At 41.9% G+C, this 144,179-nt stretch overlaps 1 long non-coding RNA gene across 1 annotated transcript; it reads left to right on the top strand.

Moving 5' to 3' along the window:
* Positions 1-92,851: 92,851 nt before the first annotated feature.
* Positions 92,852-129,303, top strand: LOC115596848 (uncharacterized). Its single transcript, XR_003986965.1, has 3 exons — positions 92,852-92,928; positions 124,766-124,879; positions 129,119-129,303. It is a non-coding gene; the product is annotated as an uncharacterized LOC115596848 (long non-coding RNA).
* Positions 129,304-144,179: the final 14,876 nt, after the last annotated feature.

The raw sequence follows: 144,179 nt of genomic DNA, 5'->3' as shown, positions 1-144,179 counted from the left end.
TTAAACATTATGTTTCAAACATACATTTATGTTGGTTTTGTAAGTAGTGATACTACAATTAAAGTAAAAGCACCTTACAATTAAATGGAAGTACAGTCCTTGGGTAAAGTAGTTGTTTTCCGACAATTAATTTATTTTTGTCCGGCAATGGAGAGCCAGATGTAAGATACAAACAATGAAATTGTTTGTAATTACGACACTTGTGATAGCTACAAAATACTAATGATTGCAATAATAAAAAAAAAAGAAAAGGAGAATCAGACACAAACGCATCAGCAGACAGAGGAATAGAATATTTCCAACAATGTAATGAACACTGTGGCTTCTGGTGCACTGTGGCAGAAAAAAAGTTCTATTTTCATTTTCAACCCCCACCAAATTCCCATCATAATTATGTCAATATCCCTCCAAATGCAAACACTTCCAATCCTGACAGAAAGTAATATGGTGAAAGGCCATTAAAAATGAGCCCCCCCACCACCCCACCATCCACAGACACACATTACATACACGCTCGCACACATATGCACACCAATCACCTTCCAACTTGCCCCCGCCCTCCACCCAATAAAACTTTTGGCAGGCCTGAGCTGTTGTAATTGGCAGCCGGCTTGCCGTGCCGATAGACTCTCCTCAGTCCTACGGGTCAAGAGTAATTTACTGAGCTGCTAAACGGCACTAGTTTCTCTCTCTTTCTCTCTTTCTACCCGGTCCAATCCCCCCTCGCCCTCCACCTCCTCCTCTCGCTCTGTTTTTTCCCCCAGCATCCATATTGGAATTCCCATCCAGGCTGTATTACAAGCCGAGATGATGACTTAATCCCTTGTTAATTAGGGACAACATCTCCAGCAGCTGAGGCTAAAGCAGAGAGCGGCGGAGGCTCCAGAGACACAAGGGCTCTGGCCGAGCTCGCAGCCCCAGCCAGGAGAGCCTTGCTAGGGCTCAGAGAGCTGGCGAGGGATGGGATGGGGGTGAGGAGGAGGAGGAGGAGGAGGAGGAGGAGGAGTTGGGGGGCGCGCTGGATGAGGATTGAAAGGGGCTGCTGCCTAATCCCCCACTGATGGCTCTTCTAGGCTAATGGAGCCTGGACAACTGGGCAACCGGATGCTCCTGTTGGCTCACTCCACTCTACTTCAGCTGGGTCAGGAGGAGTGTGGTTCCACTGGTTCTTCAATGGAGACTTTTGTAGAGGCCTACGTCATTAATTTGGCTGGTTTTGGGGGGGGGAGCTGTTTGACTATAATCTGGTCGCTGGGTTTTTTCAAAGGCGATCTATATGCGTGTGTTTGTGTGTGTGTGTGTGTGTGTGTGCACATTTACAGACATATTTGTTTATCACCTCATCTGCTTTTTCTCGACAGCCATGGATCATATTTCCCATGGTACCCACGAAGCAAAGCCTCAGTCGCACTCAGACGAACAAACAAACTAAATCTCAGTCATCACCATCTCTACACTGTGTTTTCTTGTGTAAAATTGTCTCGTGCAGAAACTGTCCAGAGAAAAATTTCCAGGTAAATGAGGGGAGAAGCAGCGGGGAAAAGGGGACGGTACGTTTGGGACTCAGCCGCTTGAAAAATGTGGGGTAGAGAGGTGGATGAAAAGTGCATCTTCTTACATTTCCTTCTCAGGTGGCAACAAAAGCCCATTTATTTGGGCCCGCACTTTTCACTGGCTAAGTGTTGCAGGGTGGTGTTAGCAGAGTGCATTATAAATACAGCCAGGCTTGTCGCTGTCCCCCTCTAAAACCCCTCTCAGTCACCAAGAACACCACCACCACCACCCCCACATCCTGGAAGGCCCAGACTCCTGGGGAGCTCCAAACACTAGGTAATTATCCACCATCATACCGCCTGCTGCTTCACTACCTGTGAATCCAGCACCACTGGAGAGAAGGATGGATGGGAGGGGTGGGGGCAGAGGGAGGAAGAGGAGGAGATGGATGGAAATGTAGAGGGATCAAGGTAGAAGGACAGCAAATGTGTTTGATTGTATGTGTGCGTCTAGCCGGGTAAAGCCGAGGAGAGAGGGAAAACGTGGATGAAAAACACATTTTCAGATGTCTCGTTTAAAGGAACAGTTTATCCACTTTCTGACAAGACTCATCTATATGAGTTAACATATGTACAGTGCATGTGAACGCAGTCATTCACTTATAAAGACACAAATATTCACAAGAGGTCATATTGGTCAGAATGAAAAGGGTGATGCAAGTTCCTGCAAACATTTTGACACTATTCCACCAATCAAAAGGGGGCGATAACATGCCAAGATGTGTAACAATGCACTAACAATGACAGGATAGAAGAAGAAGACTGTTAGCACATAAACAAGGATTAAATAAAAAGTTTACGTACGTAAAGCAAATGTTTCTACGTAAATACACTGAGGCTCACAGAAGTTAGTGATTATCGAATGGCCTTTCTATAGATTATATTCTAGTCTTACTTCTTAAATTGTACTTGCAACTATGGAATGTCAATCAATCATCAGTCAATCAGTCTTTATTTGTATAGCGCTGATTCATGACTAAAGTCATCTTTTGACAATTTTCAAGTTTAGCAGGTCTAGTCAATACATTTCCCCCATGAGAAAGCACTTGGTGACAGTGGCGAAACTTCACAACATTGTGTAAAATGTTGCCCTTTTACCTGACTGCATTTATGTGGCAGTTATAATTAGCAGCTACAGTTCACAGCCCTGATGCACCAAGCCGATGGTGGGACGTTGTCACTGTGTTAGGAGCTGTGTTGCCTCCAACGAAGGGCTCAAAGGTGTTAAGTTGATAATGATAGTTTTGCACTGACGCTGCCGGTAATAATTTACCATTTTTGTGTGCCAGAAAGTGACTTAGTGTTTCTGGCAGATTTTATTCTTGTCAAGGTGAAAAATCATCTGAACCAGCATTCAGAATATTGTGGCTTGACACTGCCTGTGAGCTTATACAAAGATATTTAATACTCTTGTTGGCCCCTATTTCTCCCAGGCCATTTCTCTAAAGAAACCGACTTAGCATCTCTTACCTAAATGAGGGAGCGAGTTAGATTAATTCCAATTAAAAAACCTTTTGAAACGTAAAAAAAGGCAATGAACATGATAAAGCCATAAGTCATTCACATGTTTGCTTGCTTTGCATATGATTCGTCTTTGACTGAATGAAACAGTGCCTTTTTTTAAGAGCATATGCTGAGCTGCTATTAAAGTAAGAACACATCATGAAAATGAATAGAAAGTGAGTGAGGGAGAAAAAGCTCTCTGCCCTTGTGGCTCACCCTGTTAAAGTGTCTTTATTAGGAGTCAGGGACTGATCACACTGCTAAGTGACCTGCCAAGGTCAAAGAAGAGGGCAGCCGTGGTAATTAGTATGCTCTTTGTTGCAGCAGGGCCGCATTCCGCTTCAGCAACATTAGTATGCTTCACTGTTGGACTAAGGGGTTACACTAAGCTTCACTAGCCATTAGTATGCTCACTTCTCACTGGAAGATGCTGTGCCGTGTTCATTATTAGGCTGCCCCATCCAGGGATGTAGTAGACAGTGACCACAACTCAAGCCCACTTTGCAATGTATATATTGTCTGGGTTAAATGTATACATTACAGACATGAATCTGGTTAAGCTTATTCAAATGACATGTGGCACTGAGTTATCATAGTTAAATGTATCTCTTTTCAGTCCCTGCAGGAATGAGGCTTCTGGTAACTCTGAAGTTGTCTTATTTATATATTGGTCATTTGGTGTGAGAACGTCTGTATTGCAGTGTTCAGTCACCAGCAGTGTTGGGAATAACTGCGTTAGAATAAATGGCGTTACTAACGGCGTTACTTTTTTTCAGTAACGTGTAATCTAACTAATTACTATTTCCATCGTTACAACGCCGTTACCGTTACCGACTATTAAATGCGGCGCGTTACAAACTGAAGCTGCTCATTGAAGTTGTTGTCATCCAACTTGGCTCTCAGCCTCCAGAGCTGCAGAGCTGTTTTTTTTCCTCCAGTGAGGGAGGAGGGAAGGGCGAGACAACCGCATAAGTGATGGTGATTGGCTCTCTAACGTTGAGTGAGAGTTCTTAAGTCAATCAGTGGCAATGTTCGGTTTACACACAAACCACACACACACACAGCAGCCTTACGCACACAAACTAGCAGAGGTGAACTGCAGCAATGGCGAGTCCGGAGGGAAAGTTAACATTTGCAAAGTGGAAGTACAGACACTACTTTAGTCTCCTTTGTCCACGTCCATTGTAAGCAATGCTTCTAATGAAGCATCTCTCAGTGGCACGTGCTTCTACAAAACTAACACTGGCCAAAAAATCCGTTGCTGACACTGTTGATGATGATAGCAGGTCAGGTGTGGCTAACGTGAGCTCCGCTAACAGCTTCACAAAAACTTGTGACACAGACTGAAGTGAATGCAATGATAGACAGGTATGTTGTTGAGAACTTGCTCCTATTATCAACAGTTGACTCAGAATCCTTCAGAGCACTTACTGGCAAAATATCGGGGAGAACAGGTGCCGGTCCGCCATGCAGGAATACATTTTCTAAATACATATGTAGATGCCGAGTAGCTAAAATGACTGCCGAGCTCAAAAGGGGGAAGAAATAAAAGTAACGCAATAGTTACTTTTCCTGGTAACTAATTACTTTTATAGTGGAGTAATTCCATTACTAACTCAGTTACTTTTTGGGAGAAGTAACTAGTAACTATAACGAATTACTTTTTAAAAGTAACGTGCCCAGCACTGGTCACCAGGCAAATATAGCTGTCGATGTATCACAGTAATGTAGATTTTTTTAAAAGCTGTACCCGTCAACATTTCTACACAGAAAGTGGGTCACACATCTTGAGTAACGTGTATCCTGTAAGGGGGCACTCACAGTGAAGTCGCATTGAGGAGAAAGACCACTCAATTCTTCAGGTCACCTGAGCTCTGTGGATCATCAAGCGCTCAGCAAGCTATGATATCGCATTGATTCTGTGAGCAGCGATTTGTTGATATCAAAATGTCTGCCGCCAATAAGATTTCAATTTGACTGAATTCAAGGGCCTGTGATCGATAAGAGATCATATCATCTGCCCATTTATCACATGAGTACAAAAAAAAGCTGCCGCCCCTTTGTTTTGTCTGTTGGTTATAAGAAAATACCCAACACAGCTCATCAGAAAAACAACCCCACAAGTCGACTGTGAAAGCAGCTTATTATGCTCCATATTTACGTTTGTTGTTGGCAGCAACCTCTAGTAATTAGGGACTTTAAGCAGTGATGGTGGAGGGACAGCTACAGCGCCAGCCAAACATTCCAATGGGTTGCTGTAATAGTGGAAAACAAATATCACTAAGCAACATTTATCTCACTAATTTACAACTGACAACTACAACTTCTATTTCTACCTTCTAACACTTTCTGACTTACTCCTGAGTACGGCAAACCGGGGTTTCCCCCGTAGTAGACTGTTGTGCTACAACCTCAGGAAGCGTTGCGATGGGATCGTGCATGTGCAGTGCGGAGCTCTTTTATTCCTGAACCCCATAGCCATCCCATCAACCGTTGCTGCTCAAAGTCCCTAATATTATGGCAGCAGAGAAGTAAGTCAGGCAAAGTAGTACAACGAGTTATATGGTCCAAAAAGGGAGGAGGTCAGAGACAAATGGTTGGGTCAGAGGAGCGCAGGGCTTTTACCCAGGAGACCGCGGTTCATGTCTAGTGTGAAACCAGAGGTAAATTGTGAATTATTTTAACTTACTGACAGTGTGACATAACAGCAGTTACAAATGTAGCCCAGGTACACTGAAGGTCTGGTATGCTTGACACTGTTGGGTTTTTGCTAATCACCATTATTAACTTAAGCCTATGGCATTTGACACTGCTTTACCTATTTTCATAGGTTGGTTAATTACAGTATAATTCACTGATTTTCGTACTCAACATTAGTGCAAAGGGTCTCTTTGGAACTTCTGTGTTGTGCTGAAAGCCGGTGGTTTTAGTTTATGTTATCGGACTATTGGAAAATAAAAAAGTATTTAATAAGTGTAATTTGTTACATATAGCCTCTTTATACTGCACTGAGCCAAACAGTAACAGACGGCATCTTAAAGACGAAGGTATTAATCAATGTTTCCACTTTGCGTCGATGACACTGGATTGTTTTATGTGAAAACATTCTTATAAACCCACTGTCTCACATCTGCCTATCACTGCCTAGTTTTAAGATACAGTTAAGTACTGCGTAATAAGTAAATTCATCTCATGACTTTTTGAGTAAGTATCTGACTAGGTGCCCTTCCTCCGCAGAGCGAAGCTGGCCTAGCGAGCTCCAGCCATTAATATGCACCTTGTCAGCAGGCCAGTCACAGACTCGGCTACACTATCCATTGTTCCGCCACAATCAAATTAGCCCTGCTGATGAGGCCTGAGCTCTGTGACCTCCTCGGGCCCAGAAGCTTCACAGCCCCAGAAATGACAAAAGAAGATCTGAGAGTCTGGGTCTTCAGGGACGGTGGAGGCTCACATACTGATTTCTGATTATGTCTGCTCTCCTTTTATTTATATATTTACCCTCTGGAAGTAAATGAGACGAGGTGTTGACTGCAGTATGTGAAACAGATGCCTCCAGCAAGCGCCATGTGAACTTGGCGTTGATGTCTAGCAAAGACAAAGGACTTGTATGATGTGCGTGCGTGTATTTTACAATTGTGTGGTACTTTTATTTAGTTCCTTGCAACTGGCGCACATGTCACGCCCCGACATTGGCAGTCAGCTCATCCCTCCCGGATCCCTCCAGACCATCCCTCCCCTCCCCTCCCCTCTCTCTCCCCTCACCTCTTGTCCACATTTGTCTGATTTAGTGTGATCAGATCTGAGAGCCAACGCCTGCTGCTGTTGTTAATGCACCGTGGGTTTCACATAATAGCGGCTCACTCTGCCTTTACTCCTACTCTGCTGTGGGGGGTGGGGACCATGAATCAGGTGGCAACTGGAGAAAGAAAAAGGAGTGGAATTAGACATGCGGCATACCAATGTTTACAGTCCCAATATACGCTGGTGGAAGTAGCCCCTTGATGAATTTTTTGCATCATCCAGTCCATTCGCCCCCGTCCGGACCCGTCCCGTGTGCACCGAATCAACTGAAATATATATCGAGCAGATTTGTGAAACAAGACTTTATCGCCTGGGAGTTCTCCAAAAGCCTGGCTGACCTGCAGATTTGATAAGGGTCAGTGACGGTTCACTGGGAGAGCGGAGCATGGAGGAACATGGTAAAGAAATCACAATCAGATTGCACAATTACACTCCGGATGGCTGCAGATCGGGGCGACGGCTTTACTGTCCCGGTGAAGGGGGGAAAAATGAGAGGAAGAGAAGGAAGCAGGAAGTTCATGTTCTGTAATTTTCACACATGTGAAAAGTGATACCTTGACAGTTTGAATATTTTTTTTTTCCCTTCGCCAGGCAGATATCAAACTGTGGAGGAAAAATTGTCAGCAGTCATACTTATTCGTAGTTTACTGAAAAACAGCTTTTTTGAGTTAATGTTCTGGATATACATGAGATTTTTGTATTCTGAACCACTAAAAAACTTAACTGTACATGGTTTATAATGACTGTAACAAGAAGCCAACAATCTGCCTGATGTTTAGCCATTATCACGGTGGCACAGATTTAAAGTGGCATCAGAGCCAAAGTAGCAATTTTTTTAGAATATTGATTCAAAAAAAAAAAGCAGTATATCAATGCAATATCACATCCAATAGTCGATCCATATTATACACTATAAGACAGCGGGGATTCTGGATAAAGGGCATCTGTTTTGCAATTCCAGTTTGCCAGCACAGTCACACAAATATGGCTAAAAAGTAATTAAATGATTTTTTTGAAAATAATCCAAGCTAATCCAAACACACTTTGAGGGCACTGGAAAATGATTCCTCATCCCTTCCGCGAGACACAATGTTAGCAATTAGCAGGATGAGACTTCTCAGACACACTGCAGGCTTCCTGATTGCTGAGTTACTTCCCGTTGGATGTTTTTTAAGACGCTTCTTATAATGCTGGTGCCACTGTTACAGTGGAAAATGCCGCTACTCACGACTCACAAACTGGTAAGAACCGATTTGGTGTTTTGCAGACCGAAACGTCTGCATTCAATTTTACCAATGTCAACATAGATATCTGGGTGTTTTTAGACCTGCAGGTGTACAATTGTGTGGGGATTGAATTATGATAAATCCAACTTGATGCATAATAAATTAGATGCCTGTTGCATTGAAGTTCAGTAAAACCTGTTGCACCCAAATTGGTGAATTGGTGAACTCTGACACAAGATTATTTAGTATGGTCTGCAGACAGCTGTGAGACAGAGTCCATTGCTTCAGTACTGTGCTTTACAAAATACATTTTTATTTTCCTCTTGTCCTTCTGAGATCATAATGTAGGCATTCTACTCATGACGTCTGAGAAGCTGATTAGGTGATGTGCTCATTTCAAACGGCCAACATAGGTCGACTTTGTGTTTTTCCTGCAACTGCAAAGCAAGCAGATACAACTAAACAAAGCTAAAACTGTCACCACAAACAGAGCATTATTCTTTTCTAAATTTTACTTGCTCTGCCAGTGATCTATTTGGAGAGACAGTACATGGTTTGTTGTCCCAAAGTGGTGTTGCAACACGTTTTGCTGTGGCCTGGTCAAGTTCCTCTGCCCTCTGTCGTTTTCGTCTCAGTCTTTTCTCTATTCTACTCCTCACTGTCTTAGCTCACTTTATCTCTCTTTTCTTCACAGCAGCTGGCCTGAATACTGATGGAGCTCTCTCTGGATCTGATTAAAGCCCCGCTCGGCAGAATCAGACAGTAGACATAAATATCTGGGGGCATTTGAGAGAGAGACGAGTCGGTTAAAGAGTACCGAGCGTGGATCGGGTTTCTACCCCTGATGAAAATCGATGCGACTTGACCAGTCGCAGACTGACTCAACATGTCAGCTCTAAAGAGACCAGCCATTATATCATTAGAACTAATTTCATCTTCCCCTTCTTGCGTCTCCATTGTTACTCAGTCATTTAGCGAAGATGTGCATCCATTGTCATTTTTTAACGGCCTTCAAACACCAACGCTGATTTGAATTACCAAAGTGGGTTTCTCTTTGTGGTGTGTCTATGTGGAGATAATGGTTCTAAATTGTAAATAAAGTTAGGATTCAAAAGCTGTCAGTAGGTCAATATTCATGAAGGCTATCCATTTTTATTGAGTGTCCAAAAATGAGTAGAGAAAAGAACCTGGTTTACTTAACTGCTTTTGTTCTACAAGTTATTCAGGAGTCAGTTAATCCGAAGTACAATCAGTCGTATCTAGCCATGCAGATAGTTTAAGTTTAATTTGCCTATTAGCTGTAATCACATAAGATCTTATGTCAGCATTAGGAGTCCTCCTTAATGGTGCTAAAAGTTCCTGGTTTCCTAATGTGTCTTCACAAACCTGCTGAAAATATTTACTAGCGACGGGAAAGAACTCTTGAGTTAAAAGAATTGCACACTAAGTCTTTACACTGTATGATTATTTAATGTACACTGCATGAACTACCAAACAAAGTGGGGTCTGAAGAGGGCATTTTATCCCTCACCATTGACACATGGGATATAAAGATGGACACTTCCTCCCACTGTACAAAAATTTGTCAATCCTGGATACAAGTGCTGCCAATCTCGCCCGTTGACGTCATTTGGAGCCATGTTCTACACAGTAGTGATCAGGCAGCATCAAGTTCATGCCCACACACCTGCTGGACCCAATTACAGGCTGGGCTCAGCTGTCAATCATGATGGCAACGGAACTCATGAGGAAAACGAACAGTTGAACATACAGCAACGCAATAATAATGACCTAAAATAACATAACCATCTTTGGGAAAAATGTATTGATGCGTACTTTAAGTTTTTTGTGTGGTTGGTTCACGCATTTTCCCAAGAAAATGCACTGGGACGTATTTAGATAGGAATTCGGGAATACTGAATATATGCATATTATATAGAGTCAATGTATCTGACAGATGGCTTAAAATTTGAGCCAATTTAAGTTGGATTTTTAAACTTGAACAAAAATTTTGAAGAAAAAAAAAGTATGTTATTTATAATGTGAGAAGAAGAGATGTTTATTTGTTTTATTTATTGGTTCTGAGATATCAGTCCATCCACACATTCAAGCTGAATGTCCTTTGTGAGGCCCACAACATTGAAAGATGTAATGATTTTAAGAAATTAACAAAAAAATCTCTCTCCAGAATCAGTGTCCCTAGGACTAGATGATCCACATCATTGTGAACAGTCTGTAAAGGGACTAGTTTCATGGCCGAATGTAGTTCCAACAACACTATTCAGTTTTACCTCAGTGTCTCTTCTCATGTTATAGTCATGCCACTTTGCCCAACTTGCCCATTGAGTGTGTTCATCTTATATATCCCACAATACTTTTTCCTTATTCAGCCATTTCTGATAACGCCACTATTTCATGTTGTCATGGTGTCACTTCTCCCTCCCTGGCACAGTGACATACAAAGCTCCCGCTCTTCAAGCAATGCTCAGATATCTCCACTAGAGGCTCCCTGTTGAGTGTAACGCACACACTCACTCCTCCTGTGGCCACACACACACACTCTCTTTATTCACTCCCTCATGCTGTTCTCCTCAAACACACTCCTAAAGAACAGGGACCGGGGTGGATTGCTATTTGGCGTTGCAGGGCATTAGCCGCTGATGTCTTAACACTTGTAAATGAACCCTCCGCCCCTCCTAATCTGTCACTTTAATGCACTATAGATTTTATTTCAGCCTCTGTAGTATCACATTCTCAATAATAATCATCAAGCAGACGCTGTTGTCCCCTCCTGCAGAAATTAAATCTCGCCGCTGAGTGCACAACTAATAAAAGATGTTGCCCGAGGAAATAAAAAAATAAATATGATGAATCATAAGCAGCAGGGATTTGTATTCAGATGCGAAAGACAATTACACAAAGAGTTTGAATTTATCAGCCGCTTCGCCTCTCAAAGGCTCAATAACGGGCCACCACCGCCGGGCGCTGGGAGCTGCATGCTCTCACACTCACACACACACACACACACACACACGTATCACTCTCATGGACATCTGCGCAGACAGTGTACAAACAAACACACTCATGCATATTATGCATAAAGCATCCGGGCATACACACATTTGCTCTCGCACTCTTTGACGCACGGACACACACAATCACACATGCTACCAAAGGGCTTCTTTATTTAAGTGCGTGCTTGATGATGAATAATATCACTTTAAGATATTCCATAATTTTCTATAGGGCCACTGTTGAGTGATCTTACCAGGGAACTACATTTTAAAGCCATGATTTCATATGTAAAACCTTTCTTATGGTGCAGTGTGTGTGTCTGTCAGCTTTTTATGGTGTGATCAAGGCTTAATAACACACATTTATGTACTGAATAATCAGAATATAGTCAGAATAATAAATAACATTCGTTTTACAACTGTGAGGAACTTGAAATCAGATGGCCCTTTTTTGACTCGATAGCTACTTGAACTGTGATCCCACAGGAACTAAAATCAGGAAATATCTCTCTTTTGACCACACCCCTTCACATTTCCAGCACATGGATGTAAAGGAGACATGACAATAAGAATAAATGAAAATGATATGAAAATAAATATATATACATATATATTATAACATTATTTCACTAGCTGGGGTAGCTCCCTTCACTTTAAGTTTACAACCTGTCACTATTTTGGAGGAAATCATGCCTGCCAAAGTTCGTGCTGACTGCAACTTTACTCTGAAAGAAGCTAAATCTAGCATGAACTATTACAGAGGAGCTAACTTTTGTCCTGAGCTCCTTCAGTTGGAGCGCCGTTACGTAATTTTCCTGAATCCTTAAATGCTTTCCCACGTCCAGGGGAAAGTCTTTTGCTCATCCTTTAACATCAATGAGGTGACTGTTTTCTTATACATAATATGTGTAACATTTTTTTTACAACCAAATGCTGCTTTCTTATATACTCGCGTTTTCTTTTACCATTCAGAAAAATGCTTCTCACCACGATATCAGTTCAGCTACACTCATATTATCCACTGGAATGTAAACCCCTTTAATATAACATTTTAGTGAGAAAATTATTAAGTTGGCTGAATTAAGATTAACATCTCATGCACCATCTAGTAATGTACATCTTTTCGTTTTATTTGCCCAGATTTCTGCATTTCTAAATTTTTATTTTTTTTTAAAGTACTCCGGATGCCTAATCCACAGAACATGCTGTTAACATTTCCATTTGGACTATTTTTTTCTATACAAAGTGTATCTCAAAGATGTCTTCCCAAGGTCAGGTCTAATAATACGAAAAACCATTTGCATAAAATTGTGTTGTAATTTGTGTGAAGCAATCCTTTAATCTCTAATATAGTAAAAAGGGGAGATCAATTATGTATTTGAATATGGGTATTTATCGCACACAACTTGAAAACAAGCACAAGAAGATGAAACAAAACACAGCACCGAAAAAACTCAATTAGTTGTCCTAATTGTGGATAAATTATGTGTTACTTCAATTGATCCTCCATAAAATCTAAACCTTGAAAGTTCAATCGTCACTGACTTAGTGTGTAAACATTCAAAGCCTTTCATTTTATAGTGATCCACATTGTGTGTTTTGGAACTAGTAGTACAGATAGAACACATGAGAACCTATAGCGACTTGCTGTCGCAACAGTCACTGAAGAATATTGGGTGCAGCGCTGCGTTAAGACTCAAATGAGAAACATTTGGGCATAGTGAAGTAAAGCACGAGTGTACATAGCAACATTGGTCTGTCCCAGTGATGGGCCACACAGCCCACTTGGTTCAAGTAAAGCAATGAATTATGGCCCACATCTGCTGGCCAGAAAAACAGGTGCCAATGACATTGCAATATATTGACTAACTCTGTAACAATCGCTGGTTTTACTATGGCCTGGAGTGAAGGCCTATGTCACACACTCCTCTCTCCTTGCTAACAGACCTGGACCACCTATGGACCAAAGTCCATTGTTGTATTTGGGCCAAAAAGTGTTGTGTGGCCGATCACTGGGCCAGACCATTTTTGTTGTACTGCCAAACTTGTGAGGACCACATGTCCCTAAAAATGACAGAAAGATAGAGGAAGATACTTTTGGATTATCTTTATGTTTATTAGTAAACGGACATTAATATGAAAGATTTTCATGAATGTTTAATTCAAACAGAAAAAAGATCTACATGTCCAGAAACGTAATAAACTCTTTAAGCAATGAGAACGTTAAAAGCAGAAATAAAGTCCGTTATGTGTTAAGCTTTACCTTGTGTGACTTTTTCTTTTCTTTCCTACATGCTGTAATTACATATTACAAGTCAGCCAAGCACAGTCAGCGCTGATCACTGTGATGTGAGAACAACCAGCTTCTACTCGGCAGCGGTGCTTTACACCACAAAGCTGCCGGACAAACGTCTCCCAGGATAGCTCACACCTAACCCCTTGTCATCCTTCTCCTCTCCTCGCCGGCTCTTCCTCCTCTCCCCCCTGTCCTCTGTCCCTGGCTCTCCTCTCCTCTGCCTGGCTAGTTGACAGTTAGAGTCAGCCGGGGTCATCTCCCCCACTTCCCAGGGGTTTGAAGGGTGCAGCACTGGAGCTGGAAGCCCCACGCCCCAGCGGCTCCCTGACTTGCCCCCAGCGAGAAGCGAGTGAAGTGCGGGGAAGTGCGGGTCACTCTGCTGGGAGAGCAGGCTGCAGGCCCGGAGGTTTGGCCCAGACCCGGCGCTCCTCCTGTAGTGAGACCAGGCCAGACACAGCCTGCCAGGCGCAGACTTGACCTCCTCAAACTGATGTGGCACAAGCTGGCAGAGCGGTCACTGCTGCCACTGAGTTTGGGTGGAAAAAACAATCTCTGCCCTTTTCTCACTTGCTCGCTGACTACCTCCTCCTCCTTTGTTCTTATGACATGCCTTTTCTTTTTCATTCATTTTCTTACTAAGTCTCTAACCTACACGGATAAGAACTCCCAAGATCTCTACCTCGTGAGGTTATTCTGAAGAACTGATTTAATAATGTTCTAATTATATCTGTTTCTAGTATCTAAGTCAACATAAATTGTAATCATAAAGGTTACTGTTGCTTTTTGCATCATAAAATCAGATGATGGTGCATTCAAGCAAGTGGTCCGGCAGTGTCATTTTGAGACTGTGCTCCCAATTAGAACAACGCCATGAAATGTATCATCTGTTTATGTTCACGTGACAAAGCCTAGAAGGCTGTATGAAATATGATGGGAGCAAAGGAGGAAGTCAGATGGCGTTGTTATAGAGCGACAAAGTCTGTGTCCCTGTCCTTAACAACGTACTTGTTTAAACAGTCAGTGCAGAAACATGTTAACTAAGGAACCAACTGAGTATCCCTCACCCAACCCTCGCCCACAATGGCCAGTAAACCACAAAAAATATGTTAAAAAATATGTTCCATGTTATATTCCATGAAATGTATAAAACAACCTTTAATGTAACCTTCTTTCCCATGAAAAAGACTCCTTTTTGAAAATTAACTGCTTCTAAGTCTCTTTTTAAGTCCGTCACACACAACATCCTACTCAGTTTTCCGGTACCTCCAGCCCAACAAAACACTCTTAATATCAAACATAATTTACAATAATTAAATGTTAAAAATAAAAGCAATCAGACAAGCAGGTACTCAGTGCAAAATGGATCCTAAACAACAAATTAACATCAGCCACTATCTGTGAACGGCAGGCTGATATCAGTACCAATACCGCTGTTAGGCCAATAAATCAGTGCATCCCTCTTTAAAATTATTGTGATAATATATCATTATGGTATATATACTGAATTGATGACCCTACAGAATTGCTTATCAATGCATATTTGTCATCATGATTACACTTTTATTCAGTCTTAAGTCTCTGAGTCTCTCTCAGAATGCCCCATTTTCAATCTTTAATATTTCACACACTTCACCACTATGTACTTCTCTAAGAACTGTCTCGCTAGCATAAGCATCCCCCAAAGTACCTCAGAGGTTGGAACAGAGTGCGACCCTGTCCGGGCTCATTGCTTGTAACCACAAAGAGACTGCAGTTTCCTGCTGATAGCCAATGATGGTTCCTCATAATTTTCCTTTTTTTTTTCTTTTCGGTGGTCTGTCAGATACAGCATCAAAGGTCCGGGTTCTGGTTGGAATGACTGCATCCTGGGAACACATTAGCGAGTGCTACTGTTCCTGATCTTTCTCTCTCTCGTCACTTTGAAGTTCTCTCCTTTCACTCCACCGACCCCTCCACATCCCATTCCTTCCATTCGCTGACCCATTTGAGGATGGTAGAAGGGAGGTGCGTAACTAAAAATTAACATGTCTCACTACTTTGTTTTCAGCCAGTTGCCCAACCCAGTTTTTTCTTCCTCGTATTGAAAGTGTTTCGAGTCATAAGAGGGATTATTTCACCTAATTTGCACTTATAGACACAAATCATGAGAGAAAACACTTTCACAGTCAATTTATGAGGGGTGCCAAATAGCCACTAACAGAATGCTAAGTAATTGTGGAGCAAAACAAGATGAAATTCCCCAACAATTATACCCAGCCGCAGCTCACGTTCGAGATCCAAGTTTGTGTCTTGGCTTTGACGGGTTACAATTTGGATTTGAAAAGACCTCAAATTATTCTATGCAGGCTACAAGAATTTAATTTCCTTTGATTACAGTTGATGCATCTCAAGAACACATTTCGGGAGATTTCTCAAAAAGCGCTTATTAATTCAGCAGTCATTCAAATGATATCCTACACAGGTAACGTGGGTTAATTGAAGATTCGCTACCTTGAAACTGTCTCTCAAATCTTGCCTCACTCTTTTTTTTCTCCCGCAACCTCTTGACATAAATCATCCACAGCTTTGTTAGACTTGAATCAAACTGACACATTTTCAGACTTATTAAAAGTCCACAAAGTAAAGGAATAAAGAAGGATAAGGGGAGCAAAAAAAAAAAAAAAAGGGAAGAAAAAAAACAACGGAGCCAAAATATGGTGTATAATTATGTCTACTCTCTCCCTCGCTCGTGCTTTCTGCCACCTTTTCTCCGTCCATCTCTAGTTGTCTGTGACGGCTGGCTTCCTGAGTGGTGTTGGAAGGCTAAATTGGCCTGTTTCAGGTAGGGGAGCTGTTGTGTTTGGTGTCAGATAATGTGCACTGAGGAGTCGGAGGAGAGTGTGATTAAAGCCAAGCCACCGATAATTATGTCAGACTCCACAGTTGTCCTAAACCCTCCGCAGCTAGTTGAAAGAGATTTTTTTTTCCCTATGATGAGCGAAACAGGAGGAGGAAAAGCGAGAGTGAGGGAAAAAAGTGAAGAGGTCAAGGGGCCTTTTTTGAAGTGGGTCTTCCCATTACTGTTGTGCCCTCTGCTGTCCCTGCCAATTTAGGGAGAGTTGCTGCAGACTTCCTGGTGCACTGGGGATGCTGGGCTGTAAATGCAGTGCCAAGTGGCTGTTAGGTGACATTTGGTCCCATAAAGGTTCGCGATAACAGTAACTGTTGGTCCATCGTGCAGCCAGTGTTATTAAACCTGACCCTCATGTCTCGATCACAATAGCATTCTTTGCCATGTTAACCCTTTCAAATCATTTTAGAAACGGTAAGTGATGATGATTTGTAACATAATAAAATCACCATTAACCAAGTGTCAGTATTTGATGACCTGGAAATGAGACTCAATAATCAACATCTTTCTCTAGATCTATCTATTTCAGCTTTAAATGGTTCCAACATGAGCAATTGGGTGATTTCAGTAAACGATCAGTCTATCCTAATGGGAGAGGGATTCTAGTGTAAACTGAGGTTTAATCACTTTGACACTGAAATTCCAAAGAACAAACTTAAAAAAAAAAAAAAACATGCTGTAAAACATCTGCACATTCGCCATCTGTGATTGTGGAGCCCAAACCAGGTTGGCATCATATCGAGGTGCTAATCTGCCTGATATGTTTCTAACAATCCTGGCTGTGCAATCTCCGTTTAAAGACTAACTAAGTGCCTCTACCCTGAATATGCAAAAGAATGCCCCCCGCAGTTGTCCCATCCAGCCCCTCACCACCACCACACTCGTATACATATAATACACACACACACACACACACACACACCAACATACTATTAGCTATCATATCAATAAGAGTTTGTCACCACAAAACACACTGGAGATGCTGCAGAGAAGCTGCACCCTACCAGCACTCCCCCTGGTGGCAGGTGATGGAACAGGTCCCCTGTGTGAAAGTCGCTATGCATATTTATAACACAATATGTGGAATTCAATACAAGATATGGACCTCAATAAATCAGCAACACTACCAGACACCCATTTTGGAGTTTGGGAGTTAGTACTGTGTCATGTGCTTTGTTTCCATCAACTTGATTTTTCTTTCTTTCTTTCTTTCTTTCTTTCTTTCTTTCTTTCTTTCTCTCTCAAATGTTCCCAACTCCAGTGGAAACACCAGAAATGAAAATATACTATTGCCAGGCTCAGGTTGAAAGATGACATAAGATCAAAAACAGAAGAAGCCATGATAAAAAAAGCTGACTGAAACATTGTGTTTTTCATAACAGACCTTGACATTGCGGTACTCTTGTTTTAGCATAGACAAAGCATTCGTGTCATGCTGTCACACAGTTACATGCCTCAACAAAAAAACATGCCTCAAAAAAAAAAAAAAGTACTAAGTATAAAAAAAAGCTGAGGTGTCAGGGCTGCACAGGACTGCAAAGTTCACCGATTGATTCCCTCGTTGCCTGTCAGACCCCTCTCCATCACCATAGCAGCTGATAAAAAACACTGCGCGGTACACGTCAATCAGGAGACAAATACGTTCTTTAAAAATAAGAGAGGGCAACAAAATGTCATCAAAGGTGGGGAAAGAGCGATGGAATGGCAAAGAATAGTTACTGGTGCTTGATTAACAATGTCCTCTTGTCACTTCCTCTTAATTAGACAGTATTTTCACAAACGTAATTGAGGGAAACGTGTGCAAAAAAAGAACAAATCTGCAGGAACTTGTGCCACAAATTAATGAAAAAAAAAAAAAAGATAGAAAATGGACAATAACAAATTAACAAAATAAATAAACCAATAACGCAACCCAGTTAACTCCTTATGCAGATCATAAGCTACTCTTTTTTTTTTCTCCTGTATGTCACATCGTCTCTGGACTAAAGTATTCCAATCATTATGATCAGTGTGAAGTGCATGATTGCAGGACTTGGCAGGGGATGAAATCTCATGCAGAGGTTAAGCCTGTGTGCAATGCTAAATGACAGAGCATATATTAATATGAAATCCATCCAATTACCGCTAATGGAGCTCTCCGGTGTGATACTGTACCCAGTCATTTCAGGTCTGTGAGCAGACCCTCAGTGGCTCCGTCTCTGAGACCGTTTCTTTCTCTTTGTGCCGTCTCTCCTTTTGTATTCGCGCGTTAATCATATATTCAACATTGTATAATGTCTGTCAAATAATCTACCCCTATACATGATAATTAGAGATGTGAATTAACGAAGCCTTAAAATAATTTTATGAAATTAATTTCAGTCCCGACTTTCGTTTTTCTTGCCGCCCTCCCCCTGACTCCTGTGTTTTATTGTCTCCGTGGCGTGTCAAGATCTGTTGTGAGAGTGCCACTTAATGAAGCCGTACCTGAATTTATTTTCCGGTGCTTCTGCGTAGACCAAGAGAGGAGGTACCAATTAATAGAACGTAAGAGGACCCGGTGATTTATAATTAACAAGCATGCGGGTTATAGTAAACATAACACTCAATGTAATAGCCCAGGAGAGAGACAGAAAGTGGAGAAAGAACTGAGGAGGAGGAGGAGGAGGAGGAGGAGGAGGAGGAGAAAAAAAAAATGAGTGTTGATTTGTCCCTTGGTGGATGAGCGGAGTCCTTGTGGCTGACGGGAGCTGTCTAAAGCGGCTAAATGAATAATCATCTGTGAGTTAGACTGGAGACAAACGCTTAACGAGGATGATGTGAACCTCGCTGACATGAGGGGGCTGAGAGAGAGCGACTGACAGAGAGAAAGATGGCAGCAAGCAAACACACTCGGCTCCGAAAAATGAATGGCACGCACATTATAATAGCGATGAAGTTGCTTTACTCAACAGGCCGTAGCAAGCCTCCCCTGTAAGGTTGAGTAGTTGTTTGTCAGAATTTCTAAAAGGGCAATGAATCCCCCACTCATTTCCAGTGATTTGCCGCCGGTGCATGACGGGAACAAAAGCGAATTTGCCGAAAGCAAATGTAACGCTGACAACGGTGACAGTTGAAGAGGAGGATCTTCTTGCAAGCATTTACAAAACATATTTACCCCCCCAAACTTTGGCTGATCGGGTGGGGCATTCGCCGAGCTGACAAATCAAGACTGCAACGCCACAGACTCAAACCTGTCTCGCAGCCACTACCACGCATTCCCCCCGCCCCCGCCCCCGCCCCCCCGCCGTTTCACGTAAAGAGTTTCTGCGTCGAGGCTGAGTCGGCACTGCAGTGGATGGAGGACGAGAAGCCCGTCGTGTCGCTGTAAAAGCTGAGCATCAAGTGGCTTGTTGCTTTTGTAGAGCGCTGAGAGAAGGAGGCAAAGGTTCAACAACTCCTGCTTTTACTAATAGTAACAATTAAATCATCATATAACTTGTACCTTCCGCCAAATGACTAATTCTTCAATAGCAGCCAAACAAAGCACCTTTTATACTCGTAGCTATGTTAAATGCAACAAGGAAATGGAAGTGTGAGTGAATATATAGTTGTGCATGGTTCTGAGAGGAAAAGCATGCTTCTGTGTCCTTGTTAGATCCACACCTTTCTGTCTTTAGAAACACGTTATTGTAACTAGCAAAGAGCAGGAGTTGTGGGTTACTCTGGCGATATCGGCTGCCCCCCAATGTTTGTAGGGCGACCATCGAATTCTGCCCTTCCGTGTCCTCTGTGGTCGTGTCTTGATTGAACTGTTGGCTACACTGCCCCCTGCGACTACCGGAGGTACTCCGTTGGTTCTGTGTCTGTAAGCATTCAGGAAAGTTGCAGAAATATGGATGTATCTGTATGGGTATCTTAACATAGAGAATAAATGAGCCTTTACTAAACTGTGCTAAAAAGTTAAACTTGGGGATGAAATGGGAATGAAAATCCTTACAAAGCACCTTTTTTTTGTTGTTTAATTCATCTCCGTGAAAGCCTTGTGGTCCGTCTAAATTGCTTCTCTCCTCATGTGTTTCTTGGCTGGAGAGAATTCAGATTTTTCAATTTAACACGTGTCAGATGTTTCCTAAATGTGATTTTCATTTAATTGCAGGAAATCAAGCTCGCTGACTGACAATTCTAAGCTAGCGAATTCACGAGCTAGGCCTCTTCTCATCCATCCAGTGGTGTAACGTCAATGAAGCTTTCACCCGAAAGCCTGTGGCTGTTTATTTTAGACTACTGTTTTTTGGGTTAACAGCATTCACTTTAAAATAAAGTGAATGCTACCTTCATATATCGTAAGGTGTGACATGTGCTAGATAGTTAGTGAGTTACTCAAACCGGTTTCTCAACTCAAGATCCACTACGTCGCACGACTTTGTCTGTTCTGAGGTTGTGAGGTTAAAGTTATATTTGTGCAACCCTCTGAGGTCGATTGACGCGCCGGCACGTCAAAATCACGTGACCTATTTAAGATGACGTAGCAGCAAGACGGAGCCTCAGTGAGTCTTGGTCCGACGTATGTGTTGGAGCAACCTTCAAGCTGTGTTAAATTGTGTTGATAGGCCAAGTAAAACCGGACTTATGATAAATAATGTATGGCACACTTTTTCATTAACATTACCGTCATGTTTGCTGCGCGTTTGCTGCGCATTTGGTGCAGGAGGAGACGGTCAAAACGGACTTCTCTCACGAAAGTGTCGGCAAGCAGGAAACATTTGCGAGCGAAAAAACATGTTCCTATTGGTGGAAAAAGGCACCACACCAGCCAGTCACAAAATTACATGGCAAGACACGTGATTTGGTTGCTGGGGGACAGGAGGAAGTTGTGGAGGGACTGACAGTGACGGTGAGAGAGTTACAATAACTGTACAGTCACACATGTGAAGTTGTTCTGAAAATAATGACACCAAACAAGGCAAGGAAAATAGTGTTTAAGGTGAAATATATTGGTAAAATCAAAAATAGTCAAAATGGCCAATTATACCCTGGACTGCATAAAATCCCAGCAACACACCCAATCAAAACTCTATAATCCAAATTGAAACATATTTCTTGATCCACATTTAAATTCATTAAGCTATTTATTACCAACACCCCTATGAGGTAGGCCTATTCTGCTCTCTGGTAGGCCTATTCTGGTCGTGTGTGTGTGTGTTTGTGTGTGATACACCTGATGACACAAAAAGGAAGAAATGTATCTATATACATTGTAAAACTAGGAGAATATAGCTGTTGTTTATTTTTGCAAATAAAAGTTTGTAATTAACCACTTTATTCTTTTAGTGTATGCGGGTTGGGGGGGCCTGGCTTGTCTTGGACACAGGCAAGGGGGGCTTCAAGGAAAAGAGGTTGGGAACCACTGCACTAGGTTACTAATACTTCATACAGGTAGTGCTTTAAAATGCATTCTTGACCTTCGAAGTAAACATTTAACAAACTAATCTGAACTCAACCTGCCACTACTGTCTTTTTTCCAGAGCTTTCAACCACATCACAAAGTCTTTATCAAACCTTGGTGTTAGCTAAAGGCATGAAAACTGTGCTTGAGTTTTGTGAAATGACTAGCTACTGACTGAAGTGTGAAATTTCATGCTAGTATTTCTTCTTGGATGTGTGTAAGACAAAGAAAGCATGGCACGGACGGCTAGCATTATTCAAATTGCGTTTTGCTCACAAAGACGTCTCTGTTTTTGAAGTGTTTTTGGCTTAAACGGCTCAGCCAGTAAGAAGGAGTTTAAATAAAGCAGAATCATGACAGCACTGTCCTGCAGGGTTCCCACAGTAACATCCAACCTCTCTGAATGCTGATTGGCCATCTGGTATTGTTTTATGTCACTTTCTATTAAGCTCATTGATCCCTCCCTCCCTGTCTGCGGCATTTGGTTGATCATCGTGGATCATAGTGTGTGCCTGTAATATGAATATGGTACAATGGTATGATTACAGTACATGATGGTCTCTGTCTGCGTGTCCACTGATGCGGGCCCTCCAGCTACGCTTACGCAGACTGCGGCTGTGATTGGGCTGTTTATGTAAAGGTTGCACTCAAGGAAGTGCAGAGTAATCTTATTAAGGGCATATGTAATTGGGTCACCGCAAAGGACAGTGCTGCCAAACATACAGGCATGTATGCATGTAAACATCGCGATCATGTACAATACTGTATGTGGTGTTCAAGGAAAGATAATGGATGATACAAACTCAAGCCAAATGACCAGAGCCCTAACGAAAACTTTGCTTCGTCAGTATCTATTATGGATAAAAAGACTGGTGGATGAGCTACGTTTATAGAACGTGGTTTAACTTTTGCTGGCAGTATGTGTTTCTTAGTGTTACATCAATGTGAGAAACTTGAGATAAAAACTAAAATCTTGCTTCACTTTTGGTGTCCATGAAAGTTATAATATGATTAAGATAAGATAAGATTTCTGCATTAAAATGTCTGAAAATGACTAAACCGGTGTTGTATTGTGTTGAGTCGTGTACTTACATTATCACATATCTTTCCAACAATGTATTTTGTTTGGTTGCCTGTAGCTGTAACGTCCAGGAGAGAGTCAGTGTGAGTGAGGAAGGAATTTGGCAGATGCGGCTAAACATAACATGAATATAACTTTCAAACCTCACCTCGTCCATTAACATTTCGACCTGAGTCACATCAGATAGTGGTTTTTTTTTAATAGAGAACAACTACTTACATGTTTTGTTTCCGTTCCGAGACCCTTAGTGGCAGAAATCGCATACTGTACTGTGTGTTTAAAGCACAACATTATCTACAAATGACAAATGTACTTGTTTTTAAGGAGACACGTTCTTGTCCTAACCCTGACCGAGTGTCATTTGTGCCTAAACGTAACTAACTGTAAACACAGCGTTGTCACACGGAAACAGAATATTAAGAAACATAAAGTCGTGACAAAAATAAATGTAAAGTTTCAACATATCCATGGTTTTAAAACATCGCCAACCTTCATTCTGCTGATTGGGTAAGGTCACTATGGCATGGGCTCACTGCAAAAGAGTACCGAGATTTGGCTCTCATTGAAGTGGCTGTAGCATTTTGAACCACACACACCACAACCGATTTGGAAATTCACATAATTAATGTTTTCCAGCCCCGAATGTAAATACTGAACTTTATCAGAAAAGAGGTTTTTTTCATCAAAAAATGTCTTCCCTTTAGAGGATTTTCCTAATGTGTCTTTCCCCACCGAGATACACAAGGGACACTCACCCACGCTGAAAGGTGCTAAAGCCGGTCAGGCCAGCTGTGTGTGTGTGTACATACAACTACCTCCTGCCCCTCGCGTCCTCCTCAGTTTCGTTCTGAGGCTCATTTATTTACATTAGCAGCAGGCAGCAAGGCATCAGAGGAAGTCTTAAAGTAGAGCCACAATGGCCGATTTAAGCCGCCACCCAAAAGCCTTTTTTTTTTTTCTTTTTTTTTTTTTTTCTTTTGGCTAAGAGGATTTGTGTCTGGTCCATGTATCAGACCTCTCTCACTCTATCTCTCAGGGACAAAGTCACCCCTCACACTGGTGCTGAGTAAAAGCAGCGTCTTGCCACTAGCTGCCTTGCTAATGACATTTATCCTTATGGAAATGGAGGAGGAGGAGAAGGCTTTAGATGCAGATTTGGACACACATATACACCTGAGACGGGCAGACATAAACCGGCTGGCTACTTTTATGGCATGCATGCTCAATGATTCACACAGAGACACACACACACACACACACACACACACACACAAACGCACTTCCCTTGCAGCATCTTATCCCCTAACTGGCCACCAGTCAAAATAAGCCTTATTCTCGGGGGTTTATATTTTCTCCTGGCCGGGCTTGGCTAGGCACACTCCACTAAGATGGCAGCCAAACAATCTCTCCTCTCCTCTCCTCTCATCTCCACCGTTTCGTGCTTTCTAATGCTAATGCCTGGATGGATATATCCCCGTTTTCACTGCCATGCAAGGGGGCCAAATTTGTGATTAACTCCTGAGACAAAGTTTCATAGCATCTAGGTCAAGATTCTTCAGCGGGAACGGAGGAATGTCAAGCTTTGTTTTTCCGACGGATAATATAACACACGGAAAAAAATTTGGTCACTGCACAGGACAGGTCTGACCTTCTAGAAAATATGAAGAGTCAGACCGAGAAAGGTTTGGAGGCCGATCCAAAGGGGGACAATGCAAGAGAGATAGATTGTCTCAAAAATGCGGAGAACATTGACAGCGAGGGAATGCGGTCGTAGCTGTGTTGCTAAAAGGATAACAAGGTAGACACACACATCCCAATACCCAGTGAGATGGATGCTGGATTACAAAATACCTGGCAGGGATCCATACACCAAAAAGCCTTTGTTTGAAGGTCTTTCACTTTGCTGTGTGATGTTGGGAGCACAAAGGCTCTTCCTCAGACTGCAAAAGTTGCATTGCTGAAGCCACATTGTCCATTATTTCAGAACATTTCACGAAGAACAACACCAAATACACAGTTTGGTTATTATTTGCAATGCATAGAGGATCATATTCTCTAACGTTGGCCTGGTGTTACTGCCATCCAACATTCAAAGTGACTTTGGCGTCTTCTATGGATCCCAAGTTTCTTCTTCTATGTTGGAATGATATTCCAACATTTTGTCCACCATTATACTGCACGCATGGGCAACAAATCACACAAGTGTCATGGTAAGAGTCTGCAGTACAACCACGCTTGTGGCTCTACAACCTGTACTTGAGCACTGCTTAAAGCCACTTAAATACTTAATGCATTTTACATGGCTGCAAGGGTCCGTGTGATATAAATTTCACCATCTCTCCGTGCTGCAGAGGCCATGTCTGGACGCATGCACAAATAACATCTTACACCTATTTTCCTTATCAAACAGAAAAATATAATTGTACACCATACGGATTAATGTTTTTTTTTATCTTTTAGCAAACTAAGATGAGCTTACTTGTTCAACGCATTTCAGAAACAAAATAAAACTTGCTGTAACCATCTTTGCTTTTCTTTCGAGAATCACCTTGGGTTATGTTCAAATGAATAAAAATAAGATGTGAAAATATTCTGGCTTTACATGCGGTTTAAAAGTCTACAGGTATACAAGTCTGGTCTCCAACTGTGTTCAGTCGGAGGGTGCCGAGCCTTTGACCTGAGACCCATATCTTTTGTTGACCCCTGTCCACCGAGGTCACGGTCTTGACAGTCACCTAATAGGGCCTGAGGGAACTTGCTAATGACGGCCCACTCTGCAGCCAAAGATAGCTGCAGCGAAGAGAACAGCGGATCAACGAAGTCTGTAGGCTTCATCCTTCGGGGAACATAAATGTGTTGGACTGACCAACTACGCGACATTCCCATCTAGTATCATTCCTCTGGAGTGGCCGAAACCAACCTCAAGCATTTCTTCCAGGGCCACCATCATCTTCTGAATATGTGTTCTTGTCGTGGATCAGGGTGAACACCATTCCAAGCGGTGGACACCACTGCTTTAGTTTTCTCTCCAAAATCTCTCTTGCGTCTTCAGTTGTGTCCAGATGTGGTGACAGTGACGGCCATAGCATATGATTCACATCATTTCCATACCACCCAAACCACTCGGTGACCCCACGCAGCTGACATGAAAGCATCCACTTTTGTTATGTTTCTCCACTCATTTATTCAGCTCGCTGCATTTTGCACCACATTTTGACCACACTGTTGTGAATGAAATGCTGACAGCTGTAACGGACGTCATTTATAACATATGGCAGGAACAGTTTTTGGACTGTATGGGAACTGATGGCTTCACTTCTTGGGAGTTTTCAGGGAAAGTTTAGCCACATTTAGACTCAAAACATCTCAACGCTTGAATTTGAATCGGGCTTGCAAGCACTTTGAAGCCCACTGTCATCGTTCCTGCCATTCTCTCAAACATACTAGTCTTTGAAAAAAATGAAAAATAACAGTCGCGCTCTTAAAATACCATCAAAATGTTCAAAAGGCCCTCTCGACGTTCAAATTTACCTTTGGTAGTTGCACATAGACACTCTCGTACACTCATTGCTGAGTGGCGATTGAAAGTCTTTGTCGGCATGCTAGCTGCTCTCTCGGCGCTGTCAAGTTTACCTTTGCGGGCTGCACACACACGCACACACGTGCAGTTGTGACTGGCGCGAAGTTTCGCTGGTGTTTGGGAGATTTAATGGGAGGACGCTGGCATTTCAGTAAAACACAGGGATGGTTTATGGTTCACCCTGAGCCCAGCCCGGTCACTAAGGAGCCTCATCCTCTCTGGTTATTAATTCTCTTTCCCCTGAATATGTGTGTTTGTGTGTGTGTGTGTGTGTGTGTGTGTGTGTGTGTGTTTGGGTGTGCGTGTGTGACTTCTTCCCTCCACAGCCATTTTGGTTTCCCTACTCCTTTCTCCTCTTCCTCCCTCCTCTGTCTGTCTGAGATGAAGACATACGAGGACACTCCCTGGAGGGTGCAGTGTGGTTTTGGCAGCGTAATAAAGAATCTCGAGGTCAAACGTACACTGAAATCCTTCACCCCTCTCCCTAGCACGCTGCAGAGCACACACACGAAAACACACGCACAAATACAGACAGGTCAAACATACAACTCCAGAGTTGGTTACATAAACCAGATGGCCGTGGCTGGCATGAAGCAGCTACGACATCTAAGGGTTGTGTGTCTCTTTGAGCGAGTGTGTATGTGTGTGTGTGTGTTTGTGTGTGTGTTGAACCCTCTCTCCTTGCAAAAAAACCACCAGGGACCTTGTTTGTTGTCTGCACCCCACAAGGGAAACACTGTCAGCTTTACAACCACACTGGATCACACCACACACACACACACACACACACACACACACAGGATTCTCTCCTAAACAAGGTCTGCGCTTCAGTGTGTGATGGTGTGTGGATTGAACTTTTCCACCTTTTGTGTGTCTGTGTTCAGTGTGTGTGTGTGTGTGTGTCGGAGAGTAGTATGATGGGACCTGGAGCGCTTTCAAAGCCTCGCAGATACAACCCCCCGAACCTGACGATGACTGGCACTGTATCACTGATAACACACACACACACACACCTCAAACAAACACACACACACACACACACACACACACACACACCAAAATGAATTTTGTCCTTTTTTCCCTGGGTTATTTCCATCATTCAGCACCATTCTAAGATCACAGCACTATGTGTATTAAATGCTATTAAGACAATGTGACCTTTGACCTTTCAAGTACTGGCTGTTAGGAAAAATCAAGGGTCATTTAGATGACTTTTTTTGTTGATTAAAACAAAACGATCAGGGTTGTTACCGAAGTCACTTAGCTGAAATGAAATGTACTTTTCTAAAGATGGTGTATAACTTTCTATTATCTTCAAAAAAACATCATATTAAAATGTCCGTTCTGATATTTGTTATCCTTTATTTAATTCCAACTTCTAACTGTTCAGCCTCGCTTTAACTCTGACTTTAAAAATGCTTTTTTTCTTTGAAAGCTGTAGGACGCTCTTGAGTGTTAAATCTTACCAAAATTCAGTAATGTGGGGCGTCCACTTAGGTCACCTGATGGAAGTGCGCCCCATGTGTAGCGGCTGGGTCCTCGGCCCAAGATTTGCTGCCCCACCAAGCTGGTCTATCTAAAATAAAGGCTACAAGCTCAAAAAGTAGTCTTTGAAAAAAATAACTCGTAGGATGACATGCAGTAATTTAACATGTACCTTGTTTTCCTGCGTATATAACTATAAAACATTTTTTCCCTCTCTCAGTTTATAGAGGCGTGCAGAGAATGAGCTGAGTCCCGGTGGAGCCGCTTCTTACAACAGGGGGGACTCCCAAACCTAATATCCACGACATGGAGCCTCCTGCTGTAAAGGTGAGCCTCCGTATGAAAACATGGACTCTTCAATCATTGCTTTTATGAATATGATACAGAGAGGCTTGAAGATGATGTGGGTGTATATCATTTGGAGAGGTCACAGCAGTTTATTGTTGCAGTGTAAATCTAGTGCAGCTTTATTTGGGCACTATATTTGGACGGAGGTCTGGTGACGTGTCATATGCCGGAATAAGAAACCGGTGTATACATGTCACTTTGTTCGGGTGGTACGTTTAAACCTACAGCCTTTCACTGTATCTGATCACCGCGCGCTAAATCATTATCCCTCTGCCTCCTGGCATAGAGGTGACCAGAGTGTGTGTGTGTGTGTGTGTGTGTGTCTGTGCGCATGTCTGTGAGTTTGTGTGTGTACTAAAGACCTTGATGGGTGATGGCATCGTTCAGCATCGCGACATAGCCGCCGGGTATGTGTGTGTGCAACCATGAATGTCAAAGATCTTTTACCCGACCCCCTGCCCCCCTCTCTTCACCTCCACCCCACCATCAGTACACACACACACAAACACACGCACACGAACATATGCTCATAAACACCAGCAAAGAAGAATGTCAGTGTGTCACGTTGAGTGACGGCAACGAGCGCGTCAATCCGTTTTGACAGGTCCGGCTTCTACCACTGCAAATACACTTACACACACACACACACACACACTCAAACACAAATACACACGCACACACACACACACACACACACACACACACAGAGGCTTGTAAGACTATAAAACATGCGTTACATTTTGTACAGTTAATGACTGATGTTGACAAAAATGGTACAGAAATGTTGGCATTAATAGTACAGTACAAGTACTAAGTAGCGCTCCCGATACTGGAGGTTTTACCACGATTGTTCGTTTAGATCAATCTTGTTGTCGTATTAGAGTTTGATTACATGTCTGTGATTAAATTACTTGTATATTACACATTGATTGAATGCTCATAATACAATTACACGACATTAGATTCATGTTATATTAGGAGACCGCCAGTAGAGAAGAAACTGGATTACGTTCCTGTAATTGCGGCTTTTTATTACACGACCCGTCCGTTTACGTGTAGGTTACGTATAGATTTTGCGTTTGCCACTAGGAAAAGATCCAAAAATACACTATTCTTTAATAGTGATTATGTGTCTGGTGGCAAGAAACTTGTTTTTGTGTGAAGGTGACGCCTCGGAGAAACACAGTTGAGGAGAAAGCATCAAAACAAAAAGTGATCGCGACCGATTCAGACTTAACCTGCTTAATTGAAAATACCAACACCACTGGCTACCAATGGTTTTTTAATCATTATCTTATTTGTTTACGGGAATCGTTCCAAGCAATCGCTATTACTTAAAAAAAAAAAAAAAACTAAGAGCTCATCTTCGCGCTCGAGCTCATAACCCCAAATCGCAGCTGTTCACATTCCTTAAATTGCAGTGTTTTCTTGGAATAGCTTTCATTAACTACTATGTCTGCATCTTATTTCTTTCCAATCCAGTTTCACTTTCTGTTGTGGCGCCAATTACACACAAACATCTGCACGAAAAACTGAAACCGCTGCCCTCTCATTCCACATCCCTACAGGACCGGGATGAAGAGCTCTTCATAATTGGAAGGATGGCTCTTAACAAGCGCTGCGTTAATTTCTCCTTTTCCCACTACCGGGTTCCTCCACACGTTCACCTCGCCATCTCCTCATCCCCATCATTTAGGGAATGCTAATGTGTTAAATGCGAGCAACAAAGACAGGATGTCTTGCCATTTTCTGCTTACCCACTGTTTCCCCGCGTCGCTGCAGCGGCTAAATTAGACCAAGCCAAATGCAGAAATTAGAGTGCTGGGGCCAGATGTGAGATTTGTTTTTCACACTGCGGCGTCAGGTAGATGTTAAAAAGAAAAAAAAAAGAATAAGAGGAAAATCAAAACAGCTCCCTCATTGGATTTGGGACTCATTTTGATTCGCCGATGGTGGCCAGCTAATCATTTGATCCTGTTAGAAGAAGTGAAGTGTTTGTGTGTTTGAGCGTGATTCTGCCAGGGAAGTTAACAGCCGCTGTAAATAGGCCGGGGCTCGGTGTCTTGATTTGTGCACAGTCGCTGCTGTGTGTGTGTGTGTGTGTGTGTGTGTGTGCGCGCACGTGCGCGTGTGTGTCTCCTCACTGGCTTTTTTTTTTTTTCCCCCTATAAAAGCAATTTGCCCCATGCTCGGGCTAGGCAATGAGCAGATGCTACCATTGTAAATGATGATGCGAGGGGCCATAATAAAGAGTTGATAAACACAGAATTACTGCTGGGCCGTGGGCACGCAGAGAGAGGGAGGGGAGGGGAGGAGAGGGGAGGGGAGGGGGAGCCGAGGAGGGAGGGAGAGAAAGTGAGAGGAAAGGAGGGGTGAGGAGAGAAGAGAGGGGAGAGACTGAGACACACAAACAATGAGACAGAAAGAGTAAACAGAGAGATGCAGGCCCAGATACTGGCTATGTATGCAACTTGGTGATGGATGTTACCGTTTAACAATTGTAAAACTGGACTAGGAGTATGATGAGCCCACTTAAAATGTCTGTTTCTTTTTTTACTATGCATACTATTCTCGTACATGTTACTTGTTGGTTCAGTTGGTTTTAGTCACCTAAGAATAAAACACGGTGTCAAGCAGTTAGCTGTCGGTAGATGTAGAAACCAAACTGAGCCCTTCAGACGTGAAAGGAATGCACTCATAGCCTGTCACCAAGGTTTTTTTTCATCGGGGATGTGCGACCTGCACCAATGTGTGCGTTTTATAATAAATAAGCAGATGTGGCTGAAATGAATCTGTCACAATAGGGCACCATGGGGTAGAAAGGACTGTTGGGTCCTTGATCTGCCATTGTGCAGATTTTACACAGTGAAGATCAGTCAACTCATCGTGAGATGATCTCTCAACCTGTGAAAAAAGTCTCCGGCAGTTGTTGAGGAAGTTTGGCAAATCAACAGAATTACCCTGATCGTGTCATCATGCATGCGCTTTGGACTAAACACTTTTAACAGAGTTCCTGCCTTTCAAAATAAGGGCGTAGATTAAGGGGGCTTTATGAGGGCTGGATGAAAGATGCTCATAGTTGCATCATAGTAAATATCGTAACCTTATCTTGCCTTTTTGGTACGTGCATTATGAGGACTTTAAGTACATTTTGGATTTGGTCACTTTTACCGAGGGAAGTGTTCATCGTACATGATTAGTTCAAGGACTGTTGGTAACGTGAAAATCCAGCGAGAGTTCGAGGTTTTTAAAGTTTCTGGCTTTTGATAAAGTTTTATTGTTAATAAAGCTATGTTTCCTTCACCAAATCGCATGTGTGTAAAAACGCGTTGCCTCACAGTGTGCGTTTTCCTCCGGAATCACTTTAAACCCTGCGCTGTCTACATCCATATTTATTTGCTCATCATTTTGCTGGGATTTTTACTACATTTTCTTAGTGAGTTAACAACTGTCAATCATTAAAACTGCATGAAACCAGGCAGGTATCTGCCTGTGTGCGATAATGTGCGCCCCTCATGAGCGTGCGAGAGACACAGGTGATGGTACTTTGATCACACACAACTTTATTCAGGAATATGCACCACGTGAGTACAACGGAGCCTAAAATAGTAGTTATTTAAAGTAGTTTCTGCTAAATAACACCTAGTTGAGTTGATATTTAGTGATGCAAGTTTCCTAAAAAAATGTACAAACTTAAATTACCACGAGCAGCTGACATCCTGTGTACCTAGGACTAGGACTTTTAGGGCCCTTGATTGATTTGCCAAAGCTCATACTTAATTAGAATGACCAGTAGTCCACCACCGATAGCTATGTGTACGTGGTGGACTTTGTCTGATTACATATTTATTGCAAATTCATATATCTATTCCAGTAAGTGGTTCCCACTGTTTCAGAGGATTCTACTCAACAATGCATGGACATTTTTTCTTGGTCTTCCTCTAATGGTTTACAAATGCTCTAAGCGCAATTATATGTGCTTTTTCACCATGACGAAACAGGAAAAAAATGTATATTTCTGTTTTAAAAAGGTCAAAAACTGCATATCACTGAATGTAAGTACAACATATTATAATGTATCCATAGTTTTAAGTTAATATGCTTTGGTGCTAATATTGGCCATAAAAATCCCACTCTTATTTCTTATCACATGCCTGTCTCAGCCTTCCCTGTACTTTTTTTCCCCCTGGCTGTGGGACTGTTTTGATGCCACCAAGTGCCGTGTAAATGCTATGACCCCTGACTCATAGGAGACCTATGAGTGTGTGTGTGTGTGTATGTGTCTGTTTGCTTGTGAGAGAATAAAGCTATGTCCCCAGGATGTTAGTCAAAGGGCTGCGATGTGGACCCTTTGAAGAGCCTGTTCATCATGTAGCGTATTTTTTTTCTTCCTAGCCCTCCCATGCAAGCATCTCTCTTTCCACCCTGCGTTTGACGTTTGCTGGACATTTTGTCAGGCAAAGGAAAAACAAGCGAGCACACGCAGGGCACTTCTGACAAACACACACAAATAGGACAAGCACTTTTTCGCGGACACACACATGCATTCTTGAAAACCTCCTTAGAGGGGAGCGAGAAAAAGAGATAGAGGGAAGGCGAGGGGAGGAAGAGAGAATGAAAGATGAGGACAGGGCGCAAATGCATGGAAGATTAAGAGGCCGAGAGGGAAAGACAGAGAACTGGAGAGAGAGAGGGAGACTCTCCTCCCTTTGGCAACAGCGCTGGTGTCTCTTTCATGTCGTCCATGCTTGGATCTGAGGCTCTGTCTCCCAGCTGGGCCTGGTGTGCATGTGTGCAGCTAAGTGCTGGCTAATTTCCCCTCGGATCTCCGAGCCGTAGCCTCTGATTTCCCCCAATCACCCCACCAACGCCATCTACACCACTGCCCTGTCTGTGTGAAGCAGGGATTGGTGGAGGGGGAGAGTCCGATGGCCAGTCAGGAAGAGATTCTATACAGTGGTTACCTGCTGTAACATGAAGCCAGACTTATTCCATGTTGGAAAAAAATAGAGCACACTGAACCACCAGCCTCCCTCTGGACTTTCTACAATAAGAAATAAGAGCAACTGCTATCATTTGATATTTCTGGCCAGTAGCCAATGCTAATGCTAGGTGTTTTGTTGCTCACGTGTCCTGTGACATTATGACAGGGAACTGACACGTGCATGCTAAATACATCAGATTAAAAAAAAAAAAAAATCCCAAAAGCAGCTAAATTTGATATTTCCCTCGCTGAATGTACAACGTGGACGTGCCATTGTTTCCTTCGAACAGCAGATGGCACCAAATTGCATTTGCGTCCTCAGGATTTGTCGTACCACATTGGAGTTTTTTTTGAGTTAAAAGACGCACTGCGGCTGGGGCTTTGTTGTGGTGCTCAGTTCAAAGATTTATCAATCCAGTCAGCTTCCTCTGCGAGTGCACATAAGAAGAGAGGCCCCAGTAATTGCTTTTTGGTTTGTGACCCGAAAATATCTGCATATGCATTTTAAGTAAACAATCTTCCGAATGTAGGAACTGTCATCCAGAAAAACTTCTAGACACTGCAAAAGTAGACTGGCCCGGCATACATTTTATACATCTGACAAATGGTTAAAGGGCTTGTCTGGTCAATTTTATTGAGGTTTGACAAAAGTGTTGATTTTTCGCAAAAGCAGTTTGTTGTATTATTATGCTACTTGGAATGGGCTGGCCGGCACCCGACATGGCAGCTATACCAACACCATGGAGTATGTGTGTAAACTGAAGTAAGGCAACACTGTAAAGTTCTGGGTCCGTTAAGGTAGAAAAGCGCTTTATAAATGCAGTCCATTTACCTTTTAAATATTTCAGGATGCTAAACCCTGAAGACATGCATGCAGCGTAGCTGTAAAATACTGGCATAACATGGGGCCCCTTGGGAATCTGGGGTCCTATCTGGGACTCTTAGTGTTTAATGTGGAGTGGGCCTGATATGGCGTGAGCCTGATTCGAAAAAAAAAGGTTTGGAATCATTTTCTAACCCCTTTTGGCATATACTCAATAGAGAACTGTACAAAAAATGATGTATCTAATGTTTTACCTCATAAACATCATGATTTTTCTGTAAATATATGCGTATCCTGAATTTAATTTTTTTTATAGTACTGAACAACAGTAAGACATTTTAGCTTCTCAACCTGAGTGTGATGTCAGAGGGAAATGGCTACCAAGTCAACATGTTTTTTATAAGCTTGGCTTTCAGCTTTTAGAGATTTAGAAGTATGATGACCCCAGAAATTAGGAGGATCTTTACATTTATTTAGGAATATTCCAATAGTGTTTACTTGTAATTCAAAGTCTTCTCCCAGGTTGTGCTGTGAGCTCACATCCAGAACGGGAGTGTGTGCAGACACTGGGGAGGCAGAAGGACTGAATACCCAGTCAGCATTTTTTTTTTCTCTTTTTTTCTTGTATGTGTGTTGTTTATGCGCAGATGTGTGGTTCATAATGCACAATATATATTTACGTATGCACGGCTTGTGTTTGTCAGGAGTGTAATTCATATAGGTGCCCGTATTTTATTGTTCATTGGCATATGCACATTAGTAGACCCTCATGTAGATGTTACAGATTGCTTTATGCATTCTCCGCACATCAAACAGAAATGACACACTCCCTTTAAGGGAAGATGACAAGGGAGACGGAGGACTCACAAAGGGTGGGAGGGTGAGAGAAAGAAAAAAAAGAGAGAGAGAGAGCGATAACAAATATGAGCGCTGCTTCCAGCCATGGCCGAGTTTAGAAGGCGCCTGGAAAGAAGAACACATTCCAATGTAAATAACAAAATGGCCGCCTTTCATCAACGCTTATTTCATTCTAGAAAAAAAAAAAAAAAGAGAAGAAAGTGATGAGACATATGTCTAAATCTGCGCTCGAAGCGAGCCTTTTGATGTAGCAGAAAAACGTCCCGGGGTTGGATGATAGACAATGTGAACGCCACGCTGTGCATCTTCAAATTTGACTCCACTGCTTGTTTGTTTTATTTTTATCTCTGTTTTAAGTCGACCATTTAAGGACATTTTTCACACAAACAGGATAATGTGTAAAAATGCATAATTTCTGCATGAGATGCTTTGCTCGTCTGCAGCCACAAAAGAGCGTTTATGCTAAATACGGGAAGCGCATTGAATGGTGAAATTAAACACAAAAATCAAATTGACTGCGGTTACAGTGAGCCATTAAGGCGCTGCATAGACACGCAATTACTGCGTTTACTCAAAACTGCTCCTACAAGTTCTGAATGCAGAAACAGAAAATGTTTAAAGAAATAGATTTACACAATGTGCATTGTCGTTCGAACGTAGACGCCAAGCTTCAGTGTTCGTGTCTGTCTGGAGAGTAAGACTGTATGTGTGGTGCATTCATGCAACAGCTGGACATCTGCGACTTGACTGCCACACAGCAAGATATGTGTTTTAACCCTACATTATAGAATTGCAGTCATGTACACGTACTTTTGACCCCACATCGAAGGCTGCGTATCTATGCGTTGTGAGAAATCAGATCGAAATTAGCGTTGTTCCAATACAGATACTAGCAACAGGTCGCCTCTAATACTGCTGTAAATGCTGGATATTGGTGAGTACGCAAGTTGATTGAGCAGATCTTTTACCCCATAAATTAATATTTATAAGACAGGGGACCCTGATACGGCATCGTCCTGTACACCTATGATCAGAGCAGAGCACCCAGCAGCCTGGTCAGAGTTTGAAGCTGTCGTTACCCATCGTCACTTCTTGAAGTGCCCCTAGAAGGCAGTTTAGTAAGGAACAGGAATAATACAGATCGGGGCGAATGGTCAGGGTGTTTGAATAGGTAATACAATGGACTCTCGCTTTCACTGGGGTTCGAGTCCTGTGTGTGACTGTCATAAGTTCCCTTACAAAAGTAATGACTGAACTTATTTAAGTAAGTATTTGGGGTGGAGGATGAATGAAGGCCCTTAGTCCATTGGTCCAATGGCCACTGGTTGTAGTAGGACGAGGGTTAGCGGTAGAGATGCTATCACACACACGAGGTGCATTAGCGGGTTGGCCAGCTGTCAGAGAGTGTGTGTGTATTGTTTGCCTCTCCAGTTGCAGCCAGTCACCAAGCACCATTTAATGCAATTAAGGAAGGCATCAATACTACTCTATGATTGGTTGAAAGGAAAAGCAGAGTGCACAGCGAATGTATTCCACCTATAGAGACAGTAATTAGCACATGCTGGTCATTAGTACACGCGCACAGCTATAGGTAGAGACACACACACACACACACACACGGCATGGCAGTTACACTCATAGGCACACAGTGATGGGCAAGTTGCCACCTGCGAGGGGTACTTGTGTTTGGCGTTCAGTTTTGGCTGATGTCATATACAGAGGGGATGATACACACACGTAGGTTTAAAAGTAGCCCCAGCAATCACTCTGTGCAGCACTGTGTGTGTGTAGATTTATTAAAATGACTTCTAAACATGGCCCATTTCTTTGAGGTTCCCATGAAGAGGTCCTGCAGTGAGCCTTTAAATGAAGGATCAGAGCAGACCCCTCTGAGATGCCAAACAAACACACACTTTCCCCCTCTCTCTCTATCTCACACACACACACACACACACACACACACACACACACACACACACACACACACACACACACAAGCCATAAACCACCCCCTCCCAATAATCCCTCTCCCTTCTAATAGTAGCCATTTGCCATTCATTAAGATCAAAATGCTGTTTTGTGCCAGGACAAATTGCAAAGCTATTTCATTCACAGCTTGAGAAAGGCCTGAGACTCCGTTGGGTTTCTTATGGCTGTTTGAGTGCCCAAGCAGGGCTAGCTAATGTGGCTAACAGCCTCTGAATTGTATGGTGAGGTAAAGTGGTTGGAGAGGAAAGCTGGAGGAAAGCAAGCAGGATATTTGTTTTTTGGTATGTTCCCTGTCCTTTTTTTCTTTTTTGTGTTGCTTATGAATATGCTCATACAATCATGGCTGTTTTTAGGCTTCCTCCAACTGCAAATGTAGTTGTTTGAGCAGTTTCTACCAGGGATGTGCATCTATGATTGATTCATGACGTCATATTCCATTCACATCAAAAGCTCAGCCCTTTTCATCGGCACTCTTGCTGCGCTGATGAGCTGGCACGTTCAGATTGATGAGAGATTGACTGAGTTTAGGAAGACTTTAATAAGCAAGATAAGATAAGATGAGCAAAGATAATCCTTTATAAGTCCCACAATGTGGAAATTGCGATATGACAGCAAAGGAAGTAGCAAAGACAGAGAGCATCAATTAAAACAGAATACCTAAGTACAAAATATAAGTGATAAGGCAGCAGAAACAATATAAACAGTATAAATAAGACACAAAATACCTCCACTGTGATACGACCAACCCAAGCGCCAGAGTGACATTTGCAAGGCTGTGCTTTAGTTCCAGTCAAGTTTCAGCAACAAAAGACGTTTGATTAGTTCGTGTTTTGGTCCGCGTGGTTTTGTTGCCACAAACACAGCTGGAAATATCCCCAACGTCTCCTCGAAAAATATTCAGTGGTTTCATGCTTACGGATGTTGAAATGCCATCCTCAACAGCATCTCCGGCTTGCCATCGGTCTCGCCCGTCTGTCAGGCCGTCGCCATCGCCTCCACTACAAGTCAGCTCATATACGCCTAAAGTGAACGCGATATGACGTGTGCTGTAGAAATGTTGATATGAAACGTATCGCACATGCACATTTGAACGAAAGAAATGTAAAATGTCAACATTTGTTCCGCCAACTCGGCTGCATACCTCGCTCAACGGGGTCAGATGTCTGGAGAGAAAATGGATGTGGCTTGAGAAGCGAGAGGCATCGCGGTCATCCTTCCACTGCATCGCACCGGATTTTTTCACAAAATGATAAAACATTTTCAGCGTCTTCATCTGCGGCAGCCTCTACGCATGCTCCCACATTCCCATTGTTCTGTATGTGTGTGATCTTACAACTCTTTATGGTGTCTGTATTCCTGTGCACTCTGAGCCTGTGAGTCTATGGTCTGTGTGTGTGTGTGTGTGTGTGTGTGTGTGTGTGTGTGTGTGTGTGTGTGTGGTGCAGGTGGGTGAGGGGGTGGTAATTAACAATGACATCTCCCGAGCCAGGTCTAATCAGTGCTCTCTTCTCCTCATGTGCTATATTTATCTCTGCTCTCCATCCTTCCATCATAGTTATTATCACCTCATCTCTGTCTTTATTTACCTCCTCTGCACTCTCTCTTTCCTGCTCGCCGCCATACCCTGTATTTCTTTTTCACTTATTCTCTGGACAGATATGATTAGAATGAGATAATAGCGCGACAGAGGGCTACAGATGTTTCCACTCACGATGGTTGTATAGAAATATGGTTATTCTCCTCTCTCGTTCCTCGGAGAGTGAAAGGATGGCTACGACTGATGGTTTAATCAGAATACTCTGTTAATTGGAAAATTACGTTCGCAGCAATTTGGCAGTTAAGGGTATATATTTTACTTTGGATGGTATATGTGAGTGCTCGAGGTTAATTAGCATTTTCCTCTATTTCTTTTTTTTTTTTTATTGTGGAGATTGCGTCATTCCTCGTGTCAGGGGCACTTTCATGATGATTACTCAATTACACAAAAGCGCTCTATGATGCTTAAAAATTTGTTTATTTGTACTTGTGACAGTCAAGTGGAAACTCTGAAATTGCCTGTAGTTGTGAATGCGTGTCCCGTCTGTATGTGTGTGTGTGTGTGTGATACACTTCTGGTGACCCCTCTGCTCGATAAGTGTCGCGATAGGCTCCAGTCCTCCAGTCCTCCGTGAACCTGCACAAGATAATAGGTGTAATGGACAAGGAATAGATCTAGAATGCGTGAGAGGAAGGTTTTGTGCTTTGCCAAATGTTAGCAGAAAACCGAGTATGAAATGACCCATGAATCCGATGCCCGATCCGATCTAACAGCAAAATGTGTCACAGCTACGTCGGTCCACAGCTCAAGACGTATTGGTATCTGCATTTTCTTGTCTGTCTTTCGTCCATGCCCTATGAACATCCCAATTGCCAAATTAATTTCTGGCAAAACAAACGTCTGCAAAGCTGCAGTTGGGTTGCAACTCACTTTTCTTCATTCCGCAAATGTGTGTTCCTTTAGTGTTTTGAATGAGTATTTAATGTGTCTGCCTTCTCCTCACCATGTGCCCGGCTCACCAACTTATAGCGCTCACTTGACCAGGTAAACTCCAGTGAGAAAATTAATAAACTGTGTCAATAAGAAATAAACTTAATTGCAGCTACCACACTGTGGTTTGCGCAGACATTAACTGCTATTATTTTATCCTGGAAACAAACAAAATTGATGGATTTCTTTCATTATCAGTCGGAAATGAATGAGCTACACGGTAGCGATGTGCAAAGGGAAAAAAGGGAAAAATAATCATCACTAGGGGAGTCCAGGAAATCCGCCAGACTTTGAAGTCAATTTAGGCTTTTAAAATCCCTGTGAATTTACCGAAGGAACATCATCAAACAGGCACATAACATAACACAAACAACATAACAGCGCAGATAACTACACAGCACAAATTATTTGAACTTGCAAAGCTTCATGATTTCAGTGATACAGAGTCCCTAAACCACCATGGCAGCAACGGAAAATGCTAAATTGTAACTGTTTTCTTGTCAGACCTGGACACACCTTTGTAATAAGACTAACAAACGAAAATATCTTACACATTTATTGAACAAAGTTTGGGAAATTATAACGTCCATTTCTTTCATTTTAATGCAGAAACTTTATTGAAATATTGCCTTTTCCATGATAATGAAATATGTTTTGGTGTTGTTGTTTTCTTTCGCAGGCAGAAACCTGACAGCCACATGGATGCGGGACCGTAAAACCAAAAAAAAAAAGGTAGAATCAAAAGTAACTCACAACTCACTAATGTCTTCTGTGCATGTGTGTGTGTGTGTGCGTGTGTGCTGTGACCTCTAGTTCTGCTCACTGGCCAGCAGACGGCAGGGTTGTAGTACCCTTTGTATCCACCCACCCCCAGCAACCCCCTCCCCCAGACACACACCTTCTATACGCACATGTACATACACACACGCAGCTCTCCAACCTACAAGGCCCCATATGTGTTTGAATGAGTGTGTGTGTGCATGTGTGTGTGTGTGTGTGTGTTACGGAGCCAGTTAAAAAGCAGGATTTGGCAGTGCTGAAACTTCATGCTCCAGTCTGTTCAACCCCCTAGACCTGCGCGAAGACAAGGTTATCATGTTCCCCAATCACTGCCAGACACACACACACACACACACACACACACACACACACACAATAAGGCCCCAGATACTGAGAAGCATGCAGCCAGGTCCAAATGTGTGTATGGGCATTGGGCCAATGTGTGTTTCAGTGTGTGCGTGTGTGTGCCTTGATGGAAAGCCAAAGAGGGATAGGTATAGAGGTTACAGAGGTAAACAAAGAGGAGGAAAAAAACCTTCAATGAGGAAGAGGACACGAGGTTGTTCGGAGGGTCAGTTTTTTCATTTTTTTCAAAATCGCGGAAAAAGGAAGAGGTCAATGGAGGCTAAGCTAAAACGAAGACCGAGAGAGAGAGAGAGAGAGACCAAGAGGTAAAGCAAGAAGAGACGGGTGAGCTGGAGATGTGTGCGAGACGGAGGCGAGAGTCATGAGGAAAGGAGGGAGGAAGAACATAAGAATCTGTTGAATAAAAAAAGTGAAGTGACAGAAACAAGTGAGGAGGACGGGATCTGTGTCTACGAGTGTGGACAGAGAGAGAGAAAGAGAGACAATGTGTGTGTGGTATTGGGGGGGGGGGACTGAGAGCGAACGGCGAAAAACGAGACGGCGAGTTCACGAGACGGCGTCAAAAGAAGGGAGAGCGGAGGGGCAACGTAAAGCGAGAGACAGAAATGAGAGAATACATGTGTGAGAATGTGTGCGTCTGCAGAGAGAGAGAGAGGGACAGAGAGAGAGAGAGGGAGAGGGAGCATGCAAGTACAGCAAAGCGTCCCCCCCCTAGCGCCCACCTGTCTAGCTGTAATGGGAGCCAAATGTTGAAAGGCCTGGAAGTTACATCTCTGGCTTCCAGCAGTCAGGAGAGTGCGAGCGATGGGATCCTGGACCCCAAATAACTCTTGCTCACCACCGATTACATTTCAACTTCCTGCTCACTCCCACAGGCTCGGGTCGGCCAGTGCTCGGGACTTCTTTCCTCGCGTTGTCTGTATAGACGAGTTTGCCTTTCTGCACACGATTCAGGGAGGGTTCCACTAGACACACTGCACCGGTACTTATCGGCCATTCTGATGTCACGGCTCAAAATTTCAGCATGCAAAAACTGACAAGACCCCCTTTTTTTTTCTTAAGTCTCACCCCGACAACTGAAAGACTCAATGAAAGCTAACATGACTAATGGAATTTCTAAAAGGTCTCCTGCGTGACATTGCAGCAGGTCCTGCACTCTTTGTGCAGAAAGCCACAAAGCTCAACAATTACGTTTTATTTTGAAAACTTGCAGGGTTTTTTTATGCTGTTCTGCTGTTTGACTTCCTGCCTGGCCCCATGTGATGCAGACTCTGTCGGGTTCCGTCGATTACAGATTCAGTGCATAATCTCTGCGGAAGAATGGCGCGCTGATAGTGGAGAGCAGCTTCTGGGACTCCTCTGAAATGCCCCTGTGGCGTGCCTGGCAAAACCATGAGCATTGTTTAGAATGCTGTTCTTATTACTGTTTGTAATAAGTAAAGATTTTTCTCGTCTGGTGCTGGTAAAGACTGCACGACGAAACTGTCAGAGGTGACAAAAAGTTGTTCTTATCAAAACTGAGCTCACCAGAGTAACTTGGATTATGTTTGCGACATAAATGAATGGCGTTAGTGAGGTAAAGGACTGGGGGGACTTGGAAATATATTTGTCTACAAAAAAGGGCACCCTGTAGGAAAAAGTTTGGGAACCACTGCAATAGACAAGAGGATAAAAAAAAGAAGAAAAAAAATAGTTTTTCAGCTCATAAAAAAGTAAATGTAAGAAATGTACGGTGGTGTATCCGCCTCTCTGACTGCATTTTTTTCGTAGTGGACCCTCTCCATAAACAACCACACCAGCTACGTGTGTGATGGATCTGCCAGAAGGAGATTACATTTACTTATGCCTCGCTCCTTCGCGCACTAACTTCCAGACTTTATAAAACACACTGCCGGCGCGGCTTCGCAAACTGTCTCGAGTCAAGTGATGATATCTGGTTGATCTAGGCTGAAGATAATGCTACTTGACTCGAGGTAATTCTGATATTTATAGCTGGGAGTTCTGTACCTCACCTCATCTTGAACCAGGAAACATCAGATCTGCCGTGAACTTTTCCCGAGACTGTCCACAAATTACTTTTTTATTACGAGCGCCGCATCTCTTCCCCACCCCTGTAACTCCCCCCCATGCTTTAAACCCACTGTCATTTGATCACAACATGCATAAGAGACGGTCCCGCCGCAAATGATCAGACAAGCTTACGAGTAATTGAGTATTCAAAGCATTTAAAAAAACGGAGTCATAAAACCAGATATGATTTTTATTTGATATGGAAATGTTTATACATATGCATTGCAGCTTATTAATTATTCATATTGTCTTGTTTTTTTTTTTTCGTTTTTTTTTTTCCCTGCTTGTCTGTGATATACATTATGTATTCTCTCTTTCCGACAGACACATCTTTGAAATGGGAAGAAGAAAGAGGTAGAAAGAAAAAAGGAAAGGATCAGTTGGCGTCCCTCACTTTGACTACAAACGAGTGAAAGAGGGAAAAACTTCATTATATGGGCGAGTGACAGGAAAATGTGAAACACAATGCAATGACAGGAGAGGAGCAGAAATGAGGAAATTTTTTTATTTTTTATTTTTTTTGTCCACCTCTGTTTCATGTCTGTGTCGCTGAAAAACAAAGAAGCCATCTCTGTGGACCGTGCACACACACCCCCCAACACACACACACACACACGTACACACCCGCACACACACACACACACACACACACACACATACACACTGACTGACCCTATATCTCACACACATTGCCACCAACCACTGCCTGTCATTTTTACTGAATGTTTTTACTCGCTCCATAATCAGCAGCACGGTGTACTGCCACCACGCTGTTACAGCATAGGAACAGGAGGGTTTGTTGTGTGTATTTAAAATGTGTACCTTGTGTTAATAATTGACAGGGATAATTAACTCCTTCTCGCCACATGAAGCCACATTTAATGTTTTTTGTTGTTGTTGTTTTTTTCTCGAATAAACTCACAAGCATTATTAACCCCGATGACAACAAACTGAGAAAGTATCAAACTTTTATATACTATACGTTCAGTAACAGGAATACTGCGAGGATGATGAAAATCGTAAAGGAATCAATGACAATCACATACTCTTAACACTCTGTAGATACAAAATAAACAAGTCACAAACTGTACTTTGTATCATTTGTATTAAGAGTTATGTAAGGAAGCATATTAAAGTACAGGACGCCTGTCTATATACAATTATAGGTACTAATATAATTGAGTGTAACTGCTGAATGCAACTATGCAAAATAGCTTTTTACTCCACTAACAATTCAAATATAACACATTGTTATTGATTTAATACTCAATAGTAAACAGATTAAAACAACCCTCTGTTTCTACTGTTACAAAAGTTAAATTCTGCTTCACTATCAATAGAGAAACTAATTGTACATAATATTACATAATAAAGGTGGCCCCATGAGAGCAGTCACTCACTTTTTCATGGGTACTCTGTATAGATGTCTGGCAATAGGAGGAAAAATGAGATTGAAAACAGAGATACTTTAAAATACATAGCTAAACATATACGTATACACAACTTACTACTACTAACACGAACAGTCAACACAAAACACACACTCACACTGCTCCAAACCAGCTAAAAAGGTCCTAAACTGAGTAAAACAATGAATGATAGTGATGCATTTTATGCTTAATGAGTACTTTTGACTTTTGCTATTCAAAGTATATTTGTTTGTTTATACTAATATATGGTTGTATGTCACTTTAAATGGAGGACTTTTCTTCACTGATGAAGAACATTAGAATGTGGCATTTCTAGTTTCTGAATGTTTCTTTCACCACTGGCAGGGTGTGATGCTCACTTTACTCCAAAGGCGTCTAAATTAGTTCTAATTTTTTATAACAGAATAATAAAATGAACAATATTCCTGCTAAGATAATTTGGTGACCTCTAGTTTGTCAATTACTAAATAAAAATAATAACAGCCTGTGGCTCAATTTTCTCCGCCTGTTTTTTTTTTTTTAGATGCAACTTTTTAAAGCAATTTTCCATGTTGCTCTTTTAATTATTGTTTTGTTGGAAGAGGGATCCCTCCTCCTGTGTGTGTGTGTATGTGTATGTGTGTGTGTGTGTGTGTACGTGTGTGTGTGTCCAGATGTTGATATGGTTAATGAATGGTCCAAATGAGTGTCTGTTCTGGAAGTGGCCTACATCTTCGTCTCGAGCCTGGAGGAAGCTCTTATGAATACCAACGACTCCTAAACACTCAGAGCTAGGTTGGTGGCGAGAGGGTTCCCACCTTGCTTGATACTATGCTGTCTCTGCTGTTATTGGTAGTCGTCAAATTATTTATGTCCTTGTAATGATTTTCTCTATTTGGACATAGTAATTATACATTATTAAAAAAGTGTTTCCTTATCCAAATCCAAAGCTTAAAAGATCTTCCATTCAGGGGCTATTTAACCGGCCTCAGTCATCAGCTCTTTTGAGGAATCAAAGGGGTTTGGGAAATTTTGAATTGACGCACAACTGCACCTGAGAAAAATCCAAAGCATGGCTGACCAGTTGTAAGAGGTGTACTGTAACAGCAGCATCCATGCTCTTTGAATATCTAAGCCACGACATATATCTTTTATTTTGCATCAATAACATCCATGCAGCTGTTTTTATGCACAAATACATCGTGCAGTATCTGTGGCTGTGGTTTACTAGTTGAGGTCTGTGTGTGTGTGTGTGTGTGTGTGTGTGTGTGTGTGTGTGTGTGTGTGTGTGTGTGTGTGTGTGTGTGCCTGCGGGTTGTTTTGACTGGCCACTGTCTTTTAAGCTTTTTTTTTTTTTTTTTCTCCCCCTACATTTCTGATGGTACACTGCCATGCTACTGTTCAAAGGTCCCATTGGGAAATGTGTTCAACATCCACCACTGAATGTGTGTGTGTGTGTGTGTGTGTCTGGCTGTGTCGTTCTGTTTTTGTATGCGGGAATATGTGTGCTTTTGTGTGTGTGTGTGTGTGTGTGTGTGTGTGTATACCAACAGCACAGTAATCTGTAGGTGGGTCATCATTCTTAATGCAGCCTGTGTCATCAGTTCCCGTGACAACAGGGGGAATGATGCGGCCGATACATATGAAACAGGGTGCCATGCATAAACATGGAGGCTGCAGGAGGAGGAGGAGGGCGAGGGCAGCACAGGGGCGAGGTTATATGAGGGATATGTGTGTGTGTGTGTGTGTGTGTGTGTGTGTGTGTGTGTGTGTGTGTGTAGGTGTGCGTGTGTGTGTGTGTGTGTGTAAGAGAGATAGATCTACCCTACCTGGACCTCTTTCTATTTCTGTTTATTATTCATGAGCCCCCCCCCTCAGTGTGCTGTCACTAGCCCCTCCCCCTGACGTGTGAATTAGTATGTGTGTGTGTGCGTGTGTGCGTGTGTGAGCGTGTGATGGATGGTCACAGCGTCAACGGATGGTAGATCAGGATTAAGATCAAACACAGCTCAACGTCACACTCCGTCAGGTTTACTGGACACGTTTGGCCACATGCAAAAAAACGCAAACAAACAAACACACACTGTTCTTACACACAGGTCTTACAAACAATGTGTTTTCTTTAAAAGCACAATCAATGATCTGTCTCACCTTACATAGATAAATAAACAAACAAATAAATCCATATTACAATTTGTATTTTGTAAAACCAGATATCTATGATAAGATAAGAAATTAGATGGACTGTTGTCCTTGTGAAGAAGTATCGTACTTGTATTGGTAAACACACACAATGTTTGATTTGTGAGGTTTGTCAAGGTGAAATAGTAGAAACATGAGTACTTTCTATAGAACCATTCGGTCAAAGATGTTCAACCTGAGTTTTGTATTTAACCTTTTGATCTCCAGTGTAATTATAGCTGTTTAATAAAGGTAATGTGTTTTAATCAAAACACATTCATTTACCTCTTAAATTAAAAGAAGTAGGATTGTAAAATGAGTACAAGCAGCTCAACATCGCACTGCTGTAAATTTACTAGATGTACTTCCCACTCTATGATTTCAATTCAATTCAACTTTATTCATATAGCGCCTTTCCTGAAAAACTTCCAAGGTGCTTGAAAAACACAATGTAGCATTTATCAAATATACCATCACTGGTCACGTAAGTATGGCTTTGGTACAAAACCTACAACAAAATCCCTGTGCAGCAGGACTTGTAATAAATGACAACACAATAGATCTCTGTCTAGCTTTCACAGTTTCCCTGATGGTCTGATACCTCGCTAGATTTGTCTTTCGTAAAGTCACCAAGTTGGCAACACTGTGTGTTCATGAAATGTTTTGGCATTAATAAAAACATTTTTTTTAAAGAGCTGTGTCCAAACAATAAAAACCTGAGCCTTTGTGGAGGCTCCGCCATTGGGTCTCACCTCTCAGGCTACACACAGGCTGCCCTAACCCTCTTGGTAAAGCTTTTCTGGGCTTTAGGCAGCCTTCACATCTCGACCCTCTCATTTAAGTTGCAGAGCTAGATGGCAGTCTTGTGGTGCTCAATGCACCAAAAAAAAAAAGAAAAGAAATGTCTCTTTCCAGGAATCATGACCCGGTTACTCTTGTTGTGAGCAGTTTCATGCGGGAACTATTTTCTTTCCACGTCATCGGGCATAAACGTGAACACATCCAGCTAACTGAGCTAACTGAGCTAGCTGATTAGCCATTAATGACTTCAATAGTGTATTTGTAATCCAGCACTTCAAATGGGATTCAGCAAAATCAGCTTTAAGAACACTCTACTACAGTGTACTGTGAGTATTATAATCCCTTCCATCACATTGTGTTATCTACTGAAATCAAACCTGTGACTGTGTTTTCTGAACATTCTGAGTACACAATGTTAGTTGAACGAGTGTTTGTGCTCAGTATTTACAGGTAAGTTGTAATGGGGGGTTGGACACTGGGTCTTATTTGTTAATGGAGGGTGCACACACACACACACACACACACACACCCCCACACACACACACACACCCCCCCCACACACACACACACACACACACACACACACAGGCGCACACACTGACAGAGCCCAGGCTGTGGAGGCAGCTATGGCCTCCTCTCTTCACACACAGCATTCCAAAGGGAGATGTTTTCAATTCATTCATTATAGAGGGGTCGCGCAGGGTCAAGTTCAATGCCAGTAAAAAAAAAAAAAAAAAAGAGTGGCTACACTGAGAGCAACCCACACACGCACATACGCTCACACAAAACACACACACCACGCAGCGAGCAGAGCACGAGCAGACTTACTGCCAGCAGAGCTTGGGATTTTGGGTAAATACACGAAAATTAGCCCCATTGTGTTGTTTGTATTTCAACAGAGGAGGGGGAAAAAAAGGATGAGAAGATGAGATGGTGGAAATAAAAAAAGATCAAAGCAAATGGGTGGATGGCAGAGGTCGGGGTGGGGCACAGGGGTTCGGTGGTGAGGAGAAACTTGCTGGGCAGTAAACATGTCCGGGTGGGTGGTGTGTAATGATGTCATTAGTATGCATCACGGCCTCTCTGTCTTACACGTCGCTGTACGCACGCTCGTCCCCCTCATTTTTCTGTCACTTCCCAATTGTCATTCTATCTCTTCTTCCTATCTGTGTTCCCTTCTCCATTCCTGCCTCCCTCTGAGAATTGTAGACTTTATTTAGAGAAAGAGATTCTGGGGTGTAGGAAGTGTGTACGGGCTCAGCAGTAGAGCGGGATTTAGAGGAAATGCACCTCATCAAATGGGACATGACTGCTGTGTCCGATGTCCGTGGCGTGGAGAAGGTAATCCGACCTGGCTGCTGAGACTATATGTCAAAGAATAAAAAAGAAGGGAGAGGTGAGAACATCATCAACACAACTTTGTCTATGTCTCTGTCTGAAACATATTAGTATATTGAGGGAAAAGGAGAGCAGGGATGACAGAAGGTATAAATTAAATTGGTCACAGCCTGTCAGTGCCCTGTTAATGAGCCCTGTGAGTTGCATCTCAGTACACACGGACAAAGAGTACTAGAGATATAAGGGTGCTATTTGTAGCAGTTGCATGTGAACAAATCATTGCAGTTTTAACTGTATAAAAACCATAAACACACAACACTGTGGCAGAGTCGGATAAGCAGCTTCTGTCTGCCTCCACGGGTCATTTTAGGCAGTGAGCCATGCAGGTCAAATTTGGAAAAAATTGCTTGACAGCCCAGAAGGCTAGAGGGAGGTATTCTGCCCAAGCCAACAGAGATCATAACTGTGTTGATCCACCCATAACATAGCGGGTGGATCGACACAGACGGGCAGATAACATACAGATTAAAGCCAATCTTCAGCCAGAACAGGTTGCCTCAGACAAATTTTATAAGCAGGCCAAAGTTCTTTCACATAAGTTGTCATTTCATGTGCAGTATGAGGTTGCCATCAACACATCCTCAACCCTTGAAGACTGAATAGGTCAATAGCTGGTGACCCCTAAAGCATTTACCACTGTAATTTAACATTGACTTTTGTTGGCACAATAACTAATACAGCCACTGGAGGTCGCCGACTCACAAACATGAATACGGATTGTAATAAGCTGCTTTCACAGTTGACCCGTATGGTGAGAACAGAACTGGAACCATCCAATGAATTTCTGGCAAGTCAGACATTGTCTTGTTTTTCAGTTTGAGCACTTCCAAACTGTGAATTCCCAGACAGCCAGTGTCAGAAGATCTCTTATAAACTGTCATGAGTTTGCTTTGATGCTATTGTGGAAGTAATTTACATATTGTTTCTAAAACTGTAGACAGAGACTGCTGTGATATATAATTGAACTTGAGCTGCTGCACGGACAGAACAGACTGTCTGCGTCTTCCCAGAGGTCTGCAGCTCAGTGTTTCTCTATTCTCGACTGCTTTTGATTAATCATTAACATAGAATGTCAAATCATTTGGTGGTAATGGGAATGTATATATGTATCTTGTAATCAATATTGCTTCCGTCTGGTTAATCTTGACACATTGCTCTACTGTATTTATTAAATCTGCACATTCCCAGATCTTACACATCGAGACTCTATCCAGGTCTTGGGAAGTGTTACTGCAAATGGTAAAAAAAATAAATAAAATGTTGTATAAAGCCTTAAATGTCTCAGGGGGAGCTGTGTTACATTTGATAAATTACCTCCCGTGATGTCAGTGTCAGTTGTGGGGTTAACAAGGAAGTAAGCTTGCCAGACCCTTGGCTCTTCTTTGCTTGAGACTCAAGGCCACATTAGCTACTAAGAGCATAACCCATCCAAACCTCATACAAAGTGCCGGTGGTTGAGTTGAATTGCGGCTAATGTATTTGCCAGGGTTTGACAAGGAAGAATATGAAATCACTGGTTGCGCTGTATTGATTTGCATCAGGGCTCAGTGTGTGTATCTAGCAGTGAGTGACAGATTGCAACCAACTGAACATCCCTCGTCTCACCTCCCCTACATTGGCTGTGAAAAAATATGAAAGGCACTCTCTAGACAGTTCTGGGCTACAGCGAATATAAAGAGTACCAGCTCCTTCTGTAGAAAAGTTAAAAGTTTAAAGTTAAATCTAAGGTGACAGAAACACAAGACAACAATTCAAACTTTCAGGTGATTATACACTAATAAAAACATACGTGTTCTATTGCATTTCTGTCAAAACATCACCTTACATCCTACACTCTGGACCTTTGATTGTTTAGCGAGAGCCCAACAATGTTACACAGTTGTAATATATTCTTTCAAGAGAATTTCGTTGTGTAGCTGGCGCATCAGCAGCTCAGAAGTCCTTCATCAGTGTCCAGCCCAGATCAGCTCCGTGACAATACTGCTTTGTGCTTAGAAGTATTTGTACCCAAAATGATGCTTTGCGCCTCAGTTGCATCTGTGCTGGTGAACGTGTAACTGTTTCATGATCAGTGTTAACAGTTGTGGTTAATAAAAAGGAGCATGTCCTTTTTGTCAGACCTACGTTAGATGGCAGGCAGAAAGACAGACATCGTACATCGTAGAGCCCATATTCATACTTCATACACATAATGTATACAGCTGCAGGTCCCTCTGAATTTTTCTGTCTTCGGGCAGCTGGAACGTCATCAAGTCAAGTATCTTGTTTCCTTGCCTGGTCCAGTAATAACAGGTCAGCTGCCCTCTGCGCAGCCACAACCACAGATGGTCAGTTTGAGCAGCCATCAAGCGGTCAACAGAGCGGGGCCAGTGAGCATCCCCAGCAGCAGCAGTTGCTCCGCTGCTCTCTGACAAACCATTGTTAGTTTTAAGACCTCATTATGGCAACAAAGTGAACCGCAGATTTATGGCGAGCTTTTGGACGACTACCAAGCATGTACAGTATAGAAAAAAGGGATTTCTGTTCTCCTGACAGCTGTTATGAATCACTTGACCACAGTCGCTGGCTACGTAGGGCTACCGAGAGTCTTTGCTGTGGCATTTATTTTCTGGAAATCAAACATGCAAAGCAGGTTTATAATAAAACAGGATTAATAAATAAAGGTGAAGACACAACAGTTAAGCTTTAGAAAAAAAAAAAGGGGGCTCGAGCAATATCCTTGGAAGGATTCATGCATGGCTGCGGAGGGAGTCAAAATGTGTTTTACTCAGCCTCTATCTGCTTTTCCAGATAGTTAATGGTCCATTTCCCTGCTCACTGCCGCACCATCTTCATCAGAGGCAGAAAGAGACAGAAAAAAACAGGAGTAATTAAAATGTCTTAACTTGTAGCTTAATTACGAGCCAGCCACTGAATCTCTTTGTCAGTGCAACTCTTTTCTCCCGGTTCCCCCCCGTTTGCATAAAACAATAAAACCTCTGTTAAAAAATGTAATTTGCTCTTTGTTAAGATTAGATTCTGCCTTTTTTTTCTCCTTCCTTCTTGTCTAAGTTGAAACGTTAAATCAAATCAAAGAACGACACGTCTCTCCTTTCTCTTCTCTCTCTTTTACTTCCGAACCACGCTCCCCTTCTCGAGATTCCCCTACACTGTAGCCATGGAAATGGGACTTTGGGGATGAAAGGAAACCATAATTTTGTGGCGGGATTAATTTGGAGACATGAGCGATGCCAAATGAAATCCCTGTCAAAACCTCTGCTGATTCTTTTCATCGCCTGCAGATCCCTGAGAAATCTGTTCCCCATGGCGTTTATGATTTGACAGTCCAGTAGTTTTGGACTTAGTTCCCCCCTGATACCTCTGACATGTTGACATTAAGTGGTTTCCAAGACAGGCAGCACCCATATTTCAATCACCATTAAGCAGAGGATATTTGACGTTAGTTTGGATGGGGGAAGAAAAAAAAAAGCGCCGGTGACAAACAGACATTCGCAGATAAAACGGCAGGCAAACAACTGTAATTACATTAGAGGGTGAGCGGCAGCTGTTTCCTGCAAGTGTGGGGAAGGTAAATACAATCCACATCTGACCCCAAGATCTATCAAAAAGCAGAAAACTGATTGTTTGCATGTGTCCTTGTCCAATGTCCTTTTCTTCACATCAGCCCTGTCAGCTGTAAAAAGAAAAAACTTTGTTCTTTCTCACTTTTTACTTTGACATAACCCTACAAGAACAACAAAACAAGGGAATATCGTCATTAAAGATCATGCCTTTACACCTTTTGACACGAGGTTCAGTGGAATTTCATCGTCAACTTGGTACTTTTTCAGTTTAATTAAATGTAATGCCAGTTTCATCATTTCTACATTAAATGAATTATATACAATATAGCACAGGCATGTCATTGTTATTTATTTTCAGCATACTCTGGCCTGTTGTATGCTGAGGTCACATGAGAGTATATAAAAAAGTCATATTAAAAATGCTAAATAAAACAGTGAAAAAATATTTAATTCATAAAACCTTACAAAATAACTATTTAATAGTGTTGAAATTATCTAAAATACCAAACGGTCTGTTGACTAACACTTTATCATTAATAACTGGTAAATTTATTATTAATTAAAGTTGATGAAATGCTTTACAAACCATTTATCAAGCAAATGTAAAGGTTTATAAACATTAGTCGAAACCTCAAAATGGCCATTTAAATAATGTTTATTGATGAACTTGACAGTATTTATGTGTATGTACAAAGTAGTGTTATCATCAGTTGCAACTGAACATTAACAGTTGCTTGGTTAGTGGTAACAAAGCATTCCATTGCTTTTTTTTAAACGTTTTTACTGATTGGTGGTTAGATAATCATCTTAAAAAAGACTGCATTTATTAATTTAATTATTTACACATGCCAACATAAATTTCCTTTTTCGATCACAGAACCTTTTCATGGATTAAGCGAGTGATGGTTGTTACAGGGCACCAGTATAAGACAGTAAGCCTCTACCCAAATACATAATTATTCATTTAAGTATAATAGAAGTGCTTTCCGATTAATGCTGATGTCTCGATTATGAGCAGCCTTATGTTATGCCGTACATTTTCTGTTTCCAGCTTCTTGAATATAATGATATTCTGCTTGTTTCTGATGGATTGTTGGACTTTGGATTTTGCACTGATTGTTGCAGGCATCACTTTGTGTTGAAAAGTGGAGGTGGGGGTTGGCAAACAAGCTCAGATCAGTACAGAAAAAAAATGTTTTCAAAATATGCAGAACGTGTTTCAGGAGATTTAATGAAGGGATTGTCTGCGGTCAGAGTCGATAATTACGGGGAAAAATTGCATAATAATTGCATCAACTTTCATTTCATCTCATTTGTTAATTAACATTGCTTTGTGCATGCTATTTTTATTGAACAACAACCTTAAAGGCTAAAAGTTTAAATGACAATTTGGAAAAATGCTGTTATGATATGAAAAGACGCCAGCCACTAATTTGCTGTATATGGGTTTTATCACAGCATCATAACTATCAACAAAATCAAAGCTCAGTACCCCAGATTTTCTTAGGACCCATTGTTATCTTCAGCTCCATCCCATCAGTCTCTAATTTCTCATGGTAAAAAATTTGCAGTGCTACTAAAAATGTTGAATGAATCAGATGAAATAAATACAGTTTTTTTTTTCCAGACTGAGCAATTTTCAATCCACCTCCCTCCTCATCCCGAGCCCTTGACGCCCACAAATTGTACCTTGCATGAACATGTCCACCTTCTTGTTTGTGTACGAGAGAGAATTAGCATGATTCTCCCTGGTCCATTCAAATTCAACCTGCATTTGTCTGCACACACGATGACATAAACACACACTCACACACACACAGACACACACATGCACCCACACAGAGGAAACACAAACACTGCAACCCACATCAACTGGGACTTTATGAATTTCATATCTTCCGGATATACCTGCGTACTACATGGCTTACTGCCTATCCACCTGAAATCCAACCAAACAAAGAAATATATTCCCTCAGTAGAACTCTCTCTTACCGGAGGCTTTGCAACCACCACCTGAGCTCCATTTAAGCAAACTTCCATTGTAGGAGCCTGCGTTCAATTTGAGACTGGGAGAAAACGGATCCAACAACTAGGCAGGTAAGCCATCACTGTTAGAACTTGATGTGGTGGTTTAGTGGGGCGGCAGTGTGCAAATTCTGTTGTGAGTATTTTTTTTTTTTTATCCCCTGGGTCTCTGCTGTCTTGTCCAGCTGTGCTTCGCAGCCAGAAGACAGTTTTTCGGTGAGGTGAGAGTTTCTGTTGTGAAGGGGAGAAAGTTACAAGCAGAAAACTTCCACGGAGAGTCGGGGGGGTGGGGGGGGAAACCGGAGAATGAAGGGTGAGGGCTGTGGAAGAAGGGAAGAGCGAGGTCAGTCGACTGCTCACTGACTCCCGCAATGTCTGGCAAGTTGCAAGCTCTCCGCAAAAGATCAGAGCGGCATATTTCTGAAATGCTGTTGCCTTCGCCATCACTAAACTGACATCCAGCCTCGCTTTACACACCCTCCCCCTTAAACACAGATTAAAGATTTGCCTGTCAGGGGTGCACCGCCGCAGCTAGACAAGCCAACAACTTCCCTCTGATTTAACTTTCATACCTCTCTACAAACCCACTGCGATACATTATGGATGATCCAGAAGGTCAGGACAAGATCACAAACAGGGACTGCCCACACACTCGTGTCACTCCCCCACTAAAACACACTACACACAGATTGCTGATGGTCCATGTCTTGCGTTGCAAGACCAGTTTTTCAACTGGACTTTTTTTTGTTTTGCAAGCTCCCTCTGTCCATTGGTACAGAGTTGGTAGGGTGAAGGGGGCTGTCGCTTTGAAATGGTAAGTAGTGTCTTCCTACTCCGAGGGACTGTCATTGAAGTCTTTGTTTGCCCATCGGTGGCTCAGAGGCGTCTGTGAACTTGAGGGTCGGCACAGAATAGGAATGACCATGTAACCTACTTCGAGGTCACCTAATGAAGCAAAATGTATTCATATATTTTCCTGGTTGTATTAGTTCACGCAATATGCTTCCTTTTGAAGCCCAAGGTTGCAGGTTCATTTTTGAAGTGGTTTTCAATCATCCCTTGGCATTGAAGTTTCTTTTGTGCTGGGAATCTGGGCTTCACAGGGCTACAGGTCCTGTTCATCCGCAGAATATCTACATATGGTCCATAGCCCCGGAGATTTTGTTTAATTGTACTGTATGTCACAGAAGAGTGAGTTTTAAGGAATTTAAATACAGGAGACCAGTCAGAGAAAAGGCTGACAAGTGAATATTTAGGACAGGATGCATCTGTGCAGGTCTCTCTTTTTTTGTCCCACCGTCCATCCCCAGGGCTGCTGTGTGGTTCGTCCAGACCTGCTGCGGCACCGTCGCCTCAAGCAATTTTTCCCCCCCATCATCACCTGTATTAAACACTCTCACACACCCCATCCCCACTGACATGCTACCCCCTGCTACCTCACCACATCCCAGACCCATTTCCCCACATTTTCAAGGCTCTTCCTAGCTGGACCCCCTGGTCGGATTCACAGCAGGGACCCCTCCAGCCCATCAGAGAAGTAATTCACACTCTGCCTCATTTGAGTTATTTACTCTATTACCACCCTGGCTGGCCCATTCCTCGTAGCTACCCACTGAGACCTGGAGCTCAGGCTGGGTATCCGGGCTTCCAGCAGGAAGGAATGGCAGTGCCATCCAACAGCCCTCCCCCCCTACACTGCATTATGACGGGTGCTGCCACCTCAATCTGCAGCTGGCACAGTATGGGGGGGAGGGTCAGGGCTGATATGAGTGTGGAGATTGCTCAGCTAGCTTGGAGTAGAGAGGTGTGGATGGTGTACCGGTGTGTGTTCATGTGCATGCACGTGTGGAAGTCAGGCTCATCCTCTCCCCATTGGTAGTCTTCTGTAAGTCATTATCACACCCAAAACCTGTGCTTCTCTCAGATGACTTGATAGATTTACATGAGTCCGTCTGGGGAACTGTGAAAACGACAAAGTCCAGTGGAGAGACGGGAGAGAAGACCGCACCATCATCCTTCAAAATAAGAAGAGGGACGGAACAGTCACACCTTAATAAAAAAAATGTCCCTTTTCTTTTGGGGGGGGGGGGGGGGAAAGGCACCCCTCATACTTCACACAATAGGCGCAAGTCTCCATCTCTCCCATTGTAGAATTGAAATAGCTCTTTCTCATCAAAGATCCCCTCAAGCTCATCTGCTAAGGTAAGAAATTAGTGATTTCACCCATCTTCTTCGTCTCATTTCAATCTCAAATCATGTCCTTTCTTTCACATATTACTATTCAGTATTATTCCAGCTTTTTTTATGGATTTACCTGACTGCAATGCATTGTCTTCGGTGTCTGACAGGGTCCCAGAGAAAAGGCACATAGCACAATTGGTGTGACTATTTGTGGCGCTATTACAGTTCTGTTGCAAATAGCAGGGGAGCGTCGAGCTGCTGTTTGCTGGGACAGTTTGCTTTTCACATCTCTGGGACAAGAAGTCATTAACAGTGTGTGGGTTTGGAGATGTTTGTACAACTGAAAGTATATACAGCACACACTTGATTCTTATGTCATCAAGATGCGTTTCGGATATGCATGTCGCTGGGGTCTGGTGGCGATATTAAGCTTTGCATACACGGACACAATGAAACATCAGGAGATGGCAATCAAGACATGAAGAATCAAACATTATTTATGTCACAGCTCTTAAATATATTGATATTGTTAAAGCTCCTTCAAAGAGAAACATGGCACAAAGACAAGGCAATGTGCTTATATCATAGTGCTGGATCACCAACATCGGTCAGACATTGCCTTTCTTGAAACTGACATTTGTCCCAAATTTGAAATAATTTACAAAACTGGATAACAAGTCTCCATTCATGTATCTAGGCAGTCTGGCTGCTGCAAGGCCAACGAGCGTGAGGAAGGATAGATGGGCCCACAGAGGGAGAATAAAGGAGTTTAAGAGCAGTGCTGACTGTAAGTTAGGCTACTTTCATTGACTAAATAATATACTTAAAGGGGCATAATATACTTAAATTCATAAAACTCGTGGACAAGACCTATTCCACTGGCAACGGCTTTAACTTCATCCCGGCCCTTTGAAAGTTATGTATGTTGCAAAGCACAAAAATACTTTTATTTCATTGAGACATTTTAACCCATTTAAATTAAATCTGTTCAAACTGACATCCTACTTAAACACACAATAAAACAGTCCATTGTTTCAACACAGGCCAGACATAGAGAATGTAAGCCTTAAGATGAGGATGAGCGAAAGAGGTGGTGTAATAGATGTTTTTATCAGCCATATTCACGTTGCTTCATTTGGGAACAGCAGAACAAAAAAAAAAATGACTGTGTTATCTTTTGTTATGGTATTTGCATGTGTGTGTGTGTGCGTTTGTGTGTGTGTGTACCTGGGTTGTGTCAGAATAGCTTCAGAGTGTTACAATTGGTGTTTGCCCTCTTGTCCACCCCCAACTCTCCTTGGTCGAGCCGCGGCATCAGGTGTTGATGCTGCCTCTATTCAAAGTGTGGCTCACACCATTTAAAAAGTGAGGACACTCGACTCTTTTGCATATGTCAGGGTTCTGGGGGTCTCAGCACTCGAGTCCGTCTGGGTGGGATTCGATCATTGACACATCAAATTGACTTCCTAACAGTTCCCCATGTTTCTTTTTTTTTACCTATTCCCCTTGTTCTCTACTTTTACATATAGGCATTTTTTTCTTCTCTGTCACTTTGACCTTGGCCGTCTTTCCTGTGGTTCTGGCCTCATCTTCCTTGAGCAAATTTTCAAGAATGGCAGTTCTGGTAAGACAGAATACCATCCCAGCAAACAGCCGCCACCCTGCTGCCATCTGGCAAAAGGTACAGAAGTCTCCACTGCTGCTCTCCACCGGACAACAGAGCAGCTTCCCTCCTCAGGCAGCTAGACTCTTTTACTTATCCCCAGCACTCCAATTTTGAGAATAGTTTATTTTTATCACTGATCATTTGTTAATCCATCTCTATCTCTCCAACGGGACAACAAACTCCCTTCTCAAATCCTGTTTTGAAATATTAATAAATGAACACTGTAACCTTGCTGTCTTTTCTTGTTCCTCATCCCAGTCTGAGTATCTTCAGAATCCTGTCTTATATTTATAATTTTTTTTCCCCCTATAAAATGGATCCTACAGGAAAACATGACACGTCTGCACCTCCATCCGTCCGTTTTCGTTCGTCCGTCTGTCCGTCGCATCCTTGTGAACGCAAAATCTCCAGAACTCCTTGAAATTAAAAGAATTTCTTTAAATTTGGCTAAAAAGTCTACTTGGACTCAAGGATGAGCAGATTAGAATTTGGTGGTCAATGCCAAATGCCAATTTCTACATAAGGTTGCTTTAACATGATAATTCTGACAAAACTTTACAAAAATGTCTAGTAGGATAAAATTATATAGTCATGATATTGTTGTATACAAAATGTCGTAGAGCCACTTCACTGTGACATACGGAAAAAATCTGGCCATTGTTCAATGCCACAGCCCAGGAACAGCAACTTGACTGGTGTGTGGAGGCACACGACTGCAAGGCAGTAATCTCAGTTTGGTATTTGTGGAGAGGAGTGTAACAGTGGATCTGCTGTGGGCAGAACCTTTACTTAGACTGTGTTACAAAATTGCAGCTGTACGAAAGCAGACGAGCAGGGCTCTTAAGTGTGTTGCTAACCCAAGGACCTACTGTCTCAACCCTGTTCATGTTTATAGAAGTAAAACACAATAATAGTTACAGAAAATCTGCTATTGATACCCAAATGTTACTTTTTCCACAGCGGATCAGTGTCACAAGTTTATGAATGATGATGGAGAGCAAAGAAAGGGGCTTAATTTGTCTACCCTGTTTATTTTGAATTGTTAATTACTCAATAAGAATAGAACCAGAAAGATAAACAAGTAACTGAAGTTATGAATCGTTAATCGTTGAACTGAATGATGAAAAAAAAAACTCTTTGGCTTTAACCCACCCTTTCTTGCTGCCCTGCTCCGTCCTTCGTTCTTTTAGAACATGCTGAATATACCGAACCTCTCCCCTCGCTGCCTCTCCACCCCTCATATGGGACCACCTCTCATCCCTCCCTTCATTATCCATCCTCCCTACTACCCTTTTTTTTCTCTTCCCTCCTCATCATCTCTTTCCCTCCCTCCGTTCGTCTGTCTGTCGGTCTGTCTGGCACCTTGAGCGCCGCTAAGCCCTCAACCAGTGTCAGAACGTACGGAGCTGGAACAGTGGCTCTGCTGTGTTTAGGTGGTGGCATTCAACCTAACACACACACACACACACACACACACACACACACGAGCAAACGTGCACAAATACAGCCATTCGCACCGTGAACACACACTTGTTTATACACACACGTACACTCACACATGAATACGCAAACGCAAGTTCGGGCTCGTAGAAGTATGATCTGTCACACACACACGCACACACACACACACACACACACACAGACGCACACACAAACTGTATGTGGATAATAAACAGCAGAGCAGCAGAACATCAGTCACATGTGTTTGCATTATGGCATGGAGACAGATATGACACAAACCAGCCCCTTAACAACAACACATTTACACACACACAGATACACACACACACAGTGATACTGGGAGTTATTGAGTCAGACAAGTCAAAGCCTTCCAAAGTTGGTGTGTGTGTCTGAGAGAGAGAGAGAGAGAGTGTGTGTGTGTGTGTGTAATAATCCATTGGTTCTGTTCTGTGCTGATTCCGGGCGCTAAGCCCTGCCACAATTATTCAAATCCAGGCTTTTAGTTGCAGCACACCTCTCTCCATGGGCCTATGAGCCGGTAATCTTGCCTTTGGCCCTGCATTTCAAATGGCCTTAACTCCCATAAGGAATGCATATGAAGAGGAGCCACTAGTGGCTTAATCCGCCCTGTTTAAGTTGCTGAAACGTACACCTGTCACGCTGTCTCGCACCAGAGCTTGTGGCTACTGATAGCCGGGGCTGTAAATCCAAAGGCATGTAGCTTTTTAGGCCTTCTTTAAAAAAATATTATCGTGCTGATTCGGGGGGGGGAAGGTGCGGGATGCTGAGACAGAGAGGACCTCCTCCTGTTCCTACACCATTTCATGATTTCTCTATTTCTTCGTCACGTTTTTTCTTTTTTCTCTCCTTCTTTCTGTAACTCCCTTCAGTACACCTGTTTGTACACTTCTGTTTCTTTATTACTGCTGTCGCCATTCTCTTCTCTCTTTTTTTTGATGTTACGCTCTTGAACTGGATACAATGTTCTCGGCAACGGTTGTGTCATTTTGTTAAAAAAAAAAAACAGAAAGGACAAAATAACAATTTGAAATTTCATTAAATTTGAATCCGGTCAAATATCACAAATACCTGCCACAACAGCCGTTCATTTGCTTGCACCTACATTCTGTGCCTAACTCTACAATCATGGGTATGTGAGGAGACATAATGGAGGAGACATAATGTTGTTATACAAAAATAGCCCAAATCAAAGTCTATGTACTATTTTCCTTTGGAGTTCTCAGCTGCATTTTATGGTCGTTGTCAGTGGTTTGGGTTATAACACAGAGTTAGACACACATCAGTTTTTCAATTTTTCTTCTGTGCTGTTCACTATTTCAGTTTTCTGTCAACTGGATCAGAGTGAAAATGTCGGCAATGTACAGTTTTGCAAATCAAGCGAACCACTTTGTTAGGGTAACACAGATCTGGTTTACTAACACTTATGACTAATCAACCCCTGTCTATTTAGGTCTGTGTCTTCCCCTCTGTCTTGGTCAGTTTGTCTGTTCACTTCCGTTGGTTCTGTTGTGCCCTCGTGTTCCGGTGTCTCTTTGCTCCATCTTCCTGTCATTCCTGTTTTTCGGTGTGTTATCCCTGGTTTGGACCTTACCTTTTGATTTGTACTTTGCTTTTGGTTTGAAATTTTGCTTTTTTTTGGTTGCACTTTGTTTAGCTTTTGTGTTTGGTCATTGCATTTTTGGTGTTTTTGATTTTGTATTACAGCTCTCATTAATAAAGCTCACTTTCTGTTTAGCTACCTGCCTGTTTGTCTTGCTTTTGGGTCCACTTTAACGACAGGAATGGTTCGAGGAAACAAAAAGCACAGTCTCCACCATAAGGCCCCAGCTACCTATTATATCAGAAAAGGAGCAGAAAACTCACTGCTGGGCCACACACACACACACACATACACACACACACACTCAGACACACAGACATACACCAACTCACACCCGGTGTCTGTGGGAAGGGACAACGATCAGCTCAGGACAGCTGCACAGCAGCCTCAGGTAAGACAGAAACTCCCATCCTCTCACACAAGGGACCAGCATGTACTCGACATCTGTCGACACAACACACACACACACACACACACACTCTCTCTTTCTCTCTCTCTCTCTCTCTCACACACACACACACACACACACACACACACGTATACTCTCTTAGACACACACACATACAGTCTTTGAACTTTTTTTTTTTTTTTCTTGGCTAACAGCAAGCTTTTGTTTGCCACAATATGCTTCAAGTAGACAACTTTGCAACTTGGTACAAATCTCCCAAACTCTCACAAGCGCTGATCAGAGCATGTGGTGACCAGAGAAGGGGGACTTCTCACACACAGTCAGCCTCCCAGTGCTCTTCAGCTGGCATGTGGAACGCCCAGCGGCTGCTCGCTGCCAGGCTGTCTGGGTGCAGACTCTTACGCAGAAGAGGGGGACTGCCAGCGGGGCCCCATGCTCTACCCATGGCCCAGGCCTGAAATAGGGCCTTCAGAGGTTTGGTCCCGTCAGTGTGTGCTCATGTGTGTGTGCTTAATATGGCTGTATGTGTTGGCAGTGATGTGTTGGCCATCTGGTTATCTGGCCCCTGTAGGACCACACATGGCATTACAGTAGCGTTACAGCTGCCACAGCTATTTACAGGCCCACACACTCGCAGGGACACACATACTGTACAGTGTGACCATACCAGCCACCCATATAGGTGCACACACACACGCACACACACACACACACAGACCGAGAGACACACCCATACACGCAGAGGAAAACTTAAATCACTGAACACTGAGACATATGGCTTGGAGACACGCACACGCGACACACAGGCAGAGGTTTATAAGTCCACCGCCACGAGTGGAGGGGCACACACACCTACACACAGATGCAGGCAGACTGTGGCGCTCTCAGCCTCCGACTCCGCTGCCCCGAATTCTGTTGGCTTCATTGTCCGTATCCTTACGTAATGTATGAAAATGTGATGTGCTGTTTGTGGTGCTATGTGATCCACGGCCACCTAATGTTCCCCGCCACCTGCTCAGTGTTTGGAGTCGGGGTCTTAATGCGACAGCGTGGGCGACGCCGGACAGACCGAGAGCAGAACAGCCAGTGAGTCATCAGGCTTCAAATAAGGCAATCCAAAAAAATAATAATAATAATGAAAATACAAGGCCTTTATGTAAGGCCAGAGTAGCTAATGAGCAGGAGGCATGTGTGATTTCTTCCACTGGTATCTGCAAACCTTCTTTTGTTCCACTTCTTGCTATTGTATTTCTTCCCTTTCTTTGTTACTTGAAAGTACTGCCATTTTTTTTTTTCGGGGGGGTGGGGGGTTGGCAGCCAGTGCAGCATTTTGTGTACTGTAGAGTTGGTTTGGCACTAGATGGCGACGTGGAAGGTTGCCTAACTATTCTGACTTTTGACTGACTCCTTTCCTTGCAAGTTCTTAGCACCGTGTTGTTTCCCTTTCTGCACTTGTGCCTTACCAGGTTATTGGCAGTCATGGATGCGCAGGTGGTAACAATCTTTTAGACTTAAACAATATGCACTTCCCTGGATGGAGGGCATCTAACCCAAAAGGGGAATATCATTCAATAAGCATTTACTATTGAATTTCTGCAGTCTGGGGTTTCCACTCTCTACCAAAAGGTAAGTGAAGATAAAAACATGTATGTTAAAACCCTCCCTGTAGTTTGACTTAGTTTAGTTACATTCCAAGATGCAAGTATTACAATCTTGATGTGACACAAAGGCAGATAAGTTCGCTTGTATCAGTTTTACTGATTTTTATACAAGCTTTATTACTATTTTGCAGCAAGTGATTTTTCTTTACCACAAGGGGGCAAAAAAAAAAAATACAAACCGTGTTCTCAGAAACACATCCCTGATCCTACGTGTCAGGTTATCGTTAATGTGCCTCATTACTCATCCAACAGACACACTGCATCTCACACACCTACTCTCACAAAATATATGTTAAAGGTAAAAAAAAAGCAACATCATTATTTTAATTCTACTTTTTTCATGTATTGACCATGTGTGATCTCTAATTCACCATTACCTGCCTGTTTGACTAACACTCTCACCTCTACCTCCTCCCATCTCTTCCTACAATTTTATTTTTCTGTGGAGGTCAGAGGGGTTGTCCAAGAGTTCCCTCAGTGTCTTAGTTACTGTTACTGTAACCTTCACCTTTGACATTTTGGATCCTTTTCTCACTGCAGAACCCAAAGGTGTCTCAAGTGTCAGGTCAGTGGACGCTTTTTTGGGACATAACCATGAGTAAGACGATAGTATAGGATCAAATTGTCTAACTTCTTTTTCCTGTTTGGATGCTCAACATCTGCATTCTGTGACTTCAAATAAGGTGAGCGTTTACAGAAATAGCACTGCGGCCACGTCCCTCCCATTACCTCGGTTACATTACATTATGAAAGGACACAGATGTGTCTTATTATGAATGTACATTGCATTGTCTCCAACCACCCTATTTCAAACAGACACAAGACCGTCAAATCTCTCTAATGTGAAGGTGGCAGAGCTGATGGCGTCATCTACACCCGACGACCCTTAATCTCGTCGTGTTCAGTTGCAGTTGTCTGCCTGTACAATAATACCCCCATAAAATTAACATTAAGATTGAGCTATCCCATAATGACTGAACATCCCGGCGACTGGATATTCTCTTCCAGGGATGAACGTCCATTTGATTAGGGGAGGTATTTGGACTGATCGTGGGGATAATAGCCCAACCAAAGGAATCAGTGAGCAAAATGAAACGTCTCACGCTTCTCTGACACACACTGGAAGTGAATGGTGTGAAGCCAAGGGTATATCGATTTTCAGCTATATCATATTCCTTCTTCTCTGTATTTTCCCTGCTCCACAGCTGTGAAATGTCTTCCAATTCCATTTACATTGGACACTAGAAGCATCCCAGAGAGAGAGAGATACACAGAGAGAGGGAGAGAGAGAGAGAGAGAGAGAGAGAGAGAGAGAGAGAGAGAGAGAGAGAGAAAGAGGAGAAACAAAAGTGACCTTGTCACAATTCATGAATCTCAAAAGTTGCAGGGTGGCAACTTTGGTTATAAAAACAATATTGTAAATGACATGTTCCGCATCCAATGTCGAAGGTAAAGTAGTTTAAATTAAACAAGAGTTAAAGTCTAACTTTTAACTTCGAAAAAAAATGCTGGATGAAAAAAACACACACAAAAAAAAGCTTGACGATGTTGTAGGCCCAGGGTTAGCCAGCTGCTAATACTTTAGCTAGGCTGCGACACGGTAGCGCTAGTCATTCAGAGGAGGCCTAGCTTCGCTTGCTAGTTAGCTTGTAAACCATACACAAAATGTAATCAAGAACCATATTTGTTGACTTCTAAAAAATATGTGAAGTAGCTATAGCTTTTAGCTTTTTACTTTTGAAGATTGCATTTCCGCTTAAAAAAGGCTTTTAGTGGAGGGAACCAAAATGATGCTCACTTCAGGGTTCTATTTGTAAACATTTTTTCATACCATTTTCAAAAGTCATTCCCAACCGTAGATAAACCAAGTAAGCTACGACAGACAGTAACTGACCAGGCAAGCAATAATTTAATTGCAGTGTTTGGCTAGTTGCTTTCAAAATACAATATATTAAATATTACTAGTTACCTTCATTTTATAGATATATATCAAGTTACAGTATTACTATCTGTGTAGAGTAATGTACTACTTATTACACTACTTTTTAGTTACTTTCATCAAAATGCCCAAATAACCTATAGAACATTTAAATTGCCGAGACCTTTTAAATACACAAATGGCTTGGACTCAATGATCAGCAGGCAGACAAAGGAACAAAGTCTGATATATCATGAGATAGGAATAAATATTTTAATTGTAGGCTTAGTCATATGAAACACTGCAGACCTACACCTTATATAATGTAGCCATGACATGGCAGGACAACAATCTCTTTTTCTATGCCTTTTTTATTTTAGTCCACAAAACAAGGAATGTGATTCAATAGTGTAAATTAAAGTGCACTTGGAGGATTAGGCTTTATCATTAGGCCTACAAAATATGGCTCATTTCAGTCACACAGAGAGTGAACAGAGAACTGATAGGCTCGGCAATATTGAACATAAGCATGGCCAGTATTATTGTAGTATTGGTAGGGCTGATTGTAACGCGTTATATGACACAACTGTAGAAATATATTACTGAAATATTATTAACAATACGTTATATTACTGTGTTACCGCTAAAAGAATCAATTACTGTAGCAAAAGCATAATTGCCTAAAGAACGCGTTACCCCCAACACTGTTTTTAAATGTGATAACGTTATAGCTTCTCAGTCATATCGTCAGCAATGCATGTGCTGATGAACACAACAGAGTGTCAGTCTAATCCCTGTAAAGCAACGATTATGGTGAAAATTGCTAAAATTAGAACAGTATGGCTACATGTGTGTTTTTGTTTGAGAAATTACCACCTCCTTCTGTTTTTCACATTTGGAGAGCCAGTAGGATTTGTGCATTTCACTCCTCCCCAACAGCCATCGCTACCCACACACACACACACACACACACACACACAGTCCCACACTTCTATGTCCATACTATTATCCATTTTTCACGTCCAATTGCTCTGTTATGGTAATCGTCGAAGGCTTGCCATGGGGTGATTACTCACAGCTGACTTCAGAAGCTTCTCTCTCTTCTCTCCTGCCGTTCTCCTGCTGGCTCTTAATGCACTATTAACCCATTCCTGCTTATTAATTCCTTCCCAGTCATTGCATGGCGTCCACTCCATGATATCTGTCATCATTCCATGCCTATTAGCTCCTCGACCAACAGTTATTCCTAGCGTGCTGCCACACTTCTTCGTCCTCCCCTCCTCCCTCCCTCCGTCTCCTAACAGTCTGTTTAAGGAAGTGTAATTGCTGCGGGGGGCCTCCGTAAGTAGGAATTTAAGATACTGCCACTATGAGGCCGAGCTACAATTGTATTCCCGTCGCTCTCGTGTGATTATGGTGTCCGTGATCCTTCATGGTGCTCGTGCTTTTTGTGTTTTCGGTTGGCTACAATTACAGTCATTACAATTAGGTCACAGCTGTGATGATTTCTGCGAGGTTGTTGGTTGTCGTTCAGTCATTTTTATGGACAGAGCGTCTGCGGCGTTTGTATCTTAGTGTGGTGTTTCTCGCTGTCTGTGTTGTGGTAGGCTTTTCAATTGCTTTATCCAAATACGTGCAAAATGGCAAGATTATATCGAAAGCACGGTTTTCCAAAGGCGTCGGCATAACTTGATCCCCTGACTAAATTAGAGAATGTTTGACATTTTCTTCACTCAGTTTTTGGGTCTGACTGTTTTGATAAACATGTCGTTAGTAACCAACGTTTTCAAGTCCAGTGCTTTCTTTGGTTGACTACTGCTGTCATAAGTCTGTCTGTTCTGGCCTCTTCTGGACAGGGATTCTATCGGAGTACTTTATGTTTCCCTGCTATAAATCCTAATGGAGCGCTCTTGGATAAAGAACAGGAATATTCCTCACAGTGGATCTTGGCAGCTGGTTCTGGAACCGCTGCTTGTGTCAGGGCTTGTGGTTTTGGACCGTCCCGAGACATATGGAGGAATGCTGGAATCACACAAAGCCCTTTAGCTCGCCGGGCTCAACCGCACATCGTCTCAGGTTTCCTGAGGACCACATTAAAGCGGAGTGGTAGCGCTAAGTGTGGTCTTTTTGATGGAACTTTTACTGATTTTTATACAGGCTGGTCACACATGACGCCGCAGCCGTCAATCAATCAAAAGTGGTGTTTGTTCTACAGTTTTTTAACTCAACTGTTGGTCCCAAAGCAAACTTGACCACCAGTGGCCCAAAAGTGCCAAAGCAATGAAAAACTTAATTATAAAGACAGCTGTTACTGCAAATGATCTAAGACAATAACTATAGACTGACCTAATGCTTGTGTTGATATTATAGGATTTTGCAGTCTACACAATCCAATTGTGGCTGAAACCAAGAAAACACTATAAGACTGAGATATATCTTAGATAAGTCAAATACAGCTGTCACTGGTAAATGCTGATGATTCGGAGACAAAGTTATTGGTTTGCATGTCGAAATCCTTTGACTTTTCAACTTTTTCTCAGAGAGGGTGCTGTAATGTCTGGCAGGCACAAGAAAACTGTATCAGAGGTTTTTGGGAGGAGTGTTTACATGGCTGAATTAACCCGTTAGGTGGCAGAAATAGCTGTTTTGGACCCTTTTGTCATGCCTACACTCCACCTACTGCTTTCTGTTCTTCTGAAAAATGCAGTGCAATCCTATCCTTGGATAAAGCTAACTGCTAAGTACTGTATGTGGTAATTTGATCAAAGAAGACGTAAGAGTGTGTGAATCAGTGAGAAACTGAAATAATAAAGTTATTGAAGTTCAGAAAATAGTTGGAACGCAGCGTCCATTTAGCAGCTCAGAAGCTCATTGATCATTTTTCACTCAACAGCAGTCCAGTAAATAATTTCATAATTTACGAGCCGTTCTGGAGCTTTCAATCATATCACAAGAGATTTGAGCCAACTTGGAAAACAAGTCTTTAAAATGTTCCTGACAAATGGACATAGGACCTCTCTACAGAATGCAGCCAGAAGATCAGGTAACGAATGTAAAAGCTGACTTGAACTGGAAAAAAAGTTAGTGCCAGTACGATACGCACGATAGATGGTCTGGCTGATCTGAAGTGCATTTCTTCATGCTGGTCAGTTCTGTTCCTCTGTGTTCTTTTATGGAACTTATTTGCAATTAATCAACTTACCAAACCAGCCTCACAGGCAGTGTACCTCCAAGATGTGGGTTCTCCACAGTTCTAGGGGACTGGGGCCCCAGGGCAGTTATCGACTTTGCGTAGAAGGTAATCAAGCCATGGGAGCTGAATCTGTCACTAGAAAATGGTCCAATAAGGAAGCTGATAGAAAACCATTTCAGTCAGGCATTTGAACCCTATATTAGAGCAGCAAAACATAGAGTTTGGTGTCCAGGCTCCGATCATCACTCCCCACTGATAAGTTTACATAGAAATATTGTGGAATGATGAGCAAAACATCTTGAACCACGCAGTCAGAGCCTACAGGTGGATGGTGGGATGGTGGTGGTGTTGCTAAAAGAACATGCAGAAATGCTGAGGCAGGGCAGTGGTGCCATTGATAGGCAGAGGAAGAGTTAGCAAAGTTAGCAGCTGGAGTTGTCTGCCTTAACTAGCTCGCAGTAATGGTCAATTTTTCAGGGCTGTGTTAGCTGTGTTATATATTGTCACAAATGAGCAACTTTGTTCATATTTATGTACGCTGCAATCTAATGTTGGGCTCTTAAGAAGCTTGCCATGCAGTAACTTAAGTATTACATAATATAGCAATTGTTAGTCTATCAGGTGGATGCAATCTAAGCTGTAGCATTGTTTATTGAGACTGGAGCAATGTTGGGCTAACTTTACAGCTAAAGTATATAAACTATAGAGCTCGTCCAATGCAAATGTGTCTTTTAAAGCACATTCGGACAACGGCTATCAGGCTTATCGATCCAACATCGAGGAAAAGTGCAATTGATGAGCAGAGAGGGAGATAAGACTTGTAACATTACATCTAGTCTCCCACGTACGGAAGAGCAGCTATCAAATTACATTTGGAGAGTAATAGAATATATAGCATAAAAGAAGCCTCCTTTTTTCAGTGTGATGTAAGAGTTAGCCTTGACATAGCTAGTCAAAGTCTCAACACAGGGGTACATTATGTGATGCTAATGTTACTGTATAGCAAGCTTCATAACAGCCAAACATAAGATAGCATAGAACAGAATAATGAATTATTTCATTGTTAGTTAACTCTCAAAAAGTAATTACTGAAGTTCAATTAACAACAAATGTACCATTTATTAATGATGGTTAATAGAAAGTGTTTCCCTCATGTTTTTTATTTACTTATCACTACACCAGGGGCTCCCATCATCCTCTCTGTTGAAGCCATGGTACAGTAAATGAGTGTGAGCCCTGGACTAACCCAGCACTTTGCCTTTGACAGTGGAGAGTATTTAAAGTGTAAAGTAGATCTGTACTGTATTTAAGCCCCATTACAATGAGACCCAGCCTGCTCTGAAACAGCTGAACACCATCCATTGTCTCATCCCTCCCAGTTCCCTTTTTAACTTTCCATCTTTTTTTTTTTTTTTTTTTTTTTCAATACTAACCCTGACGATTTGGCATTCACACCAATTTGCCATTCACAACTCTGCTAATAACTCCGGCCTTTTATTGCATTAGCAATTCACTGCTCCTCTGTGAAAGTCATAGCCTAGCTGTTCTCTCGCTAACGCGCTAGGCCCCTTTGATTTCCAGTTGCATATATCAACCTGCAATTACAGGACCTGGTCTGGAAACTGTCAAGCATGACTGCAGAGGTATTGGAGTTATTGCAATTACACTCAGGTAATTGAGCTGCCATGCGTGAAGATGTTAAACGCTGTGTATGTAGTGGGAGTGTGTGTCGCCACTGTCTCATTCCATTTCACTCCTTCTCTCGGCGTAACACACTGTGCTAAATGCTGTGTTTTTTTTCTCCAGTAAACCAGAGACTCCAAACTGCAAAACAGTGTGTGAGCTGATTCTCTGCCGCAATGAGTCATTGTTAGCTGCGTTTCAGCAATGCCATGAATTATGAAAAGCTACTTTGTTCTTCAATTAGACGACAATAGACAGTCGAATCAGCTCACTGCTAAGAGTTGTGTTTGTTTTCTGTTTTTTTCTTTTACAAAAACATTCTCATCAGATGTCAGAATTGTGTGAAGAAATTCTGATCTATAGTTCTCAGCTAAAACATTACGACTGAGATAAAGCTATACGCGACCCATTTGGACTGTGTAGAACTGAGAATTTGAATTAAAAAGAGCTTTATTACACAGAGTCAGTGAGTGGTTATGCCATTGTTTCAAATACATTTTAGTTTAGTTAAATTGTGATTGAATTGAATGTCGTAGACTCATTTATTTTCCTGGATATTGCATTTAAACTGCACTTTTGGAGCGCTTCCATTCTACAGAGCTTCTGTACATGGGGCGCACAACTGATCTACTGGGGCGCCCCAACATTTCCATCTGAAAGTGGTCACCCTGGTTTTCTTCAAACTGTTGTGAGTGTATGAGTTTCAAACATGGGGTGTATAGAGCACTACCTTATTGCAAGGTCATTAGCTACATTCCAATTTGTACTTCCCTTCACTGACAACACAGTCTGTCCAAATGCTGTGTTTGCCAGCCGGGCACCTCACCTTCCCCTCTAGTGGCACTGGCGCCAATGCCCTCAGTTTGATGAAGTCATTTAAAGAAGGAGAGACAAGGCCGTGCAAGTCTTTATACATGAAACAAGCACATTTTAAAAAAAAAAGAGATCAAGTCAGAGATCAATAGAATATAATTAGCACATAACTTTTGTCAGAATGCTAAAATGATTTGAGCAAACTTTATCATGAGGCTGTTCAGCTCCTAAACTCCCATCCATCCCTGCCCCCCCAAAACAGACAATAAGTAACCTGTTGATAGTCACTGCATGTCCCAGTTCCCCTCCCCTTTGCACCTCATGTAAATTCTGTAAATGTCTTATTTAGTTTATTTAGTCTATTTTATTCAATCTGACTTGTTTTGTGTCTGTGTACAACTACTCCAGGTGACTTTAATTGTCCTCTGGTGACAAATAAAGTATTTTGAATTGAAAATGATGAATAATAACAATATCAAAAACTTCTTGAAAGTCATTCTTAAAAACGTATTCTAAGAAATAAAAGTGATACACCTGGAACAAAGATGATTTCCCGCTATCCGGTGATTTCAAGATTTTTGTTTGTGGTGGCGAAAGGCTATGGACATGCAGGCAAAAATGAAACAACTAAATAAACAAATAAATCATGTCAAATTGTGTGAACCTTTTTAATCCCTCTAAACGGCCCTGGGACATGTATAGTACCACTCAGTTGCTTAATAATGGCTCTCGTCTAACTTTTTCTGAAAAATAACAGTTTTAAAATGTGGACTGACACTGTCATGTCTGCAGATAAAGGCAGTGGAAAAAACACGCGAAAAACAACAATGGGTTCACAGAGTTACCCAGTAGGCGGGTGGGGTTAATATGTGGCCACCTGTTAAAAGCATTAACATAATTTTAGCAGAATTCCACATGTATTTTGCGTGTCCTCGCGTGAACCTCCAACCTGTACTGTTCCACATCCCCTCACTTTGAGCCACAGTGTGAGAGAAAAAGTTGCTGAGCACAGCGCTTTCCCTGCGAGGCTATCACTGTTGTAAGTCCTCCTATCAGCTGGCTTCTGTCGACTTCTATCTCTGCACTCCTCTTTCCTTTTCTCACACTCTCCCGTTCCTCCCTGCACAAACCTGGCTTTACCTCCTCAATGCATCCGTTGTGCTACACCTCTTTCTCTCTCTCTCTCTCCCCTTCTCCTTCTTCCGATGCAAGCCCCCGTCCTTCAGTTTGCCCATGTATACTGACCCTGTCCTCATTACCGTCACAACACTGCAGCAGCTGGTTGCCTGAGTCACAGCCGCCATTGTCGATTCCTCGCTCGTCCCGCTATCACCCACTTACCGAAGAAAGGTGGAGGAAGACACAGCCGGATAGAGAGGAAGCGGGACGAGAGAGGAGGGCAGGAGGCGAAAGAAGAAAAAGAAGTGAAACTCAGAATGAAAGGATTGTTCAAAAGGAGTTTAGTTTTTGGTGTTGGATTTATGATTACAATTGGTCTTTGACATCTTCATGTGAATAAATCCTTTTGGTAATGCTGACTCATCACAATAGAAATATAACCTATAGTCAGGCTTTTTACTGGCTGTCATCTGGGGAAGAATCTTTGGACATCCTCCATTTCTTTACAGCAAGAAGAAGAAAAATCGGGTTAATGTGAGAAGTGAAAGCCATGATGACTAAGCAGATAAGGAAAAGAGCGCCACCTACTGAAACTCCAGCGGTTGTAAAACTTTAGAAACATCAGACGCAACTTTACAACAAACAACTCCCCTAAAAAATGGTTCATGAGGCATTTTATTGTTTGTTCACAGTCAAATAACTATTTAAAAAAAAGTGCAAATGTGTCATTTATTATAGATGGTTATAATAAAGTGCAAGTAAATTATACATCAATACACTGGATATTATGGGTCTACTGATTATTAAACTGGCCAGTTATTCATTCTGATTATTATTTTTATCCAGTTGCAGGTGGATAAAATAGGTTAATTTAAAATGCACTGGTTTGGCTTAAGTAATCAAAGAAATGTATTGGAATGGAAGAAAAAAGTGGCAGAAAAGCCAAGTGCCACCAAAATGTACTTAAGTATAGCACTCTTGCTCAACTCAGGGATCGACTTTTTATACATTTATATGTATTGACCTGTGTGATCTGACTTCCTTTAAAAGGTGTCACATTACTGATACCCACGACTCAAAGTTAGGACATTGCATTTACTTTTGACTAGTCTTCATTTAAATTTGCCTTTTGCAGCGGGACACTAGAGAGAGCAGCTTTTCCACAGGCATGCAGTTTTCACGAGAGGTTGTCGGTGGTAGCTAAAGTATGGACGGAGCTGTAGGGTCAATATTGATTATTTGTAATCAAGAGGACTGATAATTGATATCTGGAATGGATATATTTGCAATAAAACATCTTTGTGGTAAAATGTATAATAACCAGTGATGGAATGTAACTAACTTCAATGTACTGGAGGACAGCACTTGAAGTTATTTCACTTTCCACTACTTTAAGCGACTACTCCACTACTCCAAAGATACCGATAATCAGAAAAAAAAATGCTTAACATCAGCCCGGATAATCATCCAGGCCAATCATCGGTCAAACCCCAGCAGAGACGTGATCAAATCATTTATGGTAGATCCGGGGTCAGTTTAATAAATAATTGACACAGCCACATGATGAGTAATCAGGCCCGTTCCAAATAACCTTCACATTTTCCCACAACTGCAATGATTACATGTAGATGGTTGTGATTGTATATTAGTGCTTTTGATACAAATATACAAGAATTACTCCGCGCTGCGCTTCGAACACCTCACATGTGTAGGCTGAGGCGGGCGAGCCGTAGAACAATGTAGATAGAGAGATAGTGAGAGAGCAGAGGAGATACACTCGGCAAGGCTGCAGTGAAGGAGGGCGAGATAGTGACTGTGTGTTTGTATGTGCATAAGTGTGTGTGTGTGTGTGTGTCAGAGAGGGAGAGAGTGAGGGGGGGAGTGCGGGTCGAGCTTAGCCAATCCCGTGCGTGGCACTCTCATCTGAATTAAGCTGTGCAAAACAGGCCCCAGGGCTTGGTTGCTAAGCAGTGAGATGGGCTTGCCGATTTCCACGGAGACCTCAGTGGCGAGAGCCTCTCTGATGGCCTGAACCAGACACCCCATAATAATGAGCAGCGCCACAGCAACAATAGAGACCCCAAATAACGGGTTGCACACTGCTCGTTTGCTGTAACGAGGGGAATTATGCATGTTGAGCAGGATAATTCCATTGTACCGCTGCACCCCATGTTGCGATACTGACAGTGACCTCCCAGATATGCCATATGGACCATGTTATCTCAGACTTTAGGCTCTTTATTTTTTTTTAGCCAAAGAAATATCCAGCGAAATGTTTCTTTCTACCAGTGCTGGCTAATCTACTCAGCGAGGGATACCAAGTTCAATTCCTCTTCTTTCTTTGTTTGCTTCTCCAGCTGAGGGGGGCGCATTTTTAGCTATTCTGTCATTTGTAGCCATAGAGACATGTTGGTAAACTTGGTAACCGTGGCAGCAGGGATTCTATTTGTTTCCCTGAGAGCTCTTGAGGTCCGTTCGTAAGGGGGATTTTCCTGAGGTCTTGTTTTTTCCCTAGTTCTTCTTCTTCTTCTTCTTCTTCTTCGTCTTATTCTCCGTATTTCGAGGGGGGTACTGGCGGAGGAATTGTGACCTTTTGGATTTTAGAGAGTGGAGAAAGCTAAACAAGCCAAAGTCTGTTAGTCTGTCAACAAACACTTAAAGGTCTCAGGAGAAGTTGGGAGCCTCCGGGGGCCAGGGAATGCTATTCATCTGGAGTGGAGGCAAGCGCGGCCAAGGATGCTTCAGCAGGGCACGTAAACAAGGACAAATGCCTAGCCATCCTCGTAATAATCTGGTACCGATATGCAGACACTGGCTGGGGCACTGTATGGGACTGCATGTTAAAGGTTAAGTGAAACATATGAATAATTATGTGCTGTCTCACTGATTCCCTTGTTTGGAGGTCCAGAAACATTTGCAAATGTTAGCGGTGGCATTGTAGATGTAGATGCATTTGTAGATGCAACGGCAGAGTCATGCACTACCTTTGTGTGCGTGTGTGTTTGTCTGCGTGTGTGTGTGTGTGGCAGTGTGCATGCATGTGTGAGAGACGGGATGACTGACAGGGTTGCTGTGACATTTTTGGTGTGATTATAATAGTCTTTTTTTCATCTGATTAATATAGATTTGGACATGGCTGCCTGGAGGCAAACTAAAATGTCATAACTGAATCATAAAAGGTTTTCTTTTTCTTTTTTTCTTTTTTTTTGCTTTACTACAATTCACTTTCTGTTTCCTTTTTTTGTTTCTTCTTGGGAGATGCGTCAGTTTTATTAGTCAGTGCAATGTGTCTTATCTCTTTCTTGATGGACCTTCCCTTGTTTTTTTTAGGGATACTTCCATGGATTCATTCACGTATCCGCGGCTCACCGATGATGCATCAGGAAACACTTTTCCTGGATGGCTTGTATTTTATAAGCTGCTGCTTTTATGACTTTAAACGTGACCGTAAGCATGATACTGCAAAAAGCTCCTGAGATTCAAGTTCGTGCTTTCAAAGTAAAAGTTTGTTGACCTCCACCTGCGCCTCTCGCTGCGTCTCCAACAAGTTCTGGCCTCCAGCAGCTACCCTGCACCTGATTTTCTTACCATTATGATCTACCTTTACAGTCAAGTGAAGCCACCAACATTATTTAAAAAAAAAAAATTAATAATAAAACTGCAGAAATGGAAGAAAAGCACATTTTAAATGACAGTGTTAGCGGTGGCCCGATGTGGCCAGGCAATTAGCTGCTGCCAGGGAAGGCGACTGTGGCGATTTTTCTTGCTTAACTCATTAGAGGGGTCTCCGGCAGTGTGCTCACTCATGTCAGGCCCCGCATAATTACTTTAAAACAAGGGGAAAAAAAAAAATCAAAGTAGCCACTGTCTGGCATTGTTCGCTGCCCCCTCATCTTGGAATTTAATTAGGCGTTCATTTTAATAAAAGCCCATTTGGGATGAAACGCGGCGTTAATAGTATTCTGTTCCTGAAAAAGGCTGTCACGTCTTCATTGGTGGCTTAGATGGAAACTGACAGGTGACATCATGGCCTTTTTTTTTTTTTTTTTTTTCCCTAAAGCAGATATCAAAGTGGTTTGATAAGGGTGGAGGAACAATAATGTTCGAATCCAAATGGAGCAAAAATTCACAGGGCATGCAATATTTAAAGCGTGTTTAATCATCGTGTGACTGAAATGGATTTAATAGGTGAAATCGATGTGATCTTAGCTTCCAACGTCAGTGTATTACCACACGCATGTCAGCACAAGTAAGGCTTGAAAAATATCCACAGGAAAGTGGACTTTATTGCACAACATCATTTAAAAACTTGATTTGACCATTTCTCACTGCACGGACAGGAAGTAATAATGTTTTATGGTCGGACTGAAGTGTAATTTTTCAACCATTTGCTGGAGGACAGTGTACAGTGACCCCAGAAGTGAGTCTTCAGTGGGTTATTACTTCCTGACTCTGTGTGTTTGTGTGCTCTGGGAGGTCCAGCATCGTGACGCGCCTTCCCCTTAATGTCTTCACTGTGTCCTCGCACGGGTCCTCGCGTCAACAAAAACGCCCGGCCACACGGGGTCTCGCCAGCCAATCAGCCTCTTTTATTCTGCCTGCCCTGGAATCTCTCATGTAATTGGTCACCGGTGAGTTGCCCTCATCCCAGGAATGCTGATGACCGTGGGATGGTCTGGTTCCTGTTAACCTCTGCTGATCCGCAAGGAATTCCAAACAACTTCCATCTTAACTTTCCGGCCTAATACACTCATAATAAATACACATTAGAGATGTGAAACAGGAGAGGCTGACCTCAGTGGTGACCCATCACCTTTTATTTTCCTGACTGCTGCAGCCAGGTAAACGGGTGGTGGGAGTTTAATTGCTACGGTGGAAGGTGGGTTAGGCCAGGGGATTAAGAAATGGCTTTCTTCAGTCGGGCAGATTGTTGGAAAATGTACCACAGTGGTTAGTTTTCACGGCAAATCCAGTTGTGTTTCAAACAGCGACTCACCATTATGTATGTGTGATGGACAGAACCTCTTGGAGATGGAGCCAAAAAGGTACCGGTACCCAGTACATATTCATTTGGAGGTTTTCAGGTACAAAGATGTCAAAACTTAAAACTGGACTATTTAAGGTTGAAATGCTGAAGCTGCATTCATTATTTATTTTTTATATTAACAATGGATTGAATGACGAGCTACTCGATGTGTAATATGAAAGCCACGGAATGTCATCGCCTGACTTTGCAGCTCCCTTCAGCTCTACTGTGCTTTTTTAGCGTCTTTCAGCTCTTTGTTTTGGTTTTACACTGTGCAACTATGGTTTTTTCCCTTCTGCATGTGTTTGTGAGCATACAGGCACACACACACACACAAAATCACACACCCCCAAGCGTAAGAACACCATGATGTCATCTGTTGGGTTGTTGACCACTGTTTTGAGCGGTTGACCTATTTGGACAAATTATTCTTTTATATTTTGGCAGTTGTGTTTACAGTTTCCATGTCAATAAAGCAACTTTAATTTTCATCATTTTTTTTTAATGATGTCGTTTGAAATGTAATCATAATCATAATGCTATACACACACTGTTCACATCGGTTAGTAGCAGCAACCTTATTGGACGAGAGGGTTGAGCTAAAGTCGATGTCCTTACTGGATTTCACTCAGCTGAAGACACACTGTTGTAGCAAATGCACTATAGTCACGTCCTAAGCGTATTCTGCTTTATTGTCTATTTTACTCTATATGGGACCATCATTTTCAAAATGAACATCATGCTGAATGAAGGAGACTTGTAACTGGCGACTGAGACCGTAAACTCATCAGGAAACCGTTTACTGAGTTTATAAATCAAATGAGGAGTAGGCACATATTCTCATAAGCTTGCATTTAATTGGACTTCTTACTGAAACCAGTGGATTCGCCCCCTGCTGGACATGAACAATTATGCAGGTTTAGGTTTAATGCACTTCAGCATTGACTTCACTTTTCAGCTCTGGCCTGAGCTCTGGCCATCCTTTACATCATCAGTGGCACATGCAAAGTGAATACAAAGAGGGATGTGTACATAAAGAGTACGCTCGATAAATTCTGCAATACAAAAGAAGAGCAGAGGCCAGCACAAATACACGACACTGCTAATTTAGTTGGCCTGAATGTGAACTTGCTCTTCCAGATGCTGCACAGACTTAAAATTAGTATTTCTTTTTAAATTAATCATTACTTTAATGTTTCACAGTTGAGTATTCGCACAGAAACAAAATACATTTGATTTATCACCGTGATGTTTCATCTTTAGTGCATTGTTTATATGTGTAATGGACTTGAAAGACAGAGTCTTCAAAAGAAGGTGATCCAAAGAAAAGAGAACACAGAGGAGGAGGGAAAATTTACAGCTATGAGCAGACTCAGTGATACAGTGATTTACTGATGTGCTGAGCTTATATTGGCCTTTCAATAAAAACAGGAAATCAGCCACTGTTGTGTGCCTCCAAAGACCCCAGGAAACGGGCACTCGAAGAAAAACCGTTGCCTCATGGAAACAGTGCAACTTGATCATGGTTACCTCACGCTGTGCTTATGGGTACAGCTATAAAAGTCCAACCAATGACAAAGCTTGCATAAAACTCGGTCATTTCAACCAAATCAAACTTGCGTTCTCACCTAACAGCCAACTGGTTTACATTTTAATCTATACCATCTGACAGGATAACTGAACGGCTGCATGAAGTCTTCGATAAAATATGAATCACAATTTGAATCCTACGCAGGAAAGAAGGACTCTGTCAGTAACAACAGCAAGTTTTGTATAAAGAGAAAGGAAAAGGTATTAGTACCAGTCTGACAATGATATTGTTAGGCAGTTGACAATGAATTGAATTAGAATTTTCTCCTGTAACTTTTCCAGTTTCATAGTGATACAAATCAAGTGGGTGTTTTTCAGTTTCTGTGATATAATTATTTCTGTGTTTTCGGTGCCGGGCCACCCAACCCAGTGGCAGATGTGTACGTGGTGCATGCAAACAATCCTGCCTGATATGGAACATTTTAGTTTACCAAAGAAGCACACTCAAGCCTCAAAACCATCTTTGCCCAGCACTTGAAAGCTCCCGTGCGAGTGGGGTAAACTTCTAGTCCAGACTGAATATATAAAGTATCTATGACAGGATCGGTAGATACAAGGCTAACTGAGTTAACTAGCTAATGGCAGCTACAGTAAGCAGCAGTTAGTGGTTAACTATAATTGGCATCTATTGATTTAAGAATTATTAATTATGCTATAAACACATTCCACATACTGTATGTACTCTATTTCTCTTTACCCTGACTTATGATGGTATGATGTTTCATCACGGTACAAAGGAGATGAGTGTGCATAAGCAAAAAAATTTGTCACGGAAATCTGCTCAGAATTAGTGACAGCGGGGAGAAAGAGTGAAGTCAGAAAGAGAAGGGGGAGTGCAGGGAGGCTGAGGAGGAGTGAAAAGCTAATTAAAAAGATAAGTGACCAGCAGTCGCGGCCTGTCAGGGTGCAGAGCCTCTGCTGAAGTTAACCCGCTTTGTGCCGGATGGCAGACGCTGACAGGCTCGACCGAGCCTTTGTGTGGCCTCACCTGTGATGGAGGCACTCTCTGTTCGCAGGTGAAGGGCTACACAGTCTGGGGTGGCACTTAAACACACTAATAGAAGGACACACACTCCTCTTCTTCGCCTTCCTCTCTCACACTGTCTCCGTTCATCTCTCCCTCCTCTCTCCGTTTCTTCCTCTCTCTCTCTCTCTTCCTGGTCTCTTGTGACAGATCCAGGCGGTGGGTGGTGGCGCTGGCACATTGTTTCCCTCTCTCCCCGTGCCTCTCTCTTTCTCCCTCTTCCTAACGCACGCACACAGATCTACACCACCCACACATGGGGTTATAATTAATACTTCTCCCATATCCATATTTCATACTGTTTGCTTAGAAAAGCCAGAGAGCCGGGGCTGGGGAGGGTTGAGAGAGAGCCAGGGATGCTAAAAAAGATCTCTAAGATTAATTAACGGTGGAAGAGGGGAAGAAAAGGGATGTGTCCCGAAAGCAGCAAGCTCTGCACAATGCGGCACACTTCATTTGAATAACGGAGCAGTGTGTTATTTTCTTCTGTGCATGCGTGTGTGTGTGTGTGTCACCGCGACACCACTCTACCTGAAATGAAGGATAACTAGCCCACTGGATTAGAAAACGCACCATCTATCCTCTGCACCCCCCGCATCCCCCCTCCTTCTCCCCATTATTTGTATTCAAGGTTTTTTGAAATGACATTGCAATCTGATGATGCACCAGCCCATTATATTGTCTAGCAGGACAAATACCCTGGCGTTTTTCTGTGTAGAACTAACACAATTTTTCCATGTCAGAGTGTGCGTGCGTGTGTGTGTGTGAGGGGGGTGCGTGGCGGTAATATTCCGGCGGGTCCGGGGTGGAGGCGAGGCCCCGGGAATGCTGTCATTAATCCTGGAGGAGGGCCGTCGAGCACTTGGATTATTAGAGAAATAAATTTGCATGCTACATATGAGCCAGGTGAAAAGCACTGAAGGCGCAAATTATATTTCCCTGACAGGCTGAGCGGGAGAACGGAGGCTGCCACCGAATCATTCCGACGCGCACACACACAATGACATTCCCGCTGCTATACACAGTCACTCAGGAAAGCTGTACATATGCACAGATACAGGACACAGTCGAGGATTATACATGTGCGCACACATTATGGAGAAGAATATGCAGGGATGTACTGTGTTGCTATCTGTGTTTCCTATTCAGAGAGGAACACACACACACACACACATTTGCAAACACACAAAGTAGTTAGTTTGTGTGTAAGTGTAGACAAACCCCTTAGGAAAGAGTGCCATGGGTTGACATACTGTACATTTTCATTCCCACCATGTGTGTAAACGCCTTTCTTTGTGTATGTGTGTGTGTTTTCTGTAGGGTCCTCTGGCTCTGGGCTGTCCTCTCACCCTGCCTGTAATGGTCCATGCAGGCCCAGCCTAATGGGGTGGACACTGGTGTCAACTTCATTACTTTACATCTCCCGCCAAGATGAAAAGTCCCCCCCACCCCGCTCACACTTTGACCACGCTTCGTTAGCGTTTCTTGCCCCCTTTTCGCCTTCCTCTAACCTCAAAAGGAAACATGAAACATTTGCAGAAATGTATCAATAATAATTGTATTTAAGGGAGAAAGAAGTGGACTGGAGGGTAGAGAGATTTAATTAATGGAAGTCCATGTGCTGCTTTTACATGAATATGGTTTACAGTTATTTTCTAAAACCATAAAATAAATAAGTATATATGAATACGCAAGCTTAACATATGACTTCCTTATCCACAAGCAGTAGGAGATTTGAAGGGGAATAAGTCGGATGTCTCCCCTGTCGTTACCGAACTGACCAAAATGCATCTCCCTTGTTGACCACCCCTGGACACGTCCTCAGTTTAGAGGGCTTTACATCTTACTTGAGCTCAGCCGACCCCCCAGTTAGTCTTAATAAGGCATACCAAACTCTTGTTGAGATCTCTGAAAATCTTTTGTGGACATTTCTTTTTGTCAGATGAACAAACTTTCGGTCCCAACAGACCTTCTCCAGAATTCTCATGCTGGTTGTTCGACCCTGTCTGAGAGCAAAACGTGGCAGACATTAAGACTGCTATACAATAAGAATCGCACTGCTTCCCTGCTGTCATTCCAAGAACATTGACTCGCATGTCTGTATAATCTGATAATAGGCTGACAGGGATAATTGCGCAAATCTCTGGTTAGCCTCTCCTCAAAGGAATGCTTGGCTGTATAAATGAAATATGACGGAAGAGAGCTTGAAACAGAAATTCACACACTTCTCTACTTGCACATCCTCGCACCGCTAGCAGCAATTGCTGCAGTAGACGAGATTGTACGTTTCAGAAAATCAGACAACGTCGGATGCCTTGACCTCAAACCCCAGCATCCAAGCACTTCCTTCAAACATACTGAGACCTTTAGGATTGATACATTCATCCTGGTAAAAATGGCACGAAAGATCTGTATTTCTTTTTGTTTGTCGTCCTTTCTTCTGTTTATTTTGTTCATATTCCACCAACATATGATTTTTTTTAACATATACCGTACCTGCAAGCCGATATTGTCACCGATCAGACAAACACACAGTATGTATTTCAAAACAAAGAAAGGCGCCATCGCCTTTGACAAACTTACAGATTTGTCGGGGGTTTAACACTGTATGGAACATTTGATATTATGTAAGTACACAGCTCAACAAAATGTACTGTATAACAAAGATCTAGTCTTTTTGCGTGTATGGTAACTTAAATTACTGCTGTAAATCAGGTAGGGTCACAATAAAGCCTTCGTTTTAAGCAGTGTAAGTGCTACTATAGTATAAAAGCATCTCTGAGGAAAACAGTAGTGGGGTTTAGTATTCCCTGAGACTGCACAGATAGAGACACATGGTCCTATATGTCCACTGCAGCGTCTTTGTCAGTCATCTTTCATCTTTTGGCCTGTGCCTATAGGCAGAGAGCGAGCAGCAGGCGGTGTAATTCTGTTCTAAAGCCCCTAGTTAGGCATGCATATATTCCTATTATAGTCAGCGCTCCCGGAACAAGACAACAGAGAGCAAACAGAATGACCTTGAAATATTTATCCCCAACCTCGCTTCGGAGAATTAAGTTTGGTGTCAGGGGCAACTCGCAGCTATCCAGCTCCACTTTGTGTGGAAGCATGCGTGCCCGTACACACACCCACACACACACACACACACACACACACACACACACACACACACGTCCTCCTTTAGCGGGAGACAAACGGCTCATGTACCATCTTGCAGTGTTGAATATTAAAGGCGGTCAGGGAGGCACGGCTTTGATTGGGACAATAAAGGCTGATGAACAGGATCTTAGAGCATGGGAGAGGAGAGGGTGTGTGTGTGTGTGTCACAGTGCAAGCAATACAGCCAAAACCCTGAAGTGGAAGCCAGGAGCTGCCCGGCCCAGAATGCTCTGTGTGTGTGTGTGTGTGTGTGTGTGTGTGTGTGTGTGTGTGTGTGTGTGTGTGTGTGTGGTGGAGGGAGACAGGGAGGGTGAATAAGGCTAAAAGTGACCCAGTCCGAGCAAATGTGGGTCAAATTGGAAATAAGAATGAGATAAAAGTGTGTAAACTTGAATTGCTCTCTTGTTCTGTTGCTGTACTTCTCCTCGCCTTCAGTTTGTAACTCACAGGAAAGTTGTGTTGGCTTAAAGGAAACTATTTTGGTAGTTTTGGTCGTTATTTTTCAGTTACGACGACATCATGCTCACTGAAGTCATTGCTGACACCTAGGAACTTGGTGACATCGACGACAACAAAGAACAAGAAACTCAGACAAGCAATCAGACAGGGTCAACTCGAGGTAAAAGTGAGTGCCCTCAAGAAATCCGATCACTGCACAGGAACATGTGTATGAGCAAGGCTACAGTAATTACACCAGGTCAAGTTAAACGAGGGTGTTGGTTTGGGTAATAGTTTTCGTTGGTATTTTCCAATTCTTTTTGTCTAATGTGTCGATTTAAGTATGTAACGTTTGCTGATCAGCAGCCCCTGTGGCCATAAATGTCATGAAGACAACAGAGTGAGTCAGCAATATTCATAATACGACATTATCCTTCTTAAATTTGCCACCATTAGTTTTTGGTCATACCAAACCAAGTTAGGCTGCAGCAGCAAAAACCACTGAGTGTGCGTAAATGAACACGAGTGCATTAAATACCTCCCAGTTTTTACTTAGGAGGATTGTTATTTCAACTTTCAAAACTTGTCCCACTTTAATATCTGTCTGAACATCTGTTTGCTTTTTAAAATGCTAATCATAATTCTCTGAAGTGTCTGCAATGAAGTTGTTCAGAAAATCATGAATATGTTAGCCAAAACTTACGAATGTGTTTGCAAAAGCTTGGCTATTTAGACACAAAATTTGCTGTTCTGATGAATTAATATCAGTTTGTCACTGTCATTTTAGTCTTGCATAGCCAAACCTAACTGCCTAATCTGGCTGCCTCCAGTACCATTTTGTTATGGAGGGGGAAAAAAAAACAAACATCTACATTGTTTGTAATTGTTTAACCAATAACAATCCTCTTGGGTGGGGCTAGCCCTGGCATTCAAATGGCTAAATTCTCAAAAAAGAAAGGTGACAGCTGCTAGCTTGTTTTCATCAGTAAAAATCTGCTGTTATGTGCTAAGCAGTTAGTGTACAATTGGTTTATCAGAGCTGTTGAACTTAAAACCGATTCTGGAAAACCAAAATATGCTAAAAGGGGCTAAAATAGTGGAGGATACATGGTAATTAAGTCAAAACTTCGTCCTTCACGTAATGCCTAGTCATTTCACTTTTAAATGATTCACCCAGCTTTAAGTATGCATGGTTCTAACTGTTTAGTTAATTGGGCCAAAACTTGTTAAAGTAGCAAACGTATAAAGATGGTTTTCCACTTCCAATATAAGTTTCTAATTCTGCCAACTTAGTTTGAAGTTCTTTTTCCATCAAAGATGATTGTTCTTTGTCTTCAGCTAGAGATCAAAAAGAATCACAAACAAGTTTGTGATTTATTTGGAGATATTCTAGCTAATGATCCATTACAAAATATCTGAAGGGACGTCTGTATGGTAGACATGATTGAGGCTTCGCCAAAAGCCTCTTTGTTGTACTTATGTAATTGTCATGTTCATAGGGAATTTTTATTGAAACAATAACAAAGCACATGTCCACAAATTAGCTTCACTTTCTCCCATTCAACTTCTCATTGTCTGCAATGCCTGTGAGGGCTTAGAATAATGGATGATTGGAGAGGAGAAAGGAAAAGCAATGGGCTGTGTTTGTGTGTGAAGGGGGAAAGCATGTTGGCAGTGTGGTAAAGAAAAGCCTGCTGGATTGTTGGAGCACAGTGGAAGGATGCCTGCCAGTTCCTACGCCACCGGGACTCTCTGACCTGTGCCTGTGTCTGTGTGCGTGTTTTTGATTGTGTGCGCGCAACTGAACTCAACAACAGAAAACCTCCGCTTGGTCCTCGCCTGCGTTCACACTGTGTACGTTTGCTCTCCTAATGTGTGCGAAACTGCATGCATGCGCTCCTGCCCCGCATTCGGTGTGTGTTTTCAGCTCTCATGTGCACCTGCATATTGTGTGTGCGTGTGTGTGTGTGTGCGTGTGTACGTGTGTGGGAGGCGAGCAGATGAAGACGGTGCTTGCCTCATATCCGATGTGATCTGCAGCCTCACCTCTGTCATTATATTTAGCATACAATCCAGCTCCGTGTTTCATTATGCATTCCCGTCTACTGCTCTGTGGTGTGAATCTTACATCTCAATTAGCCTCTCTGTTCTGGACATAAAATGCATTATTTGTGGCAAGAAAATGGAAGAGCAAAGCAACCCAAACTTGCAGATAATTTGCACACGAATGACACATCCTCCACACGACTCCACACAGATACAACAACAGTACAGACTGGTGGTGTACAATATATATTTATATTTGGATTATCGCCTTACTCTCTGACAAATGCAGACTCCAGCATCTATAACAGGTGATGCTTGATGACCAGCTGTACAGGATTGTAACATAGGTTGTTCCTTTAGCACAAATCGGCACTCTACTATTCATTCATAGGCCCGTTTATGACAAGATGTATTTTGCGTTCCTTAACCAAACTCAAGCCTGACAAGATATCAAGGTTGTCCTTTTTCAGAAACATTCTGTGCAGACATTGTTAAAACCAGATTAATTCTAAATTTGAGCACCTGATTTTTTTGGCACCTGCAATCTGCACCTGCAATCATTCGATCTGAATGCCGATCTTAAGCAAACTAGACCTTGTCCCATGTTGGTGCAAGATTATTTATTGGTGGTTTGATTCCCCTGTGCACTTACCATCCGATCTGTGTATTTTATTTGCACTTTTGTTTAATGTTCATGGTTTTGTAAGACCATGTAACTGTAAATGTATAAATGAGGATGAACAAAAAAAACATACTTTTATGTGTTTCTGACTGTTTCTGAAATGATCTCAATTGTGAAGAAGCCAGAAATCCAACACCGTGTTGGTCACCTTTTGGTTGGTAACTGGTTGTTTTTTTGAAAATATAATGCATTTTTCCTTATTCTTTTTAAATCTCACTGAGTGAATGTCTACTGACCAAAATGTGGTCACTCCTCATGTTTTTATTACTGAAGGACATATTTAGTATGACAGAAGTACATTCATCGACATGGGAACAAGAATTACTCAATTACTGTCCACCCCACCATCCAACCAAACCAGCCAGACCAGCCGGACCAAACACCACCACAAGCCATGTGATTGCCTACAGATGGGAGGGAAGAGTGCTAGGATGAGAGTTAAGCTAACTCAGATTGGATGTGAGGCTATTCAACTGCCCAGCCCACTTCTGGCTAGGTTCAGGTCATGGCAAAAAAAAAAGAAAAAATGGTTGAAATAAGACCCAGACTGACTCAGCAATGGGAAATCAGACAAAGCTGACATACAGCCACCATAGTTCCTGTATCTTAAAAGTGTGCAGTGTCTAGTTTAAATGACTACCTCTCATCCCGCTGAAGTGTTTTGAGAAACTGGTCCTCCATCACAGAAAATAAAACACCCCTGCTAGCCTGAACTCTATCCAGTATGCATTCAGAACCAACAGATCCACTGACAATGCCATATCCACTGCCCTCCACTTAGTCTTCATCCACCTTGACAATAGCAACACCTATATCAGAGTGCTGTTTGTTGATTTCAGTTCAGAAATCAATACACCGCATCTCTCACCAATAAAGCTGATTGGAAAGCATAACACTCTTGACTTGAGTGCCACACTTTGCAACTGGGTATTAGACTTCCTCTCAAGCAGAACCCAGACAGTTTGGATTGGCACTCACACCTCCCTTACTTGAGTGCTCAACAGCGGAGCCCCCCAGGGCTATGTGCTCCTCTCTTTCACACTGTATAACAATGACTATAGTCTCATCACTCCGGACATCAAGATAACTCTGTTTTGAAGTACGCAGACGATACCGCCATCATAGGCTGCATTACAACCAACAGAAAATCAACAACCTAATGCTCACACATCCCTTTCTACATTAGCCGAGCTGAGATAGAGCATGTGAACGGTTTTAGATTCCTGGAAGCCAGCACCGACAAAAAGCTAAATTCCCATGCCAAGTTCTTGTGAAGTTTTATAGAGGAGCAACAGAAAGCATTCTGACGGGAAACAACACCAACTGGCATGGGATGCTTACACCCTGGGACAGGAAGGCTCATCAAAGGGTTCACAGAACATCATCCGTATCTACAGAGCATCAGTGATACCAGTGAGGTGATTCATTCTCATCATTCACACTCCACTGTTAATAATGATAATAACTGTATTTATAATAGTAATAACTTTATTTATATAGCAGCTTTCACGCAAAGATGCAGCCCGAAAAGTGGGAAAAATGGTTTAGTATGGTAGTTAAAGAACCATAGTTGTGGCAATGAGCAGCTCCACTGGAAGACAAATTGACGTCTTGCTCAAGAGCACCTTGATTGCTGTTTTTTCAAGGAGGGAATGGCTTTAGTTAGTCACACTCTCATCTTAAAATGCTGCCCACATCATGTCAACGTAATCTTGGATCCTTGCCCAGAGAGTTTTCCTTAATCTCACATTACCATATCTGCAATACAGGCCCACATGAAGCTGTGAAGTTCAGAAGATTTATATTGCAAAGTGTATGTACACATAGAGGCCCTGCCTCTTGAATGTAACATGCCAGTGTTGTCTGTGCCTGGACGGGCTCATTGCATTATTTTGGACTGGACCCTCAACTTCCATAAAGTCTGACCCCTGGCAGACCAGGTTTAACAATCCCACACTGGCAAATCACTCAAGAAAGTGGCAGGACTCCAGGAGACACCAGAGAATTGGTAGCATTAAGTGCTTCTGTACGTTAGGAATGGGAATTGATGGTTTTATTGATACCAATGCCATTATTGATTGTGTTTATTGGTACTGTTCTCTGTCAATTCCCTTATTTTTTCCTGATCAATTTTGCATGTGGGTTGTATGCTTTAGCTTGAGAGCTGGCTGTGGAACAAATCTGCCAAACCTGCCTGTGTGGTGCCAAATTAAAAAAAAAAACGTGCACTGTTCTACCTTTTTGTGAAATGATTCCACACTACTACTTCCAAACTAGACAGCTTCTCTCAACAAATAGTTGGAAGAGTTTGTGGAATGTCAAATTTGATACAAGCCAATAATGTAATTATAACTACAACAATATAATTTAGAATCCAAAAGAACAAGTTCAGTTTTTTTTTACCAAAAAGTCAAAATGAATTTGTCCGTTGGGAGTTCATTTAGGTTCAATAGCTAGTCTTCACATTGTTTCAAGCCTAGGAGAAAGACACCAATCTGAATTGCTCAATCATTTTCACCCAACACCTTGAAAGACCTGATAGCTATTATAATTCTAAGCACTCAACCCCAGTTAATTAGCTTCATTTAGTGTTGACAGAGTGGGAGCTTGAGATTGCCCAGTCTGCTCTAAGAAGTCTAGTAATCCTGCAGCAAATTCTCAAGAAAATCTACTTGAAATGTATTATATTTAATTTATATTAAATTACTTTTTCACAATACATTCTATTGTTTCTATAGGAACATTAATGTGATGTCAGAATAACAAGAAAACATATTACTAAAACAGATACAATTTGAATAATTTGAGAACTGTAACAGGTGCTATAGTCAAAATCTCATCAAGAACAATAGATGTACTTTATTGTAAACTCACTGCTGAGGTCAACAGACCTGATGGAATATTCTCTGAATATGACATTGATTCTTTTTCAGGTTTTAGATGGATTTTATTTCTTAGACTGAATGAGACACAATAGAATGAGAGATCGGTTATTGATTTGCATTGCTTGCACGCACACAAACCAACCGTCATCTACCAAAAGCAGGTGTGTGGATCAAACAGTGGGAGAGCTTTTACTGGGTTTTCACCAGGCCGGTGGATGCACAAGCACAACAGACCTAACACAACATAGTGGAAACTTAATCTTTTTGTCAATTTTCTGTCAGTAAATCTTTCCATTTATGCGTGCGACTTTCATTCAGGCCTGTGCATGTGGAAAAGATCTAAATCATGCGTTCCATATTAAACCACTGTTCTTTTATACTCCTCAGACTCTAGATAAATGCAATAACTACTGAAAAATTGGTTTCGATGAGACAACTGCTGCAAACTTGATTACCAATTACAACACGCAGTGCGGTGAAACTTACCATCAGTTTTCTCGGTGGTGTGCAAAAAATCCAAATCATCACTGAATTTTTGATATGATGCTACCCTGAAGACAAGGACTCTGGTCACTCTGCACCTGCTGCATCACCTGCATTTTTGTTGTTGTTGCTGGTGTTTGGAAGGTGAATCCAAGAAGGTCTTTGAAAATCTACAGTACTTATCCTGTACGCCATCCTCTCTTTATTATGAATTTCATAAAATTTTGTTCAGACAGTCATGGTTCCCAGAGGATGAATCTTTAGGCCCTGTCACAGCAAACTGAGAACTAGTGGCGACAAATGGTTACCATTGCATCACCTCACCTGTGTCTCAGCTAAAATGCTTTGCTTGAACACGTCACCATATTTTAGCTGAGAGATTACATTGTTTTTATGGCATTGACTCTGGCTTCATAGGATGGTTGATGGACTTTTTAACTGAAAGGTCTCAGCGGGTAAGGGTCAACAGGTTTTTTTCTGATGTCCTCTTCTCCTCTACCGGCTCTCCCCAGGGCTGTGTTCTTTCACCCCTTTTATTTATTTTATACACCAATGACTGTCGCAGCCAGTATCCACAGCGTCATATTTTAAAGTTTGCTGACGACTCAGTCATCCTGTCTCTTCTCAGCAGTGATGACCCTGATCACGGGCCAGTGGTCAGGGACTTCACTGATTGGTGTGATTCCTCCTTTTTAAGTATAAATGTCTCAAAGACGAAGGAGATGCCCATCGATTTTAGAAAAAAACAGTACAGTTACCACACCTGCAGTGATCTTTGGAGATAAGGTGGAGGTTGTGAGCCAGTACAAATATTTGGGAACCATACTTGATGATAGGCTGACCTTTGAAGCCCATGTTGACACACTCTGTAAGAAGGCTCATCAGCGGATGTACTTTTATCGAAAGCTCCGTGGTTTTAATGTGGATACTACTTTTATGAGAATGTTTTATGCTTGTTTTATCAAGTCTTTATTAACTTTTAACTTCATCTGTTGGTTTGGTCTTTTAACATGTAAAAACAAGAACAACATTTTGGGAATTGTCAGGGTGTGCAGAAAAATTGTGGGCACAGCCCTAAATGACCTCTCCGAGCTGCACAAAGAGAGGTCAGTGACCAAAGCCAGACTGATCCTGGCATACCCAGATCACCCCTTGCACAGAGAGTTCAGGTTGCTTCCTTCCAGACGCAGATACGTGCTTCCGAGATGTAACACCAATAGATGGAGAGATTAATTTGTCCCTGCAGTGATCAGGCTTTTAAATGACATATGTTGAATGTTTTTTTTCTTTTTGAATGTGGTTGTTGTATGTTTGCTACTTGCTGTGAAACAAATTGCCCCTAGGGGATAATAAAGACTCTTGAACCTCTTGAACCTTGAACAATGACTTCAGGGGATTGCCAACTGGGAGAGGCAAATTAACTCACCATATCACCAGGCGGCTGTTTTCTGTGTTAGTTGTTCAAAAAGGGGAAACCAGAAGACTGCGGATATATAAACCACTGTCATGATAAATCAGCATTTGCCTCATTTTCACACCACTCCTGCTAATATAGCCACCTCTACTTGAGATTTTGTGTGCTAAAAAGATGCAAATGGCACTAGTGCCGTCAGCCTTTGGTCTTTTGGCTGTGTAAGAAGAAAGTAACAGGGCCCACTTTAAAATTCTTTGCAAAAAGAAGCACTTAAACCAGCTGGCAAAACATGCTTAGTCAAGGCAACTCAAGTTTATTTATATAGCCAACAAAGGGGGATTAACAATCTTCAAAACACGAAATCCTGTATCCTTCATCCCTTGATTTGGATAAGGAAAACAATATCTCTGTAACAGGGTTACAACTTGCAAACTTATAAGTTGTGGTTTCATAGCAGCAAATGAAGGCATCGAATGTCTCCATTTGCCTTCTTAAGCCTTTGGCTAGTGTTGTTCACTGACCTGTCACATTCAGCCTGGCTCGCCTTCACCAACAGGGCCGGACAGCTGACACGAGTGCTCCCCTCCCCTTCTCCTCCTAATGTGTTGTGATAAGGAGCTTATGTGAGGTCTCCCCAGCAAAATTGCCCCCTCAAGCTATTCTAACAATCTGTCATACGTGGGCATACATTTGATGATCACTTCCATGCTAAAGGTGATGCTGCCAAGCCGAGACGTTGTCCAGAAGGGGGGCGATGTTCACAGTCTAGCCTGGGCCAAAGACAAAGCCGGCGGAGGCCAAAGCCTGAGGACATGACAGCAATGATTTCTATTGTTCTTATGACATGCAGTGACATGCAGTAGCCCGTAGCTGCAGCAAGGATCGACTGTCCTCACATTTTTGATTGCAAGAGCTCGCCAGTAGATAATATTGAACAGACTTTGATGAGGTGAATACAGTTACTGAATTGAATTGGGTGCATTTCTTTCCAAAACCAAAAAATGACTTAAAGCAGATGTGTTGATGCAGACAGGAGCTTTTCTCCTGATTCCATGTCCATCAGACACAATGGGAGGTTATTCTAGCATCTTAATGCTCGATGGCATTTCACCAGAAATCAGTTCCACATGTGAGCTACGGCACCAAGGCACTGTTTACCTCAACTGATTCTGATGGCTCTCTCCTTTCTCAGCAAGACCTCAGCAGCTGGCTTCCACACAAGCGTGTTTAGAGCGTGTGTGTCTCGATGCAGACCCCATGCGTGTATGATCCTGGCATGTGCGTGTCGATCCCCTGAGCTCAGACTGTAAGATGTCGATAGCCAACCTGTAAATGACAGGCCCAGGGGGAGTGTGTTTAGCAGTTTGGCTGGATCTTAAAAAGGTCACACCCACACACATCCTGCCACACACACACACACACACACTGTGCCACACACACACACACACAGACACAGTGTTACACACACAAACACACACAAAAAAGGACATAAGAGGATGACCTCGTTTGTCACCTCCATCTAGAGCTTACTACAGAAATCCAGATAGTGTTTTAGTGTGCTGCCAGTGTTATTGTTTCTTACTACAGGTGTGTCCTTTATATTGCCTGAATAATTTCACTTTGACAATCCTTGTCCATTTCTACTCTGTCAAAATTGCTGATGTCATGGGAAATCATACCTCAGATTTTGGTGATTTGACAAATATGTATGGATTAGATAGTTGGTCTAATGGTTGAGGGAAATATGCGATCCCTGGATCTTGCGGAAGCCTTCAAAACCCTGCGGATAAACACAAAAAATGCATACTGGCTCAAGCAAAAATTAGAAACACGAAACCCGTTTTTCTGAAGACTTGGTACTCAGCCAGATATCAATATTCAGTGCAAACTGTGCATGCAGATACAGTGGCCATTAGCTACTTTAAACGTTGCAACATCTTTGTCATTGGCTTTATCTCTGAAACACATATAACCTATGACATAAATACATTCAGTAGCACTGTGAAAGAAAGCACAAGTTTCAGATTAAGAGCTGTGGACTTTCCAACTAAAAGGGACTCAAAGTGGCTAAGCAATTCAAAATCAGAGACTATTGTGCCCAGATCTTTACATAGACCTGCACTTGATGGGCAGAGCACGTTCCGAGCCATGAGTGACCAGTCATGCCCCACAAGTGACTCTGTACTGGTTGGTCTTGATTCCTAAGCATGGCTTGTTAACCTTTACTGGTAAATAAATAAATAAACAAATAAACAACTAAATAAATTAAAAGAGGCAGCTGGCATGTAAACCTTTCCCAGGCCAATAGAGAGAGGCAATGATTGTGAGAACATTTCATTTTGCGTGTGTGTGATGCGGATGATCATCAGATGTGTTATTAATAGGCTACGTGTATACACATTTGTTTCTTCCAGCTTTGCAACTTTTCCTGCATCGATATCCTGAGCAGCGGAAAGAGTGAAAGATCATTCTACAGATGGACCCAACACATTTGAGTAAGTGAGAATATTTCATGGGGAAAAAAAAAATCAATACGATCCAATGTCAAATTATGTCATATTACAGGTTATTAAGGAAGCCCTATATTCACTTGCACTTGTGACAACACCCATACAGCCGCACGCAACCTTATCAACTTCACTGACACCAGATTTCTTCTATTGGATTTCTTTTTATCTCTCCCTTCGCCATCCTCCCTCCATCTCTCCGGTGCCAGGCCTGAGCTTGGTGAAAGAAAAACAGAAAAAAAAAAAAAAAGAAAGAGTGAGAAAAAGAGGGAGATCGGATTTCCATTCCGCATTGGATCACTGGAGTGGAGTCTAAAACCACAGAGTGCGCTGGCACTGGACAAAGAGGCTGGATTCAATAAATATGTGGACTAAGCTCTCCTATTCAGACCCCGCAGTATTGAATTCCTTATTTAGGTCATTTAGACTGGGCAAAATTGATACAGTATGCAGCTCAAATCTATAGCTCAATTTTTTTTCCTTCTCCTCTCTCTCTCTTTCTCTCTGTCTTTGCCCTTCTAAATAAAAAAAAGAGATGAGAGGGAAGCCAGGGAGTGTGTGGGTGTGCAAGAACGGCTGCGAGTGAAGGAGTAAGAAAAAAAAAAAAAAAATCAGGGATTTTTTTTTTTACATTTATTTTTCCATGCATGACTGTGAATGTTTGAGTAGTGTGTTGATAATGACAAAGAGAGAAAATAAAGGCAAGAAATTAGACAGGGGGCATTAAAAGCAAAAACAAAATGAATCAAAGGGGATTGAGAAAGTGAGTGGATTGATAGTCAAAGTGTGTGTGTGTGTGTGTGTGTGTGTGTGCGTGTGTGTGTGTGTGTGTGTATGTGTGTGTGCCTTAGAGAGAGAGAGAGAGAGAGAGAAGTGGTATTTTGACATTTTATTAGAGTCTCAATGAGGTCTGCACTAGACAATGCTCTCCTGCCTCTTCGCTTAGCCCGATCTTAATTGGCCATTAGATTGAAAAATAGCCTATACCTCCTCTTCTCCTCCTCCTCCTCTCGCTTTCTCCTCCTCTCCTCTGCAGCTTCAGAGCTGATTAGACCTTTGATTTACTAATAAACACAAAGAAACAGATTAGCGGTGGGGCCGGGGCGGCTTCAGACATGCTCAACTGTGTCTAGAATAGGAAAATACCAGCCGAGGCCGCAACACTGACTACAAACAGCGTGATATTAGTTCAAAGTATTCCATTTTTAATTTAAAGGTGCCTTGACACAAAAACTGGCTTTCGTGCGCCTGGAATAGGGATAAGTCAGGCTTCACACCTAGTTTAAACTCATCTGATTTTGTATGTTATTGTTTTACTGTTTTAATTAAAGGTTTCTTGAAACTGGGAATCATAATTTATTGATTAAATCGTAGTATCAATGACCACACCGACCACAGACGTGTACGTTTCATTCCCTGGTGCTTAGATTGACCTGCTGTTTCTTTCTTTCTGTTTTTTTTTTTTTAATTGCCCTTATCTTCCCTTGCTGGAGATCACTACACTTCATGCCTGCTCTATCTCTTTTTTTTTCCTGCAAAACTCACACTGGGCTCTTATGATAAATAAGACATTACCCACAATGAGAGAAACTCAATCAGTGCTTGTGTTGGCTGAGAGTGAGAAAGACAAGGATAATTACTCACTAAATAGGCAATCACCGTGGTGGCGCCCACACAATCAAGACTGCATGTGTATTTTGGGGAGCTTCCACAGAAATGCCGGCCAAGCGCCTCCGAAAAATGAAGAACCCAGCAATAAAGTGGATGGGTGCTGGCCCCACCAGGCTAACACCGTAGCCTGGGTCACAGGTGGGGTTTGGACATGGTCATTAGAGATTTGTATATCAAATTAAAATCAGTTGTCCACTGCAAAGTGAAAGGACAGAATCCTGTGTCATGAGTAAATGAAGAACAGTCAATGTTCTCTTCTTTATTTAGTGAGCTGAGCATTTATTTATACCTTGTTGGATTTTGTGTTCATTTATTTTCCTCTCTTGCACCAAAGTTGTTTGCGTTTGTGCTTCAGAGGGGACTCCTGTGAATCATAAACTTGACTCATGGTCAGATCAGGTACTAAACTAAAAATAATTCAATTGTGCATACAAGTATTGCACTGATATCATAATGTTCTCTGAGTTAACATGTTGCTGAGTTTTGCCATAGCCATGGTTCAATTACATCCAGAATTAATATAATAGGTGCCACAGATTTAGCTAAATAAGCCTTGGAGCTACATTTTGCCGGCTGTTATAACACATTCATTGGTAGATAGTTGTACTGCGTTAATGTCAAGGTTTTCTATCTTTCTGTGATACCCATTGAGCCCATTTTTCATCAAGTTCAGGAAATTTGCAAGTCACAGCTCGCAATGGCTTGACACATACTAGATGATGTAATTTGGTTACTTGTGTCTGGCTAATTAGAATCTTAGTTCCTTAGTTCAATACACTCATTATTTCCTGATTTCCTTTGTTGGTATTTTTTGGCTTTTATTAGACTGGAAGGCTTAGATAGGTGTGATGGAAAGGAATGACAGAAAGGGGGATTACATGCAGGAAAGGGCCATAGGTTGGATGCAAACCTTCTGCTGCTGTGGCGAGGTCACAGCCTTTGCACATGGGGCACATGCTCCACCAAGTGAGCTACCGGGTCGCCCCACAATTTTAAACATTTATTTAAAATTATTTCTTGCATCATCAACTCAGCCAATCTTAAAAGATCAACTTTTCCATTAGCTCAGGCTTCATCTATACTTTTCCTAATACTTCAGGGCTCCATGACCTTGTTATAACATGAAACTGCTTAATACTGTAATGTCATGTCATGTTATCGTCCGTAACCGCTTTATCCCTTTCCATGGGGTCGCGGGGCGTTGCTGCTGGAGCCAATCCCAGCCATCTCCGGACGAGGGCAGGGTACTCCCTGGACAAGTCGCCAGCTCATCGCAGGGCCCTCACTGATGAGCAATGTGGGGTTCAGTATCTTGCTCAAGGACACTTTGCCATGCAGCTCAGCCCAGCCCGGAGCTGGGATTTGAGCCAGCGACCTTACGATCACTAGCCGATCTGCTCTACCCGCTGAGCTACAGCCACCACTTAATACCTTAATGTATTTAACATAATGTGCATTCAAGAGTAAAATGTTATACAATATTTTGTACAAAACGTAAAGCTGCACTTATTGATGTCACCTGTTTTAAAAGTTGATCAAATAGCCATGCGTTACGTGATGAGGGTCACTAGGTGTGAAGCCTTAAAAGAATCACCCTATTCTATAGTGTCCCACAGCTCCTTGACTGATTTTAGCACCCTTTAGCTCACTGTTTTGGCTTTATCATCCAAAACTTTAGTGTTTAGTTCAGTCTCATTTCCAGCCACAGTAGGTGGCTGTTTTTAACAAGAAGCTGTGATAAACCTACTGTACGTGTCAAACTTAATGGCTGAAGAGTCATATATTTTTCTCAGGAGTTGGCAGAGACCACAGAGCTCAATGAAGAGTAAGTACATGAATTTTGGCTAGCATCAAGCAAGACTCTAAATAATCCTTTCTTCATGTGTACCTGTTGCCTTGTTAAATTCTGGATGATTTATCACACAACAGCAAAATAGATCTGAGTCGAATTAATGAATGAAAAACAGCAAAGAATCTCTGGACAGCCAAGTAGTGAACTTGACATGATAAAATGTATAGGGTTATACTATATACTATTACTATGGACAACTTTGGCAGCAAAAAACAAACAAAAACATCTCCAGCAAACCAAAATAAAGAAATAAACCTTGTATACATTGACATTTTTTTTAATAATTGTTATTAAGCATATGGGAAGTCCATCCAATCAACTACAAATGGTGCTTAATTACTTTGGCTAAAATATGAATCTATCAAATGCAGACTCAATATCTGCCTTGAACAGATATTTAAGTGCATACAATTTAATGACAGTATCTCAACAGAAAGCATATTTGCATACTGTAATATACATTATTACTTAGCAATTATTAATTGGCATCTCTCCAGGGGAGACAAGTTCTTTAGAGTGGGCGGTAGTGGATGTAGCTAATTTAAGTCTGTAAGAGACTCATCAAATTTGGCATGAACATATAATTCACTAAATGGTTATTGATTTGACTTGATTTCACTGAAGCTGTATCAGCAACTAAATACCTTTCATTTACCAGTGCTGATGAAGTTTTTAAGTTTGTCTTGGAAGCTGCTGACGCAGAGGAACCTCGGGTCCGATGTTTACATGTTCATCTGTATGTTGAGCAAGGCGTGATAGCAAAAATAAATGTGTGCCGATGATGAAATTACTATATTTTTCTCCATTCATATACATCTTGCTGTGGAAAAACTTGCTTCCAGCAGAGAGAGAGCATTTGCATACCAAGATAACGTTTTAAATACAGCAAGAATGATATGCTATTTATTTATTTTCTAAGCTTTTTTCCCCCCACTTTCTGTATTTATGTGCGTTATTATGAGACATGCTGTCAAAGTTTCTGGAATGATTTGAAACAGCCCTCGGCAAGTACATTTGCACATTTGCAGCAACAAACACTGTATCTTTCTGTGTGTGTGAATCAGTGCTAGAGGCTCCTATAAAGTTGCATCCTAGTTTTGCTAGTCTCGTACGTTGTTAAACAGGTGATTAGTTTCACAATGCAACATCTTTTAAACTTTGGTGACTGGGATATTCTTGGGTTTATATAGAGCTCCAATGTGGCAAATGCCTCCTAAGTGTATGAGTGCATTTGTGTGTTTGTGTGTTGATGGGTGCATATGCTTGTCTGTGTTGTAAGCCTTCTACTCAAATTACCCCAAAAATATGACTCTTTTTTTAGGATATGCCCCATATGCCCACATGGTACCCATAGTATGCATAACTGCCGAGTTTGTTCTCGTTGTTTCCACAGTCTCTCCAAAGTATACCCACAATGTGCCCATAGTATGCCCAGTTTGCCCACAGCGTGCCTACAGTGTGCCCACCATATACCAACAGTATGCCCTGTGTGCCCAGAGTGTACCCACGGTATGCCCAGTGTGAATTGTAGTTATTTGTGTAATTACAAATGTCAATGGGATTTTGAACAAAAATTTTCCCGCTTCTTGAACACAACCGGCAAGTTCCAAGTTCAAGTTTCACTGTGGCTCTTTATTGGCCGCCATGAAAGACAAACTCGGTTCATCAATTAGACAGAATATACTTACTGTAAAGTACCTCACAACACCATTTATTAATGAACATTTACAAAGTCCACCCACTTGATGATACATACTGTATGTGTACACCTGTGTGCACATGCAAAAGCTTAGTGTGGTGCTGTTTGAGAGTGGTACAGTTATTATTGAGGGGATCCTTCCTGAGAAAGAAAGGCCAGACCTTAGAATGGTTTAATCAATAGAGGAATGTTCTCTGTAATGAAGTGTGTCAGCTTCTTAACGGGACTAAAACCTTCATCAAGTCAATGAGGAGGGGAGGGTTAAACCTGAGGCCCATCTGAATAATCACAGCGCCTTATTGACTGGCCACAAGATGAGGGGAATGCACAAACACCGGCATGGTCAATCACGCACACAAACTGAGAGACACAGGCACACATCAGAGCTCACAAGTCAATAAACACACACGAATGGAAGTGAGTAAGAAATCACAGTCACCTGAAAGAAATTGGCTAGAAAACAAGAGATTTAAAACCTGGAGGTTGCAGTGTGGCTGGGGATTCATTCAGGAATCTCATGCATACATTTTGCCTTGTATTTTTCCAGTTGTATTTTACTTTGTCTGGTGCAATTGTGTTGTTTTTTGGGGGTTTTCTTTTTTTTGTCTGAAGCACTAGCCTGTGTGTGTCCCCACATGGTCCTAGTGATGCCAGCCATGTAACATGTCTAATGTGACAGCTCTCTCAATGTTGGATTTATTCCATTTCTGGTCCTCTCGATTCTATCAGAGGTCAGCATAGTCAAGACAGTTTTCAATTCACGAGAGGAAATGAGAAAAAAAGTTTAAATTAATGACAGTTTTACCTCAAGAAAGCATGCGATTTTTGTGCTTTCTGTGCATGTCACAGCAACTGTTGTTGTCATAATGTGTTTTGGTTATGTAACATGAACACAAATTACTGATTTTATTAAACAGGGACATATGAATATGAAAGCATATTTGTATCTCAATTTTCTCAGATCATTTAACAACAAAAATTTAAGACAAGCTGACGGATGAGTTTTTGCTCATCCATACTACTTGACCCCGAAAACTGAGTGTAGTGTTTCTCAAACTGTTTACACCATGTATATGTACAACCTGAAAACATATATACACCATGTATATGTAAAAACTGAAAACATATACTGTATACTGTCAACGTACTACTATTATGACTGATGTTGAGTCATATCTCCTTACTGTTGGCAGGTGCAGAAAATGCTGCAGATAGCCCCAAGCAGTCATGCTCTGTTCACTGTCGACAACTTAACTTTCGACAGGGCTGCTTAAAATGTTCCTCTCCAGTAACGCACTTCTCTCCCTGACAGTCTCCACTTTGACCCACATTTGTAGTGTTTTTGTACCTTTCATTTTACCTCTGCTTACCATGTTGCCATTTGAGGTTAGTTTGCATGTAATCGTGGATGACAGGACTAGCAGGCTCAAAAAACAGGACAGACCAACCTTTGGACTTCCTGGAGGTCATGTGTTGGGTCACGGACAAAGCGAGGTGTTTCATAGGGTATAGGTCGGGCGACATGACTAGCCATTCCATGTGAGGGACACCAACCTGCTGGAGATGGGTGCTGACCGCATGAGCACCATGTGGGTGTGCGTTTTCATCCATGAACATGAAGTTTGGAGTGTACTGGCGCCACCGGGGGGTGATGATGGGCTGGATGACGTCCTGCAGGTATGACTGACCCGTAACCTTTCCACTGACAAACACTAGATCAGTTTTTCTGTCCATCAATATTCCTGTTCACACTGTTGCACAACCTCCTCCAGCTTTAAGATTTGGGGCAATGTCGACGGCTGCATTGCGCCCGCCCCTACGCCTCCAAGTGCATTTCCGCCTGTCACTCCAATGCAGGGTGATCCTGCGCTCATCAGTGAACATCACTGAAGACCATTGGGTGGTCCGACCATAATGTTGCCTGGCCCACTGTAGACATACTCGATGGTGCCTGGCATTCAAGGGTGTCACACGCTACGGTCATCTGGCATTTAATCCATAGTGGTTGAAGCCTGTACCGGGTGGTCTGATCAGACACATTGGTTCCTCTGACAGCTCTCAGTTACTCTGGAGTTGTGTTGCAGTAGCATAAGGCGTAGGCCCTTAGATACTGGTTGTCAGCCCTGTCCGTGACCATAAGGTACTACTACAAGGCCTTTCACGCACTGAACTGGTGTTCTGATGTTGAGAGACCAGTATGCTAGTGATACTCTCAGACACTTGGAATTCATTAGCAACATCGATTTGTCTACTCCCTTTCGGGATGCTGGCCAAAGCCAGGTGGCGCTCCTGCTCAGTCAGCTTACATCGGTTGACAATGACTATTTCATTCATGTCACAATGGCCCTTTGCTCATTACCCAATGCCTTTTATAGCCATAAACTCAGCTGAAGCGATTCCACAAACAAACAAAACCATTTTTCATAACTCAGATACACATGACTCCCCATGAGTAAAACCATTTAAGCAACCCATACACTATTGGGCAAAATATCTGCACCCATATCCCAATATCTCCAACAATAGGCCATTAATGACTGTCCTAAACATTTAGAATCTGGAGTTAGGGTATGTAGCTAATATTCTTGACGATGGGGAAACCTCATCACTCGACTGAACAACTGTGAAACTCACTTACTAACTCAACCAGCTTTGCTGTTGTCCAGCTTAAAATGCATGGCGCTCTTATTTTTTTACTTTTACAATGTTGTGCTGGCTATGCTGGCGAGTTTTCCGCTATTTGTCTTTTTTCCAATACTTATATGCAAATGCTTATCACACTAAAAACCGATATGTGATGTGGTGAGAAGATGAAAGCTATTCAGACATAAAATCAATGAGATACAGAAGAAAACATGTTAACAACCCATAATAAATTTAAAGATACATGGAAATTGACTATCTAACCCAGTGCTCCTAAGGCAACCTTCATAAACATACCCTGCCTACCCCAATATGGCTGCCCCAACATGGCTGCCAGAGAGGGTGTTATGAGACGTACGGGCTTTAATCCAGGACTTTATATGTATATTCACATAAATAAACATACATCGAAGCCCGTGAACAGTGAACGATAACACCAACTGATCTGCATATGAAAACAGTGTGAGACATAAGCTCTCACTTTTTTCAGTATGCAGCACACAAACAAACAAGCACACGCGCTTCTTCCTCTTATCCACACATCCAGAAAAGCTGGTCATCACTCCCTCTGTCTTCACTCATCTTTCACCACCCTCCCTCTCTCCTCTCTCTGTCTTTCATTGATCCTTCTCTCATTGGAATCATCACTCTGCATTCTCTGCAGACAAAGAGCAACCGCAGGATGACAATCACATTAGAGCACACAATCTATTTATGGTTTTGCCTCATATTTCAACTCCATTCTCCCTCCTTCACACCAACGCTCACACACACACACTCATACTCCTTCCCTCTCTCTCTTTTCTCTCGTACTCTGTGATAATATAAACGCAGGGATTTTAGTGGTAATGAGTTTTTAATGAAAAATGAATTATTTACAGTGGCTGGAGGACAGAAGATAAAACCATGAGGAGAGCAGGTGATATCAAAGCTGAGAAAATAAGGCTATCACGATGCAGTAAAGTTTATTAGAGTTTACTTTAGATACACAAATGACTGCATAGATTACATTAAGATAACGACAGATATATTGAATAAAAATAATTTCTAATTGATATTTAACAGATATTGGGCTCACTTGGGTTCCTTAGTAAAGTTAACTGCTGAGCAGGTTCATATGAAGACACAAGGAGATGATTGATTGCCTCTGACAGTTTCAGAATGTACTGTACAGCCTTCCTCAGGAGACATCACAGGTGCCAGTGTGATATGAGGTGTCAGGTGGTTAAACACCTGTCTCTCCAAAGTGGCAAGACTGTCGCCCTTCATGTTGCCTGACAGCATTTTGGATTGCACAATTGCACTGTAGCGTTACTAAAAGTTCTCTTTTTGATGACACATACATGTAACCAATAAACCATCTTTTGTAAATATAACAAAGCGTTCAGTCAACATGCTCCATCTAAATAGTGACTAAAACTGCTGTTTTGTTAAAATGTGCATTTTGACTTAAATTGAAAAGACGAAAGCATCATTTCATTAAGCCACAATATCTTTAGCAATTTCCGAGTATATTGTCAACAAAGCATCAGAGGCTTCAAAAGAAGGGAGCAATCTGTACCAATGTGAGGACAAACAACTTTTTAATGTTGTTAGCTGAGAGTACATCACGTTTCCCAACCAAATTGGCAGAATTGTTTCTGCAAACCACTGGCATCTTGACTATCGAATTTATTTATGTTGGAACTATGTTTCATTTGTCTGGTTAGTCTTGGATAAAAACATTACTCCGTTAGGTTTAGGACAAGATCATGGTTTGGCCTAAAATAGCCTACCTGTTTTCCGTCACCACAGACAGGACTGAATATAGTATGAAAATAACCAGTGGCTTCCACTCTTACAAATGTGGAAATGCAGTCTTGAACAGTGGTCCCTGGCTGAGCAACCCTCCTGCCTGTCACTCCTCTATCATCCCTTCCACCTTCTGACATAAAAGTCAGCTCACACACATCAAGTATGGTAGAAAAGTCAGTATGATGCAGACAAATTTGGTGGTATCTGTGGTTTCCAGTTGGCGATTCCCCCCCCCCCCCCCCCCCCTCTACGTCACCACACTTGCATGACTCCTTTCTTCTATTTGAAACTCTCTTTGTCTTTTTCCATCTTTTCAAGCATGTTTCTTTGCTTGGTGTGTTTGGTTGTATAAACTGTCACTGGTGGCGCTGGAATTGGTAGCTTACCTTGTTTGAAAAGTGCTTGTATGGCTACCAATGCAGGAGGATCCCAGAGGAGGAGGATTGGAGGAAGTGGGCAGGGATACCAGAAAATGTCTTTTGGGCTACAGGGTTTCGAACCAAACGCTTTATTACAGTGATTACTGTTGGAATACAGGGTTATTTAATACTATATTTAACAAGAAAATAATGCTTACAGCACCTTATGATGTCAACATTTTATTCTTGCAACTAGGCTGCATTTTCAGGCATATAAGTTTCTCGCCTCTTCACACTTAACCCTGACCTCATACTACATGTCATGGTCCTGCGTATAGATATCTCCAGCAATTTAAACATTTCTCTCACAGATCCACTCTGAAAATGGACAGAATTTGGAAAATACAAACTCGGGATGGTAGAAAAACATACAACCTGGGGAAAAGATATATCAGTTATTTATATTTCTAGTTGAGATAGAAAAAAAAATATTTTCTGTTAATGTCAGTACAAAAAATATATAGTTTATGCAGGATCTCATTTGATTTTCTGTTTCACTGTAACCACGAGCATTGCTGCAGTAGTACTTCCGGCCAGCTTTACGGCCACTTGACGATGATGTTGGTCTGCAGTGGAGTGGCTGTGTTGCTACAGATACTTTTAAAAAATGGAACCAGGAAGTCCAGTTTGAAGGCATTAATGAGTTAAAGGAATTATCACAGAAGCACTGGCACGATGCTACACAGTATACCCTATATTATTTTTCTTTGAAGTTTTTCAAGGGGCCAAAATCCTCTACCATGGTACCGGTGTGTTGTCTCGTTGCAATAGATAAGTCTTTGTTTTTTGACGTAGTGCTAATGCCAGTCCTGAACACAGCCTGACTAAGAGCGTAAAGAGTGCTGACTTGTGGTTTTGGTTGTGAAATAACTAAAACAAACTCTTTGTAAATACTTTTTTACAGCCAAAAAAACATCAGGCCAGTAAACACGAGGTCAAGGGCAGAATCTGAGCATTGCAATTTAAAAAACTTTACTTTCTTCTTCACTGTAGCTGAGCACAAAAGGTCTCCACTATTGATAATAGTGCCTTGATTATGAGAGAGAAGAACAAATTGCCATGAGTTTCCCTCCGCTTGGCCTTTGACTTTAAAGACTCAAACTTGCAACCTCACTGCTACATTGGCTCGGCTCTGCTAATCTGCTGCCCGGTCGGTGTCAGGGCTCAGCTTTGATCAGCATTCAAGTTTTGCAGACTTTGGTTCCTCGGCCCAGAGTTCAGAGGGGAGAGCCATGAGGAGAGATGAAGGATGGAGGTGTAGAGGGGACTCACAGTGCGGGGGTCCTGAGGGCTGAAAGAGGAGGGGGTGGATGAGGTTTTTGGGCATTTGCAAAAGTTCAATAGCATTTTCACACCACTCAAACTGCAGCCCTGACGTTCAATAGCTCAGGTCAGGTCATACCCCTCACTGCTCTGCGCCGCTCTCACTGGTGATTTAGATGTACATGATGTTCTCTGGCATGCACACAGACATGTTTTCCTCTGTTTACATGAACAGTTTCCAAGCACTGAAGTGTATAGCTACATCTTAGCTGATGATTACACAACACATGCTCTGCCATCTCAGAATACATTACACACTTGTATAAACAATTCGTCTCTACATGTACTTTATATAAACTGCATTTCCTCTAGAATAATATTTTGTTTTTTCAAGTCTTGCACAGATTGTTTTTTTTTTCATATAAAAAACATAAAGCTGGCAAAATGTTATATGTTTCTCATAGTCAACAGATCCTGTGAAAAGACCAATTCCATAAATGAAGTATTTCCCAGCAAAAGCTATCAAACACATGTTGATGGGTCCACTTTTACGCTGGGTGCCATGGTCCTTCATTACCATGAAAACCCACAGTGTAGTTCATGCTGCCTCCATCACACCATTCTGGTTTTGACTCAGTAGTGCACTGCACATGTGCCAATCAGCAGTTGAAAATAGCCCCAAGCAAACTGCACTATTTAGTCCTGTATAGATATTACACTAACTGCTGAGTATCCATCAAACAGACATAGAAAGTTGGCCACTAACAAGTGTTGTTGAAAACCAAACACAGATAAAATAAGAGACAACGTGGACCTCACATAGATCAGGTGGCAGGAGACACGACTCCAATGCCACTGTTCGTCCATTCATGCCGAATGTTATAACAGGCAGCTGTTTGCTAACGTGATGTAATAAAAACAAAGTTGAGGATTGGTGCTGCTTTGAAGGCTTACCTCTTCATGAGGGAGAATGCAGTGGTAGTTAGAAAGTATCGTGAGATGGACTAACATGCTTTTGGTTTTCCCTTTTCAGAGGATTTGTTGATAATATGAGAGAAATAGGTTAAGGTTAAGTTTTAGTTTGAGGAATAAGGCCCTAACCCTTTTGAGAACTTTCTATCGTTTCAATGTATTATGATCCTTTACTTTAAAACAAACATAAAACAATAGCTACTTGTTTGCTGATGTGTCTGTAGCTAACTAGATACCGATGTTAGTTTACATTATTATTGCTAATTTGAGCATGACAGTCCCACAATTTGACATATTTCAACGTTGGTACCGTTCCTCTAATAAGCAATACCAGGGTCTCCTGCAACAGTGCCTGATTGACAGCGTGAAGTTGGGAATGAATTGTACCAGGATTGCCAAGTAATGCAAGAGGAATTGCCACAGCTGGAGATGGCTATATTGGAATGGCCTGGTCACATCTGTCTACGTGAACACCATCGAAGACAACTGATGACATATGAGGGTCTTGAAGGGTTGTTCCCTTCCGTAGAAGGAGATTTCAACTCGGTATCTCTGTTCTGAAGGGCAGGGGTAAAAATCGGACATGTGACAGAGCCTGTGGCTATGTATACACACATAAGGAGATTACCTCATTAAAACTTAAAACCATCAGATGAATAACTTTTCTGTTTTCATGAAGTAGTCCACATTCTATACTGTAGTCTGTCGCACACACATTTAGTACAAAGTACTGTGAGGTTGGGCATGTGCGTTGCTGCATGTACGTAATGGGGGGACCATCAATTCCCTGCAGAAATGCCATGCGATGATGGTAATGGTAAGAGCAGAGAGTAATGAAGGAATTGATCTCCACTCAGCAGTAAGCGCTTGACATTTCATCCAAAGCCTTGAGCACCTAACCTCCCCCTTGCACACCCCCACGCTCCTCCCCCTCGCTTAACTACCTCTCTTCCCTCCTCTCCCTTTCTTCCTTTGACCCGTTAACACTTAAGTTCGCTCCACTTTTCCTCCACGCAGTCAACTCTTTCCACACTTTGGCTCGCTGTCGTCTCGAACTTTAATCGCTTTCGCTCTCCATCGGCCTTTATTGTGATAATTTCTTTCTCTCCTGCTCTCTCTCAACCTGTCCCACTTTGAAGCGCGCTCCCTTCTTTCTCTCTCTCCATCTTTCGCTATTTCTCATTCGGTTACACAAATGCACACACACATATGCCTGAACACACACACAAACGCACACACACACCCCAAGCCACTGGTCCCATGGGTCAGCCCATATTAGCTTACTTGTTAATACTTGGACAGCTCGGGATCAATACTTAATCAACAAGTAATGGGATTCCACAGTCATCCCATATGATCTTTCAATAAAGACTTGAATCTGTCTCGCCCAGACTTCCCCACCACGCCTCCCCTCCCCTTCTGGGGCATCGCCATGGACGGGGGAGGGTGAGAATGTGAGAGTGAGAGAGTTGGCGCTGTCTCGTTCTCACCAGGCAGGTGAAGGAGGAGGTGGAGGCAAACTGCACACTGCAGGTGTCTCTAAAGAAGTGGATGTGTGCTTGTTTCTTTGCCTAAAAACACTAATTTGGCCAATTTATCAAGTGTAGTAAAATATTGGTATATTGATGTTATCTGTTACAGCAATTATATGGATTTTGTAGTCCTACTCAAGAGCCTGGCTGTTACATTTTGAACATGATCAAGTTGTGCCAGGGCAGTTTGATTGAGACAAGTTAAAGGGAATTGCAGTTATGTATGCATGAATGATGTGTTCAAAGTCAGAGGCTGATGGGAAACCAGTGTTTCTCATTTCAAATAATTAGGATTGAACCAGTTAATGGACATGGCATTGGAACTTCAAGTTCAGGATCAAGTGTAATGCCAATATCCATAGAGTGTGGTTTGACAAGGGAGGCAAGTGGATCAATATGCTGGAGAATGTATATTTTAGAATTTTTGCCAGATTGGACAATTAATTTGGTGGTTAGATGCAACAACAAACACTTGAATCATTTGACATCTCACAAATGACAAAACAGTTCAGTTGTTAGAAAAGCACATTTACACATTTTTTGGAAAAGACAGTTATTCGCTTTCTTGATCATTACATAAAATCATCTAATCCAGCGCCTGATGTAAATATCTTAGTTTAGCATAAATCCTGGGAAAAGGTTGAAACGACTTCCCTGTTTAAGTCCATAAATAAATCAATTCAGCCCCACTAAAGCTCACTACTTAATTAACAAATTGTAGCTTATTTGTTTAGTATGTACACAAAAAGAAAAGTCCAGGAGTTGCATGCTGTATTTTGTAAGTCTTTAAATTTCAAACTGCTCGAATGTGCTTTTGCACTAAGCAACTGTAAAACAGTAAATGTACAATGATCAAATGCTGTTTCACTTGTTTTTAAGAATGAATAGAAAAGAGAGAATTGGGCAGATGATTCCAATACTGAATACAATTACAGACACTCCTTTTTTGTTGTTGGTTGGACATAAGTGGATTTATATTTACTGGTTGACATAAAGTATTGTTTTGTGCTTATTTTTGTGTATTACAGAAACTAATTTTCACAAAGATGACTTCCAGATAAACTGTAATTTTATTCTCAATCTATATACCACTGTTACCTTCCTCTTTGGAAAATCACTTCTCGGGATGGCAGATGGTGTCAGAAGTAAAACTGTCACAACAAGGATGAAATATTAAAATAGGCCATATTCAACTTTCTTGCCTTGTGAAAGAGATCCTCACAAGACATTTGAAATGCGGTGTCTTAGTTTCAGAGAAAATGTTGCGAGAATGAGAGAACTAGTTATATTAAAGCAATATAATGTAGAAATTGACATTTTGTGTGTTTTGGCACCCAACTCAGAGTGGAGCACAACTGTTGGAAATACAAATCCCTGGTCTGATGATATGTGTAAGTGCTAACTACAAAGCCAGTATTTCAAGGTTTAAAAAAAGAAGTTACATAACGCACGCCTCCCTTGCTTTTTGATTGCTGTTCGAGTTTAAGACAGTATGTCTGTCTGCTTCCATGGAGAGGATAGCCTACCACAGGCCTTTGAAAATCAACACCTAGAACAAGTGTAGCCTAAGGTATTTTGGAAAGTTACCACTGTCTTGGAGAAAAGTCCAAAAACCATACTTGGCAGGATCTGAACCACAACGTGGCACCTAAACTCTCCACTGAAACCCAGACTAAGAAAACAGTAGTTCACAAAGGATCGAATAAAAATAGTCTCAGACACGTTCTGGTCACATTGGCCCTCTTCTGAAGAACAATAATAAGAAAGTCAAGTGAAGTTTAACTTCTAGGAGGCAGGTGGTAAAAACTAAAGCATAACCTCAACTCAGTTCCAGTTACTTATCTCTCTTGTATTGTACTTAGATCTAAGTGGGGATACACATTTTTGCATGTACATGCCTCTATGGGTGGTAACTTCAGCCAGGCCGTTTGGTCAGACTGTCTACAAGTTTGGTCCAGATTGAAATATGTCAACAAATATAGCATAGATTGCTATGAAACTTTGTATATACATTAGTGGTCCCCAAAGGCTTATTCCTTTACTGGGAATCCTTTGACTTTATCTAGCACCACCTGCAGACTATGTCTCAGCTATTAGATGGTCTGCCATCAGATTTAGCACTTGTGTTCTAGCTGAGCGAAATGCATCACAAAAGAAAATTTCCATGGACTTGGATGACTACTGGCCATGTAATGTTCTTACCCGTGTTTTTCTGCAACACAATGAACTAAGGGCTTTCTGAGTTAGCAGGGTTGTCTCAGATTAGGCTTGTAGAATACAAATGTATAATAAAAACCCTGGGTTACCAACTGGAGGCGTACAAATGCGGGAATATAACAGTCAGATGGGTATTATAGGGTCATTGATTTGGCAATCAGAACAAAATATAGCCTACACTGATTCTGATGATTAGACAAATGTTAAATATAAGATCAAAATTGACAAGGCCGATAATCAGTCGGCCTGTAGTACAGTGTATACATATAAATGTATCTATACTTCACTTTTACTTTTACTTTGCGTAGTGACAGAAAATGACATTCAATATGTGAATACTTTTAATATCTGATACTTCAAGGCTTTGACTCAAATAATATTTGTGTGGGTGACTTTCACTATTACAAAAATTATATTATAACACAATAACTTTACTCTATGGCCTATGCCTACTTCTTTTACAACACATGATTCAGTGCTGTTCATGTTACACTCAGATAAAATTGTTTGCTATGTACATGTTTATTTATTTGTTCATTTAGTTATGATGTGATATCCGATGCTTTGTTGGTTAACAGTGTTCTTCCAGCAGTTCCAGGTTACAAATTACAGGTGACTCTCTTCTTATATGACTCTCCTGTAAGACCTCTCGACCTCTGACATCTGACCTCTCCCCTTCTGCTTGCAATCATTTAGGACAATTCCGACATGGCTTCTCATTGCAGGTCACTCTCACATAAGCGCGCCAGCTAAATGCAAAAGAGTAAAATGTAAATGCACTGTACAAAAAAGCTGTGTTGCTGTATTAAGTTGAGCAGCATCCGACATGGGTGCAGTGTGATAAATCCCAGCAGTGTCGCATGCTAAACAGCTTCAACCTGGCTGCAGCCAGCCAGCTCCCTGTAAACAGGCTTTGTGTCACCATTGTCATATCTCAGCGACATTAATATACATGAGAGTCTGAGGCCTTTAAGACGCTTCAGAGACAGAGAGCGAGCTGGCAGCCTCCCTCTCCTCTTTGTTACTATCTCTCTTTCCCTTTCCCTCCTCTCCCCCTCCCTTCTTTTTCTTCCCCCCATGTTCTCTCTCTCTTTCTTTCTTTGGCACTTTTAACTCGGCTCTTCTTACTATCTCACTCTTTCTTTGTACTTCCTCACTAGTTTTTTCTTCTTCCTGTTCTTTTCTAACTCTCTTCTCTCTCCTTTTTTTCTCGTTCGTTTTTTTTTTTTTCCCCTGGTCTCTTTCCTTGCTTTACCGTTTTACCTGACAACATGTCCTTCCAACTACATCAATTCAATCCTTTTTTTTTTTCCAGTAACTACTCTGCTCTAGCAAGTTCTCACTCACACATTCTTCCTTTTATGCCGAATCCAAATGTGAAGACTTCCCAACACTTGTATAACTGCAGATTTACTGGGTATGTACGTGTGAATTCAACACTGCAAAGGGTTATTCAAATGCACAACTCCACACAGGTGGCCTCAAACTCACGTTCTGTGTACTTCAGTAGTGTGGACTTTGATTACACCTAATTCAGAGCAATATGGATTTGACAAGATTTGACATGAATGACATTACTATTATTTTTAGTAGTAACATAAGTAGTATTATTAGCAGGTATGTTGACCTGATGACTTGACAAGACAATGTCACAAAGGACTTGCTTTACAGCAGTAAATCCCAAGCATCACACCTATCACTGATTTTGGTGAAACTGGATCATGTTTGACGTAGAAAGTGTTTTTCTGGTTTTGCCTCTTAAGTTATCAGGCTGCTCTGCCTAAACTCTCTTTGATTTACAGGGTTCCCTGAAAGCAACCTCTTACTGCTGTGTAGCGTAGCTTCAAGTCAGATTTTCAGGTCCTGGGCCAGAATGGTCGCCAGGAGCAGAGCTGGGCAAGCGAGCAATGAAACAAGGCTCAGCAGCCTCTACTGACATCATGACAGAGGTGAAGATACTGAAGAGGACGGTGATGGAGGAAAAGAAAAAAGAGACAGAGAACGAGTAAGACTTAAGTGTAAATCTCAGCCTAGCACAAAATATGAATTCCTACATAAGTGGCTTTAACTTTGGATTTCCTTGCCTGGACTTGAAGCCTATTTGTGACTGGAAAAACAGTGACTTTGTCGCACCTTTTGAGTAACAGCAGAAAAATATATGTCTTATTTTTAAATTTATTTATAAAGTGAGGCTTGGTGTTATGTGGTGAACTCCAGTTGGAACCGTTCAGAAAAACCTCTGAGATGGACCTCAGGTCGGGATCTCAGCACCAGTCATATCCGTCTGATCTAAAGTCCCTTCTCGTGTCATACATTATCCCATCTTAGAACCCTCTCAGTCTTCACATATGACACAGTTAAGTCTGCAAGAGGCCAATCTGCAAGTCCACAGGGTGGATGTTTGGAGTAATCCATCTACTCTCCCTATTCTCCCCTCTCCTTCCTTTCCTCTCTCCTAGTCTCATCTTCACTCCTCTTTTCCTTTGTTGTCAGCCCTTTTTTAGTTCCACATGTCTTTCAGTCTTCCACTTTCCCTGCATATCCTGGTGTTATCTTTCCATACTCTTTCTTAGAATCCACCTTTATTTCCCCCCATATTTTATTGCCATAGTCATTCCCTTTCTGCTGCTGTCCTCACCAACTTCTGTAGGCTTTTTGTATTCCCCATTTTCCCTCACAGCAAAGCTCTGATCCATCATGTACCGTCTCCCATTTTACTCTTGTCCATTGTTTCTTCTCCATGCACTATCATACTGTTTTCCTACAACTCATCACCCTGAAATGTCTTCAAGCCTGTTAACTGTGCTTTTTTGCTGCATATTTATACGTACGCAGCACCTATTTATGTATTATGTGTGCGCAGCCAACACAGACGGAGAATACATTTTCCACCGTGGACACCCACTGTGGCTCGCTTGTGTTGATGCATAAATGCATAAATGTATGTGTGGCTGCATTTGTTTACAATGACTCCTACCAGTACGCTACTGTATGTTACATAACTCTGAATGATGTCGGAGGGAGATGCGCTCTATCACTTCATCTGCTGCTCTCTGTCTCTCCCTCTCTCACCCGCCCCCTCACCCTCACCCTGTCAGAGAGAGTGATTTATACAGGGTGTGTTTCCCTCTCCTTATCTCTTTTCTCTCCCTCTCTCTCTCTCCTGCTTTCTTTCTGTCAGTTGCCTGTTGACACTGTGGTCGCCAGCACTTCAGTGTATGTGTGTGTGTGTGTGTGTGTTGACTCAGGAAGTGTGTGGGGGTATATAGGAAGCATGGCCAGGTGCAGGAGTGGTGGACGTGAGCTGCTGTTGTGCCAGCGGTTTCCTCCTCTCGCGCCTCTGTTTAAAACAACTTTGTGTGTCAGTGCGTACAGCATGTGTGGCGTGCGGTACCTTCTCTGTCACCGTTCTGTTATGATGTCTCCTTTTTTTCAGTGATTTACAGCGACCGATTAATAGATGCGAACGCCAAGGCACGGACGCACACTCGCATAGAAACGCGCTCCACTGTTTCCGTTTGGATGCGGTTAGAGACTCGCATGTACATTGAACCCCAAACGTGGCCTTTTCGCATTGTCCATAGTTTCTGGGCATTAACCCACTTAATCCCTATTTTTTTTCCCCCAGACATTAAAATAAGATAAGGAAAGAAAAAAGATACGTTGTAAACAAGTGAACAATTGCTCTGTCTCTTCTTACTCTCTTGCCTCTCTTTATTGTTGTCACCTGTACCCAGTTGCCTGCAATTAACTTGGGGAGTACAATGTCATTAAAACTGTTTGGGAAGATGGCCAAAACTACCTGACACTAAACAACGCGCAACGCTGAGACAAATTGTTGCCCAGCTTCTCTTTATCTTATCCGCCCCCTATCTGTACCAGGGGCCATATTCACAGAGGACTTTATCTTGCCACTTGGAGTCCTCCTTAATAAAGTTCTCTCTTATTAAGAGCTATTGACAAAGAGAGCCACTGAAGAGAAGAGAAACTTTGTGTAAGGAACAAAGGGATCTCTAAGTTAAGAGAATGGAGGCAGTTGACCTTGGCGCTGTACATGTCATCATGTTTCATGAGTGAGCTACCTCAATACACAGGAGTATGTATGAAGAGTATGAAAAAATGTACACCTAGCAGCATAAATATAGCAAACTAGCTTCCATTTGCAAGTTAGCTAAGTTATAGGGTAAGCTAAGTGGCCATACCTATGATAATGGCTTAGCCAGCCCAACTGGGCTCGACAGCCTCCCAGTGAAACACAGTGGTGAGACCGACAGATGCCAGTTTGAAAACAAGGGATACATAACAGAGGCGATTTACAGAGACTCTGATCAGCTCTATGACTCATAGACGTGACGCAACAGCAAGTGGAAATAGGAGAGGCATTAAGCAGCAGAGGGCCAGGACAGGACAGCAGTGTTGGGTAAAAATGGTGTCGAAATAGTGCCCCATCTTACTTTTACACTAAACAGGGTGGATTGTGGGAAGACAACCAAGACCCAGGGGCTACTTTTAGCATGTTGCATGTTTTAGTAATGCCTTGCACACATTTCCCCTGTCCATCTGAGGTGCATCTGATGGAGCATATATTCAAATTTTATCAGCTGATAATTGCGGACAAATGCATGTATATCGAAGACGCCACTCCTGCCAGTGACTGTAAGTCCCTCTCCCCTCATGTCCCAAATATCATGTTGCCTCTGCTGGTAAAGAACCGGTGCTGCAAGAACACAAGTTGGGAGCAGAATCACTTAGAAGACTACATGTGGTTATTTTCTAATGCATGCACTTCTCTGCCACTTTTCCATAACAACGGATGCTTATGATAATCCGCCCCATGCTCCGTAAAGACTGCTAAACATTAATTTATTTTAGTTTTTTTCTGATTTTACCTCAGTCTCTCTTTCTCCTTGTCCTCCCTCGAATGCATGATCCACGCGGTGTTGTCTCAGACTTATCCTCTCGTCAAGCCTTTGCTGTTGTGACAGACTGCACTTAGTAATATAGACCCATAATTGCACGAGTAGTTATATATAATTTGTAGAGCCACTTGATCGCCCTCCCTCGCTTCACCTCCGTCCCCAACCACTCACTCCCTCCATCCTTCCTGCCCTGCTGATGTCTACTGTTGCTTTAAAGCAAGCTGTATGCAGAGGTTACAGTGAGGGCACTTGGATGCATGTTCCTGTATGCATGATTGATGCGTGTGAAGTGTTGACATGTGGACACGCTGCATACTTTGACATCTGTAGTTGGAAATGGCTGTCAACTGCCATTCAACTGTAACGATCACATTTAAACGTTTGTTTGGAAGTAGTCTGTAGTCTTACATTCTTAGCGTCAGCTAAAAAACTTTGATGATTAGGCTGTTTTAAAATAATGGCATCAAAGTAGGAAGATAAAAGATATAAGAGTAAGTATAAAAAGTATGACATAAATACAATTCTGTGAAATAAAAATCAAACAGGTGTAAAATAAAACTAGAACGTACATAATAAGAGTTTGTTTAATTTGCATCTGTTAGTTATTTATTTCTGAAAGAGTAATACAGAGTAATATCATAGACACGAGTGTCACAGCACTACAAACGTACATTAGTATTCATACGCAGCACTCCAACATTGCTCTCCATTGCAACAAAGTAGTTTTCCCTCGGCCTTCAATTCAGTTTCAGCATATCAAAATGAATGAACATAATTACTTTATGACAGGAAACAGCTGAGGAGTTGCACAGAATTTATTGCTGTTTCCTCCGCTTTCTCTGTGTAGTTCCTGGAGTGCTTCACTCCGATACGTGTGTTTTCCACCACATAATAATCACCCCAGATGTTGCAGAAAATGTTGTTTTTGGTTTGTTCTTGAAAGCTTGAAGCATTTTTAAACAGACTGAAGACATATTTCCATTCTGTCTTCTTTTTTCTTCTTTTTCTTTCCATTCTTTTGAGTCGGTATTATGTAAGTGTTTGTTAGGTAGAAAAAAAAACAGATCAATTTATTAGTAATGAAAAGAAAAAAAAGTCTTTATTTACATTGTGTGTGAGTGACACAGAAATGCTGAAATTTGCCCTCTTTGATGCCACAAAGTAAACAAAGGATAAATGTATGAAAACATAATGTAGCGCCCCTCCGATGGAGCAAACCTGATACTGTGTCGTGCTCTATGTGCCAGAAAGTTATTTGGCTTCAACATTCCTCAAGATGGTTAAATCCTTTATAGTACAGTGGTATAGAAGTTATATGGTAAATCTGGATCAAAAAATAAAACTAGTTGAACCCTTTAATGTCTGGAACCATTTCATCATTAATGCATTATGATTTATACTGTATATACAGATGAATGGATGCAACAAGTGCAGGCAAGTCTACTAAAGGCTGCTAGAGATGATTGTTATGACCAGAATCGAAAGAAGAACAGGCAGATACGTTTTCAACATGGCAGTACACCAAAAAATAGGCCGTGTGGCTCTTCAACAGTGGGGCGACGACCCTGAGGGGGTTCAAGGAGTTACGGGGGTGCTGCTAAATTATTGTCTGATCATTTTTGAAGGCATACATGTCCTCAATGTGCCTGAAAATATTCATTAACATCCATGATTTTCTCTAGTGAGCAGGTTAAAGCCGTGGTAACTGAATAGACTGGTAGCAGTCGTCATCAGTTTATGATCCCCGGCCCTAACCCTTCACTCCTCTCTCTGTCTCTGTTTGTGTCATTGTCCTGTATCAGTGCAGTGTGTTGCTCCGTGTGCGTCTACCATCTGTTATAATCAGCCATGAATATTGTAAGGGCCCCGACACTTTAAATGGCTTATATACCCTATGGATGTTGACATGCATGGGAGAAGTCATGTGTGCCAGAGATGCACTCTGTGTGCGTTTACAGTTGGCCCATTGATTTATAATTAAAGCTGGGGTTACTGCTCCAGCACACACACAGCTGGCTCGCTCTCTGGGGTCACAGCAATATGTGTGTTTGCGTACGGCGTGTGTGTGTATCTGTGCGGGTGTCTCTGTGCATAAAGTTATTTCAGTGTCCGAGAAGGCTGCACCATGCATAAGTTGAAACGTAATGTACGTAATATTGTGTAGGTGGGGAAGTGCGTGTATATGTGCGTGTGCATATATGAGACTATTTAATTTGCCTGCACTCAGGAACCAAGCATATGTTCCTTTTCGAATAGATTTTCTTTGAGTGTTTGTGTGCGTTTGTGAGTGAGTATGTAGAGTGTAACCATGGTAACATATTTAAAGGATTCCTGCAGACCACAGACACTTCATCAAATTTATTGATTACAGCGTCCATGTGAATTAGACGGACACACTCACACATGTCCTCCAATCAGCTGCTAACACCTGGAGGCTGCACTCCCGCAACCAGTTGTCTCTGCAAATACAAAACGCAGCAAAGTATGCAATGCATAGATGTGTCAATTTCAAAAATATATAGATTTAATAACTTCTTTTTATATGAAGACTCATATTGCCAAACACAAATGAATGACAGCAAACTTCTCAAGGCCGTGTAGTACAAATACTCTTTTATCTTGACTCCTTCAGACTGGTTACACATAATGTTGTGTTATTGAAAAGATCATTTTCAGACGTTTTGTCCTCACAATCTTCTCACCAACTAACATGAATGTGTTATATTGGTGCTGAGGATGAAAACCAGGTTTAAGTTCAAGTTCAAGTTTTTGCCCGGGAGTACATTCTGGACAAGTAAGTCTGTTGGTTCCACAGAAACTTCTGGATGATAGAAACATTTTTTTTAAGTTGAAAAGGCGCTGAAAGGCTTCTGATTGGTCAGTTTCAGACACTTTGTAACTGAGCAACATCATATTCCTAGATGTGCATGGTTTAGGCAACTAAAGCAACTGATTAAGGGTAAGGGAGTGAATGTGGTTTCAGTTAAGTGTTAATAAACATGCTGTGTCCTGTCAGTGCCATCATTTTCTGAGCTCAACCAGGCCGTGATCTTTCCAATACATCCTCGTACCTAACTGACTGAATAGCCGATGCATCCCAACACAACATTTGTCAACATTTTCAACAACATGACTACTGCAGTGTACCAGCAACTTAAATCTTTGTCGTACATATGCAATTTCAGGGTTAGTTAGGCATACTAAAATAGGAACTTACCTTTGTTACCTTACATTAGTAAGTTAAAATAAATCACTGTTCACTTTCAAACTGGACTGTTGGAAGGTCTGTGCTTGATTGACTGAACTATCCATCCTCAACTTTCGCCCTGTACAGACTCACCTGACATCCTCTTTTGCTTCTGTAATAGTTACTTTGGCCACAAGAGGTTGCTGTATGGGTTGTATTAAGCAGCTTTCACAGCCAACCTACATGGTGGTTTGCTTGGTTTTTTTATGTTGAGAATGGCCTGGATCTTTCCCTTGCCATAACCAAGGGCTACTGGGATCAGAAGAAAATCATAAAAAGTTTAGTACTGCTTTTGTTGTATGTGTATTTCAGATGAATTTTTCTTGATGTTGTATTTCACAATATGACAGTTTACAGAAATTGAATGAAGTGAGAGTTATATCTTTGGCATTACATTTTCTTCGGACCACATCTCTTTTTGTAAAAGATACTTTAAAATAATCTCTGAGATAGGGTTGTTTCATTAGATCCATCCATTAAATGCCAGTGACCCAGCCCCATACAATGAACAGACTCTAGATACATGCTCTGTTGGTCTGAAGCCTATGATGAGATGACCTCATCATATCACCAGGAGCTCCTCTAGATGCACATTATAAACTGTATCTACAGGGTGAGAATAATGTGCCTGTGGGGTCTGCTCCTTTTCTATGGAATGATGTGCACCATGCTCCAACCTCAGTCCTTAGTACATAGCCCCAGGTTTTAACTGTGACATTTGATGTCGCACGAACAAATTTAGTAATATAGAAAATCACTATATCAGATGAAATAATTACATCTGTAAAGCCAGATTTTGGCAAAGGCTCATTTTAAGAAGGGGCCTCGACAGTAAAGCTGTAGAGGCAAACTTTAAGGAATACCACAGAACCAGGGCTACATGTCAAACATAGATTGAAATCTGTTGTTGTTCTGATAAAACATAACAAAAAATTCCCTGAAAACTGGAAAGCTACAACCCATGTTATAAAATCAATGCATTGTTCCTATTGTTGTTGGTATGCATGCATGTTTATGGTTGTGGAAACACTTGTGTCCTGTAGGTCAGGGTTCACTATTCTTAACTCCAAATTATTCAGAAAACCAATGTTTTTTTTTTCTTTTTGAAGCTGGAATAATAGTTGTATGACTGTGACGCCCAATAGTTTGTTATGTTTCCTTAAGTCATTATGAAACCCACTGCTTCCATTCTGTTGATAATGCATCACCATACCGTACAGAACTGTACATTGTGTAGCAGTCTACACCACAGCTACCCCTTCATTTTAACTGTCAGGGTAGATGAAACTGTTTATCACAATTTGTCATTGGAGAGCCCTCTCAATGGGCTGGTTCAAGGAACCTGACCTCTGAATAATAACAGTGTTGTTTGTTTATATCAATACGCTGCCTTATACTTGGGCTTTATGGGTGACAACACTACTTCACTAAGGAGGTCTTTCAGGGGTGGTTTAAGAACTCACTAACACTGATCAGTACACAATAAAATGTGAAAAAAGGTTTCGGACATTTTTCTGGAGACAAAGTATTTAGTTAAAACATGTTTTGACCTTTTACAAGGCCATGCAACAGGTATCAGGCAGCGTCAGTGTGAATTTGCGGGACAAACATTCAGCTCTGACAGTAGGGCACCCACCTCTTTACCTGCATCCACACACTCAACACAATCCTTTGTGGCATCAGAAGATAACTTGGTAAATCGATTGAAAGAAAGTTAATTGGCATGAATTCTGATAAATGTTTCACGATAAGTCATTTTTCATGCAAAAATGTCAGACATTTGCTGGTTCCAGCTTCATGAGTGTCAGGATTTGCCCCTTTTTCCGTGTCATTTATGACAGCGAGTGATGATGACTGAATGAATCCAGCTCCACAAAATACAGAACACTCTGCGCTTACCCCAACACAAGATCTAGGTAAATGGTATCTATTAACCCGAGGGACTAACAAGCTGTTTTACTAAGTCTATTTTCCAGTAACTCCCTGCCTTTAACTGCCCTACATCATGCCTGGTCAGACTTGCTTGCTGCATGAAGTTTTTCACATTTACTTAAAAAATTAAATAACTTCCTGTTTCCTTTTGGCATCCAGTGAGTTTACTCAGAAGCACTTACTCTCAGTTTTACACCCTGACAGGATGTGCCAAATTCAAGCTGTACCTGAACATAAAAGATAGTTGGTTCCTCCACCATATATTTGCTACAATTTTGGGTAGATGGAAGCACATCATAAATTGCTCATAGCATGAGTCTAATCCTGCCTGCCTGCCCCACACTGCAGTGATTATGGATCTTTCCTGACCTGGGAACACCTTTCGGACTCCCCTGGAGTCTGGAGGAAACAAGGGGGCCTGCAATACTTTGCATAGCCTGCTGCCAAAATAGATGGATAAAGGAGACAGGGGAGTTCAATTCTTTATTCTCAAAATTGTGTTTTGTAGGATTATGATATAAAGTTTGAGAGTTAAAAGTTTAAATTGATGTAATGTTCCTGTGAGTAAAAGGAGACAAACATGTTTCTGTGTCCACATCAGCCCCTGTAGAGTAAACTGTGTTTAGTAGCATTCATATAACCCCTTTGGAGTCTCTCTATTGTTCAATTAGACACGCACGCACGCACGCACACACGCACACACACACACTGAAGCCCGGCATGACCACTTAATCCTTCTCAGTCCCCACTCTCCACACTACATGGCTGTGCACTCACTGTTTGCCCTCACTCCCTCTCCGTTTCCCCACTTCTTTCCCCTCACCTAATCTCCCTCTTTCTCTCTTTTTTTTACTCACTTTCACTGACCTGTCATCTCACTATCTGATCTCATCTGCTACTTCTTATAAGGTCATCTCTCCGCTCTCCACCGTTGTATTTTCCCCGGGAGCAAGGGCAGCGAAAGGCCCCCTTTCTCTTTGATTCATCTCTCCATCGGGAGGTGAAGGGTCCAGGTGTGTGAGGTGACACACTGGATTAGGGGGTCGCATTCAGTCTTGATGCGGGGTCATCCGCGGGGGTCCTTGGTGGCCGCTTTGTGGCTTGTCGCCCACTGATCTGTCATGGCCAGCCAAAACACATTTCTGGGCCCTTTTGATCCACCCCAACACTCTCCACAGGCAACGCACTCATGAACACTGCACACGCGTGTTTGTGCACGTTCAAGCAACTTTCTTAATAGGGTCAGCTGGAGTTCTAGAAGACAATCCCAGGACGCTGTCAGATGGTGTGACTAATGTAGTAAACTCAGAAGATAAAGTAATACCATTTTAAGACTTGTACAAAAAAGGACTATATCAAGCACATCTTATTGGTGCAAAAGTGCAGGCATATACTGTATAACACATAACCTTAATGTTGGCCTAAAGGGCGACACATTTCTTATCATCCTGCCCATTGCAATTCAAGGTAACAAGTCTACTTGAAAAATCCAGGTAGTAGACTTGCTACAAAGTTATGATGGGCCTGATTAGAGTGAAAATAATTTTGACTCGGCCCAACTCCAATGGTTCTATCAGTCAGATCTCTAATGCTAGAAACTGAGATGACCCGTAAAGTGCTCTAAACTGAATCAGTCTTTTTTTTAATGGTCATAGAGATTTGTTTTCCGTCTGTTTATCCCTGTCATAGTTCAGATGCACTTCTGTTTCTACAAATGTATTACTCCACCGTGTCTCTGAGAGGCACATCAATGTGCAACGCGAACAATGCAAATCCCCTACGTGTAATATGTTATGAATACTATAATTATACCTGCGATGAGCAATCAGTTTCACCACAAGCGGTGGTCAGGGAAAATCATGAAAAAAGCAAAAAAAAACCAAAAACTGTCAATTTAAACATCTTTAATCTCTTAAAGGTTCATTTGTGCTCAGGCTTCTTTGTTGTGTCTTATAGTTGTCTCCCTTTGGCTACACTGCCCCCTCGTGATTCCTTGTGGCACTGCTCCCTTTCATCAGCAACCGTAGACCGTAAACTAACGTGAGTAAGAACAAAGGGCTACATCTGTATCCGTACCTAAGGTTAAGCATAAATAAGCCTAAATGAAGCATTCTTAACAACTGGCCAACAGTATGTGGATATCCTTTTTAATTAGTGGGCTTACCTACCTCTCAAATCCATGGCTCACAGGTGCATCAAGTCAAGCACAGTACCATAGAATACAGCAACTTTCCATGTGGTCCTGTCATAAGCCCATCATCTTCATAATAAGTTAGCCAAATGTCTGCCCTGCTGGATTTGCCTCTCTTTGCTGGGATGTTGTTGTGAGGCGGCTCACACCAGCTCACACCAAAAGGACCATTGAGTGTTGTCATGCACGGTTTGTGAACGTGTTTATTCTCTGTTGCAGCACTCACATACAAGCATCAAACAGCCTTGGAATTGTTAGTTAGAAATACAATGCCGAGCCCCGGTTGAAAAATTATGTTCTTTACAGCTTCCAAGGAGCTGTGCTGCTAAAAGGACACTTGATTCTGAGGATAGTGATTGGCGTCACAGAGATCCAAGTTTGTGATCTAATGCGAGCCTCCTTTGTGCTACGTGCCACTGATGTCACGAGGCCTATACAGCTGCATTTGTATTGAAAGTGTCTCTGTGGTCTAAGATAAAGAGTGGACGTCCTTCAGTTTTTCATCCGTTGCCAGAGAAGGCATTTTCCACTAGAAGAAGCTTGTTTTTATATTCTTAAAGTTCCCACAAAATAAACATTGATGTTTGAGTGCTTATCACATTATTGAAAAAGTAGTTTCTCATGTCCTTCAATTGCTGGATAGAGTAGCTGCACTTCCTGCCCAAGTAACTTAGCAGCAGCCACCCAGTGAACAACCCCAGACCAGGGCCGACGTTTAAATTGTGCACTCGACGCGCCAGCAAAGACAAACTGAAACTGATCCCTTTATATCAACCCAATTGATGATTGGATCGATCTACAAAAAAAGAGTACGTAGAATTCGTAGTATCTGTGTTTTTGGATCGATCCTCCTGCCCTTACTGCTCATCGAGATGCAGTTAGACCTCATGTATCACCACCAAAGAGAAACAGTCGGCCCTCGAAGTTTTTTCCTTCCTCTTTGATCCACCTTTGCTCTTTCTCCTCATGCCCTCCGCGCTCTGTTGTGTCATCTATACTTCTCTGCGCTGAATCCAATCGAAAAAAGGAAAGTACAGTACGCACAGAGTGCACTTGAGAGCCTCTCTCGCCTTTCCCCTCGGCCCCTCCAATCCACATCCCCTCCTCTTACCTGCCATCCTCTGCTGCTCGGGAAGCTCGTGTCCAGGCGAGTGGAGATAGAGAGAGAGAGAGAGAGAGAAGAGGACGATAGAGCTGTTTAAAAAAATATCAGACGTTATATTTAGATCATCAAAAGTGTACTTACACTATGCAGAAAGTGTGAGCGTGTTGCCTTTACGCATTTGTGTTTATTTACACTGATGTGCGTGTTCGTGTGTGCCGAATATGATATATTTAGCGTGTGAATTTTCCAAAGCTGACCATCTTTTGTGGCCCTCTGATAAAGATGAAGTGTGTGTGCGTGTGTGTGTGTGTGTGTGTATCTGTGCCAATGTGCGCCACCGAATGCGACATATAATTCTATTTATGTAGATCTCTCTGCGTGGATTGGCATCTTATCCACACAATAAGGCACGCAACCTCACGTATATGAGTGTGTGCATAGTGCGAGTATTTTAAGCTTTGGCCCATGTGTGTGTTCATGTGTCCTTGTGTGATTTTGTGTGTGTGTGTGTGTGTGTGTGTGTGTGTGTGTGTGTGTGTTGTGTTTGTGTGAATGGCTTAAAAGGGCCCTGGCATACTTAAAGGTTCATTACAGGTCTCAGGCTAATCCACAGTGATAGCTAAAGTGCTCTGTGTCGACCACAGGAGATTCTGTGTGTGTGTGTGTGTGTGTGTGTGTGTGTGTTTCTGTTTTTTGGGGGTGGGGGGGCAGTACAGAGAAGACAGCCTACGATGTGGCCACCAAACACATTATTCAGCATAAATTTTGTATTGGGCCAGGACTCTCCCGGTCCTCACATGTACAAAGAATGGAGCGATGGAGGCGGAGATGAAGGGAGGAAGAGTTCACAGGAGGACAGCATGAGCGAGGAGGAGATGGACGAAGTGTGGAGGAGCGCAGGAATGGATAGAGGAGCGAGGAAGGGATTAGAGATGAATGGCGAAGTGGACAGCGACGGAAAAAGAAAGAAAGGAAAGAAGGAAGGGAGAGGAAAAAAGAAATGAGTGAGGATGAAGTGGAAAACAGAGGGCTCTAGGATTAGAGATGGGATAAAAAGGGACTTGAAGGTGGAGGAGGAGTCAGAGAAGGAGGGTCAGCATGGAGAGTGTCTCCTGCATTTATTATGCAGATTCCCCTGCTTGTTTCTCTCCCTTCTCTTCCCCCTCAGCTCCTATTTATTTTGATGTACTGCGTGTCTTAAGTGCCTATGGTAAACACAGCCACGCTATCTGAGTGAGTGAGTGTGTGTGAGTGGTGTGTGTGTGTGCAAGTGTGTATCTGCCCCAATGCAGTGCGTACATATTGTATATTTGCTTGTGACTGGAGTGTTTACTATTTGTGCTTGCGTATAGGGTGTTTCGTGTGTAGATGGTCATCATCTCTTCCCAATAAATCTAGAATATTTTGGCATCTCGGGAGACTTTAGCTATTTCAGAAGTCCCTTATTCCTGTGGCTGAAATGGAAAACAGTGCAACTGACGCCGCACAAATTCAAAATTCTTACACGCCACACAGCCTATCAAACACAACATTCCTTCAGGAAGCGTCACAAACTTGTGATCCACGATTTACTGTGGATTTTAGACATAACATATAAAAATCTTGTCAGTCAGAGAAACATTTTAGTAGCAGTAGAACTTGAAGGGAAGTGTTTCTATCAGACAATATCTTGATTCTGTCTTTTAATAGTGACTCTGAGGTTTTCTCTAGGTAAATCTGCGATCATTTTGAGAATGGGAGAAGTAACATTGTTATTGTTACTAATATTTCAATATAAATATGTATTATATCGAAACAACTGAAACTGAACTGATTGTAAATTATTCATCAGAAAAATTGTGCTGTGTCAATTATAAGCTAATTTACCACAAGTGGCAATAAATTAATAAATATATATGACAACCAACAGTACGTTTATATTGATGTTTGAATGTTCAAGTTAAGGTTCAAGTGGGCTCAAACTTTTTAATGTAAAGTCTACTATTGCCTTTCCATAATGTTGGGGGAATCTTCACAAGTCTTTATGTGGCAACTTCAACCTCTTTTCAATGTTATGTTGTAATATCGCTGTGCTTGAGTTGGGTTGGGTTTAGGCACAAAAACCATGTGGTTCGGGTTAGGAGATCATGTTTGGCTTGAAATATGTGGTTTAGTCGCCACAAACACAGGTTAAACACACAGCATCCAGGGGTGTCACTTTCTTGGCAGTTGTCTGATTAAGAATTGAAATATCATTACAAAATATATTGATAATATTAATAACAATAATGGGGAATTATTTTACAGAATGTTTTTTTTTTATATATATATTCAACCTGCTCTCCTAACATTCACTGTAGTGTGACTTATGAGATGAACGTGTTGATCAGACTATCGCAGGAGGAGATGAGGGCCCAGCACTGCCATATGAAAATGTAGACTGGACAAGCCCAGAAGAGGAAGAAACCTAAAACAACAACAACAGAAGACGCAACAACAAAACAGTAAGTGAAAAAGTTAAGAATACAGGTGGAGAAAAGTGGAGCATTATGGACCTCCAGCCGTTGAATTTGATGAATATGTTGAGGAAGCTGACACTTGATGCCATGCGTGTATTTCAAAATTCATTGCTGATGAAGCTGTACAGAAAACACAATTGCCAGGGAGACTAAGTAATTACCCCACAGTTTGGGATGTCTTGAGATACATTTCTGAAATGGCTGACACTGATTCACTGTCTGGACAACCTAAGTGTGTGTGATGATGATTTATTTGCATACCTCCTGAAGATTGTCACGCAGCTGATGAAATTATGGTGCCATTCAAGGAAAAATCCCATGCCTGAACAACCTCACAAATGAGTGCCGTTTAATTTTTCTCAAACCCCACTTATATAAATGCTGGGTGCAGGCGCGAGATACGAGTGCACGGACAAGTGTCGGTGAGTTGAAAACCATCCTTGCATTTGGTCAGTCTGTTACTGCTCTGTACCCATCAGCAGGTGAACTACCAACCAAAGGCCAACTCACAGTGACATGCCGCTGATGGGTAGATCAGCTGTTTGCAGATCTCCTTGTCTGGCCTTAATGCTATTTTGGTTGGCTGCTGTTTACATTTTACTGAACCATTTTAACATTTTTTATTTCTACCTTCGCCAAGGAGGTAATGTTTTTAACCGCATCCATTTGTTGGTTGGTTTCTTTGTTGGCTTGTCAGCAAGATAACACAAAAACTACTGCACAGATCTCCAAACTTAGGAGAGGATGGGTCTCGAACCAGAACAGACGCCATTAACTTTTGGTGGTGATCCCGATTAGGGGCAGATCCAGTTTTTTTTCTTTCTCAGGGAATAATGCATGGATCTTGATAAAAAAGAAAAAGAAAAACAACAACATAGGCCTATTTCTGTGGTTGGCATTTATGAGGGAGTACATTTTGATGCAGATGAACTTAAATTATGGTTAAGCAGTGGATGGTGTACAACTTTTCAGTGATACATTGAGTTTGATATTGGATCAGGCTTGACTGACATAAGGGAGACTGCCAGGCCTTTCGTTCTAGTTGTTATTTTAACTTAAATTCCTCTCTGCACCTTTTCTGTGACCTCCTTTCTCCTTGCGTTCTCTTTGTCACCCTGATGAAATGCTTTTTGCTGTAGCCTCGTTGTTAATATTCACTTAGGTTCGACATCATTGAAATCCATTTTTTTGTCACAATTTCCAGTGGAATTGGGTCCACATTTCAGTAATATAAATGTTCTCTGTTGCCTGATATGTCATTCAAGGGAGATGCAATTATGCAAATTCTTGATAATTAGCATCAGGTGAACATTCTTCCCATTTAGAATTCATTTGAATTTGTCGGCAGATGCGGGAACGTGACTGAAAAAACACACAGGTGAATAGGGTTTTTCCTTGTAAGCAAACATGCTCACAAATTTACATTTCATGAATCCAAATGTACATTTGTATGTCTGCATGGTATGTAAGCACATACTGTATGTATGTATGTGTAATGTTAATGCATACGCAACTAGATTATTTGTAGTATGTGCATGTTTGCCTATGTAAAGGTGCATGAGAACACATAAAGATACTGTGTGTGTGTGTGTGTGTGCGTGCAGGGCCTGGGCTGCGGAGGTTAGTCCGGGCTGCAGCACTGGTGGAGACCTATTTTAATTCTTAACTAGATGTCCATGATTTATTAATCTGTGTTTGAAATAACAATTACCGTGTCAGAAGGGATCAGGCCAAAGCCTTAATTGCAATGGAAAACACACTTAGTATGGAACTTGCCCCAACCAAAGTACACGCATGGCATCCCCAACAGGCATGAGGAAATGTCTCTCATTCTGCTTCCGTGACTGTGCATTATACAGCGTGTACGTAAATCTGAGCATGAATGTGAATGCCGCTCCTGCATCAGCCCGCGCGACTAATATAATATACGTTGCCATGTGTGCATTATTCAGCAACGGTCTCATCCCACGGTGAAGTAGTATCTCTCTCATTTTAATACGCTACCGCCTTGGTTTTATTCCTCAGTTATATAAAACATTTTACCCTACGATGTAGCTGTTATGCTGGGATGAAACCACACAATGATTGTGTCATTTAAGATATTCATTGTGTCAGATTCGACACACGGTCTTGTCACGATTCGGCAGATGACACGCTGGACCTTTGCTGTTTTTTTTTTGTTTTTTTTTACAAATTGATTGATGCAAACAGGTGATCAGAAAAGACTGACCGGGGTTTAACTTTACTGTTCCAACTGACAGCACCGATTACGTCATTCTGTAACATGTCATACTAAAGGTCCTTGAAACAAGCGTCAGTTATTGGGTTACAATAGACACTTATAAAGCTCCTTATAAGTACCAAGTCTGATTATTTTTAAGTCTCTTGCTGCATGTCTGGTAATCTTAAGAAAAACTAAACAAAAAACCCTGGTAATAAGTGCATAATAAAGAATCTAACCGTAAGATGGTTTTGTTCTTGCTTTAGATCCAGTGGCTGCAGAAAGCACACGCTGACCTGCTAATACATGCATGATAAAAGTATGTATTTAAAGCAACACAAATCTCAGTAAAGGTTTGACAATGATACTTCTTGCTACACTTTTTTTAAAATGTTTTTATTAAGAATTATAAGTAACTCAACTAAAGTCTTTAAACTGTCAACAAGGTTTATTATTACAAAAACCTTAATTTACTGCCATTTACCCATCACCAGCTCTGAGGTTACGTTATCACCCACTTCCTTTTGCTGGTTGACACAGCAGGACTATGACGGCCCACACCTCCTTGTCCTAGAGCAAGAGGTCGTTACGTAGGTGTCTGATATATATATATATACTATCGGGCCTAGGTGGAAGTAGGAACTCTACTGAGCACCATTTTAGTTCCTTATTTCCCATCAACCCTGGTGTCTCCTCCTCCACTTTCACAATTTTTTTCACTTTTCACCCTTTTGCTCATTGCTCTCTGCCATGAAGCAGTCTATATTAGTGTTTTAAAGCGTGTTAATTACTCTACGCGTACAGTATGCATTGACAGCAACAACTATCTTAGGCATCAGTCGAGGTCATTTTGTAAAGGTCTTCATCCACCTATGTCCATGTATTTCTCTGCTTCGGAATTTCATACTCGTTTTACACCCAACGTGATGCAGTGAAAAGCAACCTATTGTACCCTGTAAAAATCTTATACTCGCTAACATCGATGTGATTTATCGATGTTAACATGCAACGCATGTCTCCTCCCTCTCACACTCTTTGCGAGACCACTAGAATGAAAAAACGTCTCATTTGCGGCCATTTAGTTAGGATTCATTTTTATGAGGATTACCCGCTATCACTTATCGGCCCCTTTAACAACTATTTCCTCGTACAGCCTTGGTGCATGGTTGCTAATGGCATCTGTAATGAGGCTGACCCGTAGGCCCTGTCTAATTTAAAGAGCCTGTTAAGTGACTCAATGATTTTAAAGGTAATCTTTAAAAGCCACGTAAAGCTTGGAGAAAGTTAGTGGGTTCGCCACGTGAGAGTGGGGAGTGGAGCAGCGGAGCTTTTAAAAAGAGTTGGTGAAGAGACGCCGCAGTGACTTTTCAATGACTTGCTTATGATGTATCATAGGTTTGTATTATCCATACTCTGTCAAAGAGGGCGCAGAGAGGAATGTTTCCACTTTCAAAGTGTGTGTACGGTATGTCTCTGCTTGCTTTTCTGTCACTCGCTCACACACACACACACACACGCACACACACACAGAAACACTCAAATATCCCCTTTTCTTTTCCTCATAACTCTCTTTTCTGTCTCTCTGTCTGTATTTCTGAAGGAATTCTCCAACCATCTAATTCCCCTCCTGGTTCTTTTATATTGAGGCTAGGCCCCGCTCATATTCCATGTCAAAGGCTTTCTCTTTTATTGAACATCAAATCCTCTGTGTCTCGCCTGGCGCTCTCTTCTCCCTGCTCGGCACCATGCATATTCAGGAGCCGGCGGCCGCACTATAAGGCCGGCTAGCCCCTCCGAAATCCGCGATTGTGGGCATTAGCGTTGCAATAACACTACATGAATAGCCGGCATGCTCTATATTTAGGTGTTAAGTCGACCGTGCTGTAGCCAAGATTGAGGCTGCTGGATGGAAGTGCGTGGGGAGAAGCAGACTTTTCTCCTTTCTGGTGATATTCTCTCTGTTTCTTCTTCTTCTTTTTTTTTTTATTCTCTATCTGTTTCAGAGGCCTTTCCTCTTGGCTCTGGAGGCGGCACACGGTGTCCAAAAGTTCCAGCAAAGCTCTGAATGTTTTGCTGTAAGGAGCCGCCCCACTGTGACACTTTGCATACTGATTTGGGCTTTGCCGCCGACTTGAAGGGAGGAAAAAGAGGAAAGACCTGATTGCTGTGAATTGCGCCCTAATGTGCTTGACTCACTCTGTCAAAAATAAAAAGCCACACTGGTGATAATATAGGCATAAAAAGGAGTCAGTTGCCTCTTCTTCGTGCTTCTGCGACTTGTTTATTCGCTTTTTAAATTTACGCTTTCTGTGTTAGTCAGAGACCCCATGAACCTTTGCTTTTTTTTTTTTTTTTTTTTACATTATTATTATAAATCATATTGTCATTTTGTATTATTACAATTATAACACCAAAAACATGATGCAGTATGCCACAGAAAAACAAAGTCTTTTTTTATTTTGACACTGATCGACACAATTTGTGTTGAGTCAGTAAAACATGTGTCCCTTCTTCTCACCGTCATAACAAATGTAAACACACTAATCCTCAGTGATGGAATGTAACAAAGTACATTTACTCATACTCATACTTTTACATATTCTGCTACTTATACTTCCACTCCACTGCATTTTGAGGGCGTAAATTGTATATATAAATTTACTCCACTAGATGCATTTGTTACCTAGTTGCTGCATCAGAAAAAAAAGTTACGTGACTTTACATAATTTCATTAAAAATGTGTTTTCCAGTGGGGCAGGCTGATAATCAATTGACCCATAGTGTACAGTATTTACATAGAGTACATGTAGCGCTATATATGTATAATTTTCTTTTAGTACTACTTTTAATACTAAACACATTTTTTTTTTTCTGTAAAAGTACTTTTGATACATAAGTCCATTTAGTATCAGATACGTAAATCTTTTACTCATATACACATGGCTGGAATCAGCTAACTCATAACTCCCTCCAATGATAATTGTCTCTCCAATGAATTTTGTGAATAAACATTCATAAATGCCCTTAAAAATTACAAAAAGGACACTTCCTATGACATCACATTGTTTATTTCCTTACCTGACACTTTTCTCTCCAAAGGTGACTTTCAATAAGAACATGTAGACGTGTTGAAAACTACAAGAATCATGGAAGAACATCAATCTATCAAATATGCTGAACTGTTGTTTGAGGGTACCTCGTCACAAAACTATACTGCTGTAATCTATTCCGCCTGCTTCCTGAACTCCCTTTAGGTCCTCTCTCAATTGATGTCAAATCCAGATGGGAGGCAAAGAAAAGAGGAAAAGAGTGAAAGACAGAGGATGTATCATACAAGCCAACTGGACCTGCCTGAGAATGAGGGGGAACCAGTGATCAGTAGAGGAAAGAAAGGAAATGATTGACAGAAAGAAATAGTGGAGTGAGTCAGGTATGTTTCAAATGAGGAGAGAAAACAAAAACAGAAGAAGGAAGTGAAAGGAGAGATTGGAAAACAAGAAAATAACAGCTTTTTGTTCAAAACCATTGAGAGGATATAAAAGATACTGGGGGAGAGGCAGGAGGGGGGTGAGGAAGAAAGACAGAATGACAGAAGGATGTGAGAAGGACAGACAAGCTCAATCTTTTTTAAGGAAGGAAGGAAGGATGTGAGGATGGGAAAAAAGAGGAGAAAATAAAATGGGTGAAAGAGTGTAAATAGGAATGGATAGAGGTGGTAAAGCAAGGACGGAACAAAATAGCGAGGAAAAAAGAAAGAAAGGAAACAAAAACTGTGAAAGTAGAAACAATGAATATACTGAGGAAATGCAGGAAAGTTGCAAGGAAAGATGGCTGAGTGCTTGGACGGATGCACACGACTGGTGGAGAAAGTATGAAAAAAGGCAGGAAAAAAGAAGGGTAGGAATGGTAGCCGATATAGGAAGAAGAGGAGGAAGAGGAGAGGAGGAAGAGATCTGGGTCGGATGGACAACGGAACAAACAGAAAGAGATAAAAAAAAGAAGAGAGCCGAGGGCAGTGTGAAGAGGATGCATGCTCATTTTAGTTCCTTTTTCTGTTCAAACTACATTGCTGCTAAATCTCCCTCTCTGCAAGTCTGTGTGTGTGTGTGTATGTGTGTCGTGATGTTGTGATGGCATCCGGCAACCTGGCATGCCTTTTTAATTCTACTGAGTAAATAATGCATCCATCACAGTCCATAATTTATGTAAGTGGACATGCAATCAGTTCAGATTAACGTGCACGTTGCCCCCGTGTGTGTGTGTGTGTGTGTGTGTGTGTATGAGAGAGAGTGTGTGTGTGTGTGGTAAAGGGATAGCTAAAACATGACAGGTCACTGACTTTCTCCCGATGTAGCTCTTTCCCACTTTGTCTCTCTTGGCTCCCCTCTCTCTTTCTCCTGCGTCTCCCGAGTTAAAGGAACACGCTGCAGTGTTTTCACAAAAAAAAGAGCCAGTTCCGTTTCATGTTTAAAAGACTGTTTACTGATTCATGAGCATGTTCAAATTTTGTTTTCAGTTAGGTCCAGTTATGAGAGTTCAAACAAAAAAAAGTAAAATTTACGATTACTAAAGATTCTCTGGCCCTAGCAGTAGCCTCCAATATATTTCCTTGATAATAAATACCTAAAGTTTACTCTACTGTTACTAGTCAGCAGAACATTGTGTCGTCAGAGCGAACTTGTCCTTATTCTCAGCAGGAAATAGAATATGTTTTTAAGCAGGTGTTGATTTTTCCTTGTCGACGGTTCTGTTTTTGATTTCGATGGGTTGGAATCCGAGGAACAGCTGACGGAAGCAGTATCTGCGTAAGACTTTCTCCTTTCTCAAAATGAGTCTCAAGGCCCCAGATACACCAAACTGACATCAATGAACCAACAGTGACGAAAGCCGACGGTTGAGGCGGCTCTTGTTGCCAGCGCCTCGTGTCGCTGTTGCCTCAGACAGAAACCTGCATTTAAACACAACCAAAAGACTACAGCCGACAGCCAGCGAGCTTGTACGTTCCAAGCCTGCATAAGAGGAAGTAACGCTCTATACCACCAGAGATCAGGAGTCTTGATTCGACATTCAAAAAGAGAAACTGGAAGACTCCAGTTTCAGATGTACTGTGGTTATTCAATCATTGTATGGGTGCATATGGTCTTGATAAAATGAAAATAAGCTTAAGTTAGCTTCCCTTCTGTCCACTATAAAGTAATGAGTGGTGGTCACAATGACAACTAAGAAGATTCAAAGTGTTGCCACTTTTGCAGCCTGTTCTGCAGACAGGTTGATCTCTTCAATCAAGTTTGTCTCAGCACTCATGCTTCAACACATCCTCACACCTAAATGGCCTGATATGTCGATTGCCAACGGCTCCCAGAATGACATACATCACTGCTCCAAAAACAACATGACTGGTGCAGCATACCAGCAACAGGCGTACCGGACCTTCGTCATACGCTTGCAGTGTGGTCAGCTTTAGGTAGACATCATGGTTTGGGTTCAAATGACTGCAATCACGTCATTCACTGTTGAGTTTTGGTATCATATCAACAGCTTAGAGGGTGGAAAAGAACTCAGGAGCGCTGTCGTTGCCTTCAGCCGTGTTTTTATCAACACAGGAATAAACCTGTATGGCAGGCTTTAACTTTGGTAAATGCTAGATAGTATTTACTGTGAGTTTTTCAGAGTGTGATAATCAAACAGCCAATGGTTTTGGTTATAACAGTGAGGAATTTGGCTGTGGTTCAACAGTTAGCAGTGACAGTCTCATCCCTAGTTGTGATGTAAAAAGTCATATCTGCTGAGAGATACACCAAAAGCCTCACAGTTTTGACTGATTAAACATTAAAACCTACATTTTACATTTATTTAATCCATTTTATGTGCAACTATTCACATCAAATATTTGTTCATATTGAAAAAACTCTGGTTATTCTGAAAAAGAGGATCTCATATTCCATTATCTAGAGCTAATGAGGGACTTCTCAACTTATATTTGGCAGTGTAAAAGTCACCTCTTGATTACATTTTTTAAAAAAAAGAGACTGAACTGATCAGACCAACTCAATCAACAGTTGTTCCAAATATGACTGATGTGCACTTCAGCTAAACGCCTTAAATGTCAAACAAGACAAATCTTATGGTCAGCCAGTTGAGTCTGTCCCTATAAGTCAGTCTATCAGGAGTCTAGCCAACCTCACTATCACACTTCAAAATTACTGAACCGGATCCAAACCAGCACCATCCACTCTACGGGCTCCGTGTCCAGTCTTACTCTGAACACCAGCTCCAACTGCTCCTCTTCTACCGTCATTCCAGGGCCATTCCACAGATAGCTCTCCGCCGGGCATTTGATTTAATCCAGACCAAATGCTAATAGGGCTGTTTGGTTGCTGGCCATCTGCCCGGGCTGCCGGTCAACTATGGCAAGCTGTGCCGAGCTGTGCGATGCCGGGCCTCTCTGCCAAAGTCTGAGCTGCCCAGAGACCACTTCACAACCAGAGGACACTTCACGGCCAATCGTCCACACTTACTGGGAACAGACTCCATGGCGGGTAATATGATCAAATTGATCTTTTCATGATTTGGGGGCAGCTTGTCGCTCTCTCACTCCCACACCATTAAAAATCCATATCAGAGGATGTCTTCTAGAAAATTATAGCAGTGCTTGTACTTGGCTGTTACCAATGCAGTTAGCTCTGAACATGTATTTATCCAATGAAAGTCAACTGATGGGAGCTCCCCACTACTGTACAACTATAGGTGTCCACTTTGGCCACCGATGGCATCGAAAGGGTCCAGGGCCACACTCGAGGGCACCTCAGCACTAATTGGTCATAAGGCAGAAAACGTTCCTCAATCTCCTCCAAATTAGTGTGAACTGGCATATTGTCATGTTTTTACAGATATTTGCCATAGTTGTGTGAGCACACTTTTCCTCTCCAATGGTGGATTTTCATACACTTTATGGATATATTTATACTTCGCTTTTACTTCCAGATTGCATGGCTAAAATCTGGCTATTGTGCAGGCTTGTTGGCAACAGGTTTAATCATCTGATTTCCATTATGCAATGCAGAATTAAAACATATATAACTTGTAATATTTTCAACGTTAAAATGGCAAAAAAAAAATTATATGTTTGTCATATATGTTGTTGAGTTTTGTACATCATCCCAGATTTTTCAAAAAATGTTCAAACGCCATAATTAAAAAATAATTGAGTAATATCGCTCGAGGTAACAGTGTGATTCATTTGGTCACTTGACGCTATGACTTCCAGGAGGGAGTCAGCAAGGGAGGAAGGAAATTGGTGAACGAGACTAAACGTCACATAGATAAAACTTATACAAAAACTTAACTTAGACAATAACACGCTACTTGCATCCTTTTTTTTCTCGATTGAGCGACCCCAGAAAATGACACAATCAAGACTTAAACTATACTGACTCAACATGAAATTTAAATTCTTCTCGTTATAATGAGCGCAGAATGCCTAAGTTTGCACATTTTACTATTTCTTTTAAAAAGGATGAAATGTTTTTTTGGGCATATTTTTGGAATCGGTGCCTCGAAACTCAAACCTCTGCATCTAAGTCTCAACCATATTTCCCATGGCACCAGAGACGGGAGGTCAACTTCTGTGGTGCACCACCGACTTGACATACTTTAAAGCCTACAAATGTTGATTTTAGTTATCTCACCTCCAGTTGCAGCAAGCACATTAAATCGTGTTAGTTATAGCTGATTGATATGCTATCATATGATATTGATTGCTGATTGACTGTGTTCTTTTTAAAACCTCCAACATTTGGGATGACTCACTAAAGCAACAGTTCACCCAAAAATGAAAATTCAACCATCTGCTCACGCACGTAAAGTCGCTTCACAGCAAAACAGCGTTGCAGCAGTTTACTTAACAGGAAGATGGGGATTCCAAGTCTCTGAACGTTCATGGCTCCAAAATTGATTTGAAAAGATGTTGAGTAGTTGAGTCAATAAAGACTGACTTTAAATTTTTGGATGAACTTAAATTTGTATTACAATCACCTCTGTGCACCTTCTACCTTCATGAAACCCCACACATGAAGGGAGGGGAGCACTCCTTGATTTTACATCCTTTTTCCAACCTTCCAACTCTCACCCTGACCTTGTGGTATTGGCTACAGCTAGGGCGCAGAGAGCCACTCAGCAATGCCGGGTTCTGGGAAAAAAATAAAAAATAATAAAAAACGTGTGTGTTTTGCACTGAAAATAGATCTCCAACTGGTCTTGTTTCATTCAATATGCAGAACACTGAGTCCGTCCTCAGAGAGATGGAGAACTGTGCATCTTTTGTGCTTGTTGTGTCGGGTGGGTGGGGGGTGTGGATGCAATTCACCAGATTTCTGCGCTCACATAGCCCTGTCTTTTGTGTATTTTGTTTTCTTTTTCTTTTTTTCCTGCGCTCTGTCTCTCAACCTTGTCCTCATTATCCATTCTCCTCCAGCATAATGGCGCAGGGGTTGTTAAACTTCTTCATCCCGGGAACCAAATTTAGAAAATCCAGTCTTACTTCAGGACCTGGTCTAATGACTACTAGTTCTTGCTGTACAAACTAGTGTTCCTGGCATGCTGGGACTCAGAAAACAGGCTCCTTAGCCAGTTCAGGTCCCGACCCATGGTACAGTCAAGGAAATACTTGCTCAAAGACACATGATCGTGATTCGAGTGCGGGCATGTTGCTGTATTTGTATGTTCTTTGTATGTGTTCCTACATAGGCTCTGTCTGCATACATGTGTGGGAGTGGGGCCCTGACACTGTACATATGGGGGCATCTACCAGTGCGAAACTGCTGCATTAATTGCTCTGAAGAGAAATCTATGCGAGGACATCATTAACTAAGAACAGGCTCGCAATTATAATTGATATGTAACGGCGCCCTCACAGGCTCCGGTGGCCATATTGCTGGAGGCATTCCTGTGTGAAGACGTTGCTCAGACGCCCACTCCAGCTCCGGCGACCTCTGACCCTGGGAGGGCGGGGGGTCGCAAACACAGGTGTGCTTCAGGGATTGAAGCCCCGACGCGTTGCGCATCTGGGCTGGGTCGACCGGATGCATTCTTCTCCCTTATCAATCGTCTTGTTTTAACTGCATTACCTATTCTGCTAATTACGAGACATGTGGTTCAACCTTTGAACGTTAGCATCGCCACTCTCTGATTGCTGTATGAATATTTATAGGTAAACCATCCAACGCATTATTATTGAATTCTTTCATACGGCTGAGGTAAAGAAGTTTCTTTGTTTGACGATGATGATCAAATGTGGCTCTTTGCATACCTGTGAAGATTAAGGCGGGAGAGTTACAGACAGCCCCAGAATAAACAAGCAGGGAGAGAGGATAAAGAATATCACCTTGTATGAGTGTGTGTGCGTGTGTGTGTGTGTGTGTGTGTGTGTGTGTGTGTGTGTGTGTGCGTGTGTGTGTGTGTGTGTGTGTGTGTGTTATAGTAGCGATTTCAAGGGGGCTATGACACAAGCCTACCTTTAATACCTCTGTGGAACTCATTACCCGAGACACCTTGGGGAAATTCATTTTCATATATCTACACAATCTCAATTATGCCACTTAATTGATAGATTTATTTGCTTAATTGGTGGCTTTATACCTTGCTGGGGAAAGAGAGGAGCTTTTTGCGTAGGAAAATGCCTTCAAAGGGGCTGTTTTCTATCATTCTTTCCGTCGCCTCATTACTTTCCACATGTCACGAGTGTCACAACACATGTGATGCAGTTTTTTAATGAAGAATGACTGACATGTTCTCACCGCGTTTCCCTTCTTCTTCAGTCAGAAAAAAGGTGAGCCGATATTTGTTAGCTTCATGACTGAATTATCATATCCAAGCATAACAAACAATTACCGTGATGGGTTTTTTTAAGGCAGACATTAAAACCATGATTTCATGGCCTGCTATCGATGGGAAAGTGATGCTCTCGGAGTGATCAGGTCACAGTGCCGAGTGAATGGGAAAGAATTCAAACTGCTGTGCGTGCCATCGCATTGAACGGGACGTTTATTTAGCATTTTTGATTAATAAGTGGACAAACAGCTCCGTGCCTCGCATCTCTCTCCGTTGCTGGGTTAGAAAGCAGCTTAGCGCAATTAAGCGCCGCAAGCGTTGCCCATTAAGTGTTGCAGAGTAACCCCTGGACATGTTTCCTTTTCTGTCAGTGCCAGAGCCTTCTCAACAACACGCAGCAGCCAAGGCCTACTCCACAGCCTTTTATCCTCAGCGTGTTTCACCCACTCCTATTGATTCTTTATTGACCTAAGGAGTCCTCCAGTGCCACCGCTCTTCATCCTCCCTCCTATCCACCACCAGCCTTGGTGTCACCCCCCCCCCCCCCCCCCCCCCCCCCCCGTTCTCCTCCAAGTGCAAGGTGAAAAGGAAGACCGAGTTTGACATTGATTTCTTCGCCGACTTTTCTCTCCCTCTCCCTCTATTCCTGTTCTTGTGTCGACCCTGCCTCCTTCTCTCGTGCGGCCAGCCTCTCTAAAAAGGCTGCAGCGCGGTGGACGCCTCGCTGCAGCGGGTAAAGGTGCCGAGGCAGTTAGTGAATAACAGCTCCTGCATATGAAAAGAGATGTAATGTTACCTTTGATCTGCAACTAGAAGCCATAATAGTGCAGGTTCAAAAGTACAAGAAAAGGCTTGAGTGCCAAAAAGAAAAAAATAACAAAAACAGATTTTTTGACTGGAAGGAACATTTCAGAGGGAGCAAATGCAAACCAGTTAGAGTTTTGCCATACGGTCACTAATACTGCAGGATAAAAACGTAGTAGTCATGCATGTGACATGCAAGTTAAAGTCCTGTCCAAATTACAGGAAACCTGTGCAGATTCTGACATTATAACAATCACAATAAAAACGATAATCAACAATTACTCACATCGTCAAGCCAATTATAGCTCAGCCTATTTCCTCTATGGGAATTTGGGAAATATAATTATACAAACAAGGACACACACACACACACAAACACACACAAAATAATAAGTCGACCCCCTGGAAGGCTGCCCCCCCCCACCCCCATCCCGCCCCTTTGTGCAACACATGAGAAACCAAATCTCTCAAATGGAGAAATAAACAAAACAAACAAAAATACACAAGATGAAAGAAGAGGAGAGACAATAAAGGAAAAGTGTCCCTGGTGGATTGTCCTATCCCTCCTCTTTGCTGTATTTTTTTTCTCTCCTCTTATTATTTTATTTGTTTGTTGCCTGGCCATTCATTACATTTTCCCTTTCTTATTGTTGTTATTGTTTGTGTCTTCCAGATCTTAGTAATTCTTAAATGGTTTCGACTCTTGCTTTGATCTCATTTAGAAAGTGAAAGAAGCCAAAGCTTTGGAAGTTATTTTGATTAGACTTTTATTAACTTCTGTCTGTGTTCTTAATACCGTCTCTGAAGAATTCATTGGAAATCCTGTGATATTGAGGAGGAGAGAGTCAAACTAATATAGCCATAATTTCCAGGAGAGTGTGCGTGTGTGTGGATGTTTGCAAGTGTGCGGGGCACAAACCCCACTGACGCGTTGTTTACCAAGGGCTCTGGCGCTTAACTTTTAACGTTCAAGTTTTATATGGCACTGACTGGGGCACAACATGACTTCTCGCTGATTTTTAAAAAGTGCATATCTAATAACGATTTAATGAAGGTGTAAAATCAATTGATAAAACGCATCGTTTACAGTGTCTCTATGGATGTCTTGGACGTGTTTTCAATGCGTTTCTACAATCAAAAAGGTAAGCTGAAGTGTGTTTCACATGTGCATGACTGAATTATCATATTAAAAGCATGACAAACAATTAGCAAGATGAGCTGCGACCTTGTGCACCGCTGTGTTTACATCCTAGGAGACACACACACACACACACACACACACACACACACACTTTACTGCTACAACCACAATAAATGTATTTGAGGCTGCTACAGATGCCATATGTAGACAGAGATCACTCCATTTCCTCAAGTGTGAAGTTATTTATTGCAACTTACTTGTGATCTCCCTTTGCTATATTTTTGAAGTCTCAATTTGTGTGCTTTACACTGCATTTGCGTGGGTGTACATAGTGTATTACTTATAATTATATAAATGCATAACGTTATTTATGAATCTGGTATTGTACTTATGCTGCTGACTTTTCCTGTGTGGGATGCAGGACGTGTACAAGCATTTTTTGTGGCCTGTATTGATGAGGGGTGGGTTTCTTGAAAATACCAAAAATACTTTAGCTATGTGCCCTGACACTTGCAGATCCCCTCTAGACACTAAAGATGTTTACAAAATGTTCTCTGAATAATCATTTTGGTCTGATATTGATATTTTCTTGACATCCTCTTCTTCTCCCTTATTAAAAATTCAAAAAATTGAATATGAAAATATTTTATATATGTTAGATGTGTAACTGCTGGACACAAGATGTCTCTTGACTTTACTGTAACGTACATTCTCAGAGTATTCTGAAGTGAATTGGTGGCCTTCAAGTTGCCACATCACACATACAGTTGTATACACTTGTATACTTAATATTGAACCGGGATTTGCTTCCATGCTGGTTGTGATGTCACAGGATATGCTCGTAGAGCCTCCTTAACATCAGTGAGCACAGAGAAGAACTCTTCTACCCCACCGTCACCCAAGGTCAGCTGAGATCGGCTCCGCCCCCCCCCCCCCCCCCCCCGACCCTGAAAAGTATAAACGGATTTTTTTTTAAAAATAAAATGACACTTTATTAATAATCCCTTTCAAATAATCCCATGCACAAACAGGACCTATAAACCTATGCATTAATGTGTGGAATGGTATCAGAGTGAGGGGGCTACATCGTGTTAGCTGTCCCGAGCATTAAGGGGTACGGTGACTTGCACTCCAGCAGTGCCGAGGAGGTGAACTTGCACCTATTACCTCTCCAGCTACCAGTCCACACTCCGCACTGACTGGTCCGAGTGACTCTTGAACCTTCCGCCCTTCAGTCTCAAAGGCAAGACCCTATGGACTGAGCAACTGCCAGCCTATGAAGTGTATTTTTATTCTGATACTGTCGTCTGTTAAGCGACTTGACACTCATTTCTACAAAATTCCAGACATGGTTTGAAATACTGCCAATATACTGGCAATATTCATCTCCTTTTTTTAGAAATTATTATTCTTATATGATTTAATCACAAACAAAACTTACTTAGATGAAGATTTTTTGCCTCCCTATGGGAAGAACGTCGACTTAAATCACTTCATATACATCTATAACATAACAGCACTTCATCACAACTGTGGGAAGAAACTGACGTAAAAATCTGCAGTAAGCTTCAGCAATCATAGAATTTTCACACAAATGGAAAACCATTTTGTTTTTTCAATAAAACTTGGATATAAATGTACAATGTGACATTTTTCTGCTGTTTTCCAAATGCAGAAATAATATCCCGTGGTATTAAAACTTCTTTTGTGCCGTTTTATGTGCAGTGAGCAACAGCAAGAGAGCAGCACAAATATCCCCCTCTTTAAAATACGCTGAGTCTTTTTGCTCCTCAGCGGATATTTATGAGGGTCTAAATGGCCGGGGCTGCTTATTAAAGCACCTTATTTGAACTAGATAATGTGATTACGATAAGATCAATTAACACCCGGCAATAACGGTAACTGCAAGCCCATTGTCGTTTTGATGACATTTGCGTTTGGTCTGGTAATGTATGTCCTATGGTGATAATTAAGACGGCGGCTTCAGAGGCAGGCGCGCTGAATGGGAGGGAAGGCATTACACCCGGACCTTTCGCCGATTAGCATCTCCGCTCCGTCTCGCCCGCCACCAGCTTCAAGTGGGGCTTTTGAAGAAGCCCAAATTGATTCTGCATCCCTTTCGCTGCTGCCGTGCTTGACGATAATTTCTTGATGTCTTGATGTGTGTAATGTTTACAGAGCGTTAGAGAGGGAAAGCCTCGAGCAGCAGACAGCTGTGGAGAGGGTGGTCTTAACATACTCTAAGGTATACTATCTTATCAGAGGAGATTTATGCAGTTTGAGAAGGTGGTCTTATGGCCTGCACCATCAGGATTTCACATAGTGCTGTTTAAAAGGTTCCAACTAAAGAACCTTTAAGGTAACCTCTTTATGAGCACAATAAAAAAAAAACAATTCTGCACCCTTCGTATATTTTACAAGGGACCTTTTCTGTCAGAAATATGATCAATAAAAGCCTCCATTTTTATCTTCTTTTAAGGCTGATTGAAAATGGAAAGAAGAAGCGATGGGCTGTACCATCAATCGACCAGGAACTCTAATGCAAAATGTAATAATTATACATAAATAATGCATGTATAAAGACTGCAAAAATGGTTTAGATAGTATATCTTCACCAAGAACTAAATATACATTTAAATATACACATGTCATGTGATGTATGTTATGTGAGAATTCAATACGTTTCTCTCTCAAAATGATTTTCTGGGATTGATCAACAAATGCCATGAATTCAACCCAGGCTTGCGTCACTGAACATGTAAAGCATGTGGACCGCAACACTACATTACACTAACACTACACCGAGGTGCAGTAGAGGCCGGTGGCAGAGGTGTAGAGCTTGGAGGGGTTGAGGAGAAACAAAGTTAGATAGGAAGGTGAGCAACAACACATGGTCGGAAAGCGTTACTGAGAGAGATCCTAGCAGTTCAGCGTTATACCGAGTGGAGGGCAGACCAGGGTATCTAAGTTGGCGCCGATGATTAGATGAGCTGCAGGTGTGTGAGGCAGAAGCTTCAGCCCAGCCTCTGTAACGCGCCTCTGAAAAACACACACGATAAAAACAAAACACCAAGCACAGGAAAAAAAAAACACACGCACTGTCGGTCCAAATCATGACAACATTACACAATTCACAAAAGAACATGTCGACTAGGTAGCGCCCCTCTATCTTGTAACATAATCCAACATAATCAAAGTCATTTGTGAACCTTTCATACTATCGGCAAACTATCAGATAAAAACATGTCTCCAAATATTTGTGTTTTTTTTCTTTTCTATTACAAAGACATCAGTCTTCAAACCCATAAGTTGTTGTCTGACAACGATTTCACCTCTCGGAGCAATGGCCAGTGTTTTGGGCTTCTGGCGTAGGCAGCCAACAATGGATGACCAGAATTCTTCTTATGTCATTTCGGCTAGTTTTCTATGGACAAACTTCTGTATATTAATGTAGATACATTAAAACGACTGGTAAGTACTATAACAGACTACAAACAAAAAACAGAACGCTTCAAATACAAACACCTTTATATAGAAAATACAAAAACATAATATGGACATTTTGTATGTGTTTTCGTACAGGTTAACTCTCAAAGTGATTTTTTTAAACATATTTTGACTGTTCGCTGAATGGGGTAAATTCATTTTCAGTTTTCCCTTCTTTTTTTATTTGTATTATTACAGCTCGGAAATGCGAAAAGAAAAACAAACTGCATATTTCAGCAGGGACTTGAGCTTGAAGATAAACAAGCTGAAAATATCCCTGCAATCAAAGATGCTGTGTGAGTTCGGTTAGATGTCTTCGGCTGCCAAACACCTGTTCCTGCAAACAAGACCAACTTTTTGTGAAAAGCAGCTGTGTGTGTGTGCGTGTGTGTGTGTGTGTGTGTGTGTGTGCGCGCGCAGAGTCTAAAGGAAAATGTAGGGAGGAAAGGGGGGTACTTGAGGGACAGTTGGGAGCTGTTCACCAGAGAGTGTTGTTTTGACTAGAGCACCTCCTGCATTAAGGATTGTTAATTTGTTTTGACAGTGCTGCACACTAGACACTACAGCCAGCGAAGGGAATTAAATGGAAAATAACACTTTAAGTTAGTCTCCAAGTTCTATTTAAGCTCTACTTTTTTTTCTTTTCACTCCTACATCTTTAGGTTGTTTTACCTCCATTGCAAGTAAAACATACCGATCGTGTCTGTCACTATGCCTCGCTACTCTGAACAAATTGTAGCTCTTCTCTCGTGTCAGATAATGGCACTGCGACAAATATTGGAGAAAATTAAAAATGCATTTTGCATTGAAACCCAATGATTAATGAATGTCACCAGTTTGCTTTCTACGTAATGTTTCTTTCAACACAACATTTTGGAGGGTTCGATCTAAAACAAGCAAGGTAGACCTATTTGTTCAAGAAAAAGAGAAACAACATGTTGCAACATGTTCTCCCCATAGGCCTACCAGAAAAAATACCTCTTACTCATGCATCAAAGTACGGACGATGACAATATAGCAAAATACCCATCAGGCGTTTCACCCATCATGTCCAATGGGCTGAGTAGGCTACATAGTCAAATCATTTAGTTATGTGTCTGTTTTAACTGAGTTTATCTGTGTAGATGATGCTTTGTGTAGCGGCTGTGGTCTGTCAAAAATAGACTCAGTGTTTTCTCGGCAGAGCCAAGCGGAGAGCCGCTGCTGGGACACAACCCAAACGTGCCACTGTGCAGCCAGCGGAAACACAAGCATTGTGTAGAACGCGACCAGCTCCTGCGAACATTAGATTAGCTGTAGAGTCAAAGATAATCTAACTTGAACGTACACTAAGCTACATTCGTCTTATCTCATTTTGTAGTGATTTCCAACTCGGAGACAGGAACAAAGTCAATCCAGTTCCCACTTGGATTCCCGGTTCACGGACCACAGATATCCTCCTCCTCAACATCTCCAAGGAGCTCACCGGCAATACACCCTCCATCTCTCATTGCCCCTTTTCCATCATTGGCATGCCAGTGGAGATGGTGGGGAGCTGTAAGTACTTTGGCATCAGCCTGGACAATAGACTGATCATTAATCACCAATCCAGAGACATCCATAAATGCTGCCAACGAAGATTCCCTGCAATCCACAAATTTAGGGCTCTCTCAGTTGAACTCCATCTCCTGCTTCTTATTGAATCCATCCTCCTCTACTGTGCCATCTGACATTTCACAACGCTTACAAGCCTATCATCTAAAATAATTGTCACCCCCACTCCCAACCTACCAGCCTTTATTGCCATTGCCACCACTCACAAAGCA

Source organism: Sparus aurata, chromosome 15, assembly GCF_900880675.1.
Source record: "Sparus aurata chromosome 15, fSpaAur1.1, whole genome shotgun sequence".
Classification (NCBI taxonomy): Eukaryota; Metazoa; Chordata; class Actinopteri; order Spariformes; family Sparidae; genus Sparus; species Sparus aurata.
This window is presented reverse-complemented; position numbering and strand designations above follow the sequence as displayed.